General features: G+C 43.5%; 3 protein-coding genes and 1 non-coding gene across 11 annotated transcripts; 1 reads left to right on the forward strand and 3 right to left on the reverse strand.

Annotated features, from left to right (window-relative positions):
- Positions 1–3199: 3199 nt before the first annotated feature.
- ARHGEF6 (Rac/Cdc42 guanine nucleotide exchange factor 6) lies at positions 3200–41763 on the reverse strand. Of its 4 annotated transcripts, XM_059482841.1 has the most exons (22): positions 41560–41763; positions 40468–40551; positions 32711–32795; positions 27995–28122; positions 27386–27587; positions 24821–24891; positions 23723–23817; positions 22971–23066; positions 22012–22134; positions 20579–20717; positions 18644–18703; positions 16394–16540; positions 15447–15533; positions 14405–14483; positions 13403–13542; positions 12999–13124; positions 10252–10272; positions 9359–9452; positions 8161–8250; positions 7363–7462; positions 6495–6549; positions 3200–5581 (listed from the first exon to the last, which is right to left on the reverse strand). In XM_059482841.1, exons 1-22 carry the CDS (start codon positions 41722–41724, stop codon positions 5441–5443), a joined length of 2328 nt encoding a protein of 775 aa, XP_059338824.1. In that variant the 5' UTR covers positions 41725–41763; the 3' UTR covers positions 3200–5440. The 4 variants fall into 4 exon arrangements, with proteins under 4 accessions (XP_059338824.1, XP_059338825.1, XP_059338828.1 ...); XM_059482842.1 differs by lacking the exon at positions 10252–10272; XM_059482845.1 differs by lacking the exon at positions 41560–41763 and having other exon boundaries at positions 27977–28122; positions 40468–40601.
- A 2934-nt stretch (positions 41764–44697) lies between these two features.
- Positions 44698–59845, reverse strand: RBMX (RNA binding motif protein X-linked). Of its 5 annotated transcripts, none has more exons than XM_059482684.1 (11): positions 59811–59845; positions 58452–58578; positions 58148–58254; positions 52544–52715; positions 51356–51472; positions 50892–51006; positions 50650–50775; positions 50470–50573; positions 48727–49965; positions 47742–47828; positions 44698–45409 (listed from the first exon to the last, which is right to left on the reverse strand). In XM_059482684.1, the coding sequence occupies exons 2-9, from the start codon at positions 58558–58560 to the stop codon at positions 49658–49660; spliced, it is 1158 nt and encodes a 385-aa protein (XP_059338667.1). In that variant the 5' UTR covers positions 58561–58578; positions 59811–59845; the 3' UTR covers positions 44698–45409; positions 47742–47828; positions 48727–49657. The 5 variants fall into 5 exon arrangements, with proteins under 5 accessions (XP_059338667.1, XP_059338666.1, XP_059338665.1 ...); XM_059482683.1 differs by having other exon boundaries at positions 58452–58581; positions 59811–59838; XM_059482682.1 differs by lacking the exon at positions 59811–59845 and adding an exon at positions 59742–59763.
- LOC132080245 (small nucleolar RNA SNORD61) lies at positions 58328–58399 on the reverse strand. Its single transcript, XR_009419545.1, has one exon. It is a non-coding gene; the product is annotated as a small nucleolar RNA SNORD61 (small nucleolar RNA).
- A 4178-nt stretch (positions 59846–64023) lies between the features above and the next one.
- LOC132080025 (transmembrane 9 superfamily member 2-like) lies at positions 64024–92288 on the forward strand. Its single transcript, XM_059482987.1, has 17 exons — positions 64024–64231; positions 64591–64658; positions 65915–66008; positions 67601–67728; positions 67953–68082; positions 69033–69160; positions 70342–70453; positions 72557–72636; positions 73550–73658; positions 76846–76978; positions 77969–78088; positions 78266–78323; positions 81186–81345; positions 81988–82139; positions 83089–83200; positions 83615–83786; positions 91651–92288. The coding sequence occupies exons 1-17, from the start codon at positions 64115–64117 to the stop codon at positions 91716–91718; spliced, it is 1941 nt and encodes a 646-aa protein (XP_059338970.1). The 5' UTR covers positions 64024–64114; the 3' UTR covers positions 91719–92288.
- The last annotated feature ends 50798 nt before the right edge of the window (positions 92289–143086 follow it).

Raw genomic sequence — 143086 nt, forward strand, 5'->3', positions numbered from 1 at the left:
GGAAGGGGCACTGGGCACCACCATCAAAATTGGAACTGCATCTTCTCCTGAGACCCCTCCTACCCAAGGAGGAGGACCAGGAAACCACAGGGTGGCAGGACCACCTACTTCTTCCCTCCAAGACACATGTGCAGGGCATCTTCTGACTGTCCTCAGTGAGGACATGTCCACAGAGGCATTTTTTCTGGAGCTCCAGGAGAGCAGGACTGTGCAGATGCCCCCTTGGGCAGGGGGTACCTGGGTGACACTGCACACTATGGTCTTCCCAACCCTATTCTCCAGCTTGGTCTGCAGGGAAGGTGATCAGAGCACAAGGATATTGATTGCATTTTAAAAAACATTTGAAGATGACGCATGTGACAAGCCTGGGGTGTTTAGTTATACAGGTCACACTTAGAGTGTCAAAGTTTGGAAATAATCTTGGACACCAACAAGTTTGCAAATGAAAGAACTTCTAGATTTGGACAGTCTTTAGGCTTTGTTGTGCTGGAGGCTGCAGGTCTAGTCCTAACATAGTGCCCAAATGCCACCACTGGTGGGACAGAAAGGGCATTCTTTGCACAGCTCATTGCAGAGCTCAGTGCCCAGCACAGCCCCCTTCAAAACCAACAGAGCTCAGGGACTGTTTGGTTTCACTATAATTCAGTAAGTATTTTTTGGATGTTCTCCAAAACTAACTTTTTTAGGGGATGGACCACTCTTGTCTGACATCTTGTATGAAGATTATTTATTTAATTGAACCCATCTTATATTTGTAACCAGAGAAGCTGAGTGCCTGAGGACTGTGCATTATGCTGTTTTGCAGCATAATTGAGTGTTCATGGTTCCCCCTTCCACGGTGTGGGGTTTCTTCCACTCATCAAGCCACAATTAATACAATTTATGGATTCAGACATAGGTGGCTCTGTATGTTTTGAACACTGCTCACCCTTCCCAAATCCAGGCTGAGATTTCACAGGGTCCTGCTTGGGGGTCTGGGGACCAAGAGGGCAGTGGGGTGGCACTGGGGGGTCACAGTGAGGACAGCCAGTCCCAGAAGCCTCCAAGGGCAGCCATTCCACCATGCTCCTTGGGGCATGTTGAGGTGCCAGGGCCAGGCAACACCAGGGACATTTTGGCACCAGAAGGAAACAGGGAGCCCTTGTCCTGGGAGGGCAGCGAGACACCAAGGCTGAAGCCCCTAGCACAGCAATGAAACAGAGGGGTGGGGACTAGTTTTAATGGGATTTAGGACACCTGACTGAAAGAGGATAATTCCTGCCTGTCCTGAGGTCATGAAGCCTGCAGGGATGTCTCTGCTTCAGAGCAGAGGGATGGATGCGGTGCCCTGTGGTAGTGTGGGTCTGACCACATCCCCTGCTCCTACTGAAACACAGCCAGCCCTGTGGGCCAGGCTCCTGCAGGCAGTGCTGGGCTGCCTGAAGAACCACAAACCTCCACAGGGGAGGTGGAGGTGCTCGGTCATGGTGGGAGCGTGGGTGGGAGCTACAGGAGAAACCGAAAACGGTGCGAACTAGCATGGTCTGAGACGGGGGGAGAAGCTTGGAGCAAGTGAATGGGGAGGAGAGATCTGTGAGGAGTGTGTGTGTGGCCAAAAGCGAGGAGTAGAAAACGTGCTCATCACAGGTGGAAAAACTGTGATCAGTGAACACTTTGAAGCCTCCTGCAGCCCCCATCCTCGATGGCCAGGAGCACCTGCCAGAGACCTTGGGCTGGGCTGTGGTCCCCAGCCCAGATCACTGAGCAGGGATCCAGAAGCTGCAAATTGCATGGTTGAGGAAAACAAAGAGGGGAGGAGAAAAACAGTCATTAAAGAAGTCCATAAATTCTGCAGCAAGGGCAGCAGATGCCAGCTGTCATCTCTCCTGCCTGTGGGTTGCCTGACCAACTCCAGCCCCTGCTCCCACGGCTGCCTTTATCAGGGCTTTTTTTTTCTTGCCTCTGTTTCTTGACTTGCCAAAAATAGCCAGTGGGATTCAGATGTGAGGTAGTGTGTGAGAGAGGACGAGAGGCAATTGCTGCCATTCCACTGTGTCCTTCTCCCCCAGCCCTGCCTGTTGCCATAGCTGGCACTGTTTGCTCTCCCCATGGAAAGTTCAAAGGTTGTCAATACATTGATTTTTTCCTTGACGTGAGGCCTCTATGCAAGTCCTCAGGCTGTGGATTTTACCATTTCCAAACTGATTTTTGTTCCGAGTTAACGGGTTGAGAGGGTAATGAGTTTGCAGGGCACATCAGCAGGACTGGCACAGCGGGTGATGGATGAGCAGTGCTGCCCAAGCAGCAGCATGGAGATCTCCTGGGAGAGGTGTTTGTATGGTTCAATACACACTGATCTTACTAAAAAAAAAAAGTATATAGATATATAGATAGATATAGATATATACATTTTATATATATATATACATATATATATACACACACACACACAAGGTTGCTGCAAGCCACATCCAACCTGGCCTGGAACCCTTCCACGGATGGGGCAGCCACAGCTTCTCTGGGTAACCTGTTCTAGGGCCTCACCCCTCTCATAGGGAAGAGTGAGGCTTTCTAATATCCCATTTAAGCTTGCCCTTTGGAAGTTTCAGACTTCAGTGTTTTTCCATGATGCACCCAAGGCTAGTGTTTCTTTTTTCCCTTGTTCTTTTTCCTACTCTCAAGACTGTGTTTGGGGAAGGAGAGGAGTGTCCAGCCCTCCTGCCCTTGATCTTCCACTTCTGCTGCAGCCTGAGACCACAGACCATGGCACATCTCCACCAAAGAGTTAAAAAACTCCCAGCCTGCAGGAGACATCTTGTCCAAGTGGTGGTAGACCAAAGGAAATCCTGTCACCACACCTAATTGCCAGAAAAAACACAAACTAAAAAAAATAAAATCTCAGGCAGGAAGTCACTTATCTACAGCAAGTGCCTGGTGCAGCAGAGCAGTCTGTTTTCCATAAAGCATCCTTGTGAACAGAGTGCACGTGGGGCCTGAGGGATGGAAATGCATCTCTTGTCCTGGGACCAGGTGCTCTTGGCCTACTGCAGATATGGATGGCGATGGAAGCAACAGTCCAAGTGCCAGCATCACCTTTCACACCAGCATTCCTACCAGTAAATGAGAGATGTATGATGCTGCCATGGCATCTTGAGGAAATCAGTGATGCCCAGAGCAAGCACTGGCTTTGCTTTCATGGCAGAAACACAGGAAGCAGCTCCAAGGGCTAAGAAGTGACTTTTATCCTTTATTTGTTGAAAATGTCAATTAAAAAACTGTTCAAAATAAAAACATGTTAGAAAAGTTGAACTTGCATAAGTAGTTTACAGTAAATAAACCTACATGACAAAGATACACTGGAAGGCAGCTGACACGACATCCATCTAAAGACAGACTCACTGGAACCTATTTACAAAGCACTGTAAACAAAGTAAATATGGAAACATTGCTGTCCATCTGGCATGGCTTCTTTTCCTTTTTATTTTATTTTCTTGTCTTTTTTTGGCTTCTAGCTCTTGACAAACGCTTGATCCAAAAAGTCCCAGTGTGCCCTCCATCACATTACATCTCACAAACATGCATATGTACATAGCATGGGTTTCAACTGAGCCTGGGGGCAGCGAGGACACATTTCCACCCTCTCCCTTGGTTTGCTCTGCATGTCAGCAGCCCGGTGCCCCGGCCAGCTTGGAGCAGGCAGCAGGGCCAGGCAGTGCCGAGGGCTCTGGGCACGGCCTCCCTGAGCAGCACTAAGTGCAGCAAAGGTCCTACTCCTGGAAAACAATTCACAAGCACAGCAGGGCTTGACTGCTGACCAAATCACTCAGCTGTGTGCCCAGGGAGGGATGTGGGGAGCTGCTATCTGGCTGGGATGCTCTGGTGATGGCAAATGTAACCAGACCTCTGTTTTGCTCTAGAAATAGAATTTTCTCTAGCAACTCTTTAAAGAGGGTTTCTTATTACACTCCTTGAGATGTTCTGGAGTCTGTATCTCCCAAAACGCCATTTGCAATGTCCTGGCTGAATTTTAATGGCAAGGAGAGATTGTAATTATTGCCTGTGTTATGTCCTTCACAACCAACATTAAATAAGACATCATTAACAGAAGGTTATTTTTATAATACTGTGAAGGAAGGAAGTGTCGGAAGTGTCGGAAGTGTCGGAAGTGTCGGAAGGAAGGAAGGAAGGAAGGAAGGAAGGAAGGAAGGAAGGAAGGAAGGAAGGAAGGAAGGAAGGAAGGAAGGAAGGAAGGAAAACACCATTTCTAAACTAGGGTATAACACCAAATAAGATAAGGAGAGCTGATACATATGCATGTTGCCTGTATGCTTTGTTCAAGGAGCTGTGCAGGGACCTGGTGTTGCACATCCCTGCCTCAGGAGCGTTCCAGGTTTTGTCAAAGCATAAATATCTTCCCTATCTCAAGAGAAAGTTCCTTTTCCCTAGCAGAAAGTCCCTGTGGGGCGATGTGGGGAGAAGTGGCCACTGGCAACATTCCCAACCTTTGGGAAGGAGCGATGAAAAGCATTAAGTGGGCAGAAGGGAGCAGGGGACCAGCACATTTAGGGTTGCTTTTTTTGTCAAGCAGTGTTTACATTTCATATGGAGAAAAGCATGTCCTGCAAGAGGAAGCACAGCAAAATTATCATCTCCTAGGCTACCTGGACACTCAATGTGAAAATAAAGCAGGGGGCAGGAATTCTACATCATGCATAAGAAAAGGGATGGGGGCAGAACAGCAGTTATCTGTTGTGCTAATCATGAGCTGTAAGGAGGCAGCACTGTGCAAAATACCTTCCTATGCGCTCTGACAGGTGCTCCAGATCTGACTTCCCCCAAGGAGTTCAAACATCTTCATGTTAATTGCACATTTTAATCAGTATCAAGGCCACACAGGAACCACAGTATTGCTGGGCTCTAGTTCGCTACAGTCAACTAATGGGGGAAAAGAAGATGGATGGGAAAAGCTTCCCCAGTTGTGATTATCTGAAAAGAGAAGCATGGTGCTTTTTTGGTTTCTGCTCAATACCACCTCAGTAATGTTTTCATTCAATAAATAGGTACTGGTGCTTTTGGAAAGAATGAAAGTATTAAAAAGTGCTTAAGCTTCTTCTAGGAAAATGCTGCCCAAGCCTTTGTGAGCAACAATCACTAGCAGAGTTTGTATTTGCTCCCAGTAGCAGGTACAATGAGGTATTAGTTGCTGCAGATGAATTGTGAATCATGGACTGCTTGCTTACTGGTTCAGTTGTGATTGATTGTTTCTGCTTTATTTCCTTACTGGATGGAAGAAAAACTATTTTTTCTCTATGACTTTTTTGTTGGTTTTTTTTTTTTTTTTTTTGGTAACAAAATACCCCAAACCAACAAAATAAGGAGCAAGAAGAGGCAAAGGATCCAGTTCCACTTCCCAAAAATACACCTGAGGTCACACACCACTGCCAGCAGCTTCTCCATGAATTCAAGCGATCAGGGATGACTTGCGCCCGGTGTCCTCCCTGCCACACTCATCTGTCTGTTTCAGCAGCCTTCTCACCAGCTTCTCCAAGTCCTTCCTGGATTTAAGCTCTTCCTCCAAACACTGTTTCATCCTTTTGTTTTCCTACAAGGTGAAAACCAAAGGAATAAAGATGCAGTTATGCCCATGCACTTTATGCAATGAGGTACTTCCATGCATCTGATGCCTCAGAGGTGATGAAAAAACAGAGACATTTGATAGGAGTTTGTGAGGATGAAGAACATAAGTGGATCAGACCATGAGTAACCCAAACAGAGTCTTACTACCTCACAGACCTGCACAGAAGTTCCCTGACTTTGGGCAGACAGAAACATCCTCCCTGAAGCCTAATTTTATCTTGGGTTGAAGAACCCTTTTCCCCTCTGAAGGTTTCTCCCACCTCCAGACTTGGTACTGGAGGGAAGAAGACATATTTCCTTTGAGTCTATAAGAACTAGTGTCCACCAGACCCCTATAAAATGAATGGTCAAGTTGAAAGAGCTTTTGGAATAGGGGGAAAGTTTTTCATGTTACCACAAAGACCAGCTCCTCCTTCCCTCTTGCTTTCTCTAGCACTCAAGCATGGAGGATGAGAGGAAGTGGTCTCCAGCTGCAGCAGGGAAGGTTTATGTTGGATATTAGGAAAAGTTTCTTCATGGAAGGGGTTGACAAACACTGGAACAGTCTGCCCAGGGAAGTAGTAGAGTCACCATTCCTGAGAGTGTTCACAGAATGTGTAGGTATGGCACTTCAGGACATGCTTTAGTGGTGAACATAGTGGTGGTGCTGTGTTGATGGTTGGACTCCATGATCCCAGAGGTCTTTTCCAACCTTAAAGATTCTATGATTCTGTGATTCAGGAAGGTAAACCAGAAAAACACTAATGCTCCTTTAGGAATTTGCAGGATTGGACCAGCATCAGCAAGACTTTTCCTGGCACCGACCAGCTGAAAATGATCCGGCACAGATTGGTTGGCTGTCACTCAACTCCCAGCACAAACAATCCCACCCAAATTACCTGCTTCAGCTCTTTGACTTCATCTTTCAGTGCATAAACTGTATCAACAAGGCTTCTGAAAAAACAAATTAAAGAAAAAATATATTAGAGTTGGTGTGCAGGAAAACAGTGATAGCATGGGAGGTGCTGACAGGAAAGTTGCAGCCAGATTCTGCTTCCCAAGCATCAGGCTGCTGCCTGGGAGGGGACTCTGGAAACATAGCCTAGGAGCATTTATATGCCATGGTCCAAAACTCAGGGCTCTCTTCTCAAACCTTGATACCTTGTTCTGCTTTGAGTTATCAGCAAAGGTCTGTGGCTTTAGCTTCCTTGTTTATGCTATGGCAATAAATAACAATTACTTTAAAGGTAGAAATGCCTGAGTATCTTTTGTAAAGCAGCCTTGATTCCTTCAGGCTGTGCTGCAAAAAATCAAATGTGAAAGGAACACACTCACTGGCTTGGAAAGGGAGAGGCTCAACATAGTCACCCAGATGTGCAAGTTACAGAACAGGCTGGGAGCACTCACAGGCACGTGCCAGGCAGGCTCCCAAGGGGCAGCAACAGCTCAGTACATCAGCAGTTTAAAAAATTAGAGCCACTTGTTTGGTTCTGTCCTCACTGACCGCATTATCCTACATCTGGATAAGCCATAAAATGGGGATCCAGACTGCCAGAGGAATACAGCCATGTCAGGACAGCTGGGAGGGTGGCCCTGTCCTTAAAAGGGACAAAGTAGCCGCTGAAATTGTCTGGTGGTTCTTTGCTAGAACGAAGGCAGCAGTCAATGACACCAGGCCTGCTCCTCTGTGGAGGCACAGAAGGAGAGGGCATCATTCCAAAAAGTGACACAGGGATCTATCTGCAAGTGGAGAGCAGTCACACTCACTTTTCCTCTGTGACCGTCTGGCCATTGCTTCGTGTTTCCTCTATGATGATTTTCTCTTCCTCAGGAAGAAGGACTTGGGGGATGGAGTCTTTACGGGAGCCTGTGTACAAGAAATATTCATGAGGGAGAAAAAGGGGTAATCTTCCCTGGGGCCCATGCTACATCAGAGACAGAAGCTCTCATTCTTCCTGCTCCACCATCAGCCTGGGGCAGACTGGAGATGTCAGCTACATCCCACTAACCCAGAGCTACAGCAGCAACTGGAAAATTTTCAAGAGTACTTATTGCATCTAAAGTTACATCATGACTTATAATTGAAACCATCTGAATAGGGTCAAGAGCTCCCCAAAGAACCATGGCCTCCCTTTTTTATATGTACCATTATTTGAAATTTCAGAGATTTAATTGGCTGCCATCTCACCAGCAATGATAAATAGTTATATTTCCAGAGGTGAAAATGTTAGATAGGTTCTTATAAATCTTAAACACACAGCTGATTGAGAGATAATACTCATGCTTCCTTTCTAAAGCTATAAGCAACCTGAGATTATCATCAGGTAATCACTGGTGAAATTGCAGTGTCTCATCTGCCCTCCTACCTGCTTCATTCTCTGTGTTTAGGAGAAAAACAATGTCAACTAAACCACTAGGCAGATAAAGCTTCCTTATCTCAAAGATTGAACACTACAGTTTCCTAGCAAGAGTCTCGTTGCTGTATGATGCAACATCTTTTTTTCCCAAAGGGGTTATCGGTGTTGTGGGCAGAGTAGGAGCTAAATAATGTGTTTGTGTGCCCACCTGAGCTGAGAGCTTGCTGGAAGCCTGCCCCAGTACAGTATGCCTCAATCACCTTCAGGATCTGAGCATCCTCCTCCAGCGCAGCAGTACCTGTAAAACATTGCAAACAATAACATGCATAAAAACCAAGCTACTCTGGCCTTGTCTCTCCCAGTCTTTGCTCCCAAGCCCCTTAAGAGATCATGCTGTTTCTTTGCCTTACTGCCTCTGGGACTTTGGCCAATCTGTTTTGTGGTCCTTTACATTTTCTGGCATCAAGTACCATGAACAAATGGTGTGAAAACTTATCTCTAGCTGCTCATCTTGGCAAAGCTCAGGCGGTGATGCCCTACTTTGGGTGCAGGCAGCACCAGGAGATGGGCAGGCAAAGCAACCCTAGTGTGGGAGTTCTGGTACAGCAGCACCAGAGCAGGACTTGGAAACATGAAGTGTTAATTTCCAGCCTCCGCTCAGTGCCATCTTCTCAAGGGAGAGAGCTGATCCTGGAGCTGTGAATGGCAGCATGACCATGGCTTGACCACGGTGATCACAGCCTTTCGTGTAAAGCCACCAGGGTGTGCCCCAAGTGGGCTCTAGGGAGTTCTCAGGACACCCCTCTTTGCAGGTGAACATCCCTATTGAGATGGGGACCTTTTTGTTTCCTAATTCCCCATGGACACTGTTCTACGACATGCTGGCATGGCCAGGTAAGGGTTTGTCCCAGCTGTCAGACACATTTTGGTGACTCTTGATGTGCAGTTTAATGTAGTTTTTAACCACCTGGAAGTAGTTCCTTGGCTTCATACTCAGAATAAGACCACCCACAACCCATGACCTTGTGCTAGCAATCACAAAGAGGGTGGTGGCATGTCTAACTGGGAGGGGAGGAGAAATCTGTCAGAGGCTGAGGACCCGTGCACTTCCAGAAGTCTCCCATGCTCAGGAGCATGTAGGCTCAGAGTGAGAGCATCCTGTCACATCCTGCACTGCAAGAAAGGGTGTTTTCAACGTCCCATGGAGATCACTGAGAACAGAGAAATCTCCAGAAATGAAAGAAAAATAGCATCACAGAATGATTGGGGTTAAAAATCATCTAGTCCCAGTCTCTGCCATGGGCAGGGACACTTTCCACTCGACCACATTGCTCCAAGCCACATCCAACCTGGCCTTGAACACTTCCAGGGATGGGGCAGCCAAAGCATCTCTGGGCAACACTTACTTTTCCGAATAACAAACTCTTCATCAGATGGTTTTCTCTCAGTTTTCCTTTTTGGAAGAAACTTCTTCATTGTTTTTGGACTTTTGCTAGAATCCTACAGAGAAATAGACTCTTGTGTTTAACCAGAACCAAAGGCAGTTGGAACAGTGGAGCAGCACAGATGGATGCAGCTACCCATGCTACACAAAACACTTTAGAAAGCTACAAAGCAGACAGTGACAAAGTTGGGGAAAATTATAGTTTTTCCCTTCATATGTACCCACTGCTCCCTAGAACAGCAGTGGGAATTGCACCTGTAGGTTTGGGTCAGGACAGGCTCCTCTACTAAATGAAGCTCTTCTCTAAAATCCTTTAGCCAAAGAATTCAAATACATTCATAGCACTTTTAGTTGCTTACAAACTCTGTGGTCTGTGCTAGAAAACCCTAAAATGTTGCTTATTCCATTGACTTAATTATTAATATAAAAGAGTTGGCAAATAGCTCTGCTTCTAAATGCCCACAGTTTAAGAGTATAAATCCCATACACAAATATACACAGAGAAGAGAACAAACGCACATAAAGTTAGTGTTTGCTATGACTCCATGAGTAAGAAACTCAAGTTTTTATCTCCTTCACTCAGTTAAAAGCCTTGCTGATTTGGAAAGAATTAGAGTATTAGTAGGTTACATGCGATAGGGATTTAAAGGAGAAGAGGCATGCCAGGAGGTTTAAGTACCATAACACTAAATCCTTTCTGAGAGTTATCTTAAAATATATTTGCCAGCTGCTACTGACTCTGACAATAACTTACAGATACAACGAGGCAAAATTAGGGTCATGCAAGCACAAGAAGCATTAACAGAAACAAGCATTCTGTGCCACGACGAGCCAAAGAGACATATCTACCCTTACCTTTAAGATATAAGACATCCTCTACAATGAATATGCAAAGAAAGAGAAGATGAGTGTGAGAGACTGATGATTTTTATCACCAAGTCAATTAAATCCACAATTCTAAACCACATTTCAGTGTTAGTCCTGAGATTAATGCAGCATCCCCTCTGTCCTGGTTTTAAAGCACTATCAACATGCAAAGGAGCACCGTGTCATGCAAAACTGAAAATTTACATGTGAGACACAGGATGACTGGGCATTAATACACTCTAAACACAGAGAACATGCTTTCTTGGTTAGTAGTGGGTGTCTGTAGATGTTGGTTGCCTAAACTGGTGCTTAGGACCGCAGGAGCCCCACGTGCCAGGAAGCGCTCAGGGCCTGCCCTCAACACCGACTCCAAGGGCCTCAGCCCAGCCTAGTCAGGATGTCAGGACACTCTGCCCACCCTGGTGACAATCTCCTGGGACTTCATCTTCTCAAAGGGGACCTTCCATCCTGACGGAAGACCTGACCATGTCAGGCATCAGCACTGCAACACCTCCCTGCTTCACTGGCAGGGACAGGGAGCTCCCTGCACCCTGCACATCCCGTGGAGGATTCCATCCCTGGGTCCCATCCCTGGGATGCTTGAACCAGGGGGCCACGAGGTCTGCCCAGCAAAGTCCTGAACCCTGATGTTATAAAGTCTTCACCTAATGGAAAGCAGCCAGGTAAAAAAAAAAAAAAAGTAGTAGAAGAAATGATCTATAAATAATTTTCCCTTTGCTAAACTGAATCCAGACACCCACAGAACTTACCTGTTCTGTCATTTCAAATGATTACTGGAAACAGAACAGGAAAAATACCCAATTTCAATGGAAACAACAAGAGTGAGGTGCCATACACAAGCAGGGTCTGAGGTTTCCTGAGCTGGGTACAAGGAAGTGTACAAGACTATGCCATCCTATCTTACGCTATGAGAAGACAAATAAAGTAGCACTGGATGTCTAAAAATCTCAGCTCATTTAATCAAACTGTCCCACTCATTTCCCTGCAAATAACCTTTGAAATTTGTATTCCTTCATTATATCTTCATTATAGGAAGGTGCTTGCATGGAGCTGTCAGCATTGCTTATTTTGTGCTCAGCTTTAAATTAAAAAACCTAAAATACAGTGAAATAGGGATTCTGTTTAGGGATTAAGCATCCCAGAGGAAGACATGAGACAGATGTGGATCTGCTTGGGCCAGCAACCAAACTTATTCCCCATCTGTCATCACAGGCTTGTGTCCATGAATCTCTCCCCAGGCTCAGGCAGGACTGAGTACCAAGCTGTGCCTGCCCAGCTCTGCTGGACACGTTGGCCTTTGGGTTTCTACTGACATGGTCAGCACAGCTTGTTCCCATAGAAGCCACATTTTTTGGTCGTATGGCATTTTGCAGGATACCATCCAGCATCCTATCCCTTGGGACTCACTGTGGGATGGGCCCCTGTGGCAAAAACCTCTCCCTTGCTTTCGACACAGAGAGTTTAATTCCTGCTATGAGTGGCAGGGGACAAGAAACTGCAAAGGACCATGGTATTGTATCCATCAATCTGTCATTTTTCTCACAGAAAATTTTCTCTTTTACCTCAAGCCAATATTTTTAATTGACCACACAAGCAAGAAAGGGTTTAGCCTCCATTAGGAATTTGGAACATGCAAAGATTATGGGTCATTTTCAGTCTGCTCAGTTAGTATTTAACCAATTTAATTCCCAAACTAAACTGAAATGTGTTACTTGACAAATTCTAAGAAATAAATGCAACAAGATGCAATGAGGCTACATAAAACCTCTACCTGGAGCAGCAGACCCACAGTTGTGCCAGCTGCCAGACTCTCCATCCCTAAGTGCTGGGAGGGCTGAGGGGATCCAAGCCCCCTCCCTGTCCCCATCCCCACTGGGGCAGAAACACTCCCAGGGCTGCTGTACCAAGAAAGGCAGCTGACTCAGACCCAGAGTGCTCACTCACTAAGAGGAACGTTACCTGAGATACTGGTGAGTAATTCCAAAAATTTAACATAAGGTAGGGAAGGAGAGCACTACAGTTGTGCTGCAGGGTGACAACAGCACTAGGCTGTATTTTGGGTTTTCCCACACCAGCTCCCAGTTCCCAGGCTGGGATTCCTGCAGATGAAGCAATCCCTCAGCTGCTGCCTCCCAGCAGGACCTTGCTGTGTAACACTTGGTGGGTGGCAAAGGAGGGTCAAGCCCCACGCCCTGCTCCAGCCACCAAAACAGGGTGGAAGACACAAGAAGCATGGCCAGGCATTTTGCCTCTTCCTCATGGTGCACTATCGCTTCTCAATCCTGAACCACTGAGCTGCTGCCACAGCTGGAGCTGGAACACATTCCAGCAGGGAGGGAGCCCCTGTCCACATCTCAGACCAGGGCAGGAAGGAGGAGAGAAGGCAGCTCCACCATGGCACTTCTGAAAAACAGGGCTCAATGGGACACCCAGATGTGGGACTGGTGAAATCCAGCAACTGAGAGTGCTGGCTACGGCAGCCAACAGCTAACATCCAGCCTGCACACACAGGTACTCATGAGTCCCATGTAGCACAAAGCCCAGGACAGCAACCTACATCCATCACAGGACTAGGGCCAAAGAGGCAGAGTAATTTCTCTCAACATCCCCAAGAACCTACATTTCTGTGTCCCTGCTCTGGGATAAGAAACCTGTACACAAGGTCTAGGGACTGTGTGAAATCAGGGTCCTGGATAGGGAGGTGGGATTATTACCTCTTTGTAACTCAGTGCTGCTGAAGGTCTGAGTGGAGGAGCAGGACGGAGGCAGCTCAAGCTCCAGGGCTTGAGGATTTTGGGGGGTTCCAGAGGCCCACGGATCTGCCCAGCTGAACTAAATGTCTGAGAAAATAGATGAGAAGCAAACCAAGACTGTTAACCACCAGACAAGGGAGAGAAGTGGAGGGGGATGGACAGGCGTTAAGATACTGCGACACCTAAGTTGCAACAAAAATAGGGCAGGATACATGTAAAATGGTACAAGCACAACATGGTTACACAGCAAAAGGCAGGATGTGTCTTACAGCTGTGTGTTACCTCAGAGTCAGGGTGCTGCTGAAACAGAGAGCTGAGGCAGCAGTGAGGAACCCGGGCAGCAGAGGCCAGGAGGTGACACTTACTGAATGAGGACTCCAGGACTGTGTTTTGGAGACGGTGCTGCTGACCAATGTCCCTTTGGTCAGCCTTTGCAAGTGGTCGAGCCATTCGTGCAAGTCCTGGCTGGTGCTGCAGGACACAGTGATCCGCTCCATCATGTTCCCTGTGGCAGAGGGTTAAATAACTGTCTTTAGCAAGTGGTAGAGACTCAGGAGGAAACACAGGGTGAGATCAGCTCAGCACAGCAGGAAATGGCTCCTCAGTTTGCACAGTCCAGTGGCTCCAAAAAGGTTAGGGCAAAGATAGAAGCATTAATCATTAAGAATCATTAAGGTTGGAAAAGACATCTAAGATCATCAAGTCTAACCATTAAACCAGCACTGCAAGGTGCACCACTAAACCACATCTACAATGATGATGAGACTGCCCATGCTGCTCCAGGCAACCACTGACAGTGTGGGAGCTGCAAGAAATGCTAAGGGAACAAGTAAGATGAATGTGTGAGGATTATTTAATGTTGAAAGTCATTAAACACAATACTTTCATGATGAATAGGATCCTGGCACTAAATACTACCAGCACAAACAGCTGCACTGCAGCCCAGGCACTGAGCATGAAATGACCTGTGTATATCTACAAGCAATGAGATACACTGAATGGGGAAATAGGATGAAAGCTCCCTCATGACCAGAACCAGGTATCTGTCAATATATGAGGTACTCAGAGCTACAAGGCATGGCTACTGGATGCAGACAGGGCGCACCAGCGCAGAGCAGTGCTACTGGGGCGAGAGATTTGTCCCATACAAAGCACTGTGGTCTCCAAAGGCAGCCAGAGGCAGAGCTCCAGGGCACTTGGAGGAGATTGCCTCAAGCAGGACAGAGTTGCTCAGAAACTCAGACAACACACGGTAAAAGAGCAGGAGAAAGATCATGGCAGGGGGTTAGTGGGAGGCGGACCAGTACTTCCAGTGGCAACTCTTGCTTGCACTGGGAGGACTGCCCCAGGCAGAGGGCCCCACTGACCTGTGATTTCAAACATGTGCTCATTCCCTTCGGCATCTTCCAGCTTTGTCAGCATCATTCCTGTCAAAGGCAGCTTTCCCTGGGAGAATTAAAGAGCAGTCAGTGCCAGCAGGTGTTGTTCTGCTTGTTTCTGCTGATTCCTTTCTCTTTGGAAATTGCCATTTAAAATTAATTTGTGAAGGCTTCGGACTGCATGAAGAGTCTCCTTTAATGTATGGAACTAGATTTCCCTGCACAACTAGGTCAAACCCCAGAGATGAGGCTCCCATGACAACTGAGTCATCCCTGGCTCATCTGCCACCCTTTCCCTTCATTCAGCGCAAACCTTTTTTACAGTCAAGTCAGAAGGATCAATTTCCCCTGGCTTTTTCTGAAAGCCTTCCCCATCCCTCTGATTTGCATGCTGAACTGCCTGCTCACTTTACTCCCACCAGTGGGTCAAGCCAGAAAACCCAGCCAAATATTTCCCAAATCTTTCTCATCTTCCTTGCTACGACAAATGTCACATCAAAACAAGAGCATCCTTCTCCTGGCAGTATTGATGGTTTCAGACAGCCGGAGAAAAGCCAAGCTCTCAACAGCCATTGGAGGGTATGTAAAATGGTAAAACACAAGAAATGCAGAGTTGTATGTAGTAGTACCTCATGGACTGGAATTTTCATGCACTCTGTGGTGCGCTTTATAAGTATTTTCCAGAGATGGCACAAAACTGAGAGCCAGCTGGCTGGTCGAAACCCTACAGCTGGATCAGGACACCTTAGACACAGACCCTACTCTCAAAAACAGCAGGTAGAACAACAGGTTTTGAGGTTTTTTGGTTTGTTTTTTTTTTTTTTTTAATTTCACAGCATTCACTTACCAAATGCTGCTTAACCAAAGATCAGGACAAAGGCATTGACTACCCTGGCACATGGTTCCCAGCCTGGGGTGTTTGCATCACAACAGAGAGTTCAAAGGATGCAGAGGACTCAAATTTGATAAGAACTATCTGTTTTGCACTTTTACACTGAACGCCTTGCAACTTCAAACTAAGCAGGCCTACCTGATAGATGAACCCACTCATCCGTGGGCTTGCAGACAGCATCAGCAAAACATTAGAAAATAACAAGAAATACCGCTCCTCTTTCTCCTGGGGGGATAAGAATTTAAGTTAGTCCAGTCTGCAATGCATCACAAGCACCTGCCTCTAGCAAACTGAACCTGTTGCAGCTGGAATCACAGCCTGTGAGATCACCCCCAAACCAACTATTCTGGCTTTTTTTTCTTTACAGCACCTCATTTATGTACCAATTTTCCCTGCAGAGATTTTTGTCTGCATCCTGCTAATCCTCTTCCAATCATTGCAGAGTGCCTCAGAAGGCCTTATGTTCCCCAGCATCTCATATCCCAAACAAGAAAGACTTTTGGGACTGGATACTGCATGGGCTTGTTTTACAGGTCTTCCCTTCCCAGGGAAAAACTGTAACAGCAAAAATTCAGTGCTAACAGGAACTTTCCCACACTGAGCATGCAGCACACATGGCTGTAGCACCACTGTGGAAGGTCTGTGTCAGGCACTGGTGCGATGCATTAGGACTAGTAGGACAAGAATCACTCCAGTTGCTTCCAAAACACCGTCAGCTCTGGGATGGGGTGTCAGAGCAGCCCCTGTGATGCACATAGCACATTTTCTAGTCACTCTCATTTCTCAGAGTAAGTCACAGGGGAGAAAGAGGGAAATTAATGCGCTACATGACACTGAGATACTTCTTCTCTTGAAAAGTGGGTCACCAAAGGCCTGAAACTAAGCCTATAGGGTGCCTGATTCACTCCAAAGACATGCGCAGTCCCATTGCACAGGTCTTCCCAAGGTAAAATTATTTACCAGCATTATTTGTCATCAGTTTGTGGCTTGGAAGGAGAGGAACTACCACCTCACATCACTTACCCTGGGAGCAAGTGGGTATTCAGACGTGAAGTCTACAGCCAGCAGAACATCTCCACACTCACCTCACTTCCCCCAGATTGCACCATAACCTGGGACATGTAGATGACATTTCCCATCATTTTTATGTCCTCTCCTTCCCAGCGCTGGATGGATTCAGAAAGGATTTGCAGCTCAAGTTGTTTTCTCTTCCTCAACTCCTGGCATTGTGACTGGGAATCACAGCAAAGCTTAGTTAGCCAAAGGGCAGAAGCCAACCCATACCATCCCAGTTTCACCAGCAACAACTCACACAGCCCTGTGGGCTCAGAGATGGTCATGTCAGGGATCAGAAAAGCCTATTTTGGCTCTATTACATGAAGTCTGTTAAAAAATCACATCCCAGTGATTTATGAAGTAATGATTACATTCAAATGTCAAGGAAATTGCAAACTGCTCTGAGCAAACTTTTCTTTCCAAACCAGCCCCACCTCTAAGAGTTCAGGGTCACAATTTCCAAACCAAGACGGCTGCACAGTTAAATGTCTCTAATTTTGCTATGGCTTAGAGGGATTTTGCCGGTTGTGTCCAAACAGCAGAGTTGAACTTGTAGCACTGCAAGGTCCCCAACAAGTCAGACGGGTGGATATTTTCCAACCAAAATCTGGGAACCCAAAAGCAGGACTAGGTGGTGCTGTAGATTAGCACAAAAAAGAATCTTCTGAAAGTGCTGTTATTGAAAAGACTGCACCAGTGCTGGGCAGCTGGGGACTGGAGAAGCTTCAGGGAGTGACCAGTATCTCATCAGCTCTCAGCAAGAGAGGACAATGCTGACTGAACAGAGTCCTGCAAATCCAAGCAATACTTTTTTTAACTGACCTCTCTGCCAATGGGGAAAATTGTTGCAAAGGTAAACCAAGGCTATTTTCACCAACTGCTTGGTTTTTCCAAACCCCTTTATCTGACAGAGATTTTCCTCCTTTCCAATTCACTGACTATCCAGCTCTGCAAAGAGAGAGGCTGCACTGGGTCTAGATTGAAACCACACACATTTGAACCAAACTGGGGTTTACTCTGGTTCTACAACTATCAAATGTTTTGATGGCTTCCCAAGTGTCCGAATCCAACATTCCCAGGATAAAACTCCAAATAAAATCCCCAGGAGTGCATCACAGTCTCTGCAGAGGCACCGCTGTGACTCACAGCAGCTCCTTGGTCCCTCCCTGCCTTTGTTTGGGAGCCTTCCTGGTCCTATAACAGGACCACGTGCCCATCACAAGGGGCATCTCTGCCCGTCTAACCTCAAATTCACACCGAACCTCTTTAGTTGTGTCATAATGACATTAAATTACTCATCACCCAAGTACACATTTCAAGTAAAACCATCCAGCGCTTACGAGATTTCCTAAAGATTAATGACACCTTGTAATTTAAATGAGTTATTCCCCTATCAGCTTCCAGAATAAATGGAAAGGGTTCTGAGTTTCTAAGTAAATGTAACACGATTGCCCTTTCCTGTTTTCTATGAACTTTCTCCTCCCCATCTTTCATCTGCACTGCTAAACACTTGCATTTGTCACAAACAGGTGACATCTGTTATGCTAAAGGAAGGAAGCTGGACCATATCTGGAGTGATTATAGTGAAAGGTCCTCTGTGGCTACAAAGCAAGAGAGACTAGAGTTTTTTTCCATAAAAAGCGTTTCCAGGTAAAACCTTTGTGCATATGGATGGCTTTTCCCCTTCTATTTCATCTCAGTGCAGCAGGACTTTGAGGGGTGCAGGCTACAGAGTTCACAGAAATGGGTTTGTTATCTCTGACTCACCCATTCTCTCTGCTCCCCACCGATGGCCACAAATTACCACCTGGAGCCACAAATTACTGAAATGTGGTCCAAGCCTCCTGATGCCTGTGGAGCAAACCTCAGCAAAATTTCCTGTTGGCACCAGCACTTGGGTCAGTCACAGCTGTGCTAACCTCTCACTCAATGAGCAAGGAGTGGTCTAGTTTCAGGTGGAATATGATTAGAGATTGAAGGCAACAGGACATGAAAGAGACCCTGCTGCCACCACGGTGCACACATGGCTTTCAGTAATAGAGGAGAAAGAAACTTGGAGATCCACCATCTCTGCTCTGGCACTACAGAGCCAGCATGTACTTGCCACAGCCAGAGGAGCAGCTCTAGGCTTGAAATGTGAAATGAAGTTTCTTTGTAACCCATCTTTTCCATTCCAAAAGACCTTTTTTCCTAATGGGGAGACAAATGTCAGGCTTGACTCATTCTTCATGAAAAGCAGACCTGAAATGGAGGGCTCTATTTTAAGAATTGCCACCTACCACAAGGGACTTGAAGGATGTGATGGCTTTCAAAACATCTTCATGATCTGCATGCGCCTCCTAGTGAAGGAAGAGCAAATTCCTCAGCCGTCAGCAGCAGCAGCACCCACCCTGAGCATTAACCCACCCTGAGCAACACCCACTGTTCCACTACACTCAGGGCTGAGGATACAGGCAGCATGGTATCCAGGAGGAGGTCAAAGTCTCCCAGGTACCTTCCCCACCATCCACTTCAACATGGCATGGCAAAAGGCAGCTATGCAATTTACTGATACCGATTTAATGAGTGTGAAGTGGCCAGAGCAAGAGTAGGTATGACTGGACTTAGAACAAATCTGACTTGCAAAGAAAAATCAATGAAAACAGGCAGGGGTGCAGGGCGCACCTTCAGGAAGGAAACTTCCATTGCAGTGCCAGATATTCCAGCCACTGCCCATCAAGGGTGGAAACCCACCACCATCAAGGGGGCTTCAACTCTGGCCTTAAGGGAGGGCATGTCTAAGCAGAGCGCTCTTGGGCCAGGTAAAAGCAGAATGGTGCCCCTTATTTCTGACCCCAGCTGTATGCTAGTACTCTCCCAGAATGTTCTCCTGGATCTAAGGCCCGGCTCCTCATCACCAAGTCCTCATGCCAAGCAAATCGTAAGGTGTCAAGGTTGTCATGGACCTGCCCCTGCAGCCTGGCATTGCTCATCTGCAGTGTGGGACAAGTGGCTGCCCTGAACACACCTGCCCCCTCAGCAGCTCCGCAGCAGTGCAGGGAATGCTGTGGTGTACATCTACACTGCACACAGCCATCCTCTTCCCACAGCATCACAGCTTAAACCTCAGGCCTACTGATTCATGCAACAAAACTCCCACGCTCAGCTTAGAAACCAAGACAAATAGGTGACGTGTGTCCCCAAACCCACTGCTGAGCCGCCTGCAAAGAGCAGGCAAAGAGCACAATGCAAATCCTGCAAAGAGCACATCATCCCTGCACGGGCATGGTGGCTGCAGCCAGGCTCAGCTCAGTCCCTGCAGCTCAGCTCAACCAGGTGAGAGGGAAAGGTAGGTCTGCAGTGTGCCCACCCTGCAGGCTCTCATGCCCTCTCCTATGCAGGAACATCCCTGGCTCAAGCATAGAAGATTTAATCCTTTGGCTTGCTTGTAGGTCATGGGTAAATGTCATGGGTAAATGTGCTGAATTAACTGGCAACTAAAACTGGATGAGGAGAAAAAGGAAACTTGCTTAAAAACAGACTGTTACTTCTGTTTTCTCCAGCCCCTTGCACCACCCCTGAGTTTTGCCTTCCTGCAGCTGGAGTGCACCAGCAGTGAGTAGCAGAGCTCCAGTAGCAGAGATCTCTACAGTCCCTGGGGCAAGAAATGCCCTGAAGCACACTTGCTTCTTGCCAAGGAAGTCTCTGTGCCCTTGACTGCTCTCCCTGCTCCCAGGGGCTCACTCTCTACCCCTGTGTCTGTGCTGGTGGCCAGATCCATGTCTGTGCAGATCTGCCTCCACCCAGGAGCACAACCCTGGGGCAAGGGGTGGGAATGTGCCTGCGAGCCACAGGAGTGAGTGGCCAGGCTTAGGAATCTCATCAAATGATAACAAAACCACAGATTTATTCTTGGCTGTGCAAATAAACAGCAACTGTAGCCTGTCCCTAGAGTCTGCTTTTACTTGTGCTGGAAATGGCCCATCTTTGAGGAAGGGCTGGGGTGAAGAACAGGTAATGTGCTTCCACAACATTCCTCAGACTCTTCCACCAGTTTCTCACTTTTAATCTGAAAGGTGAATAATGTCTGGGGGACATGGGACATCTCCCTGGAGATGAGGTAAGTACTTTTAGCCACATGATGCTCAAATACCAAGAGGCAGAGGTGTCTCTTGGAGCCCAGGGAGCAGCTCTGGCAGCATCCAGAGGCAGAGCCTGCCCAGCAGCCCACCCACCTCCATGTGCCGCTCCAGCTCCTGCAGCAGTGTCACGTATTTATCCAGCCTCAGGAAGGGTTTGCTGAGGCTTGTGGTCAGGATGAGAATGCCTGGGCTGGCCGCACCTTGGCTCTCCATGAACTTCTCCAGCTCATCACTATAAAAAAAGACAACAAAAAAAAAACACAACAAGGAGGTTTCTCAGAGCTGAGGGCTGTGTTTTGCCCATGCTCTCCTGATGGCCAGGGCTCTGCTCTGAGCTGGGCCTCCTTAAAGGCAGCACAAACTCCCCTCTGAGCACCACCCACCCACTCCATGGAGCAGGCAGGGAGCTTCTACCCAAGCAAGACCTTTCTCCTCTGGAAAGCAGGAGAGGATGTAGGAGAGGTCGTGTGGCCACAGGGGCTGGAATGCACAGCTCTGGGGCACATTGGTGCCAGCAGCTGGTCCCCCAGCACAGCAAGGTGGCACAAGGGCAGGTATCTGGTGGATGGGGAGAGGGGGAAGGGGGATGCACAGGCTGGTGTTGTGCTGGAGGAGGCTGCAGCAATGCACTGGGACCCTGCTGGAAACTGTGATGCAGGTGTTTGCATGTGCATTGCTCCAGAGAACATGGCTTCTGTGTGTCAGCACACTTGCCAAAGCTGATTCTTTTGTTGATTTAGGAAAAGGGGTAAGACTGAGGAATCACATGAATGAGTCATTTGCTGGAGCCGGGCATGTTGTTACGCTGAATTAAAGGTGGTTTTCAGCAGGTAAGTAAATACACCGTGAGTTCCCATTGCAGAATGGGAAGACTTAAACACTATGCATTTGGATCTGGCTTTCCCATCATTGCAGGGAAGACAGCTAACCTATATTAGGGATGACACAGTTGTAGCATCTTGGCGTGGCACACTCTTGAGCAGGACATCACACAAATTCAAGTGTCTACTCATGTGGGTCATGTTGAAGAAAGAAGTTATTAATGTGTTCTACCAATGACCCTGAAAATCAACCATTTGGTTGAATAGAAGCTCAGTGAATAAACTGGGTAACTGGGTGACTCGATGACCACTCTCCTTCTGCAGTGATGTGCTCCCCACCGTGGTGCCACAGGGGAACACTCTCCCATTTGTCAGTGTGTGAGCACTTGAGCAGTAGACCTGAAACAGCATTTGGGTTTAGCAAGTAAAAATCACAGAAGATGCCACTGCCAAAGCTGAGGCTGCCTGTTTGACCCAAGGTGGGAGTCCTGTGCAAAAAAGGACCTGTGAGATCAGCTCTGAACACTAGCAGTGTGAGTTGTCTTCATGCTGAAGCTGAAAGGCCCTGCTGAAAAGCCCGAAGTCCCAGCAGCAGCAAATAGCATTGACCTATGGTCAACATAGGTCAACGGCCATGCCAGGCCAAGTATTAATAACAAAAGTTAACTTTTTAAAGGAGTCTGAATCTCCTTCTCTATCACCTACCTGTGCTGTGTGAGGACATTCACTGCTGAAGGGTGGTTAGCACAGTACGTCAGGTACAGGGAGCGGAACTGGGGCATCAGGTTCATGAAACAGCCTCCCACACGCTGCTGGTTCTCAGGGAGCCTGCAGACACCAACACACCAGCTGTGTTAAGCCTCTGGATCTGCACCCTGCAGCTACAGCACTCTCAGGGACCTGCCCAGGAACTACCCACTGCTCAGGGACATTCCCAGGTCACCTCATAACTGCAGCACTGAGCAAAATATCCACACCTGCCATCTGGGCAGGAGGAACAGGGGGATCCTCAGGTGGGTCTGGGTTCCTGTGGTGCAGACTGTGAGCATCACAACCCATTATCAGCCTCAGACAACCTGTGACTGAACCTGATATGTCTCACCAGCAGAGCTACAGCTGGGATGATGAGGATGAGGATGTGCTGGAACTAAGGGCAGTGTGAGGGTGGGGGGGTACCACTCTGGGCTGCCTACGAATATGAAAAGACAGGGAGAAAAGGAGAAGCCACAGCCTGAATATATTCTCAATATTCCGTCGTTCCCCATCTCTTTTCAGCCCTTAGCTAAGGTTAATTATGTCTGTCAGCTTCCCTGCAGGAAATTATCACCTCTAATAATCTGCTCTTTGCTCCCTGGCAATTCCCATCTTCATGCCTGCCCGATCTCCCACCCTGCATGTGCCTGCATCTTTGGGTTAGGCAGACTTCTGTGTCAGTTCTAGTGACACTCATTCAGCACATGCTTTAACACCACCAATCTCAGAGTTCCTTCTACTTTTCCTCCTGCCAAAGCACCGCCTGCAACCTTTCCTCAGTCCTGTTATTTTCTTCTATATTTAACAAGTCTAAGACAGCAGTCAGGAGAAATATTAATGAACATGCCTTTCTATTATTTTTAGCTACAGTTAAAAAGCTTAACAACCTCCGTGCTATGACACAAACTTACTTTGCAACTTCTTCCAAGGCTTGGTGCAGTGTTTGCTGAAAAGCAGAGATTTCTTCCATGTTTCCCAGCAATGCTGCCGTGTCCCCAGTGCTGAGCCTACAAGAGCCACATCACAGTCACCATCAAAGAGAAGTTGCTCTCAGGAGCACCCCATTTTTATTCATCAGCAGACCTTCCAAAAAGACACAAAAATTTCTCCTTCCCCAGATACAGCATCGGACAAAATTCATGGTCTGTGAACTACAGACCAAAGTCTCCTAGAGAAGGAGTCTGCTGCCAAGGATTATCTTAATTGGATTTAAATCACTTAATCCCACTAATCTTGTCAGATCTTTAGCTGTCTAATAGACACAGACAGATGGGATTGCAGCCAGAGCTGGGGAGGGAGGTGTGTGCACAAACAGAGAGTTTTGTCTTCAGGGATTCATGCCATGGGTTTCCCTATGGGGGGAAGGTCCAACAGGCAGGGGCTTCTTTGCTCCTTGAGTGAGGTTGGGTGCTTCCAAAGCTAATGTGCCTGCTTCTGTCATCCTAAGAGTCATAACACCCTCATTTAGGCCTACAAGGCTGAGAGCACAAAAATTTTCCCACATGAAGATTTTGGGAAGGGAGAAGTGACTGAAATACAGAGGCCTTAGAAAACGACTCTCCCATCTCTCCTGACTGGACAATGTCTAAACACGTGCCCTCTGTCCATGACACCCCAAGGCTCCCACAGTGTTCTCTCCATCTCAGATGCCCTTTTATCTTACTTATCACAAGACTGGAGGGGTCTTAAGTAAGTTCCCAGAAGTGACTGTAGTTCCTTTGCATAATCTCGTTCTGTTTCCAGAATATTTTGCAACACCTAGGGTGAGAGACAGAGCGCTGAGAAGATCTTTGTTCCAGCAAACTAGTCAAAAGAACATGACATCAGCTTCCAAGTCTGGCAAAGCATGGAAGTGTATCTCAAGTCTAGAAATTACATTTCTTAATCCAGAACCCAGAACACTCAGGGAAGTCCTGGTGGTCAAATATTGAGATTTTACTTTGCAAACTTGGGGAGACCTGGAACGCAGGTGTTAAAGGCTGCACCAAGGATGGCTTCTGTGGCAGATCAAGCAGGGCACACCTCATTTGCCACTTCAGGGATGTAATGATCTGGATTTGGCACTGTTAATCCATCTCAGCAGCTGGTTTGTCTCTGGCTGCACAGCAGACAAACACAGTGCCTGCACCTCCCAGTCAAGCACTCCAGTTTCTCAGTGTTGATAAGCTCTGGAGACAGTGGAGGTGATTTCAGCTCCCTGGACATACTGCTTCTGCTTTGCTTTGCTTGATATATATTCAGACATACTGATGAGCAGGATTCAGCTCCAGCACTGAGAGCCAGCGATGCTCACATGAGGCATCTCAAAGCCAAGCCCAGTTACAAAGCCAGGCCATGAGCTGTGGCAGCTGCTGGCAGAGGCCTAGGACAGGCACCATGGGGTGTAACATCTCCAGCCAAACCCAAGAAAGGGGCCAGAGCCCTGATTTTGCTTGCTTACACCATGACATTATCTCCCTATCTTTATCAACAGGAAATACTGTGCCTTCTCCCCTAGCATTGATCTGAAAGCTGCAACTTCTCCTTAATTATCTCAGTTGTCTACTTCAAGTCTCTACTTTTGACACCTTGCAGCCACTTCCATTTGTGGTTTATTGTCTCAATGGCCTTGAATCAAGGGAATGGAAACAGCTGCATTTAAACACAGAGTCACATTCCCAGTTGTTAAAATTGCATCAATGATTTTTATGGGAAGGAGCTACTTCAGAAGATTAATAACATGGTACTTATTAAAATGTATGATCAGAACTTTAAAACTTACCACAGGGTAATAATTCTTTGTCATCTGAGTGTTTTCTAGCCCTTTCAGTGCTTTGGGAGAGAGTGGTTTATCTGTACAAAAAAAACCCCATGAATAAATTACAGTGCACAGCTCTCATTATTCCATCAGGAAAAGACACTGCCACATTACATCCAGCAAATATAACTTCACCCCTCTGACCACAAAACTTCAATTGCAGGGTTTGTTTCCCCATTTAAAAAAAAACTAGATTAAAACCAGTGGCATGCACGACACTGACAGTGGCCAAGCGAGTCACACCAGAAGCTTTGTGCAGCCTCTGCCCAACCAACGTCCAGGTTTGCTCCAAAATCCCTGGCAGCAGCCCAGAATCTGTCAATCTTTGGAACTATAGTGTTGCTTCACCTGGCCCACTAAATTTGGTTTTAAAATTGGACTTCAGTCAGAAATGACAGATACTATCTTTTTTAGCAAGTGATTCACAAGGCATTTGAAGCCAACCCAAATCAATATGCTGACCTCCTATCCCCACAGCCACTTGTGATGCAAAATCCTTCTCTGAATGAAGGCAGATTTAAATGAAATCTCACAAAACCCTGGAAATCAATTCTCATTCTGCATTTGATAAATCCCTGTGGATGTCTCCAGCTCTTTACATATGCACACACACACACACACACACATGGACAAATCCCTGCTCCAATTTTCCTTCCCTAGAGAAGCCCCTTCCCTTCCAGCAACACCACGCTCCCTGTGGATGGGGACAGGCAGGCAGGGCAGGCTGCCCCAGCCCTGGCCACGCTGCACACACTGAAATGTGCCAGTGCCACAGCCAGGCTCTCCTGGCTCCCTGCGATTGCTCACACAAGGCAATTACCTGCACACTGACAGCAGGGCAGAAACTTGAAATTGATAAATTTATTCTCTTTATGTACTGTCTAAATATCGCCCTTGTAGTGCTTCCTGTCACTTCCAGCTAAAGGCTCAGAAGAGCTCAGCTCCACAGTTATTTCACAGAATCACAGAGTATTTCTACCCAAAGGGCACACCTAGGACACAGCAGAGGTATGGACACTGCTGAAAAACAAGTAACTCCATTCAGAGTGTGTCTGGTCTTACACTGTGGAGGTGGGAAGGGCAGCTCCCTGCAAGCTGCAGCTCCAGCAGCACTCCTGGGGCAGGGAGGGATAATGATGGTCCCTCACTCCTCACTTGCAATACACACACATCTCCTGAGCATGCACACACCAGGGCAATGAACCCTCCTGTCACATCAAATGGTGCTGAGAGAGGATCTGGAGGGAAAAGCTCTGCAGACAGAAAAATCTCATGGGCTCTTCCATCACGATCTATGGGAGACTGGCCCTTAACTTCAGTGAGGTATTGTCACATCATGCAGCTCTCATCTGATTTTCCCTTCAAGTTTGCTCTCCTTTGTTTAAAACATCTCTCTTCTCCCTTCACTGTGTTAATCAGTGATTCCTGAGTTGTGCCAGACAAGCCTCCAATCCCTGCTACAACTTCCTGCTCCAGCTCAGACATCATTTCCCAGAGGGAGATGAGATGATTTTTTTCATTTAGAATAAAATAAAAACTGACCTAATTCTGAGCACTATATTGTGAATTTTTTTCTCCTCCTTTGCTTCATTTTTGCAAGAGTAGAAGAAAGGATGTCTAACAGGGGCTGCACATGTTGCAGCTACTTTGCAGACCCCTGCTGGCATCTCAGTGTTTGAGGCCAGAGCCGATCCTGAGCCACAGAACCAGCACCAAGAACACAGCTGGTCTCTGTCTATGGTAAGTGCTCAAAGTGCACTAAGGACTTAAGTTGCATTTTGCAAAAAAATGGTTTAATTTCACACAAAGGCCTGGACAGGGGTGAGCTGTCTGAATGGATGTGTAATGCCTCAGGGCAGTTGGACAGGGGCTTCACATCATCACCACCCTACCTCTGGGTACAAACACATCACAGAAAATGTTAAGGACACTCAAGACAAAGCTCAATAAAGGCAGATGTCATCAGGCAGATCATCCCCTCTCTCTTCCTTTCTCAACATTGCAGCAGAAGCATCTGGGGAAAAATGTACTCTGTGAAATCAACCATCACTATTGGACCAAAACATTGACAATGCCCTGTGGCCATGCCGTTTTTGTCAGATTCCACATCGTGATGGTGAGCATCCATCCCACTGATGCCTGAAAAGCCAGGATCAAGCACAAATACATTGCCTGACCAAGGTCTCTAGCAAAAAGCTAGTTCTGAGCTCAGACGCTGACAGCTCTCCAGGATAAAGGGGACTCACATCCATCTCTGTCCTCATCCTCTGACAATATCCCTGCTTACATGCTGCTGGGGCTTGGGGGAAGCAAGAGAAACGCACAACGTGGTGGGAAGAAGGTGAAGCAGCTCTCAAGCAATTCATCCGAAACACTGCACTTTACCCTTCCGTTCGTCCTTCCATTAGCCCAGCTGCCTGAAGTACACAAACGGTCCTTAATAAATAGCAGCAATTTCCCAAAGGCATGAGGGTCCTCACTGCATTATGCCACTGTCATTCAATCAGCCCTTGAAAGCAACTTGCTTACCAGTAGATTTGATTTCTCTGACATAGTTGCTTGGGAACCAGCCTGTTTTTCCATTCAAGGTGCCTTCCCACCAGCCCCCTTCTTCAACTCGAGTGACATAAATAATGTCTCCTTTGTTAACAGAGAGTTCATCTTCATTGGTCTGCTTAAAATTGAACCTGGCCTTTACCACCAGCTGGTGACTGCCATTCTCGGTCATCTCCTAAGGGAAGAAATGTGGAAAAACATCAGTAAATAGCCAAAAAACCCCAGAAACAACTAGGACAAGCCATTGTTCTTCTCTGTTGTGACAGCTGTTTTCTCAGTATTGCTCTGTATAACAACCAATCATATGTTGCTGCTGTGTAAACACTGCCTTCAGAGGACCACAAGGTCTCTCCCAAGCATTAATTTAGTTTTCCAGTGCAATGGGTGGCAGATAAGAATCACTCTTCTCATGTCACACAGAGAAACACTGCAGTTTGGAGAAGCTGCAGGACTCCCTCCAACTGAGACAGCAAACCCATGATGGAGATCAGGGGAACAACCTCTGGTGTTGACCCAGAGGCACCAATCACAACCTCCCCCCAGGGCCACCCAACCCACAATTACAGGTTAAATAAAGGGTACCACAGGCTTGGACTGCCTCCGTAACACCCTTGCTGACTGGGAAGCTGTGCTGGTGGAGTCACTCTGGGGGTCTCCGGCCGTGGAGTTAAGAGAGGACAGATGTGAACATGGCCCTTTTGACAGCTGATCTGGGGAAACAAAACAACATCTGAGTGTTACTCAGCTGTCCACCATCCCTCCATATCACAGCAAAGCAAGGAGCCTGTAAAGAGAACAGGAACAGGTCACAACAGTTCAAAGAGCATCTATGAGAGCAAGACAGCAAGTGCATGGCATTTGCAGCGTGGCTGCTCTCAGTCAGCAGTGAGGGTGGTTTTCTGGGCTGGGATAACCCTTCCATCATGGAAGAAGTTGAATTGCATCTCAAGGCACTCCTAGGTTGTGCCAGCTCTGCAGCCACACATCCAACTGCGGTATTTCTTTGAAATCCCCCTTAAAACTGTAGAAAAGTATTCAGTACTGTGGTTTCCCACTGGGGGTGTTTCTGGGATCAAAGTAAGTACTGCTGAAGGTGCGTCAAAGCTTAGCTCTCCAGCGAGTGCTCTTAGGTCACCTCTGCAGCTGCAGTGTGGGCTATCCACACTGAGCAGGGAGGAATGCTGAACAGCTGGTCAACACAATCGCTCCTCTATTTAGAGGAGTCCTTCTGGGTTCATTATCCAGCTGAAAGAGGCTAGGCACTATTTTGATTGCTGTTCATGGACCGTTGCCATCAGTCATGTGAAAGAGGGATTCAAGCCATGCCGAGGAAGGACAGGAGTGTCATCCCCAGGAGATGAACTGCTCACGGAAAGGCTCAGATCATCCCAGCAGCTCCTGGAGCTGCCTCCTTCACACTCAGAGCTCCTTGCTTTGCAAACCAGTCTCTAGGCTTGTTTTTCTCCCCACCTGATGCTGGAGGCAATGCTGCTACTCTGACACATCTGTTTTTGTAATTAGTGATTTGTTTCTATATTAATACCAAAAAAATTGCCAGAGGGTAAAAAGTTTCCTGGTCCTAACTGTGCAGAGACTGAGTCAGTAGCCTTGTTGCTAAGAGCAGTTCCAGCTCCGGCAGAATCTGGCATGCTGAGCCCCAGAATCCTGCTGGATGCTGCAGAGGTGTAAAAACATACAAGCCACCCAGTAATTCCCAGTGCTTCGCTGCTACTCTATGGGACACCACTCCTTTGTGTGTCCCATGGTGCTCAAGAGACACAACAGCAGATATCATTTCAGTAAACATGAGGGATTTTTAAGATTGGTCTTGTAGCTTCTCTTCAGATTTTAGGACCTTTCTGCATTCCAGTGTTGCAGTTTTCCACCTGCAGTGGGGACCACACGCCCCCATGGACCTGGAAAGCAGAACAGAGCAGTCTGCAGGAATCCCTGTGCTGGATGTGCAAGTCTGTGGACCACGTTTGGAATTCTGCCTTGAAAACACGGCAAGAGGAGAGGGTGATACAGCCATAAAACGTGTACAGAAATCAGAAAAGACAAACTGCAAGGCTGCTTTTCCTCCATTCTCCTCCAGTCTGAATGTCAGCATGGAAAACTCATTCTGAAGGGGAAGTTTGGTAGGAGTTACAGGAACTCAGCTGGGCTTTTATTCTCCTCAGAGGATTTTTATTTCAATAGGAAAATATCTCTTCCTTAGATTGGACCTGGAACAACACAAACTGTGAGCTCTTGGGGAAGAGACTTGCTTTGTCTCTCTCCTAAACCTTGCACAGTGGGGACCAGGTCCTTGGCTATGGCTGCCGGGTGCTGCTGCCTTACAAAGCCCAGCCATGCCATACTCACACACCATCTAGTCAGTCCATGCTCCAGAGATGGACAACATCCATGGCAAACCTTGTGTGCTGTCAGTGAGTCAGTTTTCTCTCTTGTCCTGCTCATTACACAACTGCCTGAAAACTGCATGGTGAATTCCCAGCTTTCTGAGCTGTGGAAACGGCAAAACCCCTCCCCATGTAAAACCCATTTGGCCAGCTGAGTGGGTTTTTCTCTCTGAAGCATCCTGATATTTGAGCAGAGTGGTTTTGGCTGCTCTTGGTGACTCACAGGCCAGGGGTGTGGCTGGCTGCCAGTGTGAGATATTCTTCCCTTGATTCCTTCTGAAAGGGAGGGCATAAATCCTGAGTCCAGACTTCACTTATTCAAGTCAACAGCCACAGTTCCACGGAAATTACTCCATTACTGTGGATTTTATGACTCTCCCTGCCCCTCCCAATCTTCCAAAGCTTTTATAAATATCTGCAGCAACCTAGAAACAAATGTAAAACTGCCTTTGACAGTTTGGCAGGAAAGCATATCATTTATATCGCATCATGACAGTGTCCTATTTTATGCCTGGTCCAGCACGGAACACTGCTGCCATATGTTGCTTAAACTATGGTTAAAATAGCTGGGTTTTCTGCTCACATTCCTACACTATTTTTGGCAGATGAGCCTTGTCTGATCCAGCACAGCTGGTTTTCCTCCCCTGCCCTCTCTTGCAGACAAAAAGCATCATGATGCTTATTTGATGCTTATCTGTATTGCTGTGTTTTGATGGATAGCTGCTGAACTACAAGTATATCCACTACAAAATGATGCCTCAAGTTATTTACACAGAAAGATCCATGAAGACACAGGAAGACACAAGGACTGGACTTCAAATGGATCCTCAGAAATACATTCCCACAACCTTTCCTCAGCTGACACCTACTTCCCTCTGCCTCCACGCAGGGTGCTGGGATGCAGCAGTGCAGCAGGTGCTGGCATGTGCAGGCATGTCAGAGCCTTGGTGACAGCAGCAGCTGCAGTGGCTGGTACCAGGCTTGCCCAGATGCTCCGCTCAGCCTGCGGCCTCTGGCCAAACAGACAAACTGGACCATCTGCAGGACACAGGCTCCTCAGGAATTTGACTAAGCAACCAAAAAGTAAATGTTTGAGACATATATTTATTTTACCCTGTACTTTTCCCAAGGGTGTTCTCTGCCTGAGCAGCTAATTATATCGCAGGCATTGCGCTTTTTACAATTTAAACGCAAAAAGCATATGTTCAAACAGATGTTTGCCATGGAATCAAGAGGATCCCAGCTTCTCTATAGCCCCGCCAGTAAAATATGACAGGAACTATTTCCCAGCAAAGCCCTGTCCCGGGCTGAGCTGGCACATGAGTGGCTGGAAGTATGGAGCTTGGGCCATAAATAAAGGGACAGATGTGAAGATGGCACTGCAGCCTTGCCACCCTGCCAGCACACACCCCATCACACCCCTCCAGTGCAGCAACAGGCAAGGACAGAGGCAAGAGAGTTTCTCTCTCTTTTTGCTTTCAGATTAATGAAGAAAATATCATAACAGCAGCATTTGCAGAGGCTGCTCTCATCATTTAACCTACCCATAACCTACATTTTATATCCCCCATCACACAGAACTGCAAGAGCTTCTACACAGGGTCAGCGGGCGCTGTTGGTAACTGAGGAGGTGCTGAGGCTGCCTGAGGCCACGTTCCCACTCCCCAACTTCTACAGAGTGAGCTGCCAGCAGAGCTGAGTCCTGGCTGCAGAACAGCATCCTCAGAACCTGAATTTCTTCAGAGCAGCATTGTACACACAGACACATGCGCACATATGTAAGTACAAATCATAGGGGGTGGGAGGAGGTTTACAAATATATACTATTATTATTATACATTATACATTATTATTAGACATATATTATTATATATGTTGATGTATGATATATGCACAATAAACAACACACCAGTTTATATAATATATAGACATAATGCAGCAAGCTAAAAGAAAAGCCTTCCCATGAGAGGAAAGTAATGAGTTTTCATTTTGAAATTTCCTCCTTTACACCATCTCAAATGTAACCCACAAGCGGGAAATGGAACTCTTCTCCTGGTGCTGGACTTTGGTGGGTGTGCAGGAGACTGTCTAACATACCTCTATGACAAGAAGCTGTGAACTCTTCCCAGCACCAGGCAGACCTGCTCCTCCTAATCTCAGAAAAGAGACTCTGATCCTCTCATCCCTCCCCAGAGCACCACAGTGCCATTATCCCCATCCCCGCTGAACTTCTCCTTTCACAGACTATGCTACTGAATATCATTTTAAAGCAATCTGTAGGGAACAGCTACATGTCTGGCATGGAATCAGGGTAAGGTGATTTGTTTTGCTTCAGCAGCCTACTCGTGCTCCCAGGGATACAGGACAAGCCATCAGCGTGCTTCTCAGATCCAGGAGCCTACTCCACGGAGCCAGGGAGAGGAGAGAGAGAAAAACATCAATACAATCGACCGAGCAGCTAGCAACAACATTTAATTTGACATTCAGGAAAGGTATTATGCAGATGAAGCTGTTTTTCTCTTCAGCTTCAAAACACAACTCTTTTAAAATATGATGTTTGCATTTTGGGAGGTGCATGTTCATTTACACTGAGGATCACTTATGCTGACCTACTTTGAGGCCCCTTAATTCTTAATGCTCAAAACTGAGCAGAGGTCCCTCAGTGTAAAGTGATAATTGAGGTCTGCAGAGCTCATACAACAACTCTGAAACATCACATTTTAACCCAGAGTTGGCAGAAGCCTGAAATGTCAATCCCGCCATCAGTGCTAGCAGCACAATTTGACAAACCTCCAGAAATCACCAAAAAGTAGGAATTAACAAAAATTAAAAACCAGCCCTTCGTACACACAAGAAATAGTTTGAAAGGACAACAGAAGAACCCCTTTTTTCTTACCTTCAGTAGCCTTATTTACAGCTGTTAATGTGCTCAGGACCTTGGAGAACTGATCTCCAGTGTATAAATCATGTGGATCAAACACCTGTGAAAGATGAACTCAGTCAGTCGAGCCCAAAACATCTCACAGTGGCTGCTGGAGCCACCCATGGTGCTGGAGGGTGACAGTGGTGACTGGGCAGCCCCCGTGTCTCTGCAGGGAAAGGGTGATCATTCAGGGCTGACAAGTTCCATTTCCTTTACAGCCAGAGAATTCCTGGGGCACCACTGGCAGGCAGCATGGGAATAGCAGGGGAGCCCAGAAGCATTTGCAGCGTAAGGCTTGGAACAGGGAAGGAATCAGTGCTGTCTGCAGAGCAGAGACTCCTCTGAAAATCACCAAGAAGGTTATTGCTGGCCTTGAGGGAAAGAAAGATTTTGTTTCTATTTTTGTTACCGAGAGCTGAAGAGATTGAGGCTGTACCTACAGATCTATGTATAAACACACACATTTTCCACAGCAGAAATTAACACACATGGAATTTTCTGCTATTGCAATATATAGTTTATTTACACTTTTTTACAGGAAGACAAACCCAGTTCTCTTATATTAAAAAAAATCACCCTAAAGAATTTGGTGCTGCTAATCCTCAGTGGTGAAACAGAAATACATGGTTAGCAAGGGCTTATTTTCCATGACTCTTGTACTCTTCAGAAATCACCACCAGAACAGTGAAGGCAGTTTGAGTTTCCAAAACACTTCAACCCCCTCAAACACCTGAAAAACGCTCTCAACTTCATACAGACTGTACAAATCTTACCATTAATGAAGCAAAGATAAGAGTTACAAAAAGTCCCTCTTGTTGGTACCACCATGGCACCATCTGCTAATCCCCAAATACATGATTTCTTGCAGATTGAGACCACAGATACACAAATCCAATGAACAGGAAAGATTATTTTAACGCTCTCCTGGCAGACACCATCTAATTACAAACACTTCCAACACACTAATGAGTGTATCTTGCTTAATAAGGACACAAGTCTGAATTACCTTTAGGCTAGGACTGCCCTTTAAAACAGCCCTTTCTTGCATTCCACACAGAGCTCCTTGAGTACGCTTGGCATATTTCAAATAGGAAGGGGACTGTCCTCTCTCACAGCCCTGGATGCTGGCGGCATCTCCTCCTTTTAAACAGACACACCAGAGCAGCACCAAAGTCCAACACAGACAGTATGAAGGCTGCTCTTTATTAGGAATATGTTTGCAGATTGACTCAGCTACTCAATAATAGGAGACATGTTCTACCCTAAAGAAATTTAATCCATGCTTAGCATGGGGACAGTTTGCTGTCATTACAAATATTTAATCCTGTAGCTCCACAGCTCCGATCGCATCTACTGCTCTGCACATTCCAGGGACATACCCACCTACGTTGGGCAGTTTCCGAGCTGATCTATCACCTGCACTCACTCGGGTTTGCTCCTTTGGACCATGCAAGTCCCATCCCCTCTGCCAGCTGCAGCACGGAGCCAGTTTTCCTGCCCTGCAGTTACAGGCAGCGCCGTGCAAGCACAGCCTTCAGCCCTAAGCAGCGACGCTCCCATCTCCGTGGAAAGGGAGACGGTAACAGAGAGCCCGGCGCGCCATGACCCCGTTGGCAGCTGCTGCAGAATGGCACAAGAGGAAAGTCAGCAGCCAGGATGGGTTGTTTGCATGCATCTCTCTGGTGTGTCATTTTTTCATCCGTATCCTTTTTCTTCCACTTCAGTAATTCCAGAAAAATTAAGTCCTGCCTTGAATTAACACTTTTTTTTTTTCCTAAGGAGCAAAGTAGAAAAAATACATCCCAAATCCTTCAATGCAGAGAATAATGCTGTAAGCTCAGAGTCATCAGGCTGACAAAGTCCAGATCAAAGTGGTAGGAAGAAAGATATGCAAAAAATTCTAGTCCAAAAGCAAGTAATAACATTTAGAACTTCTTCATGGGGAAATTTTCTGGAACAGCTACTGTGGAACAGTGGCTATGTGGAGTCAGCTGCTGTAATGTAAATAAATATACTCTGTAGCTTGTTCCAGAATAAATTCCTCATACAAAAAAAGTCCTCATTTATGAACTAAAATTTACTTTTTCCAGCACAATTCATTGATAATTCCATTCATAGCTAAAAGACAAGCTGCAGCTAGAAGATAAATAGAGGCAGAAAAGGCTTTTTCACTTCTAACACATGGAAGATCAGGTGGATGTAACTAAACCCCCATTTAAATCTACACCTGTCATCGGAGGATCTCCATTAAAACGCTATTCTGACTTCCAGAATCACAGGCTGCCGCTCCCCTCGGTAAAACACTCTGGCTGTTTCCGTCAAGCATCGCACCGGGCAAGAGAAGCTCTGCACTGCCGCACCGCCAGCCTCCGCCACAGGCAGCGAGGGGATGAGCAGGAGCCGGCGCTTCGCGACCAGAGCACCCGGCTCTTCGGGAAGGACGAGAACAGGAGACCAAACCCGGGCGCGGCTAGCAAGTTATCAGCACCCAAAATCCCAGTCCCGCGACGGGAAGCACAGAAAAGTTAGGGAAAGCCAGGCTGCGTTTCGAGTCCGAGCTGTCCACAGTTGGACAGCCCCCAGCTGGGTGCCAAGCCCGAAGCCCGGCGCGGCCGCGACCCCTCCAAACCCGAGGCCAGGGGCGAGAGCCGCCCGTCCCCCAGCGATGCGGCGCTTCGGGCGCTCGCTGCCCCGGCTGCTCCCGCCGGACCCGCCTCTGCCTCCAGCGGGAGCGGCGGCGCGGCCGCAGCTCCGCCAGCATCGGCGAGACAGACCGGGCGGGCGGCGGGAGCGCGGCCGCCCCCGCGGAGCACAAGCACCGCTCCGTCTCCGGGGGCTCTGCTCGGGCGCCGCGGTGCCCTCACCCCCTTCGGCGGGGACACCCGCGGGAGCTGGCGGAGACAGCCCTGCTGAGCGGCTGAGACACGCGCGGGGACCCCGGGCCCCGGAGGCGCTCGGTACTCACGGCGGCGGGCGGGCGGGCGCGCAGCCCCGGTGCATGGCGGCAGCGCGGGCGGTGCTGCGGAGCGGCCGCGGCGGCTCTGACCCGGAGCCGGATCGCGGCGCGGAGAAGGGAAGGGAAGGGGAAGTGACAGGCGGCGCCGCCGCCCCGCTCCGCCCCGCCGCTCGCTGCGGGACGCGGCGCGGCCGTGCGGCCGCAGCTCCCTCCGCCGGCCGCGGGCCGGAGGCACCGGGAAACCCCCGGAGGAGCACGAACGGGATAGCAAAGCGCAAAGAGATGGGAAAGGGAAGAAGAGTAAGGCCGGAGGTGTGGGGGAGGGAGGAGGAAAGAAAGGGAAAGGGGAGGAGGAAAAGTAAATCAGGGAGGGGAAGGGGAAAGGGAGGAGGGAAAGGGAAAAAGTGAATTAGGGGAAAGGGACAGGGAAAGGAAAGGGAAGAGGAAAGGAAAAAATTGAAAGGACAGGAAAGGATAGAACAGAAAAGGAATACCCACACTATTGGAACAGTAATTGCAGCAGGTTTGCACCACTGCGAAGAGAAACACTGCGGGAGGGCCCATAGATGGGGCACAGTTCAGTTGAGGCAGTGAGGCTGCCTGCATCCTCTACTGGCTGTGCCCATCTGTTTGGAGAACATTCTCCTACAGGGAACAGGAAAATCCTCAGATACTTCAGCACACCAGCAGGCTGCAGTGTGGACGGTGAATGCAGCGCTGCACTGATATCCAGGGTGAAGCCCAGCTGTTCCAGCCCCATGCAGGGACATGCCACACACCTGGAGCCAGGGCTCTCTGGTACACTGGGTCACTCTAACTGCAGACAGACCCATTCTCCAGTGCTTGTGCTGGTTGGTGCTGGGCAGGAGCTCTTGCTTCTGATGTTATCCAGTTAGGAGAGGTAATGTCACTTTGGAATGAAGCCAAAGCAGAGCAGGTTTTGGGAGTGCATGGCTGGGGAGTTAAAAGGGTGATGATCTCTCACCTGCTCTCCCACACCTTCAATCCAGGTAGTTTGTCGGAGGTTGCAGGCACCTCCAATAGCACAAAAAACCTCTGTGCTGCCCGTGATGGTAATTGTCCTCTGCATATTCTACGATTGTTCTGGACAGCCAGGTTAATCCAGCTATTGATTTATCTTGCATATACTGTTCTTAGTTCACAAAATACAGACCTTGTCAGAAGTTTTGTAGTTAATAACAATAAAATGCGGCTACTGAATAAAGGTCTTGTTCTTCTTCACTAGCAAATGGTGCTTAGCTATTGATCTACTGTTGTTATATGCACACTGGTGTCAACAGCAAAATCAAAGTTCCCATTTTTGTCCTCAAGAACAAGCTAGGCCAGGAGCCTTCCATGATTTTTCTCTTTAGTCATGATCTCTTCCCTGTCTTTTCTACACTAGACTGCACCTCACCATCAGGACAAAACTCTTTGTTGTCCACTTTCCACCTCAACCCACCAGCATCCAGCTGGTGTTACCTTAGCAGCGCTCACTCACTGCACCAGCTCTTGGGTCAGAAACACAGCTCAGATGCTGAAGCCACAGTGTGAATGAAGCACATTTAGGATTTCTGCACTGTTCCCCCATCCAAACCATGAAAGAATCCTCTAAGGACACCTAAGCTCCAATGAAGTGCCCATGTCTTTTGACTAGTCCTTTGCCTCAGCAGAGCTGGGCTGACTGATATTCTTATAACCTGGATCAAATTCTAGCACTGAAAAGCTGCTGGAAAGTTTAGGACACATTCTCATTATTTCACCTCATTAAAACTCTTGCCTGGTTAGAAGGATGGGGTGATTCCCCCGCTTGCCATCTCTTTTAGGACTAACATACGTGAAAGAGCAAAAGATTTCAGGCTTCAGTCCTGGGCTGAAGCTAAGGAACAGTTTTGTTATTTATACTCTGCCATGAGGTGGATTCTTCCAGCTCACACCTCCAGCCCGCAGAATGGCTTCATCTTAATGGAGCCAGCTCATAACAGGAAGGTCAGTGTCCTTCTACCCCTATGTCCAAATGTTTCACTGCACCTGTAAACAAGAGAAGTTGCTGTTTGCCTCACTGTGTCTTTCTTCCACTTCCTGAGTTACCAGGACAACAAAGGGTAGGAGGGAAGTGCATATGTGTAGTTCTGAAAGAGTAACCTCTATGCATTCCCTCCTACTGGGAAAGACTGGCAAGAAGTGTCTGTTCAGTGGGAGGTGGGACTTGAGTTTCCACCAAAAGCTGCTGGAAACCCTGCCTTCCACACTGACCACTTTCCTGCATGCTGGCAATGTCCAGTGAAGTGGTGTATTACATGGCAGCTGCACAAACACCCATGACAAAAGCAAATGGAAGGCAGAGTACAATGAAGCCAAGGGATGCCACGATGGCATGCTAATGTCATGTTTAAGATTCCCCAGGGTGAGGCCCTTTTGTACAAGTCAGCATCCAGAAAAGAAGTTGTGAATTCTTATTTTCCTCAAAATACCCTCTTTTGTTCACATCTGCAACAGGAACAGAATATTTGACCTTAACATACCCTTGTCAGTCTCAAGACAGAGGTGGCTCAGGTCCAGCTCTAGGGTACCTCACATCTAGGAAGCAAGAGTTCACTGTGGCATGTGGAGAAGGGCAGAATTTGAGAGAACCACTGGGGTTTGATTTTCATATCCATGGTCTGGGTAAGCAGCAGGATGGCTCTCACAGAATTAAAATGTACTAAGCCCAGACCTTTCGTGATGTTACTCTTTCCTCAGGCTATGTTGCTGAGGCAGAACAGAACCCTATTCTGTGCTCATCTTCCTTTTACCTAATACCTGATCACTGCAACTTAAATGCTGATAGATCTTAGAAGCAGAAGGTTCTCTGCCTGTTCTGATGCTCCAGACACACTTCCAGAGTAAATGTGACAGAGTAAACCCCTTCCTAAAGGGCAATGGCCCTTTCCAAAGCAAACTGGGGGTCAGGCTTGAGGGAGGATCACTGGTAGGAATGCTGCTTAGAGTCTCCTTGTCAAGATGTTCCAAACAGAGCGGCATTTAGAAGGAACAGATGGCAGAGGCTTTGCCTGAGAGGACTCAGAAAAGCTGGCAACATGGGAGAAGAGACGGAAGGAAGCATAAGCACTCCGCCTGTGCCATGTCTTGCCCACCATCTCAGCTGTCCTACCTTGAGCCTTCTTCTACACGAGGCTACAGAGGAACTAGGAAGAAGGAAAATTCATGTCTTGGTGTTATAAAATGACAATATTTTGGAAAAGAAAAAAAAAAACAAGAAGAAATTGTTGTCATTTCACTGCAAAATTTAAACTCGAGCTAGAGAGGCTCAAGTTTTTATCCAGCTTTTGAGGTCTCCTCTCACAGCAAACAGGAGAGATGCACATGAGCATAAGGGAAGCTACGGAAGGCTCAGAATATTTCAAAGATGAAGTGGGTTATAAATCAGAAGGGAAAAAAAGCCAGAAATCTTCACTTTATTAAAGCCAAGGAAGAAAAGGCACATGGAGGATCAGAGGAACACCTAGAGATGGACACACCATGTTGCCTGTTCTGAGTATCTGAAAATTGTGGAGTGTGACTGCAATATTGCAGAATGAGCTTCAAAGCTTTGAGATGGCACTGCACAACAGACGAGGACTGTTCTCCTGTCCTGCCTTTCAGCTGTTTAAGATTCCCATTTTTAAGAATACCTTCCCTGACAACCATTTTATTATTAGTTTACAAATAGAAAACAAAACTCAGAAAAATGGAGGAAATCACATGGTCAGTACCAGAAGACTAGCAACAAGTGATTTCTGATGCAATAGGCCTTCAGGGATTATAAATCTCTCTCTCTCTATATATATAAATGCTCTTAAGACTGTGCTGCTGCAGCAGGCTCCAAGAAATGCATCACTGGGCAACAAAGGACCAGGGAGACAGTTCTGGAATGAGCACATTTTCATGCTGCTTAGCTAAAAAGCTCTAAAGAGTAGAAAGGCTCTTTTCTTGTTTAGACCTTCAAAGGAAAAAATGCAGGAACAGAGCTATTGTGGGTTGGACTTTTCTCACTGTGGTGCATGAATATTCTGTATAATGCCCAAGGATTCTGTCCCTGCTTTCTCATCTTCAGAAAAAATTTTTTCACAATCTTGAGCATATTTCAAACAAGATAGTTACAGGTTTTTGGCTTTTTTTTACTGTAGCAATTTAAGTGTAACACAAAAGCCTTTAGATAGTAACAAATTTGATGGCAAAACTAATTGAATTCTGAAGTGATTCATTTAGACTCTGATCTTGCAAATATGAGCTATGGTTAAGCGTAAGAATCTACACAGATAGGATCAGGAACAGCCACAAGAAAGGTATCTTTTGACTTCATTAGGTTGTTTTTTGGGTTTTTTTTTGTGTAAGGAACAATTTAATATGTTTTGCAGAATCTTACACAACAGTTGCAGGGGATGAAAAATAGTGCAGTATTGAGAATACTTCACCTTCCCATTAAAGCAGGGCTAAAATGTGCAATTCCTTCTAATAATGAAAAAAAAAATTATGAACAGGTCTAGGTTAAGTCTGTTTAGACAGATCTGTTATTGCTGCATGCTTTGTCTCAAAAGATGAGAATCTGTCAAGCTCACAGTTAATACACTGTTTCCAAATTACCCAGACTGCATATTGAATCATCCATGCTCTGATTTGTGTTATTATAATACAAAAGACACCAACTTTTTCCCTCTGATAATTGGCTTCCTTTGAGAAGGCTGATCAAACTGGCATGTTACAATAAAAGAAAGGATCTAAGTTGACTTACCTCCACTTTCAGAAGTGCGCAGCCTTTCAAGAACTCTTGAATATTACTGATGCAATCAGCTTCATTTTTAGGCTCCAGGCAATACTAAAGAAAGAAAATCCACTGATCTCATTGCATTGCCTGTACTGAGAAGGCCTGCATGAATATTGACATGTGCCTTTTATACTGAATTAGGGAAGCTTCTTCAGGGGGCGGGTGGGGGTGGCAGGCAAGCTGTTGAAGCAGGAAGAAAGCCATTGGAGGAAGTGATGCACACACAGAAACTGTCGGCATCTTGTTTTGAATGCCAGCATATGACAGTGCCCTAACTGACAGTGGGAAATTGATGACCTTTAACAACATGCTGCCCCAAACCACCACAAGTAAGAAAAAGATAAGGAGCTAGCAAAACGGATTTCTGCATAATGAAAGGCTCCATTTTTATGGGGTGGAGAACCCGTTGTGTAGTTACTTTTTTAAAAGCTTCGCTTCTGTGTTGCCAGTTCCTATCTCTCATTGGACTCCTTCCCTTTTTTTTCTCCTTCAGATTCTTACACACTTCTGGACTGTGAATACATGCCTTGTCAAACTGTAACAGGAGGCATTCACATGGCTTCAGTACCAATGGATTTGCGGGTCTTGGGACAGACCAAATGGCACAAATGCAAGGGTTATTTGCTTATTCCTGTTCCAATTTGCTTCTCCAGTGCATTTACTGACTAACAAAGCATTTTGCAGTAAGAGTTTTGAAAGACTGACTATATTTACAGTTGTAATTAATTATATTGATGTAAATACTGACACACTGCAAATCCTTCTATTAAAAATCAAGATATTCTGATCTCTGGTAGGCCAACTATTTCCTGCCACTGACTGAACGTGGGTAAGCGAATTAACAGCAACCTTGCAGGGCTTTTTTCTGGATGTAGAAACAAAATCAAGGAACCAAAGCTACAATCATACTTGGCTCTCAATTAGAAACTTAAATGTAAAACACCTCTCTCTGAAGCTCTGTGCTCCTCTCATCAGAGCAGCTAGGGCTCAGAATGCCCAGGGCAGGGTTTCATTGAGCAGGGCTGTCTCAACAAGGCAAAATACATCAGAAAGCATTACCTTTTCTGCAGATCCCGGAAGAAGCCGATTAATGAGTTTACAAAGCACAGTTCCATCTTTCAGAGAGGTTTTCAGGAACCCCTCTGGATCATCCACTATTTTCTTAGGGGAATTTAAGACTCCTAGTGAAATAAGCCATGTTACAATCTGTTCTTCTGGATTCATGGCGGAGAGCTCTGCCGCCAGAGCTGTTCTCCTGTACAACAGTGTACTGGAACCCACATCCGTGATTACATCTTCCTGCTGCAGCTCAAGTGTGAAACTACCTTTTTTTGGCTTAGTACAGAAACTAAATCTTAGGAACTAAAAGAAGTTACTTTAAGGTACAAAACTGTTGTCAAAATAAAACAGTTTCTAATACTCAGCAGGAAAAAGGGAAAGCAGATTGTTAACTACATCTCTGCAGAATTATTGAAAATGCAAGTATTTTATATCAATAGTTATTACACCAAAATATCTCACATAGGGACTTCCTCCTTGTGGCAGCTAGCACCCTATCACCTAGTAAATTTAGTCTTAACTTAAGGTTATTGCCCAAAGAAATAAATTTCTTAATACTGTAAAGAACAATAAATTTCCAGTGTTAAAACAGAATTCGTAATGGTGATGTTTTGAAGGAATGTAGGACTAAATAGAGATTTTCAACCTTATGTGGCAAACCTAGTTGTTAAAATTGCCTTTTACAGTCATTTTCTATTGTCTCATTTTTGAAAATAAATTCTGATCATGCACTTTACATGCACATGAATAATGCCTCTCTTCAACTGCTGTGTAGAAGTCCACATATAATCCAAAACGGTTATTTAGGAGATGATAATCTCTCAAAACAATTATCTGGATAACTTCAAAAAGGTCAGGAATTTAAGTCATCCAAAGCTGAGAAAAAAATTCCCCACTATTTTACTTGTCTTATTAAGATGTCCCTTTCTAACACCACTGCAGGATCTACTGAAGGTAGCTTTCCACCCTGCCTGGGCAGTATTAACCATCATTACTTATCACAGCAAGTCAGAAAAGTCCAGTCATCTTTATAACTGTCCTTTCAACAGAACAGATGGAAAATGAAGCAATTCTGTTGATGATGAAGCTGGAACACCATGGCATGAAAAATCCAAGAACAAAATATCCTAGAGACCAGAATTTCTTGGTTAGTGTTCTGAGCCAATTCCTACCTTTGTCACTTAAAGCAGCTTTCAAGAACCCAGTGTTACCAAACTAATGATTTAAAGGGTTGGGGAAAATCAGAGCAGCAGAATGATAAAATTGTACACAGTAAATGGGCATGGTTTTGCCTGTACTTTGCAAGTTTTACGACTGGTACCGGGACCTACCAATGGACCAATTTTAAGAGCCACCAGTAAATAAGAACTGTCCCTTCAGGGTTAGACACAAATTCTGACCTTTTTCAGGACTCTGGGATGAGTTCCAGATCTCTGTAGTGTGGAATATTCGTAACACATGGCTGCAGGCACTGTGAATAAAGTGGGCTACAGCTCAATCACAGCTCACTGCACTTGGTGAGCAGTGTGCAAAAGATTCCAAAATTATGACTAATTGGCAATTCAGTTGTTTTGGGATTTTTTTCCAGTTGTCATGAGCACTATTGCTTTGCAGAAGGAAATACATGCATTACCCACAATTTCATAATTCTTTTTTCAAATCTGTAGTAGCCAAGATAACTACTAATGATCATTTATCAAAGGGGACATGCATTTGGATGTAGAAGACACCTCAGCCACCGCATCAGAACACAGCAGTTTCTAATGTAAATAGAAGTACTTCCAACACTGGGAGAATGACACATCTGCTTCATTGAAGTCAGTGTTACAAACCTGAACACTGAAGTACTTCACCCACTCCCTCCTCTAAAGGAAACCTTTGGTATACATGCGCAGGTTTAGTTTTATGATTATTTCACATGCAGCTGCTGCAGCCAAGAAGATATTAATGTCTGCAACTACAATTAAATGAAAATACTTCCCACATCTTGAACACTTACCAACAGCTTGAAAAAATCTGCAGATATAGATATTCACAAAGCCCAAAAATGTATGGAGTTTTTCATTAGCTACTTCAATCCCAACCTCACATCCTTTAGAGTCCTTTCTAAACACATTCCAGCTTGCTTACCCACTTCCACACCAAAATTAATCCCGTGGCAAACCCAAGGTATGAAGGTAGAGCCACTAAGGAAAGAAGTGTCTGGTCTGGTCTTTGGAAAGACTTCACCTTTGTCTATTTGCTGACAGCAACAAATCAAGTGAATCATCAATCATCTCTTGCAGAGTCAACTTAGTTTAAAATCTTATTTACAGCCTGATTTATACCACAGTGTTATTTTAAAAGGGGGTGAGTTTCCTTTACTCAACAACCAAGTGACTCTGGCAGCATACACATCAGAACAACACAGCAAGAGGAGCAAGGTAAGATGAGCAGTCACATATTCAGAAACCATTTTTGAGTGGTTCTTTTCAAAGTCACACACGCTTAAGCAATTCACTCTTTTTTTCCAGCAGAGGGAAAATACCACAAGGAACAGCACTGAAGTATTTGTCTGCTGCAGAATCTACTGATACATTTCAACTGGTGGCTTTCAATGAAAAGTTTGACTCTCTGCATGAGCTAATACTGTAGATCAGGGTATATTCTCATTAAGTAGGATTTTAGGCAGGAACTGATCATACAATAGCTGCCATTTTGGCATTACACTTTAGGAAGAACGATCCAGTTCAGCCTGAACAGCAGCGCTCAACACTAAGCTAATGCTGAAAATAGTACAGAATGTTACTCCTTCTTGCAGAAGGGATACTGAGATCACTTTGTAACAATAAACTCCCAAGATGTAACACTAGTGATCTTGACCACCATCCAAGTGTGTCCAAGAATATGTTTTTCTTTTAAATTAGACAATAAAACCCCAAACCCATAATTCTTGTTAACAGTAAATTTATTTGCCCTGGGAAATACTGCAATTATACCAATCTGCTACACAGATTTACTCCTAGAATCTGCAGCCCCTAACTGAGATTTGAAGTGATGTCCTCATCCCAAACATAAAGTTTTAAATCTCTAGACAAGGTATGCATGCTTTTTCTTCTTCAGTCACTCATGAGCTGAGGATTGTTTAAATGAGATCAGTTTATGTCTATTAGAAGTCAGTATTATTTTATATTTTATTATCCATTATTGTTTATGAGTTTTCTACATGAAATACCAATGCCTGAGGATTCCTCTCACATACATTGGCCCATCAACATGTATGTAAGAGAAAAATGCATCAAAATCAAGACAAAGTTTTGAAGGAAGCACCAATATGTCCAGTGTACATCGAGGAACACTAATTATTCTGGCCATTCATCACCAACATTGTCTCAGCACAGCAATACTCCCTTTCTCTCATCCAGAAGGTTGGGACAAAACTGTTAATGTAATATAGCAGAACTTTCCGTAGTTTCGTGGTGAAGTCCTCTGTATTCAAGTACACTAAGACTTACTTCTGTGTAACTTGCTCTTTTTACCAGCATAAATGGCAAGCATACGTGTAAAAGGCAACCAAAGTATTTCGCTGCTGTAGGATGTGTGTGCAACAAGCAATGAACCAGCTCACTCTGGACTGTTGGAAGGTGCAAGCTATGGCAGACAGCAGTTGGCTTCCACCATAAATTTTATGTATGTCCAAGATATTGGTAGTGCTACTTTCAAAGGCAACTCCAGAATGCTTACACATTCCTCTAGAAAATGGTGGGCAACACTACACTCAAAAGCCAGGCTGTATCAGTTGTAATTTGTTATCCTTTGATTCTCCAATGCACATCCACTGCTGCACTGCCACCTTCACCTTTCACTGTAACTGGAAAAAGGAAATGCAAGTTAGTACCCTCTCAGAAGCCAACAGACAAAAATGCTAGATTATCTTTGAATTCATTTTATATATACAGTTAATACATTTTGATTGTATTTTATCTGTTCCAACAGTATGAAAGTACATCAGTAGCTAACTACAATAATCAAAATGCCCCGAGGACAACTTGTATTAATGCATACTGCTTGTATAAGACTGTCTCCAGGGCAGGTACTAAGTACCTGGGAGAATTCCCCCTTCAAATTCCACCAGCTCTTGATAACCTCAGCATGCTACTCAGGAGTTCTGTAATACACTGGTATACGTACTGGTATTAATCTGTAAGTAATAATGTGCTATAAATAAAATCAAACTTGTAATCAAGAGAAGGTATACAGCTGGCAATTCCATTTACACCCTGATTTTCCACAAGGCTATTATTACCTTCCTTGCCACAAGATCTATTTACTGCTCCCTTAACATTGGTACCATGCCTGCTAAGAATCTGGAAACATTTAGCAGCTGAAGACAAGGCTGATGGAGTGTGCTTTTGTCTCTAATACCAGCATTTATTACAACATGGTCACAACAGATTTACTAAACTGAAAAAAAAAACACTTTTTTTTTTTTTACAAAGGGAAGCTTTTTCACTTGTCAAGAATAATTAAGCTTCAGCTTTCCAGCTAACAGAGAGAACTGAGGTGCATATACATGAAGTTTAAAACACTCTGACAAGAGGCTGTATGATGATTTGTCAGTATCTTTTAAAGGCTCTTAGAACGCTGCATTAAAGACGGCATTTCATCTCTTCATTAGAGAATTTAAGACCTCCATCTGGGTCAAGCTATGAATTTAAAAACTGAGTCCTTGTGGTTTTTTGCAGGTGGTTGGGGAAATGAAGGGGAAACGCTACTTTTAGACCTATTTCCCTAATGCACTTTAGTGGCACACTAGTGACATCAATGATTTTTGAATGAAAAAGGTTCCGTTTTCTTAACCTTTAGAAACACCTATTGTGAAGGGTCCTTTCAGTAAGACTCTAATTTAAATATTTCAACAACCACATCTTAAAAGGAAAACAAAGAAAAGGATAGCATTTGCTGGTTGAAATTTTATCAAGCATCAGAAAAAAAGCTAGTAGGGCAGTAGCTTCTGTTTTACTTAACTACATGCATCCCCTGAACAGAAAACACTCGTGATGATTCTGTATTTTATCTGAAACACATTCCAGTACCCTGAAACAAAGCATATTTTTCCTTTATTATCAAGGTAAGGTCAGCAATTTATCAGGAGTATTTATAAAACATTATTAGCATCTTCTGACAAGGGCATTGCACATATACTGACACTCTATAGGGAGAATGAATTGTAGCCCAACTGAGGCTACAAACATCATGCAGTATACAACAGAATCTATCCTTACCACAAGATAGAATCTCCCTGGTAACAGTGACCAGCTATCACATAGACCAACTATACAAACTACAGCTTTTTTACCATTTTAAAGTTGGCTCTTGAATGTAGAACCTAAGCAAAAAAATGTTCTTACATTTACAGACTCAATAAAGAATTACATAAGGCAGTACACACATGCCTCTTTACATAAATGCTTCTCTCGGAAAAGGTAGTTGCCGTTTTCCTTTAATCTGTGCTAGATTTTGTCAAATTCTGCACACACTCTAAGTTACTTCCATTCTTTTACTAGCAATTATTTAGTAGAGAAATTTTATTTTCCAGAAAGCTAAATTAACATGACAGCCACTACTACTTTTTTTCTTCTGAGTTTTCAGAGAAATAGGAGCAAGTCACACTTTCACATAAAATTAAAAGACTGCTGCTCTTCAATCTTCTTGAAAAATTATTTTAATAGGGTAGGATTTAGAGACAAGAAACACAGCTGTTCTACAGTCTCAAACCATTCTGGAGGCACCTGAAGTCTGCAGCTTAATCCCAGGACCTCTACAGAGATCAATTCCTAATCCAAGATTATACTCACTAAAAATGTTAATCCTGCACATTTAACAGGATTAAATTAAATGTCAATACTAACATTTATTATTACAACTCTGATTTTAAAAGTCTGCTCTTATAAAAACTCGTGCTCACCACTTTCTGCCACATGACTTTTCTTTAGCTGTACTCAAATTGGCCGTTTTTGCAGACAAGTAGTGTCTTGCTGCCATTCCCAAACTAGCTGGTTTATAAAGCCTTCTTAAGCCTCCTCCTCCAAAACTTAAACAGAAGTCAAAACAACACTTAGCCATGAAGAACATCCATTCAAACCTACGAACGCAATGACCAGGGAACATCCTTGCAGCTATTACACTGGTTTCATATTTACCTTATGTATTGGTACAGGCACCACTCATATCTGCTGTCAACAGATGAACCAGCACTATTTCAGTGGTATCTTCTAGAAGTTATCCCCCTGCAATTAAGAGAAGATACAACAAATTGAGAAAAATGTTTTACAGCACAAGCTAACCTACAGTAATCGCCCCCATTTCAAAACAATGGCACAAGTTTTGTTTGCAGATTATTCACTTGTAAGTTTTTACTACTTCTTTAAATGGTGGAGGATTCACTCACTGGCTTTGAATGAACTGGAATGGCTTAGAGAAAGGTTGCATGGCTTATGGATTCTCATTCCTTTTCAATGGTGCACTGCCATGTTAAATCCATAAGTTGAACAACAAAATTTACTGAGGACTAAACAGTAGTACAAAGGTTTTGGGTTTGTAGTTTGGCTTTTAGTTGGAGGTCTTCATGTTTACTATATTCAAGGATCTTTTGAACTTCATGGCTTCACCCAACTTATAACAACTTGCCACAGACTCTGCCACATGCATCCCTGGGTATCCCTGCAACGCAGCATCAAACTAAACAGAGTTAGGCATCTAACTAAACATCAAGTCTGCATTTCTTGCTTCCAACTCCCAATAGTTGAGCTGATATGTCTCAACCTAAACCAATTCTTCACTTCACAAGGTTTAAATTTTGTTAATATGCTGCATATGCAGCCTTTTTAAGCATCTTCACTGAGAGATACTGGTCAGAAAAAATCCCCTCCCCATGCTACATGGCAATACTGTGTCTACAGTGAGCTGGATTACAGTTTTAGTTTCAAAACTGGTGCCACAAATGCTTTTATCCAAGGATTGTTGAATTTCAAGAATTTCTAATTTATTGGGGAATTTATTTTCCTTTTTTTCTTTAATCTATACAGCACTTCCATTGCCATTACATGCAGCTTGTCTTACTGTACTAGAAGAAGTTAACTTGTTTTAATTTTGACTTAGACTGAAAAACTAGTTTGCTTTGCTTACCATCTTTGCTGTTTCACAGGCATTTGATGCTCTTAATCAGCTGTGGAATGCTGAAAGATTCACTTATTTTAGGAAGCCATAAGCCTTTCAGAAGTTGGAGAGAAAGACTTCTTTGCTTATCTTATTTTCTCCTTTGGAATCAAAGATGTTCCTTTAAAAGTGAAACACTACAGAGTTGCAAAAATTTGAAACAGTGTGAGTAAGCATCGATTTGCAGCTTCTTTGATGGAATTGGTCAATGGTTTGCAGATTGTTGTTTTTTTAACAGTATTTTGTAGCTGACTTACACGAACATGATTTTTTTTGCAGGGGAGATCTTTTTAAACTCCCCATGAAACAGTAGGAAGGCAGAATATAGTATTATCCACTTGCTTTTCTGGCTTAAGTGAATGAAATCCTCTGTTTCTCTTTACACAAGGATCTGAAGGCATTTTGTACTGGGAATACTGTGACTTCAAATTCTAGGCATAACTGAACTTCATGTGGAATCATCCCCACCACCCTCCAAATCACAAGCTATACTTTCAGAATGAGATGCTGAACATGTAGAGCAATCCATCTCCGTGTTAGATGGTTGGATGTTGTGCGGAAGATCTTAAGAACAGCTTGTTCCATTCATGACGAAAATCAGATGGAAGTGTGGCATTTCAGGGAAACTTTACTTTGAAAATTACAACACTAGTACACAGCTCAAGCTTATACATTTAACATCTGCTTTCTGAAAGAAATGTTAACAATTTTGAAATGATATTAAACATTGTTTCAACTTTTCTCACAAAAGCATAAAAGTCATGGAGGGAAAAACTTAACAGGCAACAATAAAAAAAGGTTAAAAACAACTTTTCTTTTTAGTAGTCCTCTGGTAGTAAAGATAGAACAGCTTCCACATTTGAGAAATAATCTGTCTTGGTCCAAAAGTTTAAGAGTGTTTTCAGTATCTGCTTCTGCCTCCACCTCTATCGGATCTGCTTCCACCACGGCCACCACCTCTGGGCGCCCCGCGGCTTGAACTACTGTAAGAATCCCGAGGAGGTGGATAGCCCCTTTCCATGGATGGGGGAAGACCCCTGTCTTGTCTTCCGACACGATCACGGCCACTTGAGTAGACATCACTTCTGCTGCTTGAGTAACTTTCTCTGCTTCCATATCCATCTCGTGTGCTGCCGTAATCATCATAGCGACTGCTTCCACCATATGATGGCGGGGGCCCTCGAGCAGGTGGAGCACTACGTGAGTTACCTGCAGGGTCAACGGTCAGGTAATATGGCAACACCATAAGTTATATAGAACAATTTCAAATCTGAATTTACAGAATTGATGTATTAAAATGTTTACTGCTACTCTTTTTATATGTATTGAGATGGTCTTAATATAATCTGCCACACTAATGGTATTTTAAGTGGGGATTGCATATCAGGCAGTGAGTGGATTTAGAGATTTTGAAGGAATGAAGACGGTGTTTTTTTATTCAGGCAGGCTCTTTAACTGGATATTCCAGTACAGCTTGTTATTTTAGAGAAGAAATTCAGCCATATTTTCCAGAGACAGCTGTCATTCTGAACTGTAGACTTTGCTTCTTTAGCTTACAGCTTATTAAAAAGACGATCAAATGATAACCAACAACTGCACTTTCACTGTAGGGGAAAAAAATTGTGCCACTTCCCCCTAAAACACAAGCAACCTAGTCAAAGTCAGATGTTATGACATCTGTACGTTTATATGATCCTCAAAATGGATTCTTACCGTAACTCTCATATGAATCTCTGTAGGAGCCTCCACTTGGATGATCCGAGTAGTCTCTGTCACGTCCACCACCATATCCATCACGATCGCTATAGGAGGAAAGACTACTAAGACTTAGTACAAATCACTAACATTACAGCAAAAATAAAGTGACAGGGAGAAAACTCCAACAGTAGGTACCTATATCCCCTGGAGGGGTATTCATCACGTGAACTGGAATGACCATAATCACGATATGCGTAGTCTCGTGGAGGTGGTGCGTAGTCCCGGGTATCCCTGGAACTGGGATAATCTCTGCTTGAATAACTACAAAGAACAAAAACTGAGATGTTAGCCACATGTTCTACCACAGAAGGTCTGGAATCAAGATCCTTCTCCAAACAAAAACCAGTTCACTAAAATAAAACAGTAGAAGAATTTACCCATCTTTAGTACTGTAGCCATCATCCCTTGGAGACATGTACACATCTCTCCGTGATGGCATTGGCTCTCTGCGTGGAGGACCACCGTAACCATCTCTTCCACGTGACACAGGAGCTTCAAAGAAACAGTCCATTTAATTAGCATTTAGCCATGCAGAACATTCAAGGCAAATGCTAACAAATAGCTTAAAGCAATTTAATAATATCTCCAGAGCCTACATTTAGAACACTTTACATTTCTGCTTGTACAATTTTAAAGCGGCACTAGACAGAACATATTCAAATTGCACCAAATTGCTCCCAACAGCTACAAAATTATACTGGTCTGAAAGGAACCAAAGGTTAGAGGAACAGCATCATCCCACAGCAGACTGAAGTCCGAATCAATGATTTGCACCAGTTCCTAAGGGAAGACTAAGGTTCTAGAGTTGACCAAGCAATTAATTTAGTCAGGAAGTCCTCACCTCTTCCTCCCATGCTACTGCTACGCACTGGTCCTGAAGGCGCAGATCTTTTAGGTGGAGGGCCTCCACTTCGTGGAGGTGGACCCCTCTTCATGGGAAGTGGCCCTCGAGAAGACCCTAGAAGGAGAAGCCACGAACCAATTATTATTTCTGTGATACTCACCTGCATTTTCTTAAAGCCTGAATTACGACAACCTAAAGGTGCCATTATTACCACTACATGATCAATAGTAAACATCTAAAACTAGTCCTCTCCTATCTAAACCTCTAAAACTAGACCTTCTCCTGTTTTCTAGCCACTTTAAATGCTACTGGCAGAATTGAGAGCCAAACTTCCCACAGCCTAATTTCCTGTCAAGAACTGTCTTTTAGAACTTTTCCGAAAGCTACAGGGTGTGACGCAAAGGAAAAAGACAGCTGATACCTGTAATCAGTCACAGCTTAAATGCTTAACAAGTTACTGTTCTCAGAAGAGCTACTTGGGGGGGATGTACTAGAGAAGAGCCTACAGAGAGGGAACAGAGGCACTACTACCAAGTTTGCAGAACCTACTATGCAGACTCTTCAAGACAGAAGTTTCACTATTTCCAGGGTTTTTTTTTCCTGTCTTACAGCTTTTACTGTTACACCTAAGGTACTGTTTGCTACTTAAGTGAGTTTTGTTTTGATACTGAAAAGTCTGAATAAATAGCTGTATCTTAATGAATATCCAGTATCAAGTAATGTACTTTAGAATGCTTCAACTTAACAAAAAAGGTTTAGCTGCCCTCTCACTCTGATCTGGAAGGATCAGCCCTACAATTTTCTCAGTTTAGACCTCTTGCTATAAAGAATGAAAGGCAGTTCCCTTTCCCTGGTGGTAGCGAATCACTTTTTCAACTTGAATACCAGAAAGCTTCCTTTCTCACGTGCAAGGCAGGAGTTCTGCTTTTCTTTCATAGGCAAAAGTCAAGTGGAGTGTTAGTTGTAGAAGGGAATCTTCACATCTGAAAGCCTTTTCTTAAGGTGTACTTGCCTAATCAAAACTTTGACTAAACTGCCGAGATCGTATTTCATCATTTTAATAAAGAACAAGGAGTGCACTATTCAGGTGTTTGACTTTTTTTTTTTCCAGTAGGATTATTGTCATCTTCCAATGGGATTGGTCTTGTGTTGTCGAAGTGTATAATGAGAGAGGTCAATACATACCCAAGTGACTCCCTCTTGAAGGTGGTCCTCTCGCGCCACTTCCGCCTCTTGCGCCTCTAAGGCCCCTGGGAGGACCTCTGCTTCGGGGAGGGGGTGGTGGCCCACGCCTACCACCACTTTCAAAGGATGGCTTGGTTGCTTGTTCCACTTTAATTGCCTTCCCATCTAATGACTAAAGAAGAAGCTGCTTTACTTACTGCTCAGTCATGTTTGTATTTCTTAAATCAAGCCCCTCTTGCTTCACTATTTATAGGGCTTCCATTTTATAAGTTAGAGCAATTCTAGAACTGATTTCAGTCTTCAGTATTAGTCCCCAAGTACTCAGCAGCATGTTGGGCCTAATTTCAATTTCTACAGTACTTCATTCTTGTGGTATTGATGGCAAAAAACCCACAGAGCAGCATCAGAAAGGCCTTTCAGTGAAAACACAAGTGTCCAATGATTACGGCAGCCCCACGTCATTTATTCTGTAAATGAAACATGATATATGATCTACAATTTACTTTCAATTGCCATGTACTTTTGTACCAAACTAGGAGTGCACCTGTAGTTAAAAGATTAAGCTGAAGGTAACTTAGCTTCAGTCGGAATTTCTGGCAATGGGGAGGCCGTTTAGCACATTTTCTTGACGTCCTGATAAAACGGTGATCACGGAAGTATTTAGAAGCAATTTCAGCATCTACACAGCAGACTGAGTAAGCCAATTCACCTCTTTTTTCTAGTGTTTCAAGATGGGTTTTCAATCAAGGTGACTGTCACAATTTACTCTATTACTTGCTTTTCCACAGGGAAGGTGCTTTGTGGTTGGGGTATTTTTGTTTGTGGGTTCTGTTGCGTGGTTGTATTTTTTTTTTTTTTTTTTTGTGGTATGAAAAAAGTAGAAGCTTTTGCTGGAATACAGATCTGCAATACCAGGAACTCTGCAGCCAATATACCTCAAACGTGAGCAGGTACTAACAAGCTCAGTAATACAACCTAGTTAATCAAATTTCTGGATGATCTTTAAATGCCACATGTTTGGCTATTATAGCACAATCAAGACCACAAGCCCTGCTAAAATTAGGTTATTCCATGCCTATCCTGGCAAACATGATTTATTTGCCTTTTTTAGCAGTTAAATATTTAACTGCCATGACAACTTAATTAATTATTGGGCAGAAAGCGTTGTTCATTGCACTTCTTTGCTGCAATAAATGAACGAATTTAACTGCTAGACTGCTAGTAACATCTTTATCTACACTGCTAATAGTATTTTATAGAAGCACTGAATATTTTTTGTTCTCTGTCAAAACCTAGCTCTCTGAAAATTCACTGTAATGGTGGATGTATTTTGCCAGCTCAGAGTTGTAGTGATTGTTTGAAAACCTGAGTGTACATACACAGGTTCAACTTGATCCACTGTGAGGGAAAAAAAGTAAGAAATACCAGCAAAATCATATTGGTCTTGGCTTTGACTTAGTGCAATATTTTACTTATGGAAGGTTTCTCAAAAAGCCTTTTGGCACGACAAACTGAAATATCCACTCTAATGACTGGAACTTCTCAGTTTGCATCATATGATTTGCCATTGCAATTAATCCTCAAGTTTCATCCTTCTCAAGCATGAACAGAGCTTGAAGCCTTAAGCTTTGCTATGGCCACTGCTGTCCTTCATTTCATGGATGGTCTTGACAGCTTGTTTTAAGTTTAGAAAGCAAATACTGTCCCCTTCTGCAAGCATGGGTTTTGAAAACCTGGATGCTAGGTTTAAATTCTATCATTTCTGTTAGGTAGGAGGCACAGTTTTCCTTGTAATTTCTCCTCCTATTTTCTTCTGCCTTGCACTTAAGCATCTTACCTTGGCAAAAGATTGTTTCTTTGCACACTGCTTTAGAGAAATAGTCTTAAAAAGCTATTCCATAGGTCCAGAAAGACCTTTCACTAGATACAAGAATGTATTTTTTGCTAACGAGAAAATATTTGTTGAAGTTAGTCCTATTTCAAAGCAGAGGGGACATTTTATGGTTTCTTAGCTCAAAGAAAGGTCTTACCTCACCAAACATAATGGTCACACAACCCATCTCAAAATAAGGAAGTTTTTTCAATGAGCTCAAAGCACAAGCTGTCAACATGAACACTCAGTAGCTTATTTTTATAACCTTGATTTTGAGTGTTATAGAAGCATTTTTAATACGATATGAGCACCAGAAAGTAAAGTCACTTTGGTGCTAAAAAGCATGGAAATAATTTATGCTACAAGTAATTTAGGACAGTAATTTAGGCAATCAAAGTCTCCTATGTGTGAAATGAATAATCTGTACATATTTGTAAAGTGAGACAGGGAATTTCAACCAAACACAATTAGAGAACTATCCTGCAAACTGTTCCACATTTCAACAGAAAAAATGAATGAAATTTGCTTAATTTTGGGAGTGGGGCAAGAAATCAAGTATTTCAAAGAAACTGTTACAGTAACTCGCATGAAGCTGGTCCTAGCACCGCACAGGGCTTTCCTCTTCAATGGATCACTTCGCTGCTGATGCTGCAATGACTCCATTTCTCCATGTTCCTTGATGGCACATTAAGTGAGTTATATTTTGCCATATATATCCAAGAAATGAAGATCCATTTCTCAAGAGGCCAAGCTTCTGTACATTGTATCACTTCTTCCCAAAAGAACAGGAAGCACTTTCTGTCAGTTAAACAATCTTCTATAGTGCTGAGTACAGTTCACGCTGGAGGGATTGTAGCATCTGCTTCCGTCCTCTTAACACGGACCAGCTGGCTTGGCAGGTCTACACTGGAATAAAATCTTTGGTTTGTCCTGACCCTTTGCCTAAGGTCATATCCTCTCTTTAATTATCCATTTCATCTTAAAGATGCAGAATCAGAATGTCATGAGAACAGCCCACTGCACCCAACAACCATTACAGACTGGAAAGTATCCACATTTATGTCCAGGTAAACATGTTCATTTTGTGGCATCAGGATGGAGACTTGACAGCCATGAATTAAGATTCTTCTTAAGGCTAGTAAGCTGCTATTAAGTACTTCTACATTTCTTTTGCACTGCTCAGACATCATAGCATTGATTGAATTTAGAAGACAAAGTAACTGAAGTGAAAAATCTCGATCCCAACTCTACAATAATTATCTTGTGATCTCTTTCTGCAGGACAAACTGATCTTCAACGCTTCAACGCTTTGACTAGTCTATGCTTCTCTCAGTATAGTGAAATATAGCTGTTCACATAATACTCCTCACCCAAACTGGTGCAAAACTCTGCATATATTTTCATAAACATTTGCAAAATAAAAATCAAATGCAAATTCATTCTTGCAGAATCTATTGGAGTCAGCCTCTTCTACTGGCTACAACTTCAAATTCCTTTGGGATGACAGAATGAGCAACAGACAGGCAATGCAGAACTCTTCCCCCAGCCAGACAGATCACCTAACTCCTTACAGACTGCTTGAACTGCAGTCTGCACAGTGCTTCTGCTGCTGCTTCTCAGCAGAATTAGAATCTCAAGAATGCTCCAACCCATCTTTTCCAAATGGACAAAGAGACCTTCAAATTGTGATTTATGACAATTGCCTCTTCTCACACCAGGCTTTAAACACTGCTCTTCCCTCAGACCTTGAATGCAGAGTCTTTTTGGAATACAAGCAGTACCTGTTGTCCAGAAGGCTTCCTGAAGATGAGAAGGAGAGACCACCGCATGAATATCTTTCATATCCATGGTCACAGCAAGTAGGACCAGAAGACATTCTAGAGCAAATCCCATCTGAGAATGTTCTTTTTATATACTATTTGCTGTTCCAATTTCAAAGCAGATGAAGGTACTTCTAGATTTATAGTGAAGACAAACCCACGAGAACGATGATCCACAAGGCCGTCCTTTCTAGCATTTCTTGCCAAAAACGCAGACTGTGCATTCCAGAACAAGTTGACATAACCTCAGCCACACACATTGTCTCATTTAGCTACTTTACCAAGCAGTATTGTCCCAAATATTTCCAATGTGACCAAATATGGGCCTCAACATTCAAGATGTAGAACAGCTGGTGATTATTTTCAGAGGGATTTTGATTTGCAAGCTGCACTCCACAAACACACAGATTAGTGACTGAATTCCTTTCAGTCTGACAATTGCCTATTGGTCCTTGAAATTACCTTATGTGAGGATTCAATGACCATTTCAGAGAAAATAAATTATTTAAGCACGGCAGTAAACAAGTCTTCAGAACTGTGGCAAACTAGACAGTGGAGAAATAAAATTCAATAAAAGGAGCACCCTGACAGATGTTTAGGCTGGTATAGAAAGAACGTCATCTGAATTTGCCACTCTCTGCCTTGACAAAACTACTAGCTTGCTTAAAAGGGAAGGAAGTCTTCTAAGAGAATAACCCTAATTGTGGTAAGATTGTCATAAAGCATCCAGAAACATCAGTCCATGGAGAAGAAAACCCACTATCCTTCTATAACACATACCCTGCTATAACACAAGTAACAAGAGGTTTTACGAACCTCTTGTGTTTATGAACACTACACAAAGCTCACTTTCTTATTCCTAAAGTTGTTTTACTTACTGACTGCAACAACTGATATTTTTCTTTCACTTCAACTTCTTAAACAAGACAAACATACCAAAATCCCAAGTGTCAATCACAATCACTTGATGTTTCTTCACTTTACTTGAATGGCATCTCAAGAGACACTGCTTACAAAGCCAGTGCAGTGTGACCTAAACACAATCATTCACAGAATGCAGGGAAAACCAGAGTCTGCAATTCAAGAGACCTAAGATGGCTTTCCCTGCCTGAAGGGACAGCACCTTTATAAAGATAAGCAGTTGTTTACCAAAAAATTGCCAACTTACATCTACCTTTTCAAGCACGTGTCACAACAGATACAGATTACAGCAGCCTACAATTCTCTGACAAACTATCCTGGTATTATCTTGGAACCTGTGCTGCAAATGCCTATATTTTTATTTTTATAGACAATACATATCTTATTGCTCCTATGGCTACACCCTTGCGTTTTAGGGCGTAAATGAGCAAATTCGGTTGCTGGCTAACTGCAAAGCCATTGCACATAAACTAGAAAGACGCCCCTCACACAGACCAAGCAGATCAATGATGCAAGGCCCAAATGCAGGAGATTACATTCAGAATACCAAATAGCTCATCAATGCTCCAGCACTCAAGGGAAATCACAGTTACCCATGTTAAAGGAACAATTACTAATTTTCAGGTAAGTCACTTCCCTGAAGTGTAATTTACACAGTACTGCATTCAAATATGATCAAAAAGGAAAATTAACCCAAAAATCATTATTGAAACATGCAAGAATGAAGAGCTGATTCCTCCATCACCGATTAAGGAACAATAAGAAAAGAGAGCATAGCTGACTGCCAGCCAGACTTCCATTTTCTATTAGCAAATCCATGAACAGGAGAAACACGGAGACAGAGACATTTTGTCAAATTTAAAGTCACAACTTGTCTCCACGATCTTCTAATCCATGCTCTTTCCAACTTTTATTACCAGTTGATTTACCCCGAAGATTAATTGTCCTGGTCAGTAGCAACTGCAACGCATAAATGGTCTTAATTCCTACCTTTCCATTCATATCTCTGGCAGCATCTTTTGCATCTGCTGGACTCTCAAACGTGACGAATGCAAATCCTCTGGACTTGTTTGTTTCCCGATCTTTCATCAAAAGGACTGCAGAAACAAAGTCACATCAGCCTTCCGTGTAATTCCCGGTAAGGAACACTTAACCTTTATTTAACCTTTTAAGCTCAGAACTTCTTAGAGGACATGTAAGCAGCATCATTTCAGATGATCAATGCCAAAAAGTCATCATAGCTATGTTGTTGTTTGTTTTATACTATTGCTATCTTAAGAAAAGTTCTCTTTACCTTCAACAATGCGTCCATATTTGCCGAATACAGCCTCAAGGGCTTTTTCATTAGTCTCTGTGTTCAGGCCCCCAATGAACAGCTTCCCAGGACGATCTGCTTCAACCATTTTGATTCTGTGAATGACCTACTAAAAAGAATGAGGCCATTATTAACAAAATATCATACTGCAATAGTGACTTCATATAAATTACTTCTGTCCTCAAACGTACAAGCAAATTTTCTTTAGAAAGATATTAGGTAAGAAATATGAGGTATAAAAAAAAAAATCAAGTAATTACAATTTTTTGCAGTGGAAGCAACTCGAAGTAGTATTAACAGTTAGTTCTTCACATTATATAATGTATTTAAAAGATATTAAATAGAAATTTGAATAGTGGAACAAGGCACTGTTAAAATGAAGCAATATTGGTGAATGCGAAAACTCTTCCAGAAGCGCTGCTCCTTTTGTCCTGGACGTTTTAAATAATTTGCTTAATATGTCAATGTAATACAAAATTGTTAACTCTTCAGAGCACCTTAGGTCAGTGTATTTAAATTAAGTTCATTCTTTGTATTATTTAAAGTACATGGAGCCTATGCTTAAGTCCTGGCCTACACAACTTGAGAGGCTGAACTGACACCAGACCACCACTGCAGTTCTACACAGCAATGCCACTGCTACAGTCGCGGGGGCGGGAGGGCTTAAAAAAAGCCCAAGAGCCGAAGACAAAGCCAAACCCCCCGTGCCTGGCAGGCCGCCCGGCGCCTGCGGACAAGCGCTGCCCGCGTGTCTCCAGCGCGATGGCGGGAAGGCCCGCGCCAGCTCCGGCACTCGCGGGAGCGCGGACAAAGCACCCCCGAGGGAGCCGCGGCGAGGCCGAGCCGGGCCGCACGGGGCGAGGGTTCAGCCGCGCTCCGGGCACGGTGAGCACGGGGGGCGTCGGACCCTCCGCGGGCTCAGGCACCGCCACAAAATGGCGGCCACCTCTGGCAGCGGCTCCGCTCCGGCCCCGCGCCGGCGGCCTCCTCGGCACTCACCCACCGCGCGACTCAAGCCCGTCCGCACACATCGCCGCCGCGCGCCCGCCATGCCCCCTTCGCCCTCCCCCGGGATGCTCAAGAACCCCCGCACATAAAATGGCGGACACCGCGCCTCACACCGCCAGGACCCTCCTCGCCCCACCGCAACGGCGGGGGTCCCGCCGTCTTAACCGGAGCCGGGCAGGGAAGGATTGCGGGCCGGGCCCGGCTCCGCCGTGCCTCTGCTCCGCCGCGAGCAGCGCGCCACGCGGCCCGCGCCCCACGGACCTTTCGCCGCGGGTCTCCGCAGCGTCCTGCGGTGCCGCCCGCAGAGCCCTAGCCCGCAGCAGCGCTCACCTCCGCCCGCGCCGATCTGCAACTGCGCAATGGGGGCGAACAAAGGCGCTGCGGGCCTTTATAGCTTTACGTCACCTGCCGGACGGAGCCCCGGATGCGGCGGCACCGGCAGCGCCGAGCCCGGTAGGAGGCTCCCGAGACCCCCCGGGGCCGATGCGAGGCTCCCGTCGCGGCCGAGGGACGACGGGGCCCGGGTGGGACGGGGCCACAGGGCCGAGGAGTCCCGTCCTGCCAGGAGCGGGGAGCGGGCCGCGGGCCGCGAGCGGCGGGAGAACAGCGGGAGTGCGCTGTGCGAAAGGAGGGATAGAGCTTTGTTTGCCGGCTGTGCCTCGTCCCGAAGGATTGAGGCCCCATGTGTAGTGCTGTGTCGTTCTGGACTCCTCAGCACGACAAAGGAGCTACTGGAGATAGTAATCATCACAATAATGATTAGATGTCTGGAGCGTCCCTCTTACGAGGAGGGACATGGAAGCTGGGGCTGTTCAAGAATGAGAGGGGATCTCACTAATGCATATAAAAATCCCAAAGCCAGATGCCATGGGATGGGGATGGTGCCAGAGTCTTTTCAGAGGTGCTTAGTGACAGGAGCAATGGTCATAAACTAAAATACTAGAAGTTCCAGCTCAACATGAGAAAGAACTTTGCATTGAGGGTAGCACAACCCTGGAACAGCTGCCCAGTGAGGTCATGGAGTCTCCCTCTCTTGAGACATTCCTGTGTCACCTGCTCCAGGTGACCCTGCCTTGTCAGGGGGATTGGACTGGATGATCTTCCAGAGGTACCTTCCAATGCTAACTGATTTTGTGAAGCAGCAGATGTATCACTTCTTTGGAAGGAAAATCACAGTAGTATCAGTTAAACTTTCGAGTTTGCAGGAGCTTAACCCAGTTTGCTAAAGCAGCCTTAAAGGCATTTTAAATTAGTTTGATTAATAGATGTGTATGGCAGCACCCTTTCCTTGGAGAATAACAGCAAACCAAAACAAGTGTGATTTAAAATTAAACATGTTGATGGCACAAAATTTTGCCATTTTTGTTCAACTAACTCAATTTGTTAGTTATTTGTACTCAAAGTTCAACTGTGATTTTCTTTGGCAGGCTAAACCTGATAGTGGAAAAGTTAGGAAATCTGCTCGTGCACAAATTGGCTAAACTTTCATTATTTGAACCTGAAGATTATCTAAATTTATATTAATCAGTTATCAAGGCCTATTTTCTTAGTACCACCCAGTCTAACCACCATACAGTCTTTTAAGTTCTACCTTGCAGTTCTTGCTAGCAGTTCTCCAGACCTTCATTCCTGGGAGATGCCACAGAGTCTATGGACTCTAAGGGCACTGCCCAGTGCTGTTATAGTTATGCAGCTGCATAATTGCTACATTCTGATAAGAGAACATCAGACTCTCCTTATCTTCAGTTTTTCAATCTGTCAGATACTGATATTCAGCTGCTGTTTGTGCTATGGGAAGCAGAAGGCAGTGTTGCCTCAGAGAAGCTCATAGATGTGTTAAGAACACAAAAAAGGGGAGCTCTCAAGCACTACTGTAAACTCCAGTATGTACTTGAAGATGTCACCTTACCAGTGTGGATGCTCAGAGTTTCTGGATGCTGTTACTGTGAAGGGGAAAAGGGAAAGATGACCTTTATAAGTAGGTGGAACAGCACTGCCTGTGATATCAATGCAGTTGCCAAAGAATGGCATTACCAGATACTCATCCAATTATCATATGAAGAAAAGCTTCAAATTCTAGTTTCAATACAAAACAATTTAAAGTTAGGGGCCTCCCTGGGATGGATAGTGAAAACTAAAGCAAATTGTTAGTCCTGTAAGAAATATGCTAAAAATGGCCTCCGTCAAGGTGGGGTCTCTGTGCTTCTCTGACCCATGGTGTATTTATTGACTGCCACACAACTGGAAAAATAAGCAAATGCAAACAAAAGCCTCTTTTTCTGTCACCTCTGATTTAAAGACTAAAATATTTAATTGATTACTCCAGGCTTCATTTTAGTAACATTTTGTTAACACGTACTGAACATGTGGTTAGGTGGGATTAGCATGAACATAATGACATTTGAAACAGCAATTGAACATAAATGCTGTAATTGTATCAGGGCCACCCATTGTTCTAAAAGGAATCTTCATGAGGCTTCTTATCAGAACTCAGTTGCATCTTCATTGCAAACTGGAATGGTATTTTACAGTCTCTCACTACATAGTGTATGTATGGTCTTGCTCCAAATTCAGTCAGATCTTTTCCTAGAGGATTAAAGGGTATATAATTCTTTGTCACTCTCTTGAATGAATCTCTGCATGTTTAACAGTGTTGTTGAATTTACACTGCAAACTTGTTCATGCAAGTACTATGTACCATGCTCCATATTTTCATCAAACATATTGGCCTTTTACCAAGTTCATCATGCTTTGGTTTTAAACTGGATAAAAAGTTTAGGAGAGCTGAGGGATGGGGACTAATGAATACATAAATAATCTGAACCCAAAAGATTCATTCAGAATTAATAAAAAAGGGAATGTTATTCACTCTAGATATGCAATCAAAAATTAATAACTGAAAAATTAGCATAATAATTTTATAACAAGGAGCAATTTTCTAGGCACTGTCAGTTGATGGGTGTTTATAGAAATTCAGGAATTTTGCTCTGTAAAACTCAGACTAGAGTAGATGAGAACAGCACAAAATAACTGTTTCTGGCATGGACTTTGTCAGCCATTTCTAAACTGGAACTCCTTAATGTGCTTCTCCCAAATCACCTATTTGGGATCTCATTTTGGCTCCTTTCAGTTGAGCCATACAAGGTGGATCATAAGTCCCTAAGACATAGCTGGACCTGCCTGAAATGACAACTCTAATTTCCAGGCTCAGCTGAAAAAACACAAGAATTCCTGTGCTCCCCCTTATTCTTTTTTCCTTTTGCCTGTTGCAGTTCTATGGTAAGGGCAATTCACTACATATTGATGAACTGGTTAAAATTAATGGAGGTGGATGTTTTGCAGGGCAATACAAATGTAGTGTCAGTGTCCAGAAATGTGAGTGGCAACAGCTTTGCCAAAATGGAAAATACAGAGAGATCGAGGTGTTTGCTACTCAATGATACTTTCTGTATCATTGACCGAAATGCCTTTAGCACAATGTCTCAGACAGCTGTGAGTACCCATCTTGCTATGGTAGCACAGAGCTTGCAGCCATCACTTGCACTTACCCTGCTCCTCAGACATGTTTTGCAGCTGTCCCGGAGCACTGCTCCTGCCATCACCACCTAAACAGCTGACACTGGAGCCTGGCATCATGTTTGCGGTGACCGTGTTGTACCAAGAGGCCATGTTGTGGCTGCAAACATTACAGGCTACATCAAAAAAAACACCAAATATAATTCTTCCAGATTGCTATATGAAAACTTGGATTTCCACCCCTAATTTCTGAGCTGGTAATATCTTACTTAAGCCTTTCTCACTTACTCTCTACAACTCCCTGAAAGGAGGATGTAGCCAGGTGAAGATCTGGCTGCTCTCAGGTAACAAGTGACAGGATGAGAGGACTCGAGTCTTCAGGGTTTAGGTTGGACATAGCAGGAATTTCTTCACAAAAAGGGTACTTAGACATTGGAATGGGCTGCCCAGGGAGGTGGTGTAATCACTGTCCCTGGGGGTATTTAGAAAGACTAGTACCCAGTGCCGTGGTGTGGTTAACGTGGTGGTGTTCAGTCCTGTGTTAAATTCGATGATCTGAGGTATTTTCCAACTGAATTGATTCTGTGCTTTTTGCTGGGGGCTAAAACTTGAAAAGAGATTCTGGTATCATAGAATCCTAGAATAGTCTGGGTTGGAAGGGACATTCAAAATCATCTGATTTCACTAGCCCTACCCTGCTCGCCATGGGCAGGGACACCTTCCCCTAGTCCAGGATGCTCCAAGCCCCCTTCAATCTGGCCTTGAACGCTTCCAGTGATGGGGCATCCACAGCTTCTCTCGGCAACCTGCGCCGGGGCGCCAGGCCCCCCACGCACCCTACAGGGAGGCATTTCTCCCCACTATCCCGTCTAACCCCGCCCTCTGGCAGCGGGAAGCCGTTCCCCCTTGGCCTGGCGCCTCCCGTTCTTCAGAGTGCCCTCCCCCAAGATGGCGCCCGGCGCTTCCCTCTTCACTGCGCAGCCGCTGTGGCCCCGACCCGGCCGTGACGCGGCTGCCACCGCCTCCGACTGCGCTGGGGCTGCCTTCGCAAGGCGCTGCCCGGGGCGGACGGGGCTGCAGCTGCGCCTCATGGTGCCTTTGCCCATCCAGGCTGCAAGATGAGGCTGCTGGTTGCCGCACTCTTGCTGGTGGCGCCTCTCGGCGCCGCCTTCTACCTGCCTGGCTTGGCGCCTGTCAGCTTCTGTGAGGAGAGCGAGCAGACCGAGAGCTGCAAGGTGAGAGCGCGCACGGGAGGGCCCGACGTGGGCCATCCCCTCGCTGTGCCTCAAGCGGGGCTCCCACGGCGAGGGGGCTCCGCGGGGTATTCCCAATCCCGCTGCTCATAGGTGTGGTCCCGCGGGCGGCAGCCTCTGCACCGGGAAGACAGGCATTCCCTTTTCCCTCTGAACTTTACAGCCCAGCGCTGCGAGGACCCTTAGCTCCTTCTTCCTGGCGTGGCCGGGGCCTGTCAGCAGCCAAGGGTAACTCCGTCATGGGGTAGCAGCATTTGCTGGTTAGCCTCGCGTTTCATACCGGCCACACGTTTGTTTCTGAAAGTCCGTATTTTCATGCTTTTTCTCCTTTCTTGTTTCAGTCACTCATTGAGCTCTTCGTGAACCGGCTGGACTCTGTTGAATCAGTTCTGCCATACGAATATGATGCGTAAGTACATCCCAATACTTTTCCAGAAGTGTTTGGAAAGACGATTTTCTGTTACTGTAAGGGTGTCAGTATTGTGGCTGTAGGGATGGAAGAGTGAATCCGGTGCTCAGTGGCAGGAATTTAGTACAAGAGGGTGGGAAGGATGAAGGCCACACCTGTGCCACCTGACTATTCGAAGTTATTGTTTAAAAAAAGGCTGCAGAGTTTCTTATGGGTGCATTTTTTGAGCTGAGTACAAGATTTAGTGTTCGCTGTTTGACATATTTGAAAGTTCTTTCTGCTAGGCAAATCTATGACATAAGGTGCTTTGAGTTCCTTTTTTCCCCCTGATAATTGAAAGAAACTCAGAGACCAGTCACTGTTAACTTTCCTCTTTTTTTTTGCCAAAGCTCTGTAGCTAATTCTTGGTTTGTTGGTTTTGGTTTTGTTTAATTTTGATTCTTTTATATGAAAACTTCTACCTGCTTTTGCAGATATTTATAGGCCTACAAAGCGATGATAAACAATATGATTTGCAGTCTTGCTGCTGGGCACAGAAAAGAAAACTTGCAGGTATTTTAGTTCTTTCCCTGGGCAGTGCAGCAGTAGAAGTGAGATGAAAGACTAGCTAAGAAATCCCCCATCTCTATTTCCTTTAAACTTTATGGAAGCCAGTGAATTAGGACCATTGATTGAGGAAAAGTACTTATGTTCCAAAGATGGGTTTGTTTGTTGTTATGTTGGGGTTTTTTAATGCAAAGCCAGAAGGGTTACATTCTCCCATATTCAGCAGTTTCAAGCTGTATATAGCTGAAAAGAATTGGTGAATGCTGTTTGGCGGTGTGGCACTGTAAGACTGAAAACACTTTCCTTCTTTGAAATGCGTTTCGTGTTAAATGCTATTTGTAAATATTCCTTTAAGAAAGGAGTGTAGTTTTTCAGAAACTTTCTGCATGAGAAAAATCTGTAGCACAGTGCCTTTTTTCCCCCAAAATGAACCATTCTATTGTTTCTTTAAATTGCCATTTGAAAAGGGTGGGTGAATTAACCATTGTGCATTTTGTTAAAGATATGCTGGAATATGTATTGGTTGAAATTGATATTAAAATAGATTTTGCCTTTCTTTGCAAAGGCTCTCAGATTTTTAACTACCAGTGGCTAAACTGTTAAAAATCATGAAAACTACTAAGGATGTAATTTAAGAATTTGTTTTAGGCTGGTATTTACATTTATATGTCAATTCAAAGTAAAAGGGAACCTTTGCTACTTTTTTCCAGTTTTGACTTCTGTCAAGATAAGGAAGAGAAAAGACCATCAGAAAATCTTGGACAAGTGCTGTTTGGGGAGAGAATAGCATCGTCTCCATATAAGGTTATTTTATCCCTTGAAGTTGATCCTGTTTAAATTTGATAGCCATTGTTCTGGTGGCTGTAATCCATAGATATAGCTGAAGATTTGATGACTGGGTGATTATTTTTGTTTATATATTTTAATATAACAAATATAACACTATGGTGTTTGTGTAATAAAACCCCATAAAACTCCTCCCAACCCAAAGGCATCTTAAGTTGGTTAATTACAGTTAGGAAACTGAGCTAGTGATCACCCTTCTTGCCTGTTGCTCTGTGGTAGAGAAGTCCAGAAACTATATCTTAGGTAGTTATTTAATAGCTGGATGTAAGATGTGCTAGATGATGTGAAATAATTGATTTATTAAATGTAACATTGGAGACTATAAAGTGGTAGTCCAGAAACTGTTTTGTATACTTGGTTGTAGTATTGGGCAACTTCCAGAGTAGGAAGGGGAAATCAGGTTATGGCTCTCTTGTGGCTTTTCTCTGCTTGTATATACTTATCATCTGCTGTCAGATACCAGATTTTTCAGTGTTGATGCATATCACTTGGAACCTTCTGTAAAATAAATGTATGGAAATATTTTGTGGGTTGGGTATGTGGTATTTTTCTGTATCACGCCCTGCATTAGCAATGACCAAATGTAGCATATCTAAAAAGCTGTGCTGTCAACTTGGGACAGTTATTAGCAGCGGAGGAGCTGTGGTCAAACAGTGGCTGTTGGTGTTTGAGAGCTGTATGGTGTTCAAATACAGTTTCCCGACTTGGATTTGCCAGTGAAGCTGAAGACTGTGCTATGTGTGTGTGTGACGATTGCTAGATAATCCAAATCCCTGTGAGAAAAAGAGGCAGCAGTTTCTGAGTCTGCTGCTACACAGTCTTAAGGGACCTGATCACATCTTTTCATTAGTCTGTTAAGAAGGTGATGCCCTCTCCCTTACATGAACTGCTTTTAGAAATCTCCTTGATTGTCTGAGCTAATGTAATTTTAAGTATTATGACTGGTGGTAACAAGAAGCTTTTAAATATGTAGCATGATGGGTCATTTGGACTGGATATATAGTGAATAGATTAGGTGTTATAACAGCTGTTTGAAATGGCTGTACACAGCAGTAATTAAGAAGTGCTGTTCCTGGTTAGCATTTGGGCCTTAATAATGTTAAAATTTTCAGTCATGCTTTAAGCTCACTAACAGATAAATACTAACCGGGTTAGAAGTTGGAGATGCAAATTTGAGTGTGTTTGTGTTAGGTGATGTCTATGCTTGAAGCTTAGATATTGTGCAACTTATGTTTTTGGCAGCCTTATCTAACTTGGTTGTCATGGAGAAAGCCAGCTAAAGTTAACATGAAACATTCAAGAATGGTGTAGTGAAAGTCTGTTTTAGCCCACGATGAAATTATCAAAATAAACTGGTAAAAGAAAAAGCAATACCTTTTCTACTGATTTTCAATTTTCAGTCCTCAGGGTTTATCCTTCAGAAACTTACAGTAAGGAGCTAAAGTAATTTAAGAAAACACTTCCCTAATTTATCTGAAAAAAACCCAGAATGCTAAAAGATCTTTCAAGGAAAATTGAAGTGACTTTTTTGTGTGTGCTTTTTTTAACAGTTCACTTTTAAAAAGCAAGAAACTTGCAAGAAGGTTTGTACAAGATCATATGACCCAGGAAACACTGCTGATAAAAGCAAATTGGCTTTTTTGAAGAAAGGAATGCAATTGAATTATCAGCATCACTGGTAAGCCAAAACATATGCTTGAGATCGGGTTTATTTTCTGGTTTTGGACATTTGTTACCTATGTTTTAAGTTGTTGCTTTCTTCCTTTTGTGTGATAATTGTCTCTCTACTGTGCGTCTTGTAGGCTTTACTGAAAAGTGTGTGCATTACATGAATGTGAAATGTCACTGTGAAGTGAGGTGCACCCCTTTCTGAGGACGTGTTCTTTGATGATTTCTGTCTAGGATTATCGATAACATGCCTGTAACGTGGTGTTATGATGTGGAAGATGGACAAAAATACTGTAATCCAGGATTTCCAATAGGATGTTTTGTTACTCCAGATGGTAGAGTTAAAGATGCTTGTGTTATAAATGTAAGTGGTGGAACTTTCTTTGTTAGTATAGGGTGGTTTCATTTGTGGTTTTACTTTCAAGCTTTGTTTTCCTGAGAAAGAACAGATGTGTTTGTAAACATGCTTAATGTTCAGACTGTGGGCACTGACAGAGCTGAGTGCTGCTTGTGTATGCAGTGACTCACTGATAGTTTTCCAAATAAAATGTTTTTAGAGGTCTTTGACTAATATATGTTTAATACAGCTACAAAAGAATGGTGTCAGTGTTTAAAAGCCTTAAAAAATTTGAGATTTTATTCTGAAATTTAATGTATATCCATCCTAGTACCTATTTACTTTTTGTCTGTCATGTTCACATGCAAGATGTTCTTTTATCAGTATCAGATAGAGGCTTTCTAGTGAAGTCCTAGAAATGAGCTCTGTGTTCTAGTTGCAAAAATCATGTCTAGCACAGTTTACAAGTTAAATGTGTCAGGGTTTTCCCAGGTCGCTGAAGGTTTATAAACTGTGATAGAGAAAATTATGTTGACAGCTGGAAATGTGTCAGTCATCCTGGGAGATCCATTGTGAACTAGTACAATTACAGATAGTAGTGATAATTTTATCCCTCCTGGATGAGGGACAGCACTCCTCTTGGTGAGGAGAGAGCTTCCCATGACTCTGCTCTACCACTTGACCTGCTGCTTTTGTGCACTGCAGTCAGTTAATTTGTATGCAGCAGGTCTGATGCTTCTTTGAAGTGTTGCATTTATCATGCACGTTCAGTTTACTCTGTCTACAGTGACCTTCCAACTCAGTTACTCCTCAGGCTCCCCAGACGGTTGAAAGTGATCTTTTATACAGGTATATTAATGTTGAAGTGTTTGCCTTTGTAACTCCTTCATGCAACACCAGTCTCATGATAAAGTTCTTGACTTCTTGTGCCCTCTCCTGTTGGAGAAGTTGCTCAGTCTCCTGATCATGTTTTGTAGTCAGAGTTTAACAAGAAGAACACTTTCTACCTCTTCAACCACGTTGACATAACAATCATGTACCACAGCGGGAAGGATGAAAACTGGCCTGGTGCAAGACTGGTGATGGCAAGACTGAGACCACAAAGGTAATTGTGCATTAAAGCATCAGGTTCTGGTACTCTGGAGTCCTAACAGCAGTTCCAGAGAGAACAGTTCCTTGGAGATGTTATTGGAGTTAAGAAATTCTGAGTAACTTGTTATTCTGACTTCTGGTAAAGCTTTCGGTGTGCTGGTTTATGTCTGGAGCTGTTTACAAGGGCAATTCCACAACTGTAAATGTCATTTAATTTGCTTTTGAAGTGTTTCCCGAAGTCCCTTGTGATGGAAAAGCTACTTATGCACCAAACAACAGAGCCTTTTTTATGTTTTGGTTGACTTGTATCTGGGTGTGTATGTTTTCAGATACACTGAGAAACACCCTTTCACTGAGTAAGTTTCCCATGCCAGATCTGTTACCTGTCTCCTAAATGTACTTTGGATGAACATACAGGTGTACTTTTTCCTGTGTAAATTTGTATACAGAGGCATAGTTGAAATACCATGTTAACACTGCGATTCAGAACTGAATGACAACAACTAATTTCCTAAGAAGACTAATTGATTTTCTCAAACAGTAGCTGCTTAGTTTTTGTGTTGTCCAGAGTGGAGGTGCAGCAACTCAGAGGTCAGAAGAACGCTGGAGCAACTACTTTGGCCTCTGGTCAATCTGTTCATACACAGTTCATATTTATCTGTATTTGAAAATTGCAGCCCAGTTATAAAATTTCAAACTAGGTAGTTTTTTTATAGCTAAACGTTTCTCTCTTTTCTGTAGAGGTTAAGTAAGTTAATAAATTACACTACCACAGTTTCTGAAGTCATACAGACATGCTTGGTACAACATGACTTGATTGTACTTGGTTTTCTCTTGTGAACGTACAGTGCTTTTTTAGTGAATTATACTTGTTATACAAGTATTTTATATTTATTCCTTCCATGAGTGCCAGGAAGATTCTACCAGTCTTACTCATTTTTTCATAAATGCTTTATCAGTAGCATCCTGAATGGCTGAAAAATGAGAATTTCCCTTTTCCCTGGCAGTGCAGACCACGAGGGGGCAGTTAGGTTGCACATAACCTTAATTTTGTCATTCTATGACCAGGTGCTTTGCTTCAACCTTGAAGCTCTCCTTATGGGGAATATTTGTGGTTGGAGCACAATGCTTTATTTTTTTTTTTAAGAAAATTGAAGTTTTTAAAAATTTTATTTAACTTCTTTTCCCTGTTAGCTACAAGCATACAGATGAGAACAACTTAAGCTGTGAAGGCCCACCTATGGAGATTCCTGGAGAATTCACCAATAAACTGAATTTGGTTTACACCTACTCTGTGACATTTGAAGTAAGTATTAAATGTGTTACATGAATATGTGATTCCACAAAAGAATGAAATCGGAGCAATTGGATAACTTTCTAATAGCTGTAAGTGGATTACAGCAGTGTAAATTCTGTAAGGATGGTCTTGTGAAGTATTTTTCTGAAAATCTTAACAGGTTTTTTGTTCTTGTAACTTAAGTGACACTATGAAAATATAAATGAAGTTTTTTTCCCCCCTGTGTTTTATTTCTAATAGAAAATTAGCAGATTGTATAACTGGAAGAGTTGTCCTCCTTGAGGTAAATGCTGCTTTCAGATTTCAGTCAGGCTGCTGAGAGTCTTATGTTAAAGAACAGTTTATATTTGGGGACATTTTGTTTGTTAAATGTTGATTGTAAAGTTTTATCTCATGAAGTTGCAGGGTTTGTCTCATTTTGTGTGGTGTTTATTTTTTTCACTGGCTTTTTCTTGAGTAGGTGATAATTTATTTTTTACAATTAATACTCTAATGTTTACTAATAGACTAATGCTTTATTCAGCCTGTAATGAGTTAGAAGGAAGTTTCTTTCTGTCAAACAGGTCTTTATCCCAGCATGGAAAGTGAGCCTCCTGTAGGTGTGACTATAATTTGATTCAAGGTACTTCAAATCTTGGTACCTCTGTTTCAGTCCTGAAAGCGTGGTTGTCTTTCTGATGTAACACACCAGTCTTAGAGGGTTTGGCTTGAGACCACAAGCTTGTTTTGTACAGACAGTGAAGCAGCCGTGATATGGCAACAGCTTCCATCCTGCCAAATTGAATTTGATTTGAACCAGTGACCTTGAGGTGCAAGGCTCGGTAGCCTGTTACTTTTCCCTTGAGACACCCAATCCTCTTTCAACTCTGATTTTCCTACATGAATGAGCCTTCTTTCATTAACATTTGTGTTTAAATCTTGAGGTAAATTGTGATTCAGAACTTCAGTATGAACTTTGGTTACACAATGGGTGTGTTGTTTGGGTACCCACACTCTTTCTCCCTGACATGCAGCAGGTAAGGCTCACATCCAGTGGGTTTGGATACTTCCAGCAGGTGGCACTTCCAAACTGCTTATTGTCTCCGTCATCCATAAGCCTTGGTTTGAAATAATACCTTCTGTGTTTTACTTTTTATTAGTAGTTAAAAAATAACTTGAAAGTGGAGTGTTTATCAGTGAGAAGCATTTTTAAATAGGAAAGCATCCGTTTAAGTAAGCCTGACTACATAAAGCATAAATATATAACTGTTTTGTGGTCATTTTTAATGTACTTCTGATGAAAAAGTTATGGGGTCTGCTTTAATTAACTGACATGGACAAGGTATTTAGCACTGTGTGAAAAGTATGCATCATCATGGCTCTAATGTTTAGTACACAAGTGTACAAAAATAAAAGTATGAGAGCGGTTTGGTACTTAGCTGTGCAAACTTAGCACCTTGTACGTAAATGAAGAAATTCAGCAGAACTTCGTGCCAGTCAGGAGATAGAATTTGGTAGCAGGACAACATATGTGTTCATCCAAAGAGAACAAATAAAAATAAATAAATGGGGACAACAAGGCTTGTGAGTCAGAGTCCTCAGTTGTAGACATGGAGGCCATCAAAGGAATATCTGGAAATGAAAGTTGTGTGCCAGGAATCAAACTGGAAAATAGTCTGTATCAGCCAACACTATGGCAGAGAGTGAAGAAGCCTGTGCTAAATCCATTAAAAGGGATTAGAAGAACATATTTCTAGCTTCCCTTGGAATTTTTCTCTGGAGTACGTTTGACAAAGTTGAAATTTCAAGATCATTGTGCTATGCTGGGAAAATATTGTAGTGATGTCATAATGGTTTTTCAGCTGTTGGGATCTACAGGCAGCTACATCCCAAATCATGGAAAGATCAGGCTTAGTGAAGCCTAATTTAAAGGTAGAAGATGATGATAGGAGATTTCAATGAAAATTCACTCTTTTAGAGTCTCTAGAGATGAATTACATCCAGGGTTGATACCAAGCTTAGAAGTGAATGCTGACTGGAAGGTTTGGGAAGAGATGTGGTATGCTTATTTCCTCTTGAGACTTCAACAAACTTGTACTTGCTTCTATTAATTACTGTTTCATTTCCTTATAGGAAAAGAATAATATTAAGTGGGCGTCCAGGTGGGACTACATTTTGGAGTCCATGCCACATACAAACATCCAGTGGTTTAGGTAAGATTTGCATTTATTCAGTGAGTAACCTTGCAGGGGAGCACAAAGATTTCTTAGTTGTACTTCTAGGGAGATAGAAAAATGGCTGTAGGTTTTCAGTCAAGAAAAGTTTTTGCTTTCATATGTGAATTAAGTTTTCATCTCTTGGGAGCAATTGTATTACTGCATTTTGTGAAAGGAATGCCTCAACAGTATCCAAAAGGAAAACAGCTTACATTTTTTTACTTTATCATCTCCATTCTGGAGAAGTTTTGAGTCATCGCAGCTCTGCAGTGTTCTTTCTGTTACTGTCTGGCTTTGACTGCCAAATGAGAGGTACATATATATACTGCATGTTTTGTACTCAGCAGCTGCTTACAATAAAAAGGTCTTTTTTTATGGGTAAAAGATGTATGTGAAAAGCTCTTGCTTATTTTATTTCCCTCCATAGCATGGGAATTATACTAAGTAAGTATATAATTTGTGTTGAAGTGTTAATGTTTTGCAATGTAAATCTTGAAAAGGCTAATCCAAATAAATTGTTCTCTACAAAATATTAAATGGCACAAAATCAGTTTCATTGGTTAATAGATACAAAACCTATTTGACAGTCTGCATTAAGAACTGTAGTTGTTTCATCAGGGAAATTTCTTATTAGCTATATCAGGAAGAAAATAAAGAAAAACAATATGTAACTGTGTTCAGAATTAGCAAGGTATCATGAAATACTGTTTTACTCACTTCTGTCTCCTAAGAAGTCAGAGACTTTTAAGTCATGTACCTTTATTTTCCCCTTCTCTGAATGGGAAAATACTGAAAGGTCTGAATATCTAAGTCTTTTCCTCAGATCTGAGCTGTACATGTAGTATGAACTGATACATCTCCTGAAACGTGAATAACTGGATTCAAAGTTTGACATTTTCTTTATCTGCAGTATAATGAATTCCCTCGTAATTGTTCTGTTCTTATCTGGCATGGTGGCTATGATCATTCTGAGGACTCTTCATAAAGATATTGCAAGATACAACCAGATCGACTCTTCTGTGAGTAAAATTTACAGCTTTTACATGAGCACATTTTTCTGTCCATAGTGATCTCTGTCTCTTAGTTTTGAGTACAGTCTAGAGAGATGTATCATTATGATGAGTTTGATACATGTTAATATCTCTGGGGATTAAAAATTATTGGAGATACTCTGATTAACATAGGCTGATACAAATTGATGTTACCTGTGACTGGAAACTGTGGTGGAATTACTTTGTTTAGTTAGGAGATCATAATATTGCAGTTCATGGGCAACACAACTTCTGACCTGTGGCTGTGTTAGAGCTACTTGGTATGTGCATAAATGATATTTTATTTTATTTGTAAATACAATTCTCATGGTAATCACTGTTTTAAACTGAGTCTAGTTTGTTTAAATTGCTATCCGACTGAATCTGTTGTGAGTTTTTTTGAGATATGTACTCCTTAAAATGGGAAAGCTGCAGGTTTCCATAGTGGAAGTGAATATAACTTGGAAAGAGTTGGAAAGACTTGACCAGTAGACTGAGAGTAATTTTTACTCAGCATTTTTCTCATTGGTAAAAGTGGTATCTGCAACTCAAAGATGAGGAGTAATGTCAGATGCAACAAAGGTCTGAATTTTCACTTTTGTTGCTCTCCATCTGTTTAAAGAAATACTTCAAAATGCACGAAAATGTTTCATATTGACTGTGAATTCTGTGTGAAGATACTTCTGTTCTTCTTTGTGGTTTTAATATTGAATATCTTTTGTTGATGTAAATCCAGACAGTGATTTAAAGTATGATGATTTTTCTCACATCCTTTAACTGATAGCTTTTGTGAGGCTTCTATTTGATCTCTCAATTAAATTGTGTTCAATATTTTATACTGTGTTGTCTTTATTAGTTGATCGTTCTTAATGTGATAAAGAGCAAGACTTGCAGAAACTTGATTAGTTTTTATAAGTAACATCAGGGATAGGTGCGACTTTCAGAAAGCCACAGTTTTTATTTTCTTGCCAGGTGTGAGAGACTTAAAAATGTGTTGCAGCTCAAGGAGCTTATTTAAAAAGGTGTGAAATAATAGTGCAAAAGAGGACGTTCGCTGAAGAAGATGCAGAGAAGCAAAGTAGTATCTCACATTTAGGGGATGCTGGTGATTGTACTTCAGAAGAGATCGATGCACCAGCCAGTGACTGTGGTCTTAGAATGTGCATTTAATGTTTCAGCTAATGCCAGCTGGCTTTTAGTGTGATGTGGATTTAGTGAGACATTAATTAATGAAGTGTTCAGAAATCATTAGATTACTTTTAGGGTCTTATGACTAAGAGAGGATTCCTGAACTGAAGAGAACTCATGTCAGTATGTTTTCACCAGTGAGAGGTAAAGTGGTTTTTCTGTTTGTTTGGTTTTTTTTTTCCTAAAATCTTTGTAATGACTGCTTGAATGTAGAGGACTTGAATCTTTGTTAGAATGTTTTGAGCACTAAGCTAAATTAATGGCTAAGATGAGGATTACAGCACCTTTGAAAAGTTTAGAGTAATTTTGCTCTAATATTGTTTGAAACTCTAAAATACAGCTTACTACTTGATTTGGCTGTATAGTTCTTATCATTATGTTGTAAGGTTAGCAGTATGAAATGCTGCTGAATTTTTTGAATAGAAGTCTGAAAAATACTCTGACTCTTAGCTAATTAGCCAGTAACAAAAGAACTTAATTAAAAAACAAAGCTTTGAGACAAACTGTGGTGCATAGGCTTATATAGGATAAATCAAGAGTCTCAATCTGCTATACTTGGTTTCCCTTTATTTCTTAAATGAAGATAATTACCATGTAGCTATTTGTTTTAAAGTTCACATTAGAACCAGAAGGTATATTTTGAGTGCATTTCCCAGATGAGTTGTTGACAAGGATTCTGTACGAGTCATTTCAAATCTGTAAACATATTCTGTGTTCTATCAGGAAGTGAAGTACTAAGCGTTTATTCCTGCTTAGTGTTTACCATTTTGGAAACAGAGATTTGCTTCAGGTGGTAACCTTTGTGACTCTTCCATTCCTTGCATACAGCTACCTGGGAAACGCCTTTATTTTGCCTTACCTCAACAATTTTCTTGTTATTATCACAATTAGTTCAAGTTCAGACTTCAGTTTTGTATTTATGCTTCTTTGACCAAACGAATCTTTCTTTGCTGAAAGAACACTGATGTGTGGAATTATACCTGGATATCTGGTATAATTTTCTATCAGGTATAGGCTGTGGTTTTGTATTTTAATCAGTGTTATCTTGTGTTTAATAGTTTTCAATTTTTGTATTCATATATCAGCCTTCTGAGAGTAATTTCTAGCAAGCAGAGGTATCAGTGTGGGGAAAGCAAAGACAGTCTTCCAGAAAAAGAAAAGTTACATCGTCTGTATGTCATTCACTAGTGTGATCTGCTTTCTTTCTTCCCCTGTTTTTTGGCAAGCTTTAACTCTAGTGATAAGCAGACCTTTGAACTGAACTCAGTATTACACTGAATGGAACCTCCTGTAGCTTTTAGTCACAGGTACAGGTACCTTATGAGGAGTAGAGGGGTAGAGGGTCTTCTTGTGGGGTTGATTATCTGTGGTTGTGTACGTTAGTTTTGTTGTTTGGTTGTTTTTTGTGAGGGGAGGTGTCTGTTTTGAGTGACTTTATTGACAGGTTTTGTTCTTCAGCAGTGGTTCCTTAGAGCCACTGGACTGTGGCTTCCCCCTACTGATTCCATCCTTTCATCCATTCACATCTGGCAGTGGGCCAGAGTGTTTGTACTTGTCCCTCATGATTCCAGGGTGCAAACTTCCTTCTGGGGTACAGAGACAGTTTCATTCTTTTTCAGTATTGTCATTGAGACCAATGGACTTTGAAATCAAAACAGAAAAAAATAAATACATGAACTAGATTGAAGTTAAAACTAAACTAAATGCTTTGTTTTAGTTTAAATCTAGAATGATTTTCTCTGGTTTGACTAATTACATTTGCTTTTTCTTGCTTTAGGAGATGAGAATTTTCTTCATAAATCTTGCCTTTTTCACTGAACCATTAGGGGGTTATAAAATCAATGGGTGATGAATCAGATGCAATTAGTCTGCCTTTGGATCTTAACTGGAAGCTAATCAAAATTTAAATACGTATTTTGCATCTTGTTTGTGTTAATTCACTACTGCATTATGTATTGCTGCTAAAGACATTGTTGATTTTATACAGGAAGATGCCCAAGAGGAATTTGGCTGGAAGCTGGTTCATGGAGATGTGTTTAGACCTCCAAGGAAGGGAATGTTACTGTCTGTCTTTTTGGGCCAAGGAACCCAAATTTTCATTATGACATTTATTACTTTATGTAAGTAACTTCATTAAGGTGATGTGTATGTAGTGTAATAGTAGTAAGAAATATGCAATATTATTATATAGAAGCCTTCTTTTGGAAATAGAGTTCTTCCTTTAGTAACATAAAATATTAAGGCAATTTCATAACAGCAATTAGATAGCTTTAGTGAGGCTGTTGTAAGCGTTGAAGACTTTGTGATATCTGGGCTAATGCTGATTCTTCATGAATTCAGAAATCAAACTTCCTTCTTACAAGTTTCTTTGTTCCAGGAACCCTTTCTGTCCAATATATTTGACATGAGGCTGCAGCCATACAGAAATATGAGCAAGAGTGCACGCCAGTGAAATAGTACTGACACAATGTTGAGATAATGATAGCCTACCATAAATAGCTGTATATGCTTGGGATTTTGTAACCTGTTACAAGGTGCTATTTTATTATTGGTTATCTGTAAAATTTATGAGCATTCCTTTTTTTACTGTACAGTAGAATTGGAAAGTACACTGATACTTAGTACAAAAGAAGAATCTTTCAAATTTTGTTCTCCAGGTTTAACTCAGATTTTGGTCTTTCATAGGGGAGCTGCTTTTTTTGATTTATTGCATGATACTGCAAGATTACTAGAATTTTTTTGATAGGCTTGTCTGTCATTGTTGATCACAACTCTGTGTCTTGCTTAGCAATGATAGTTTCCTGCACAATCAGTTTAGTAATATAGAAAGAAATTGGTGGCAAGAGAAAATGCTTTTGATGGATGGTGGCATTTTATTTTTCAGCGTTTTGGCTATGAGTTTTCTACTTAAGAGAGGAGGTGAAAATAATGCTTTTGAACAAAACAGTACCATTAGGGGTATGTTTATGTGATGAGGTTGTACGAGAGCTTAGACACTCAGCCTTCATTTAAATATGTGGTAGTGGAAGGGATAAACCTTCACAGTGATCTATGTTACAGGGATGTTTTGACATGTGTCCACAAATAACTAAATTTTTTTGTTTCTTTAGTCCTAGCTTGCCTTGGTTTCCTTTCTCCTGCCAACCGTGGTGCTCTGATGACCTGTGCAGTTGTATTGTGGGTCTTACTTGGAACTCCAGCTGGTTATGTGTCTGCTAGAATGTACAAGAGTAAGTACATGCATTTATTTAACGTGACACAAAGTGTTAAATTCAGAATTGCTGGGCTGAGTATATACCTCCAATTGGAGCTGGTGTCTCAGACAGTGTATCTGCTTTGTGCTGCCATTCTGCCAAACAGTTGGAAAAAGTCTTGACATTGAAATTGTTTTTACTTTTTCTCTTCAGCATTCAGAGGTGAGAAGTGGAAGACCAATGTCTTGCTTACAGCTCTGCTGTGCCCTGGGTTAGTATTGTTTCCCCTCATTCTTTCTTTTATTCTTAACTATAAACAAATCAGAAGTAGGAAGGAATTGGGGAAAAGCCAATTGTTATGATGCTTGTCTGTGTGACTTTGTGTATGGTACTCCCAAGCTGCTGTTCCTTTTGTGCATTGCCTATCTGTGACTGTAAAGAAAAGTGAATTCTGGGGAGCTGGAGCCTGGTACAGCTGGAACACAGCTTCTTGGCTTCTTGTTTTGTTGTCAGGTATGGGGGTAGGAGGAATGGGGCAACTCTCTTGCAAGGTTGTGTCACAGCCTTTGGGAATCACTGCACCAGAACATTGGGCACAGTACTGGGGTAATTCCAGTTTGGTACTGCAATACTGGGTGGTTCTGGTTATAGTCTTCTTACATGTGAAGAACATGGTTCACTCTCCTGTAAAAATTTAGGGTTTAATAGATGACAATAGGAGACAAAGACAATAAAGCAAAGATGTTATGGCTGGATGTGTCTTGGCACACCTGCTATTTTCGAAAACACCCTTTATGTATCATTTCTACTGCATCAGCTTGTTGCATATTCATAAACAATTATGCATAGTAAAGTTTTCCTCAAACTAGTTTACATATTCCAGGAACTATTTTACATGGCCCCTCCACCTTTTTAGAGCATGTGTATTTCTGGGCTCTGGTTTTGGCTCCTTCTCTTTATCACTTCCAGCTTGGGCCTTGGTCTGTGCTTTCTTCAGACTATGAGTGCTGATAGTTGGCATATCTGTAGTAGGTGTCCTCATCCTGTGTTCATTGGATGTTATCCCATCCAAGCAGGCATTTTAACACAAGCATACTTATATCAGCTATTTCACTACTGTGTCTAAGCTTAATTAACAACAGAAATAAAAACTATATCTTTATAGCAAAGTTACTTTAGCACCACACATATAGAATCCATTTTAATATTTGTAGAAAGCTAATATAATATGTATCTATAACGTTACATGAATGTAGGTGGTGTCCAGTTTGGGATGTGGCTGTAGTGTGTATCATACTGTATAATGTGGGCAACACTGTCCTGCTTGGGAAGAGCAATAGCACTTCAACCTTTTGTTTTCTCATAGCTCTTATGATCTTTTTTGAGAATTAGTGGGGAGAGGGAGCAGAAATTCATTTCTTCTGCAAGTCTTCCATGTTTCTTGGTTGCACCTTTGAGTACATGAAGTCATCCCTTGGCAAGTATTTTTGGCAAAAGTGGAAGAAAGGATTATAAGTTTCTTGGGGTATTTCTTTCCCCCAAAGCCTTAGAATGAATAAAATATGACTTGGCTTCAAGTAAAGCAGAATTTCATCAAATTAAACAAGTTAACAATCAAGTCTAGTATTTCTGTGACAAATCTTACTTCTTAACAGAATGTGCTTCAGTCTCCCTGCTCTCATTTAGGTGTTATCAGGAGAAAGAAGAAAATATATATAAATGGAAAGAATACTGTGCTAGTCAGTTAAACTCCCAAATAAATTAAGTTTCACAGAGGAAGTAAAATGACTGAGGCTGACAGAATATGAACAGATGCCCTGATTACACTGTGCTAGTTCAGTGAATTTGCATAATATCATAAACAGCCCAAGGCCTTTTTAATCTCAGTAGACTGATGGGAGTTCATATTTGCAGTATTTTTAATAATTGTGGAGGGGGTAAGTGAGGTCTATGTTATGAGCCTGGGTAGATGATAAAGATTAGAAAGACTTTTAAAATTATTTGATTTTCATTTTTTGTTCAACAAGATGCTTACACCAGGGGTCGCTTGGGTGTGCTTATTCAACAAGTCTGTTCCCCCAAGCAGTTTTGGCAAATGTCAGGACTCTCCTAGGAAAAAAAGGAGCCTGTCTATTGCTCTAATCCTTCCTCCTTCCTTTTTAAATTAAATACAGGGTGCATGTTCACTTTGGGGCAGCTTAAATTCTGTCTCAGGAACACTTTTTTTTAACAAAACCCAGACAGTGGTGCACTTTACAGGACCCTTTCTGAGGCTGAATTTTCTGTGGTGTGTATTTGAATCCAGAAATAATGACAGTTAGCACAAGCTTTTTTTATATGGAGTTCCTTTGCAGAATGAACATTCTGCTTTGTTTTCAGAATGGGATATTTGAAATCTTCATCTCACCTTGATTCAGCAACACCTTGATTCTTGTCTCTGAGTTGTTTCTAGCTTTTGTCCAGGATGTTTAGAAAATGAGGCAGATGTGTTTAAGGGGGGAGGGAAAAGCAGGTCTGGAGGCAAATCATGACTGATGCAGTCTTTATTTAAATTCTCCAGAAGCCCGGGCTACTCAGTATGTGTAACTCCGTGCTTATACAAATATTTCTGTTGTAGAGCAGAGCCCTCTTTAATCCCCCCTTCCCCTTGTGACACAAACTGCAGCAGCACATTAGAGTCCCTGTTGGGAGAGTCCATGGGGCTTCCTAAATAGGAGATTTTGCTATCACTGTATTTATTCAGAAGGAATTTACTATTTATAAGGGACATAAATAAAAAAATATTTATGATTTTAATAGGAAAGAAGGCCCAAATAAGGAGTTTTTACATTTATTCTGTATTTTTCCATTCTTTGTATAGTTGTTTTCAATGACATATATCTGTTACTTTTTGGTGTTATGTACAGAGTCTTTATTTAAATAATGGCTTTACCATAGATACATACATTACAAGCATTGGGTGGTGGAGTCATTTTTACTTTATCTGCACCAGTGGCGAAAGAAATTAGGACTGTTGGGAAATTGGAAAATTGAAAGAAGCTACATTTATTTGAACTAATTTACATTTTGTAATACTAACTGATATTTATTCTTTCTTAAATATTGTAATATATTTTCTGATCTAATTTTTCAGGATTGTCTTTGCTGATTTCTTCATTATGAATCTCATTCTGTGGGTGAAAGGCTCCTCAGCTGCCATCCCTTTTGGCACTTTAGTTGCTATCCTTGCTATGTGGTTTGGAATTTCAGTCCCACTAACCTTTGTTGGTGCCTATTTTGGCTTCAAAGAGAAGGTACGGTCCTTTGAATACAAATTTGAAATACACCTGTCCTCTGTAATTGAGCCACTGAAGCAAGAGTTCTAGACAGGATCTGGTTGGAGTGAACCATCTGTGATCCCATGATTGTAAAAGGATATTTTACTGTCTTGATATTGAAACAGAGTGTGTATTTGTAATGTCATACCAAACTGTTTTTTTCTGTCCATTCACTAGAATCAGGTTTTAATTATGGTCTTGGAGCTCTTACTTGCTGTTTGTGCTTCAGCAATAGTAATAGTATTGCTGAGTTTTGAAGTAGTACTTCAGAGAGGCTTCAGTTTTGTACTTCACTAGTTTGAGGTAATGCCAGAGAGCTAAGAAAAAAGAGATGTTATTGGATTTTTTAAAATTTTATTTTGTTTTTAGTTAAGGACTGAACAGATTTATTTTGTGTTCTGCTTTGATTACTGGCCCATAGTTGGAATGTCTAAAGCACGTGTGCTTTTTCCTAGTAATGGATATCAAGTTTGTAGGTTCTTTTGTTTGATAACGTATGGTGGCTTATGAATGAAAATATAGTTATGTTTATAAATCTTTATATGTTAATACTAGGGCAAAGTAATCTTATTTATGATGTAATAATTAATCTTTTATTTCTGTTATTTTTTTCTGCAGCCTATTGAGCATCCAGTGCGTACAAACCAGATTCCTCGCCAAATCCCAGAGCAGTCATTTTTCACAAAGCCATTGCCTGGTATCATCATGGGTGGCATCTTGCCTTTTGGCTGTATTTTTATTCAACTTTTTTTCATTCTGAATAGCATTTGGTGAGTATCACTTTTTTTTTTCCTCTATTTATACAGGTTTGATAATACACATGGTGAGTTTGAACATCCCAAAGCACATCATATAAGGAATAAACCAATTTTGAAAGTTTTTTATAGTTTTGCAAATTTTATGGAATTTCTGGAGCGTTTATATTTATTTCTGTGCTTAGAATTTACAAAACTAATTCTTCTTAAGGAGAACTTCAAAGTTTTATATGAGAGTCCTATTGCCTTGTTTTATCTTTTACATCTGGCTCTGTACAGCACAAATGTGGTTGCATGCTGTTGTGGTTAGGTAGACCCTAATCAATTGTGTAACTATATTACAACTTATGAAACTAATGTGATCTAACAGTTTCAACTGTGTAGATCAGAATCAGGTCAAGATCTTGGGATTCCACGTTCTGCAAAACAAAGACTCCACTTCCCATGACCAATCCACTCCACTCCTGAATCTTATAAAACCCAATCAAGCAGTGCGTGAAAATTTAAACCAGTGCAATCTTTCATTACTTTCACAATGTAAACGTGAAATGTCTAATACATTGTTATTCAATGGGAAATATTATCCTGAAGGTGCCAGGTTTTTATGGTGTCATCTGTATAGGTTGAGAGATCTTACAGAACAGTTTTTTAAACCAGTTCTTAAATGCAAATACATTAGATTAACTTTTTATATCAGTCCTCAAAAAATGTGTAATGTAACTGTGCTGAAAAATATAATCATCTGACAAACAGGTATATTGTGGACTTTCGCTTCTGTTTATCCTATGAAAGGGAAGCATGGAGGGAATATGCAACTAATACTCCCTCTGTCAAATTCTGTACTGCAGTAATTGTCACGTTCACTCAATAAAGTTGACTCAGAATCTGGTAATGTGACACTGTGAATTAACTCAGAACTACAACCAAAAATGAGACTCATGTTTTTATTTGTTTTTAATTTTAGGTCTCATCAGATGTATTATATGTTTGGATTCCTGTTCCTAGTTTTTATAATTCTTCTAATTACATGTTCAGAGGCTACAGTTTTGCTGTGCTACTTCCACCTGTGTGCAGAGGTAATAGTTGCAGTTCTGATGTAGATATGACTTGTAACTGGAAGATGTGAGAAATACAGGTGAGGTATTCACATACACTGTGAAATGCTGGACACTATGAACTGATTGTGTTGTAAGTCTTGGCAGGCCTGTCTTAGCCAGTTTTCTGGAATGTGCCTTCTGCTTCAAAATAATCTGCTGGCAACAGATAAGCAAAACAAACTGCTTTGATCTTAGAGTAGTTTCATCTTCGTAGTGGAAGCAATATGGCTGACTTTGAAAAAAGAAAATATCTACATGCCATGTTGGAATTTTACTGAGCTAAATTTTACAGAATTAAATGTGTTCATAAGACAATGTTACTTTTTCACCCTCTTATCTATACTCCATTTCCTACATGGTGATTCTCAGCAAGCGGTTTATTGTTTCTTTCAGGACTATCACTGGTGGTGGAGGTCGTTCTTGACCAGCAGCTTTACAGCAGTTTATCTCTTTATCTATGCAGTCCATTACTTCTTCTCCAAACTCCAGATAACAGGAACTGCCAGCACCATTTTATACTTTGGTTACACAATGATCATGGTCTTGATTTTTTTCCTTTTCACGGGTAAGTACGATGTTCAAACTAAAATTAATATAAAGGGCTCTGGTTTTGAAATGAGAAACATTAGGTGAAACTTAGATTACATGAAATATTAAATACAATTTATGACTCTTTAGGTAGTGTTAGTTACATGGTTTGTGACACCACACAGCATAGTAAGATTTTTTTTACATTTTCTTCCTAACTTGAAATTACATTTATTTATGGTATAATTAATTTTCCTCTATTGAATATCAAGCCATTATATTTTCAAAGGCCTGTTTTTGTTTATCAAATATTATCATTTTATGCAATATCAAGTATTTTGTTCATTTCATCAATATCGAGTATTAACTTGATTCTGGATTTCATAATTGGTTCTAGAAGTTCTGTAGTTAAAGATAATTTCTCTCTGCCTATGGAGTATAAAAGATATTTTCAGTTTTCACTATCAGCAAGTGAAGGAGGCTGGTGCTGGGGAAGAAGTGAATGTTGACAAGATAGAGTTTTTGTACTGTTAGAGTTGTCTTACTTGCTCGTTAAATCACTTCATAATGATGGAAATGTACCTTAACTGGAGGAACCAATTTGAAATATGGCTCGCCAGTGTTAGTTGTCCAACTTTTCTGATGTAACTCATGCAAACAAAGTGTCTTCCAGAGGATTATTTTAGTGTTCATAGTCACTTGACTGAAACAATAATTTTGAGGCGGATTTGATGAGAAATTTGTGCCAAATATACTATGTGTTAGTGAAATAAGAAGCTCTTTGAAGGGTACTGGCCTTGAAAAATAGCCCATGAGTGTTTTATCTTGGTGTTCATCATACTGCTGCTGTTGTAGATGTAGATTTAACACATGAAGTCAGATCTTTTAGGTGTCACTGCTTGGCTTCATGAAATACTGCAGTGACAGAACTAGAGAAAATGCTTCTTCGCATATGATGGGCTGCTGATAAAAACAGCCATGAGAGTCACTCCAAAGATTTGTAATAGAGGATTTCTATGCAGATGGCATGGTAGTTTATATTGTTACTTTTTAACTTCTTCTGCCTGTTTGTTGAAAGCTGCTGTGATTAGGTTGTGTTCACTTTGTGAAATGCATCTTTGAGTTAATTGCAGTTGAAAAAGAGTGGCTGAAATAGGTAATGAAGGTAAGTCTTAACATCAGACTTCAAGTTTGTCAGTGTAACGAGGAGAAGGATGCCTTTCATCCTTATGTATTTAATTTTCCTAGTACTGGTTGGCACAAGGCAAAAAACCCCACTCTTCATAAAACCCTGAAGAAGATTCCTGTATGTGTTTGAAAAAAGCAGTTATGCTGTAGAAATTGTAGAAATACTGTAAATAACAGTAGCTGTCACTTATTGCTGGTTTTTGTTCTTTAGAAATGTCTCTCTTCTAAGAAGAACAATAAAAGTTCTAAAAAGAAGCAGGGAAAAAAACTAGGAGGATTTAATTTTTCTGGTTTTTAATTATTAGAAAGCAAACTTGGGAGTTTGTGTATTACCAGTTTAAGCTCTGCTTAAATTGTAGTGAACCAGACAAGCTCCAGATGTCTTCTAGAATATCTATCTACCTATCTATCTTTTAAAAACCCCCCAAATGATAGTCTAAAATGTTTTAATTACTTTTATGCTAAAGCAATATGTTAATATGTGTCTCAGTTTTAGCATAGGTTAGTTGCTATCCTGCCAATTTCAATATCACTTATAATATGCAAATTGGTAGAATTAAAAATGTCCCTTTCATATATAAAATGATAATTGAAGTTGTCATGCCAGCTGCTGAAATGATATTCAGAGCTTCAGATATGCTCATCCTGGAGTTCTTGATATGAAGGCCAGTGAGACCCCCTGAAGTACAATAATAAACTGTGCTGCAGTTATTTTTGCAGTGTCGTCTTTTTCTTTTGAAAAAAATCCCCACAATGGTTCTCCCTGTGCTGTTTTTGTAGCTCATGAGGAAAGCTACTACATGGCCCTCCTTTTTTTTTTTTTTTTTTTTACATTTAATAGAATAGCTAGTCACTAGAAGGTTGATTAGTACAACAGATGCACAGAGTACGTAATAAATCGTTGCTAATGTAAAATGCTGTGATAACTTTCTTTTCCATATTTAGTTGGGTGATAGATTTTGGGCCTGAAGTGTAAACTGTTCTAGACAAACGGCACAAACAATAGACACCTAACTTTGCTTTGTTTTGTAAAATAATCCTTAGCAGGCATAGTTTTAGAAAATAAGGGTTCCATTTTTTCACAGTTCCTGGAGGTGAAGGAGTTTGCTAATGTAATGTTACGCATGCCTTGCATTAATAGCCTTCCAAAAATGGGACCTTGATCTGTTCCACTTAAGTTAGTGCCAGGTATCTTGGTTTTCTCTATTCTTGCCTCCTAGGTCTCAGCAACTCTGACAGAAATGCAAGGGGCAGCGCATTGCGTTACCCAGGGCATTTCAAAAGGGATCATAATGAATAAGTAAATAGGAGCTGAATGCTTGTATACCAAGACTGACAGTAATATAATCTGACCAGTGAAATCTGATCATGTGCACACCTAAACCAGACAATTTAATTTTAATGTACAAAGTGCAGCTAATCTTTGAAGAAATACCAAGTGTGGTTGGATGGAGGTAGCTACATTATTACATGTATTTTTTTTGTGGAGGCAAAAAAATCCTGAACATAGTCAAAGCATGTTTCTTTACAGTGACCTCTATTTTTGAACATCATTTTCACTTGTGAGTTAATGCCATTTTCAGAATCGAGTTTTGATCTTCTGGGTAGATTGTGTTTAGAATCTGAGATTCTGAAGCACCCACCACTGTGCAGTGATTGAAAGCAGTATGATACAGAGAGCTTTTAAGGTACATGAGAAGTATCAGCCAAGTGCAGAGTGCTTTTCTATTTGCTTTCTTACAATCTGCTCGTGCTTTGAATTCTTCTTTCTTCATTAAACAATAAAGCTAGTAGAGATGAGTAGAGAAGAGTCTGCTTATTTTGACATTTTTCTTTGCAATAATCCTTGTTTTTAATTTTGAATTTAACCTGGTTTACTAATAACTGTCCCTTACTCAGTTAGATGCTGGCTTTGTGTATAGCATCTTGTTTCTGTGTACCAGAAAGTGGTAGTACATATATTACAGACCAGACTATTCAACAGAATATAAAGCAGAGGACAAGATCATCAAAAAACAATGAGGGTGTCAGTGTCTCCCCACTACATATAAAGGGATTTTTGGACATATCTTCCTTCTTGGCTGAAGAAGTGTCTTGAGTCATCTTCATATCTGGATTTGTGAGTTTTAAACGGCTCCTGCAAAAGATCCTTTACCTGTACCTTCCTAGAATGGTAAATGACATGCAGTGAGCTGCTGTACACTGGGATGGCATCACTTTCCTAGGATAGTAGGGATTATTTTAAAAGGTAGAATCTTAAAATATGCAGGTCATCTGCTTAGGGGAAAAATAAGGATCTATCCCACAACAGTGAGTTCTTCAATGCAAACCATTCAGGTGTTTTTTCATGCAGTTTAAGTTGGTGAATGGTTAGGATTGGGTAAAGTAAAGACTAGCCAACTAATTTGTTATATTGGATTAAACCAAACAAACTGATTAGAAAGGCTCATTGGAGGAATTGGTGTTAGGCTTGGTGCTGGGTCATTTGACAGCAATGTGCATGTGAAAGATGTAAAAAATCTTAAAATGTGTAGGAGTTCAGACTAATCAGAAAATAAATGTAATGGTCTCAACTCTTGCAACTAGCGGGGTATTTTACTGATTTGTTTGTAGTTTTAGTTTGTTTGCTGCTTTGTTTGAGTCTTTTTTGTGTTGTGGTTTTTGGTGTTTTTTTTAAGTACTTAGTGTTATAATTTTTTTTAACAGCTTTTCCAAAAACGCTTTTAGGTATCTGTTCTCTGTCATGTTGTGTTCATTGGTGTCTTGAGAAAAGCCTGAGCTGTGCTTCTTGTTGATAGTGCTTCAAAACTTGGGTTTCAGTTTGAATGTGTTTTGAAAGAGGCAAAAGCAACATCCTGGTATGGTCTTATCTAATCCTTACCTAAATACTTCTCCTGTTCTAATGAGAGGCTCATTTTAATAAGGGATGATTTTCATTTTGGTGCAAGATGAGCTTAGAAAACTGGTCAAGATTGAAGTAGTACCTGTGCTCTTCAAGAAAATAAATTTCAAGTGCTGCAATGTGATATGGCAAGGTTGGATTTTAACTAGTGCCACTAATAATAGCAATTCTATTGAGTAGAGGTACAGATTTTGGAAACAGATGTGCAGTTGTCTGTGTTTTAATATTGGCTTTAGACAAAGTAGTTAAAAGGAGAATCTGAAAACCTATGGTACTTGTCAGCACCAGCCTAAAGATCCAGCATGAAGTGCTCAAATCTGGAACAAGTGGCAAATTTGTGAAATGGGTTAAAATGCAGAAAATGTGGAAAACATTCTGGCTAGAATTTTCAAACAAGCCACACTAGTTCAGAAGTATTTTTTCCCCAGTTGCTACTCATTTGCAGATCCCTTTGAATGGGATATTTACTGCTATGTAGGAAATCAGAAACATTTTTACTGCTTTACCTTTTTTGGGGCTTACAGTGTTCATGGAATCACAAGTGTCCCAAGGGCTGAGGGGGAAAACACTGAATTTCAGTGGAACCAGGCGCTGTGCTGTGGTTCATGTTCTTAAAAATAGAGCTTTTTTTTTTTGCACTAATATAAGCAATCATGTAGGTAAAGCTACTGTTCAGGAGAACCTTATAAGTAATGTTCTCTTACCTTGTATTACTTTCTGTCCAGTAATACTGGTTGCAGTGCTAACACAACTCTGCTGACCTGAGCCTTTAGAAGCTTCTGATCTGTTTGGCCCATGTTATTTAAAAAAAAAAAGGAAAAAAAAAAAGGCACTAAAACCACCTAGTTGATTTGGTGTGATTCATTTGCATTCCTAAATCTGCAGTTGGATTTCTAACCTAGTTGATAACCAGTTTTCAACCTAGTTTGTGCCACTACCTTTAAACTGATCTTAGAGCATCAAGTGGCTCTTTAGGAGAGGTACCTTTGACAGATAATGGGGTCTTTAGTTCTGGTTTTGTGTGGGATCTCAGCACCTCAGGACTGAGGTGCAGAGTGACCGAGACCACCCTTGGGGGGCTCAGGAGTCCTGGAATGTTGCCAGAAGTGTCTGGTGGCTGGACTTTGATCCTACACAGGAGACGACACCTGTATGAGGATGGGAGGATTTCACTGGGGTAAATGGTGAAGGGATAAGTTAATTAGAGTGTAAGACACAGGGTTTAGGGTTTCTGTACAGGGGGGTCTAAAGAAGTAAGATGGAGGAATTGGGGCATGTCCTGTTCTTCTTCTTCTTCTTCTTGGCCTCCATCTTCTGTGGTGATGGTGGCACTTTGGGATTGGTTATTACTAAAAGTGCACTGGTTAATAAGGGTAAAAGGTATTGGGGAAAAAGTATAAATATTGTATACGCAACTTCGAGTATAAAGATAGGTGACCGCCCCGGGGGCTCGCAGTGTGCTCATGGCAGACATGCTGGGCAGACCTCTGTCGGGCCAAGAGAAAATCTTTTAAAGAAACAATTAATAAACACCGAGACCGAGAAAAGATCTGAAGTCTCTTCTCGTCCTTTGAAGCGCGGGCTGTCCAAGGCCACCTAAACAGCTGAGAAACCGGCAGTTTTGATATTTCTGGTCCTTAGAGCTATCCACATATGGAGTTTGTAGGATATATTCATTCATGGGAGGGAAGAAGAAATTACAGTGCTGGTTAGCCCCAATTATTGATGTAGAGGTAGCTACAGAAGGAATCTGGCTCACCAGAGAAGGTTCTGACTACCTAAGTCTGTGTCTTGGTGATGAGTGTTGCCTTTCTCCCCTGAATTTATGATTCAAATCTGATATCTGACAAACATTAGCACTTAAAAAGTGTCTTACTCTGCTTCCAGTACATTGGCAAAATTTTTGATAAAGTTTGAAAAATGAGCAGGATGTACTTGGTCTTTGATCTGCTAAACAGACTTTTTTAGGAGGGGGAGTTGAAAATCAATGTTACTGGAACTTGTGTAAATCTGTTTATAGATAAAATGCTTATTCACAGTGTGAAGTCTTCAAGTTCTGTTATGACTGAGGCAATGTTTTATAGAAAACTGATGTATTATAAAGATTCAGACTAACAAGGATTGGAGGAAAATATGTGGATTTAGAGTGTGTTCCCATATTAAGTTGTGGCATGCTCAGAAAACTGCAGTAGCTGTCATTCTTGGGATAGTTGTACATTTTTGTTATGATAGTACATTTTTGTTCTAGAGCAGCAGATAAATTTCTAAGGTGTCTAATGTGTTAAACATTTGGAAGAAACTGCTTTCAAAGCCATAAAAGGCTTGGAGAGAGCTATTTTATAAAAACAACCAGGAAGCAGAGACTGAGAACCATTATTAGAACAAAACTGAGACTAAGGTTTAGAGTAACAATGCTGGTATTAGAATATTTGGGACAGTAGGAAGGAGTGGGATATGACCGTGAACTGCCAAGACTTAGTCATGTCAAGCCTACAAAGGAATTGCATTCTTTGTGTGGCTGCTGTCTCATCTATCAATGGCCATAAATCTGCTGTCTCCTACCGTTTCAGAGAACAACAACTGCAAACTTCGAAGGAAAGGGTAATCTGTGGCATATAATAATAGTCTGTCAAAAAGCCTTTAACTGAAAAAATACATGGTAGCATGAGGAATGTAAGAATTGGCATACAGATAATAAGCATCCCAAGATGGGTTGTTTGCTTGGGAAATGTGAAGATATAGTTTGAAAGATAGAAATGTAACTCATAAAAAACCCAAATGCTTCATAAAGAATCTTCTAGTTATTAAGTCAGTCACAATAGTGAAAGAGATTGGATGTTAAACATGGGCTGTACAGACAGAAAAGGATAATATAAAACTGGAGGGAGCTGAATGCATGATCTTGTGAATGCCTGCTGTGGAGCTGGGAAGGGCTGTCCCAGGGCTGGCACATAGCTGTGTTTTTGAGAGGGAATTCAGTGCAATTGAGATCTTCCCTTTTTTTGTCTGTTAAGGGTTAACATCTCTGTGGCAGTTTACAACTAGTAAAAGTGTGACAAGTAGTGTGTTTTTCCTTTAGAGGCTGAAGACTGAATTAATTTGGACTCTGTCCCCTTGCATATGAAGTTCTTAAAGTAATTTAAAAGTAAATGTGATGGACAGTGTCTTTGCAGTTGCCCAATAAAAGTGACTGCCAGTGAAAACCACAAATTTGTTCATCAATTTATAAATAGAAAATTGTTATATACTAATCTCATTCAGTGTTTTGGTTTGTCATTGCTGCTTTCACTTGCTGCTTACTTCCAGTTGCTGTAGCACTCAGAGCATTCCTTTGCCAAAAGGAAGTAACAGGATACACAGAAGAAGAAATTTCTATTCTCAAGTATAAATAGAGCACAATGAATATAAAACTGGGACAGGTGAATTTTTTCAAGGCCTAGTTGTGTGTCATAATTCATAGATGACAGTGAAGTATTGTAGACCTAAAAAAATCAGGCAGGGGCTGGCTTGGCATGTTTATAAAAGTCAGTTTCTGAATTGTTGCTTGTGTCCCTGCTCATAGTGGTGGCAACACGGTCATCAGTGGCTTAAATGTATGTGAAGCAGCCTGGACCCTAAAAAGTCATCTTTGATCTAAATCAATAACCTAGCTTGAGGATGAATGTGTGTTGTTAAATTTAAGAAGTATTGTTTTTCTGGGTAGTTAGCTGGATTACAGTGTTATATTCTGTCCTGCTGGGAAGTACATGTTGGATTTCTCTGTCAGGGCAGGTTGGAAGATAAACTAACCATTATTACTTTCTTGTTTCAGGGACTATTGGATTTTTTGCCTGCTTCTGGTTTGTAAGTAAGATTTACAGTGTTGTGAAGGTGGACTGAAAAGCTTCAAAGTGTCTTTTGAACATATCCTCCTTGCTATTTGATAATTTTTACCATGTATTGAGGAACATCCTGTGTAATTATTCTAATTTGTAAAAGTGGAAGACCAGACCACAACAAAAAAAGCATATTTTTATTCAAGAAAATGGCACCATTGCCATTTTGATATAAACGAAAATGTTTACATCAATATACTCATTGAACATGTTAGTTATAGTAGTTCAAAAATTATATCCAAAATTGATTTAGGATGAATAAGAATTCCGTGAAACAGTTTGTTTGAAAAATTGAGTGCATTATGCAGTCCTCCAGCTGAATTTCCTTGTGACTGGAGTTTGGGGTTTTTTGTTACCTCTTTTGGTTACCATTTATATACCATGAAAGCGTAGGACTTCAAGTAAATCTATGTAAAATGTGAATTTTTTAAACTAAACTATGATTGTACATATTATCCTGCACCTTCTTTACAAATAGGTTATCTTCTTACAAATGTACATGCATTTAGTGTAATGTAGACTTTATTAAAAATATCGACACTGGTTTTTGTTCAAATAAAACTGCACAACTCCAGCTGATGTTTTCCTTTCTTGTTGATTAGGCCTTTGCTACTTGGACAGATCATATTATTTGGAACAGTTGATTGGTTTTGAGTTTTATATTGTTCATAAGCAGTTTGATTATGTCTTTGGTGCAGATTGTGCAAAAACTGGTGGGTTGCTTGAATCTGTGGTTGTAGGATGGGCACGGGTTTCTGGACTTGTGTGTCATCTCTGTGCTTTCTCCAGCTTACCCCAAAATACTTTTTGCTGGGCAAACCACTTTCTATCAAAGATTAACCCCCTATTTTTTCTTATAGCCACTTGCAACATATGTCTCCTTATTCTTCATCCTGTGAAGATTAATTGAGCTTGTTGGGAAGTTTAGACATGAATCTAGGGGGCTTGGAAATGGATATTTCATAAAGGTGAAGCCTTTTCCTTCCTATGCAGACCTTAGCTTCAGTGCTGGATTGTGTGAGATGGAACATCTTAATAGCCTCTTCAGCTATAAGATGGCAATGGCTCTTCTCTAAGGAATGTCAAAGTTTTAAAGAGGCTCCCCAAAATATTGAAAGGCCCTGGAAGCTGAGCAGAGTCACTGCAGACATGTAATTCCAATGGTTGTGTTACAGATGCTGTTGGAGGTGAGTAGGGGGATATTCACTCAGATTAATGGGTGAAATACTCAAAGCTTATTAAATGGCATATGGAAACATTCATCGCTGGAAGCTACTTTTCAGCACCTAAACGCACAATTTAACAAGACCCAAAATGACTCTGTATTTTTTCATAGTCATGTAAACACCAGGTGTCTGCAGTTAATGTTTATTATCCTTTTGATAGTGTAATCTTTGGTATAAGGATTTCAAGTCTCTCTGGAAGCTGTTCCTTCAAGGTTACTGAAATGTTGGGACAGATCACCTAGCTCAGGTGGGATGGCTGCCAGGCCACATCTTTTGAACGGTGCCCGAGGAATAAAAACTAAGCTTTACACAACTTAAAAAGTGTCAAGCATTGGCGTACCAGGAGGAGCTGGCTACAGTAAACATAGTTCCCAATGAGGTTCAGATATGCTCATGATGGCAACTTGGCCTCACAAGTATTTTCCCATCCTACCAAGAAAAACCTCTGTTTCCCTTCTATTCCCTTGCAGAGGTGGGAAACAACAGCATTGCTCTCAGAGAAATCAGGTTGTGGTTGGTTATCAGCTGGTTCAAAAGCACCACTCTAGAGATTTCATGCTCTTGGAATTGGTGCTGGTCTGTTTGTATGGGCCCTTCCTATTAAATTTTATTTTTAAAGTTGGGGGGGATTTTATTGGATACTTATGTTGCATGAAGCTGCTTTTAAATTTTACATGTTCAAAGGGAAATTAATTAATGAGAGAATTTGGAGCTACAATTGCCATAAACTCCCAGCAGGAAATTTTACCAGATTAATAAATATGCATTTCAGAAGAGGCAAAGTAAAATGGGTTGTAAAATTGTATTTGTGGTGCTTTTACTGTGACTACTACTGAGCTAAAACATAGAAAGTGGGTTGAGCAGGTTTCTGAAGCTTGCCAGTCATTCCAGAGCCAAAGTCATGAAGTAAAATTGATTATTCTTAAACTGTTATCAGTGAACTTTCATGTGCATGTGTGTGACATTTGCTACTGCTGCTGCATTCCCCCTGCCAAAGAGACAACCACCCATTTTTCCTCCTGAGGTCCTCTACATCTAAATACTTGTACTGTATACTTCCCATATCTACGATTTGTGCTGTTTTGTAGAGAATCTGAATATATGCCCTCAGAATTTTCTGGCACCTTTTTTTGACTATGGAAAAGGAGCCAGCTGTCATTTGGCTTTGTGCTTATAGGAAAGCTTTGGTTAAGAGGGAAGAAAACAAAAAGGCAGATGCCTTATCCAAAACAGCAGCCCTGCAGGATGAGCTCATGCTCAGGGAAGAAGTCCTATGGGGACTGGAGAAGCTGAAGCAGATCTAGCACGTGTCTCAGGAGGATACATGGGCAGCTTCCTGCAGGACAGGCTGGGGAGATCCACTAGCCTCAGCATCAGTGAGAAAGGAGGGAACTGAGTGAACTGGTGTTGCCTGTGCAGCTGAGGGTAGTTAGGCAGCAAAACCGGTGACTTGATGGGATTGTTAGGGCTTTCAGGTGTGGTGAAGAGGGAGCTGAGGGAAGGAGTATGTTCTGGATTGTTGGCTGGAGTGTCTGCTGCTTCTCGATCCCAAACAGCAGGAAAAGATGTGAGTTAAACAATCCACAGTTTTTGAACTTTGCCTCTCTGAGGGCAGAGGGGGAAAAGGGAGGTGTTTGTGGCAGTAATTGTAATGCCATTGACTTGGGGTAGAGGTTTTCTGGGCAGAAGTGGGTTGGCTTCTGAGGCTCTCTTGGGGCAGGGAGTGTCTCTAGGCATAATGGTGGCTGTGCCCCTGGGCTGTGATGCTGCTGTCATAGCAAGCTTGTTGTCCTCCACAGACCATGTACCTCCCCAAGAACTGGCAAATAAATGCTGTCTGGAAAACAGCAGGGCTCTGGTGCTGCACGTGGGGCAATGACTTGTCCAGTGCTTGAGACCAAAGTGTTTTATGGTGAATTGGGACATTTAAAGCAGGGAATTAGACCCTGCCATCTTTCCGTCAGCTGGGGTCTTTCTGTGCCTTGGGTATAAAACCAGGAGGGTGGTCCCTGTCTCCTGGTTGCTCTGTTTATCCCTCAGAGATGGAAGGACAGGCCTGTCCTTGCCACAGGTGGCCAGCCTAATGATTGCCCAAGAAAGGCTCTCAGGGCATGTATTCTGTTCAGCTGCTCTGCTGTCACCCTGTGGCCTGTGCTGTGCTGGGGCAGACATGTCTGTATTGTGTTTGGAGTTTGTGAAAGGGCTGACTGGGGTGGCTGTGGCCACAAAGAGCTCCTACAGACCCTCTAAGATAGCACTGTGATGTAGGGAGGAGGGTGTCTTTTGCCCCCCCAGATTTCTGACTCAACCCTAGGGAAGATTCCTTTAAAGTTCTGAACAGGTCCATGGCATGGATCGGATTCAGTGGGTAGCTTTTCTCTTCTTTCACTTAAAGAGGTTGCTCTTTAAGTGACAGGTATTTCAGTGTGTAGTTTGTAAGCCCAGCCATGTTTTCCTGGCCCAATGCAGGTATCCTTCAGGAAGCACAGGGTGCCTTCCCACATTGTTAATAACCTTAAACCACTGTTCCTGTGTACTACATACAATACTCCTTACATACTGTCCAGAGATGACCAGGCTTCAGACACATGCTTCCTGGGTAGAAAGCCACACACCAGTGTGATCCAGTTACCCAGCTCCTCAGAATCTTGCCACAGGATGTGTGGAACCAGGTGTGTCTGCTTCTTTACTTTCTCTCATTCCAGCCCTGAATGACTCCCAAGTTTCCTCCTGCTCTTTCTCTTAATGAGTTGTGCTGCACTGGGACAGACATATACAGACATACTGGCTGAAGAGTCTAGTTGCTGGAATAAGGACCAAGTACCCATCAGAGTGTTTGCTACTAATCAATTGTTGCCTGTCACTGCTGAGAAGCAGAAGGGCTCAATTGCAGTGTAACAGGCTTATGGGGGCTAAATGATCTTGTTATTTACCTGCAGGTTGGTGGTTGCTCTCTGCTTGTAGGGCTGCTCTTCTGGGAACATAGGCATAAGCCCCTGTCTGTATTACGCTTTTTTCTTTTCCCTTTTCCTCCATTGGTTGGGGTTTTTTCTGCAAAATCTTGGTGTTTCTTGCTCATCCTCACTGTCTTTAGTTGGTTTAAATGGATGGTGTCTCCCTTACCAGGCAAATCTTGTTCTCTAGGATACCTCAGAGAACTAATTAACCTGCCAGACTGCTCAACAACATTACAAAAGCATTTATTCTAACTAAATATGGGACATATCTGCTGCCTAGTTTCCTTGTTTTAAATTTAGAAAAGGTGCAAAGCTGGTGGGGAGAAGAGGAGAATTCTGTGCGTCCAACTGGAGAACTTGGTTGACAACCACGCAGTGGTGATTTACAGCTGGGTAATTTTCCAGCTGCCATAATTTGTGTTGGCTCAGATGAGACCTGGTGGCAGCCTGAGTTAATAGCTGATGCAGTGGGGGCCTGGCACACGTGGCTTTGATCCCCTCAGCCAGGGCGCCTCTGAAATCACCCAGGCTGAGAGGAGCGGGAGGCTCCGGCTGCGTGGGAGCAAGGAGGGAAAGTGAGAATGCACCCTGATGAGACCCAAGTTCACGTGTGGGGCCCTCAGACTGGGTGTTACACTCTACATAAGGTGCTATTTTTTCACTGAATTATTTTCTGTTTTAACACTGATAAAAAGAGGCTTTTATTCTGATGTTGTTTGTTTTTAATGATTAGGAGGTATAATAAGACAATTGGTGGCAAAGTGCATTGCTTATAGCAGAAATAGTCTTTGTTTTGAGGCTTTCCTGTGTCAAGGTTCTTCAGTAGCTCTCATTAGGAATTGCAGTACCTGCCAGCCTTTGACAAGCAGTAGCAGGAGGAACGTAGCCTCGCAAGAAAAGTCTAAAATATTTATATTTAAATAATTTACCTCAAAAGTTTACTCTCTGAATGTTTCTTGCCACAGTACCTGACCAATTATCATGTTATCAAAGGAGTGTACAAACCTATAAGCTGTGGGCCTGGAGTGGCTTGACAGATAAACCCTACTGATGGGAATAGCTGTAACTTCACTCTTATCAGTTGGGTTCACTTTTGAATTTTGAATTACTTTTTTTTTAAACTAATAGTCAATTTTATGCAAACTGCTCAGCGATTAGGAGGTAATTTCAAAGATCATCCTCCATAAAGTCTCTTGATCATATTTTATGCTTCCTGTGACTCATGGATGTAATCTTGTATTCCTGGGATATTCATGGCATGCTTGTCTAATTCCCTATGGTAGCTAATCTCACTTCTCTACCTTAAAAAAAAACATTAAAATATCTTTAAAGCATGACTGGTAAGGAGGCAACTTTTACAGCCAATCTCCAGCTCCAATTGCTCCTGCTGGGGAAGTCATAATGATGAATTTGTGACATAATTTCTACGGCAACATGCTGGGATTTCATAAATGGGGATGGTGATTATAGAGCAGGATCAGGTGAAGCTGGATTGTGATAGAAAAAGCCCTGATTCAAATGCAAATTGTTCAATAATGGCATAGGGGATACCAGAAATTACTGGCAATTTATTATATTTGGTTTAAGCTCTTCATTCAATCTTCTTTAGTTGGAAGTCACTTTTCCAAGTATGTGAGCAAAAGAAATGGCTGGAAAAAATATTTTTCTCCTCTCAAGAGAACAAAGTTGTTCTAATTTAATAATAAATTAATCAGTTAGTGTAATTAATAAGGATGTTCTCTATTTCAATAATTTCCCCAATTCAAGACTCTCCAAGTGCTTCACAAACCCTAATTGATTCCACCTTAGTACTCCCTGTAGCAGGAGCACATAATTTACCTCATTTTCTGGAGACAGAGAGGTGTGTGAGCCAGGCAAATTGATTTAACCAGGTTAAATGGTTTGTCCAAGGCCAGACAAAGAGCTGAAGTCAGGAAGGAGCAGTGTTTGAGAGAGCAGCCTCTACCCAGCTGGGTTTTGGCTGTGGGAGAGTGGGAGCAGCTCTTGCACAGCCACGGGAGCGGGGCCATGCAGTCGCAGCCTCCAAATCAATCTGGTGGATTTGTGTTGTCCAACAGATGAAGCTGGAAAGAGGAACAAGCCCCATGAGCACACACTGGTGGTGAAACCAGCTGAATTAGCTGTTCAGTAGTTATTCTCACTGAAAGTGGAAACAACTTGGTTTGTTTTTTGGATTTTCTTTTCCCTTTTTTTTTCTTTTCCTCAAACCACTTGGAATTTAAACTGTTTATCTGAGGATTAAACTAATTGCTTCTGCAAAATGCCATTCCCACACCATCTAGTGTACATCTGTTAACTGGGGAGGGATAACTGAACCAGTTGCCAGATGGTCTCTTGGATTTGGGTGGCGAGGAGCCAAGGAGCTGCCAGTTGGTGGTTTGTGGGGTTCTAGCAAAGAAGTCACGCTACATGCACATTCCCCTCAGTTACTCTCTTCTGCCTTAATGAAGATATTGCCTAATGCAATAAAGCAGCCATTAGCCCCCTCTCTGCACTCCCTCCTTCCCAAACGGGGTGAGTTTATAAGCCTGATTTGTCTGACTGAGGCAGGCTTTTCCAGGTTCTCCACACGCTATGTGTGCAAAGGCACTTTCTCGAGTACTCAGTGCCGTGTCTGCCGGCTGCCTCTTTCTATGCCATAGTGGAAAGATGCTGTAGTGACAAAGCTGCTCTTTGAAAGATGTTTTTATAGCTAGAAAATCAAAAAATCATTGCTTAGTCTTGATTTTTAAATGATACATATATATCTAAATGCAGTACATACTGGCCCATAGCATAGTGACTATTTCAAAAACTTCAGCCTGAGGGCTGGATGCTGTACTTTGCATTTTAAAAGCATTTTAATATTTGTAATATTTGCCAGTGCTTGGAGTAGGGCACAACCCCTGCTGTCCTGGAAAGAAGTGTTCCATCAGAATCTGAAGAGATGTTCCTAGTAGGGTAATACAGGTGTCTTTACCAACACTCAGAACATCTTTTCCAGGACTGCACTGGACTGGGGATCCTCAGGGCTGACAGCTGGGTGGTGTGCTCTGCATGGGACCGCCGGGGCATCCAGAACCCAGCCTGCTTCTGACTATGCCTTGGCATGGGCTGTGGTGCCCATTAGCTGTCACAATGGTCTGTGGACCATTCATTTCACCCATCTTGAAATGACAAAGTGACAAGTGACAGCTTTCATCTAGTTGAGGAGGTCTGGGGTGGTGCAAGTTCTTTTACACCTTCTTACACTAGCAAAGTCTTCCCTGCCGTAAACTCACAGGAGGGAGGAATTTATGGCTTCAGCATTAAAAAAAAAAAAAAAACAGTTTGGTAGCTGAGATTTTGGTTTGCTGTCAGAAAGGTGGTGGACATCAACAAAATTCAACCAAAACTATTTGTTGGAGGAAAGTCAAATCAATGTTTTTTCCCCATTCTGTGAAGTGGAGCAGCAGCATCTCCAAACTCACCAGTGCTGGGGCCAGACTCTGGGGCTACACTTCCAGCCACACCATTTGGCTACATTAATGTTCGATGCACTGCTAAGCAACTCCTTGTACTTTGAGAGGTGAATTTTATTTTTTTTTCTTTAAAGCAGGAGTTTGGCAAGGGGCAGAAGTGTTGTGTGCTCCCAGGGCTGGTCTTACACCACTTGCAAAGCTCCCCAGGGTGGTTTCTGCTGGTGAACAAATCTGGCATTGCAAAGCAGTGACTGTTTCCAGGTATGGCCAGTGCTGAAGGGCAGAGCTGAGACTCCATCTGTGGGGTGCTGCCCTGGGTGTGTGCAGGTCAAAAAGCTCTTTGCTTTTTCTTGGAGAAATGCTTGGCCAAGTTGTGCACAATCTTTGTTGGGACAATGTCCATGTGGCATCACTTAGTGAGCAGCTCTTGGTGGAAGCAGGGCTGGAGTCTGTGAGACAGCCTGTGTGGGCATGGGAAGCAGTCCTGGCCCTGTGGAGCTTTCTCCAGCTCACTGTGGGGCCCTGGGCACGCTCCTGGGGTTCCCTGGCTGTGCCTGGTGCAGCAGAGGGCAGGCAGGGGCTGTGTGTGGTGAGAAGCACCTGGCTGTACAGAAGGTATCTGTGCCACTGCTCCAACCCACATCCCTCTGCTGCTCCTCTGGAGGAACGACACGTTCCCTGCCAAGCCCTGTTCTCTGGGGGAATGACACCCTGTCCTAAGGCTGCTAAGGTGCTGAGCAAGCACCTGCCTGCCCAGAGACTCAGGAGATCTGAGGTTCCTATGCCTTTTCCTTTTGCTCCACCTTTAGTGTGAAAATTCCTGTAGAAAAATACACCTGGATGCTTCCCTGGGCAGGAGCAGGGAAGGGAGGGAAAAGTCTCTGAAGGAGCTCCCTTTAAGTTCCAGTTTAAGTTTAATCTGCCCCAGCCCTGGGAGTGTCACAAAACTGGCTTGCAGATGCAACTACCACTGTTGTCTGTGTGTCACCATTGTCCCTTGACTGCTGCAGCTCTCCTGGGACCACATCAAACCTGCTCCCAGTCCTCCTGCTGAGGCCTCTGTTGTCCATTTGGCTTTGTGCCTGCTTGGCTTCTTATGTGCACGCAACACTGACGGAGGACAGAATTTGCATGTGGCACTGGCGGAAGATGATGAATGGAGATTTGGGCTCAGAAGGAGCTTTGTCTGCTGTCTATGTGCAAGGATGTGGTTAAGACCTTGTCTGGAATTGCCAAGGGATATAAAGTAGAAAATAGCACGCTTTCTTGGGAGTGGAGAAAGCAAAAAGATGTACTGAACATGATCCATCAGGAGCACAGTGCTGCTGCTTGCATGCTCAAAGAGAAGGGGCCCAGAAGCTGCCCTTGGATATTTCACCAGGAGTAGATACGGCAATGTGCAAGCTCCATCAGAGGAGTCACACACTCCCTTTTTGAGAAGGGAGCTGGTGCTTTCTCAGCCACTTCTGAGAAACAGAAGATGAAATGTGACACAAGACTTTATAGCTGTTTTTAAGGATGAATCAAAGAGATAAAGGCAAACTGAGAAGGTGCACATATGGAAGAAGCTCCTTTATTGAAATTACAGGCACACAAATCCAGAAAAGCCTTGTGGGTTAGGTCTAGGTGCTGATTTTGGTAAGCTTCTTAATTGGCATGATCCCTCCTTGCCCGGGTTATGGGCGAACTGACCTTCAGAAACCTGGTTTGGGGATGAGCACTGGCAATCCCTGAGGCTGGGTGGTGGCATGCAAGGGGCCCCGCTCCACGGGGCTTTGACACAGGGCAGAAGACTGAAGGAAATAGCCAGGGGCACAGGACAAATCCCTACTCTGACTCCCAATTTCCCAAGACAACACTGAGCTGGAATGCTTAAAGAGGATCCTTTGAAAATGACTGGTGGTGAAACACCAGCTTTGGTTTCTGCACTCATCCGTTGCACTTGTAGGACGGTAGATGTTTAATGTGGTCTTGAAGCTCAGGTTTATTGCAGCCCTTGTGCAGAGAGGCTCCTTGGAGGCCACAGAAGCCGTGGGCAGCTTGGAAAGGCCAGGCTGGCTTTTGGATGGCGTGTGGCTGTGCAGGAGCCATCCTGCTGCGGTGCCTGCGTCACTTCTTCGCTCATCCCGCTTGTTAACGCGCAAGGAAATTCAGGGCATCATTGTTCAAAACTCTGTGTCTCTCACACAACAGGATTGATTTCTCCAAGCTGATTTGGAACGTGTTTGGGGGTCAGATGAGAAATGAAGCAGGATCAGAGCCAGCCTGAGGGAAGGTTCCATTTATGTGCATTTCTCTTTTTTCCAAAAGAGGTCTCCAGCATATGTCTGTTCAGCAGGGAGAGGTCTGGGCAAGGAGCACGCCCTCAAAGCAATTCCAGTTCTGCCTTTGGGATATGCCTTACATTTCACACAAACTGAACTGGGTCCAATATGCTCTGCATGATAGAATATGGCTTTGTGAGCACGTTCATATGTGAGACTAGCATTAGTAGGCATTTGTGCTTCAATTTGTGCTAAAAGCCAACAGATGGGGAAAGTAAATGCCAGGAAACCAGGCCCTGATCAGGTGACTTGAGCTGTGCTCACACTGTATTTAGACAATAGGCTGTGTTGTGTATTTGGAGTCTGTTCTTGTGAAAATGAAACCCTGCTGGTGCTAACCCACAGAGGCTTTGCACACTGGGAAAATGGCCAAATTCCTCTGGAAAATGGTGAAGCTCCAGCTGGGAGAATTAATGAAAGTTCACTTTTGCCAAAAATGCAGAATTTCCTCTCTTAGCATGAAAAAAATTGGCTGTCATTGATGGAGATTCCCCCTCTCCTGCCACCCCATCTCACACATATAGAAGAGGAACACGGCAGTCAAATACCCAGACCTGCTGCAAGGATCACAAGTAATTTGTTCCCTGTATCTGAAAGGGGTAAGCTGAGAAGTCAGGGTTTGGGCTGCAGCAGGAATGGGTAGGCTTCCTGCTAAGAAACCCTTCCTAAGTGTAAAGGATGGGATTGCCCAGGATGTTTGTGGCACTGTGGGGTGAGAGCAGCGTGGTGAGCATGTCTGCAGCCATGCAGATTTATGCAGTCTGTGTTGAAGTGGGGCAGAGACTAGGGCATCTTTTCTAGCTCAATTTCCTATGATTTCTGGTGCCTTCCAAGCTGTCTATTGGGCAACTTGGACACAGGTGCTGGAGGAAGGTGCACAGCTCTCCTGCTCCCAGCACTGGCCTCCCGGAGTTTTACTGTTTTTGGGAAGCTTCATAAGGATTTGGCTCTTCATCAGTTTAATCTGGCTTTGTTTGGATGCTTCTTTAAGTCTCTCCATCCAAAGGGAAACCAGGCTTTTTCACTTTGTACCAGCTGTATAAGTGAGCTCCCAAAAATGCTCTGCCCTCTCCCCCTGCCCAGACTGACTTCAGGGAGGCCAAATTCACAAGGGTTGTGTGTATGGGGCAAGGTCTCTAGAGGGCAACAACTCCTCAGTCCTCTGTGGTTCAAGGCTTTCAGAGAATTTTGACCTAAATTACCTTCCCAGGCCACTTTTTCCAAGTTTCCTTCTTTAGCTTCCAGCCCACGGTTGAGGTGGGGCTGCGGTTCACCTGCACAAGGGCAGCTCTTCCCCTCCCCGGGCGCGGACTGGAGGATCTCTGCTGGTAGCACAGGCAAGGTGAGCACCTCAGATGAGCAATCCAGGCATTAGTTTAGTCTTTAAAGTGCAGCGAAGAGCATTTCAAGGATTTTGCTCTTCTGGCAGAGCTGTCTGCCTGATTCTGAACAGAAACCTGATCCAACTGCTCTTGTAAAGCTCCTTTTTTCTTCAGTATCCAGTGGTTAAGTTCCTTGACAGTAACTCTGAGCCAAACTGGCTGATAATCACAACGTGACCAAGCAAGGACAGTTTATCTTAAAATACAACAATTATACAGAAGAAAAACAAAACCTGAGCATGCTGCTCTGCTGTATTTTGTTGCCCTGCTCAAGGAGGATGGGCTGCAGGATGATCTGGAAGGATGAGGTGCTGCTGTACTAGGCTTGAAGGCTTGTCTGAAATCCAGCCTTTGACCTTGCTCCACTGGATTTTTGCTTATCGGGGGAAAGGGGAAATTCAGGATATTTACACATTTCTAATGTGGAAGGAAAAAGAATTATCTGGGATCACTTATCACATATTATTTGAATGACCTTCAATGGGTTGCATTTAGGGAAATTTTACTAACTTTAAAAGAAAAACGGTATTTGGGTCAAAATTTTTAGCCTCCTTGAACAATATTGCTGCAGTTCCTAAGAATAACCTGTAGAAGGATTTTTCTCCTTTGGGGAAAGGCAGGTCACAGTGCTGTTGGAGCTGGGGGTAAGGGAATTCATTGCTTCTAGTGCAGGTGTGGAGCCATCACCCACTCCCTGCTTGGCTCCAGCAGGTTGAGTTTGCCCAGGTACTGTAACAAAGGCTTGTCTGTTCATCTGAAAAGCTAAAGGTTGCAGATTTCTGGCAATTGACGTATAGGGGTTTTTGGAGCCGGGTGCGGTTGGCACGCAGAGCAATGGAGGGTGTGTGCAACACTGCTGGAGGGTCAGGGTGGCCAGGTGGGAACTGCCCGAGCTGTCTCCCCCCACAGCCAAGAGCTTCCCTGCTGCTGGAGGGGCGGCCCGAGTGCAGGTGCAGCTCCCCTGCAGCTCCCCTGCAGCTCCCCTGCAGCTCCTTGGCCATGAGGGCTCTGGGCTCACGGTGCGAGCGCGGCCTGGGCCTGGGCCTCGGCCTGGCTCCGGCTGCCCCTCCCCAGGGCCTGGCACCAGCCTGCAGCAGAAGCACTGGCCTGGGGAGCTGCCTTGCTGGGTTTGACGGACAGGGACTGTAGGGAGAAATGAGAACATCTTCAACATCCTCAGAGAGATTTGGGTCATGCTTATGACTTGAATGTTTGCTTGATGAAGAGTGAATTGCTTCAGTCCCCTGGCAGCCCTTGGGAACCACTGGTGAAAGGAATAGCAATTGTTCTCTGCTCAATTATTCTTATATAAGTGAATGCCTTGTGGTGGACATCCCCAGAATGGTGCATAATTGATGCACTTAACTGGTGATTACACCAGAAGGATCTCACTTTGCATGGCAAATATGGGGAAAAGGCACGATGCTAGAGGAGCTGTCCTGGGCCTCTGGAGAGGGAGTGTGCGCTGGCTGTGTGGGAAGCTATTGTGCCCAGTTCGGTGACCTTGAAACATATTGAGCTTATTAGGAGCGCATGATGACCGAGATTTCAGTGTGACTGCGTGGCAAAGCAGTCAGGCCAACGAATATGTGATAATGTTTTTTATAAATGTGATAATTAGATAAAAGAAGAGGGAGTTGGAGTTTAGACTCGAAGACACTAATTAAATTCACATTGACAAATCAGCATATTGGTCTCGTATGGATTAAAGCAGCTCTGAAATACTTCTTTTGTTTAGATTACATTAATTAAATTCACACGTTTTGCCAAAGCCATAACAGTTACCTTGAAACACAGAAGGCTGAACCTAAAGCTTCAAAATGCGTGTCAATGAATGTGCCAAACTCAGAGCATTTTTGCAAAGGAAATAGCTGAAGATTTTAAGAAATTTTGGGACTAATGTTTGTGAAGTTTTTATACCCTCACAACTGAACACTGTCAAAATGATGCATGCTCTTACTTAAATGCTGAGTGCTTAACTGCAGTTTTAAATTATGCTCAGTGATGAGGTAATAAAGTATTTCAGCAAATATGTCTCAGAGGAGAACTTGAGAAAGAAAAAAACCCACATCTATTCCCAGCAGCCAGTCTTTTCAGGTCAGTATTTAAAAACCACAGGTCACACGTCAGAGAATTATGAGCTGCTGCTGGCAATATTTTTGGACGTTAGGACTTCATAAATATATCAACTACTTGATGCAGGGCTGCCCCACAGCAGCCACCACTGAGCCAAAGCCAGAGGATGGGAATTTTGAAATTTAAACTAATATTTGTGTTCTTTCTGCTGGGTTAAATCTGAAAAAACTGAGCTTGTTGATGTGCACGTTGCCCAGAAATGGGAGAGGTGTTGTCAAACTGGAGCACCCTGTGCTGGGCTGGTGGAGCCTTGGGAAGATGGTTTTTAGGGTTGCAACTGCTGTTCCAGCATCCCCTGGCTGGAGAGGAGCCCAATGGCATCACAGGATTCTGTTTTGTGCTGTACAGTCCAGTCAAAGCCTCTCTGTCCTCTTTAAGGACAAAAATCTCAGTGTAAGCATTAGTGCCTCATTGCCAAAGCCTTAGGTGTGAGGGCCCCACAATAATCCTGAGTCATCACCATCTCATCATTAGAGAATATTCTATTTTCTGTCAGTAAACACAGTTTACCCACTTTACAGTTAAACTTCTTAAGATTCATAGCTGATGAGGGAGCAATTAGGACAGAATTTAAATGAATACACACAAACTGGGGAGTTCCTGCTGGGGGAAACGAGAGGTTCAGGCTCTGTCTAGAAAAGTGCTTAAGGCACATGGCAGTAAAATGCACTTAACAAAAAACTCGTTACTTTGGGGCTAATTATGTGAAACTTTGCTGTGTTATCTGCTTCAAATCTGTCTGTTGAATGGACAACTGGACGTGAAAATCTCTGAAGTGGGGAGGTTTCTACTGAAATTGATGCTGTATTATTGTAGTAATTTGTTCTATTTCCTTGATTACATGAAACTCATTGGGCTTCTCCCAGAAGATTTATAGTTACAGGATTTGATCCAAGTTCAGGCAAAGTTTTGGGACTTTATTTTAAAGGCTGGACATTAAATGCATTTTAAATGCAAGTGAGCCTGCGTGGGGCAGTGGGAAAGCCAAAGGCAAGGGCTCTGTGAGGGCTGACAGCGCTTCTCCTCAGAGGTTTTTCATCTCTGCTATGGTGGGGTTTGTTTTTATTTTTTAATCAAAGCACTGAAATACTGGTGGATGGAGAGTGGTCCATAAATGCAAATCTCATTTGCCTTTGTCTGCCGTCAGCTGGGGTGCAGGTGGATCACAGTTCTCAAGGAGGGAACGATGAGGGAATGCAGGGATAAATGAGCATCACGGGGAAATTCTGCGCCTCTGGGGCTCTGCTCTTTCTGCTCTGGTTTAAAGAGCTGTGGGGACAGCTGGGCAAGGGCACATCCCAGTGATGGCACTGGGCCCCTGGAGCTCTCCCAGCGTTGGTGTGGGTCATACCTGTGGGAGCAAAAGGGGATGGCAAAGTGACTTTGACCTTGAGCAGAGTCCACTGGAGTCCAGGACAGAGCAGCTACGAGTCCTTGTCATCTTCAAACCTCTTTACACATGTTAATTAATTAATGCTGCCTAATTTGATCTGTTAGTCAGTGATTTGCCCTTAGTTATCATTAGGTTGAGGAGTGGCTGGCTGCTGCCACGTGTGTAAATTGAGAGCTGGTTGCTGAAAATCTTCTGCTAGCAGTCCTCATTTTGGGAAAAAATATTGGTTTGTTTCAATATACATTTTCTGTCATCAGTCTTTGCCCAAGGTGGGTTTCTGCATTCCTTCTGCCCTGCACGGCGATGGTTGGGCTGGCACCAGCGCACAGGCTCTGGCTAACAGTGCCCAGCGGGGAGGTGGCACCGCGTCTCTGATTTGGATCAAGGAGAGGACAGTCGCTGTGCGCAGCTGTGGCTTCTCTGGGATGGGTGCAAGTTCCCACTGGAGCGTTGAGAGCTCTCCAAGGCTGCGGCCTTGTGTCAGCCCGCAGGAGCCGCGGCTGCAGCTGGGCTGCAGCTCTTGTGCAGTTGGGCTGCAGCTCTTGTGCAGCTCTGCTGCAGCTCTTGTACAGCTGGGCTGCAGCTCTTGTGCAGCTGGGCTGCAGCTCTTGTGCAGCTGGGCTGCAGCTCTTGTGCAGCCGGGCTACAGCTCTTGTGCAGCTCTGCTGGTGACAGTGTTGGCTGAGCTCACACCCACCCAATGCTGCTGAGCGCTTCTGCCCAGCCCTGCTGGGATGCCGGGATCCCGCTGCGCCCCAGGACGCGCCTGGCTCGGGATCGAGGGATGGCGAGGGGATCGGAGACTGGGACTGGGGGCTGGAGAGCAGGGGGAGTTTGGGATGGGAGGAGTGAAAGTGCAGGAGGTTCAGCTAAGTTTTACCAACCTATCCAGATGTGACATTTGTGTCAGCTAGCCAAAACTCAAGATAGATGGTACTGTGATTAGTTTAAAATTGCTCATTGTCCTGGAGGGTGCTCAGGTCCTCAGCCCTTATCCATAAAGGTGTCTTGGGAGATGGGCTGGTTCAAACCTCTGAATGCAAGTGTGTTTTGTGGGGCTGCACCAAAACCACCGCCCTGAGATGGTCATAAGAAAATTGGAAGTGGAAGCTGTCTAAGGTAGCTGCAGGTCTGGAGCCATCCAAATTCTGGACAGCATGAATGCATTTTTGTTTTTTGTGTTGGATCACAGCAGATACAAATGCCTGTACAGATCAAGGTACTCAGATCCCCATGTGCCTTGGCTGTGTCGTTGCACCTTGCAGAGGCCCTGCCAGTGCCCAGCCTGCAGCCTGGCCCTGGACACACAGGCTGGGCTCTTCTCTCTCAGCTGGTGACCAGTGTCCCTGTAAGAAAAAATCCTGAGCTGTGCCTTGGAAAATTGCACAATAAGTCAAGTCAAGAAGAAACTTGGATGGGAAAGAATTAGTTAATGAAATAAATGATTGCACACTGCCAGTCTTCCTTCATGTGAGGGTAATGAGAGTGTAATTCAGGTAATAAGCAGAAACTAAGGGCCTACCCTGCCTGTGGGTGGGCAGCAAGAGCAGAGAACTCCTTGGGACTTCTCTGACCCTGTTGTAATTCAAATTGTTGATGTTCCACAGTGCTTTCAGTCCTCTGGAAAATCAGCTACTCTTAGTTGTTGCCTGTCCCATCCTATGGTAAATGCCCCTTCCTGCTGATTACCCCGTCCCTTTAAAAATAAAAAGCACCCACTGTCAAATTTGAGGATGATGAGCCTTGTTACACCTCCAACCTCTGCTGTTCTTGACGAGAACTTGCACCTTGTGGGCACCCTGGGCCTGGCAGCTGTGGTGTCCTTAGACTATATGGATGCCAGGGATGTCACTTACTACACAAATACCTGCTGGTGGAGAGGGGCTGGGGATGCTTACATGCATTTTTCTATAATTGGCTTTTAGCTGTAATATGGATCTAAAGATAAGTTTTCCCACCCTAAAGGAGTCTGGCAGGAATCACAGATGTCTTTGAGGTAACATAGCAACTCACTTTTTTGGCTATTTGCAGTCTTCCAAGACCAAAGCTGTCCTTTCTTTTCTAGGATAAGCTAAGCTATTGAAAAAAAAAAAAAAACAAAAAACAAACCAACCCCAAAAAACAAAACCAAAAAACCCCAAAACAACAACAACAACAACAAAAAAACAAAACCAAAAACAAAACCCAAAACCCCCAGACCAACAGAATAATTTGCTTAAGCCTCAAATTCACAGCAGTAAGTAAGATATAATTGCACCCTTTGATCTTTAAAGATCTCATCCAGTGTGTGCTGAAGTCAGTGAAAGTCACTCTGTTTGACTTCAATGAACATTTATAATATACAACTCAGAAATGTCCTTCCATTTTATCTGTACATGTCTGAAGCCTCTCTGGCGGAAATAAACTTCAGTATGTAAGTTTGGGTGTTTTAACATAATTTTATGTGGCATGAAAGTGTTTCATATTTGAACATGAAAGGAATAAAATTTGTTTGCCCTGAAAAACACTACTGCTATTAAAGAAGCATGTGGCATCAAGCCCAGATCACCTAGCAGGAGTTAATACAACACTTGTAGCTGCATCAGTATTGCTGAAACAAGTGCTCAGTTGCTAATGAGCTGCCTGCCAAGCAGTGATGCTGCCATCTGAAAAACTTTTTGGTCCTTGGCATCTGCCTCTAAGAGAGATATGAGCTATATAAACCCAGAAAATGATCTTCATTGTGTCAGATTAATTCTGCATATAGTCCAGTGTTTTAGCCTACTGTAAAACTAAAACTATCTCTATGTAAATATACTAAATAATAATCTGAAATTTGTCTTGGTGTGCAGGTTTGGTGTTTTCCTTCTCTACTTCTATGTACATGCTCAGCACCAAACATTACTGAATAGTCTGGAGGGGGAGGTTTAGCAGCATGAGAAATTTGTAATAGAAATCAAATATTAGTACAAGCAAGATGATATCTTGCCCAAATGAGACTTGATTACATAATTAATCTTGATAGTTATACATGATTTTGTGTGCATGTGATTTGAATACTGGATTTAAAAGCCAGGAGATGAGCCACTGAGATGATTTGCTTTCTAGGGAAATCCAGGCAGAAAGGTGAGTGAAATTTCCATGGGCTCTGGGATGAATTTGAAGGATTTCATCCTGCTTAGATTGTGATGGAGGCCTTTCCCTGCAGAAATCCTGGACCAGAGTTACCCATCATCCAGGCCATGCACAGCAAAGCATTTCAGCACTGGAACTGAGCTCTCTGGTGCAGTTCAGCACATGCTCATGGTTTTGGTGATCAGGGATGTTTTTAATGACACATTAATGACAAACAGCATTATGGTCCCAGTACATGTTCTTCAAACATGTCATCAGCTCATGGGATATTCCCTTTTGTGCACAGTCATTGCTGTAGTGCCTTATCTCCCTTCCAGTCTGGCTTCTGCCTCATTCTCTTTCCATTATTGTTTGTACAGCTTTGCACACCCCTTTGCATCCCACAGCATTTTCAGTCAGGGGAGCCTCAGGCTGTGGTCTCACGCCTGCTCTGGTCCATCCTTTGAGGTGGGTGTTGTGGGAACCTGCTCTCATCAGCCCCTCCAGGCTCAGTGAGAGCTCCGTGGCACAGGAACCTGGAGCGTCTCCTGCCATGGACTGGGATGCACATATGTGCATACTAAGGATCTGTCAGACTAGATCCCAAACATTTCAAAGACAAAATATTTCACATTTGGGGTGTTTGGCATGTGATTTTTTAAACAGACTTTTTATTCCCTAATTTTTGTATGAAGTAGTGATAATTAGAGGAGGGGGATGAAGCCTCAGTGTTTGATCCTTATATTTACTTTTCAGTGGAAGTGTTCTGTTTCTCCTACATGGTTTTTGAGCACTGTTCAGAGTGTATGAAGTTCAGCAAGGTAGGATATTGCAAAAAATAGATAACTTCTGCAAAAGATCACTGAAATCTCAATTTATATGCTTATTTATTTAATTACAGCAGGACAGTTGTTGTTCTTCCCTGTATATTAGAGTCCTTTAGAAATCTGCTGTGATGGAGAAAAGCCCCCTAGAGAATCTTTGAAAAAGTAAAGGCATGCATGTGTTTGGTCCATAGGAGTGATGGCAGAGAATAATCTACTGTTGGAATAAGAATTACTAGCATTTCTAAAAGGCCTGAGGTTTTGGACCATGAAGAGGGAATAGTGAGTCATGATTGTAACCACTGTCTTTGAATTTTGCTTTTTAACCACCTGCTAACTGTTTGTTTTGTGGTGGAAAAGGCATGAACACATCCATTTCCCCATACAGGATGTGATGCAGCAGCACTTCTGAGATCTGAGCCTGTGGCCTTCCCCAGGATCCTATTTAATAAAGTATTAGCAAGCAATTATTTTAATTTTGATTTACATCCCTGAGAGTTATTCCACTCTTTCCCCATTCCTTAAAACCCAAGCCCACCTTGATGAAGCCCACAGGGTTGCTGTCCCTCTGACAGTTTCTTCTTTGGTGACGGGCACTGCGAGTGTGTTTTCCCCAGCAGAAAGATGCAGGCAGGAGAGAGGATGTAGAAAGTTCAGGGCATAAACCTGGTGAGAAACCACAAACACAGGTGGTACTCCAGGGAGCAGTGGGGTATGTACAGCTGTGTGGCCTGGACTTAGTGCTTAGGGATGGGTTTGTGATTGGTGTTTCTGTCTTGCTGGTTTCAGAGGAATCATACTGGGTGAGGGATTTTTATTATATCAGCTGGATTAAAGGCAGCATGAGAGGAGTACGGGGCAGCAAGCAGTGAAAGGAAAGTGCTCTCCATGGTGTGGGAGATGAAGGTGGCAAGGAGAGGGGCCTGTGTGGATGGGGTACTTTGCAAAGCTTAGGTGCCAGCACTGGGTGGTTCTGTAAATCTTACTGCTGCTGCCACGTGCATGACATGATGCTATTTTAGGAGAAACCTTGGGGACCAGGTACAGCCAAGATGAGAGATGGATACTGTGCCCATTGGTATTTCTGGTATTGCATGTCAGCATAAATCCTCGACACAGACACCTAATCCAGCATCACAACTGGAGAGAGTAAATGCCACCATGTTCCCAGGAATATTTTGGAGCTCCTGCCATTAAAGATTGCCTTAAGTACAGAGGGGATCAACCGGCCATAGCTCAATTTTAATGGTGCAACAGTGACAACCAGTGGCCAGCTGGGCTAATCCGAGTGCCATCCCTCCAAACCAGAGCCGGCACCTCGGGGGTCTGGAGTCACACTGGCACAGCTCTCTCCAGGCACCGGGGGATCCACCAGAGAGGCTTCTGAGCGTGGCAGCCTTTGATGCTTCCATCTTCTGGGTCATGATCCCGCATTGCTAATGGGTGAAATGTTAGTGTAGCATTTTGGGGTTGAATTTCAGCTACTGAGCACTCAGCTGCTGGAACACAATTTGAGGACATTTTGTGTAAATGGCTGGAGAGGGCAGAGCGGAGGTGGGAGGTAGGTTAAGCCTCTAAATATACTAGTTTATATCTGGAGTTGTGCCTTGCCTCCAATAACTTTATTTCCTTATTGCACCCTTTTGTGCTTAAATGGGCGTGACCTCAGGCACAGCACAAAACAGTACATGGTTGAATGTCTCATGTAAGACTTTGGTTTTCCCTCTCCTGAAACTCAAAGAAATAATTTGGACCCCAAAGTTCTTGTCCTGCACTGTGTGCAGAGAACCCCACGGCTGACCAAACACTTTTATTGTGGGAAAAGCAGAAACTGCCCTGCCTGCCTCCACCTGGGCACTGCTGTATCCCACTCACAGCATCCCAAGGATTCAATGCTGTGCCTAGCACATCGTCCTAGTGCAGTCTTTCCCCTTCCAAGAGAAGTCTGGGGCTGTGCGGGAGCCGGCGAGGCTTGAGGTCCTCCTGCTCCACGTCTGCCATCTGTTTTGGGCAGGCTTGGTCCCTTTCCCAGGGAGGTGACAGCATCCCTTCCCAGGGCCACTGCAGGGAGGGCACATGGGGGAGGGCAGCATTTGCTTTTCATCTGCATGTTTGGCAGCCCAAAGGCTCCTGCTCCTTGTTGCTGCTCTCAAATCTGTAGATGACACAGATGTGAATATCTGGTGATAGCACAGGGAAACTGTGAGTCCATAAGCAAGGGTCTGAACAGCTCGAGGACTGCCAGCAAGGTGCCATTTGCAAGATCTGGATGTTTGAGAATCTAGGACAAAGGTAAGACCCTTGTGAGCTGGCACACGTAGCCCAAGGCTATTGACTCTTCTTGTGCAGTGTTGGATCAAACTGTCCCATGGGCACCTGTGATGTCCCTATAACATTTTGGGTCTCAACAGGCAAATTTTACTGAAACCCAGAAAGCTTTGGGGAAAACTTTTTGGTCTTTCTTGTCCCAGTGCAAATGTGTTGTATGTCTCGGTTTGGTGAGTTGCAGCTACCAGTGTTATGATGCTGATGTCCAACTGCAATGTTGGTCACCTTAACTGAGACTGACTCATGTCATTGAAGTTTGTAGTTTATAAGATCTTAAATTGTTTCCTCCTTAGCCACTTTGACTTCTGGGTCCCTTTGGAACAATTCTGGTTTGTCTTGGATTTTTAAATTTAATAATTAATTTAGAAACTCAAGAGTCTGGGCTATAGGAGCACCCGGGCGCAGCGGGCACTGGGAGTGCCCGGGGGCTGGAGAGGTGGCAGGGAGGGATGGCCGGGCAGCACGGTCCCTGTCCCTGTCCCTGTCCCAGGACTGAGGGATGGCCTCACAGCACGGTCCCTGTCCCAGGACTGAGGGATGGCCTCACAGCACGGTTCCTGTCCCTGTCCCTGTCCCTGTCCCTGGACAGAGCAGTAGCCGGGCAGCACGGTCCCTGTCCCTGTGTGCCCTGCCTGGGACCACCTCTTTTCCTGCGCCTTGTTTCCCTGACCAGATCGGGCTACAAGTAAAAAGTAAAACAGGAGGTGAAACCCTTTTACTTCTGTTTGTTAATCTTTCTTCTCCTTTCTTTTTTTCTCCTTTCTTTTTTTCTCCCTCTTTCTTTCTTTCTTTCTTTCTTTCTTTTTCTTTCTTTCTTTCTTTCTTTCTTTCTTTCTTTCTTTCTTTCTTTCTTTCTTTCTTCTTCTTCTTTCTTTCTTTCTTTCTTTCTTTCTTTCTTTCTTCTTTCTTTCTCTTCTTTCTCTCTTTCTCTCTTTCTCTCTTTCTCTCTTTCTCTCTTTCTCTCTTTCTCTCTTTCTCTCTTTCTCTCTTTCTCTCTTTCTCTCTTTCTCTCTTTCTCTCTTTCTCTCTTTCTCTCTTTCTCTCTTTCTCTCTTTCTCTCTTTCTCTCTCTTTCTCTCTTTCTCTCTTTCTCTCTCTCTTTCTCTCTTTCTCTCTTTCTCTCTTTCTTTCTCTCTTTCCTTCTTTCTCTCTCTCTCTTTTTTTTTCCTTTTTTTTTTTTATTAACTGGGCTCCTTTTTTCTCTCTCTTTTGCCTCAATAGAAAGAAAAAAAGTTTTGTCAGCACTCCTGTTTCTTTTGTTGTTTTCTTTTTCTCAGAAGTCTTTTCTGCTTTTATCCTAATCCCAGGCATGCATGAGGGAACAGTTGTGCTCTGTTGTTTGTCTGTTCTGGTAGTTTTGAACCAGTAGGGCTCCTGCTTTGTTCTCTTTATTTTCTGAACACAGAAAGGTAAAAGAGTAGGAATAGTGATTGAAACTCTTAAGAAGAGAAACCTTCGATATTTATTTAGATTTAATTCATTTTTTGCCATGTTGGTAATAATTAAGGGATGATGACAAATAAAAAAAAAAAAGAGGGAGAAAAAAAAGGAAAAGGAAAGAAACCTCTTTTCACTCCCCTGAAATCATCATTTTGGTACCCAGAGCATTTTTAACTCGTACCCCTTGAGAGACACGTCTTTAACTCTGTTGTCCAATTTATTCACTCTCTGGAACCAGACAACAATTTAACATATGCCAGGGTTGTTTTTTTCCCCTAAAAACAGAATTGTTCCTTTGTAGAGCTGCCTGTATGATTTGAAAAGCAGTGTTAGCCTGGTTTACCTGATGCGATGTCAGCCTGACTTTCAAGTCACATCTCAGTTTTAAGCCTTATATTTATGGTTTTAAATGCACTCTGGTGCTTCTTTTTGGGGAGCATGTTGCAGAACTGTCACTAAAGGTTTATTTATGATTTTCCAGGTATTTCTTTACTAGTAGAGCATGCTGGCTGATAAATTGCCTGAAATGTTTTAAAAAATTAAGCTAAAACTAACATGGATCCATCTGTCTCTGTTTCGCTCCTGCAAAACAAACCTTTTATGATTTTGGTATCCAACATGTGCTTGTTCTCCGTTGCCATGGAGATGCTGTAGGCCTGAATTTTTTTTCACAGGCTCTTACGATGAAGTTTTTTTTGAAAACTGTTTTGATTAATTTTTCCTCCACTTCAACTTCTCTCTCACTTAAACGGTTTTCCCCTTTTGTTTCCCACTTGATTTATGGCAGGTCGCTGTCATTTAAATAGATGTGCGTTTTGAAATTCCTTCTTTCTGTTCGAATGCAAAGAAAAAAAAAGAGAAAAAAAAATAACCCATGCAAGTCATGCTCAAAGACTTGGTTATTGTTGCTTGTTGGATTTCTGCTCTCTGTGGTTGTCGGGCCTAATTCAAAGTAATTCAGGCTACTCAGTGGGGGCAGTGCATAGCTCCACAGGAAATTATGATAGCAAAAGTCTTCCTGTAGAGCTCTACACTTGGCACTACAAAGTGCCTTGGGCAGCAGTTACCTGAATAGGGTTGAATTAGACCAGACAACCGCATCATCCCACTTCTTAATCTATTAGAGCGATATACAAGTGGCAATTGTTGATTGCAAAAATGGGATTAAGAGGCTCTTCAAGTGAATTGATTTTCTTGTGAGAACAAAAAGAGGAAAGAGAAGACTCGTTTGAATCACACAGCCAGCAAGTTTCGTGAATGGGTTTCACTCCAAATGTTAGAATTAAATCAACCAATATTTCCCCATGGAGCATGCAGGTGAGAGGAATAAAGTGCTGAAAAATAGAAAATTATGTCTAAAAGTTTGTGGTGCTCTCAGCAAATCTTGGTTCTCCCTCCCTGCTCCAGGCAGCAGCAAAAACAAATCCTTGTTTGAGCCAAACACTTCATTGCTCTTCATCACCCTCTGCTTATTATTCTTTAATCTTTATTTTTACCCACACATTTCACCTATTTATTTTGCTTTATCTCAGGCAAGAAATGGGGTGAGAGAACAGCTCCTTTGACTCCTGCCGCTTTTCCCTGAATCTTTCCACTTATTTCTTCCCCCCACCAAGACCAAAGCCAGTACCATGTCTCTCCCAAGGGACCTCCAAAGTCTGTTGCCTGCATCACTCCAGAGCAACTCCCCACAGGGATTTCACCCTGTCCCCCTGGTGCCTGCTTTTCCCCTCATGGCTTCTGTTTTCCCTGAAACCACAAGTTTTGTGTGTCATAAATGTCCCATTAACCTGAGTGTATCATCCCCTGGGAAGAGCAGAGCCTGGCATCCACCTTCACTGGGATGGGTCCTGCTATTTATTTTTGGGTGGTTCTCAGCGATGTTGGGAATCCTTTCCCCTCAGCTGAAAGACAAGCTGGCTGTGGGCAGCAGAGGAAAGGCAGTGGTGAAGGCAGGTTCTGCCCTGGGTGTACTGGGGAGCCAGGCATGGCTCACTGTCAGCAGTGTGGAGAATAGCAATGACACCCTGCAGGGAAAAGGAGCTGCTGGAGCAGATGGAGGGAGCCTGGTGCTGTTGTGTGCCTTGGGAAGGGACAGTGGGGATGAGAATCCTCTCCTCCCACCGTAAAAGCATGAGCTCTCACCCTGGGTGCTGGTGCCAGTGCAGGGGTGAAGGGTATGAGCCACTTTCAAGCAGGCTTCAAAGATTTTGGGGCAGGGAACAGTTGGCTGAACTGGGCCTTGCCCCGTGGGTTGGAGGGTGCATGTTCCTCCTCACCAGCACGTCTCTTCAGGCTTGCTATGTGGTCGGTTTGCCCTTTCTTTAAATCTGCTATAGCAGGCTTGTTCCCTCAGCTGGACCCTGCTTGGGATGGGGCTGGAGAAGTGTCTCAGAGCAGAAAGGATTGATGGAGCCACTGCTGGAACTGGAGGGGGCACAGCCACCAGGGAAGCTCTCACATGATGTTTTGGGAAGGGTCGGTAGTCTATTTGGAGCAAAAGCACCATCTCAATGCTTCACTTAATTATTTTTTTATTTCAGAGGATAGTTATGTTGTTGCAAAACTTTTCGTCTTGGGTAGGTGATTGTAGGACAAGGATGAACTTTCATGGCATCAGAGACTCGTCTTGCATCCCAAGAACCTCCTGTGCATGCTTAGAAGTGCTGCAAATCCAAATGAAACAAGACCAAATATGCCTCCCTTAGGAGGTTGCATTCATGCTCCCCTGAATCCTTCACCATGAGCAGACGCTTTTTTCTTTTCCCAGCACATTGTGGCCCTTCCTACCTCTCGCTCAGCTCTCACAGTTTTAAGGGGTGCTGTTTCCAGACACACATTTGCATGGACTTCCCTTTTTCACCTCTTCTGCCCCATGGAAAGATTTTTGCCAGAACTGCAGTCGCAGGATGCCAGGAGCACCCACCTAGTGTTAGCATCCATGAGGAGCAAGCAGGCACAATTTTTTCCTTTGGAACAACATCAGTATCTCTAACTGCGACCCGATAATTGCTCTGTATTTAATTACCCGAGATTGCACAGGCCCGTGTGCTGTATTTGCGTGTGTGCTATCAATTATGTCATAATAAATGAATTTCCTTTTCAGGATTCCCTGCAGCCGATGGCTGGGCTTCTGTTCCTCCTTGACTGTTCTGACTTTGAACAGGTTTATTCAGCTGTTGTCTGCTAAGCCCTACAGAAAAGAACAATAGCTTCTGATCTGCCTTTTATGGGTTATTGGAAACTGGTGGTCCGCACTACAGCTTTGGTCAGTGATTAACCAGAGTGAAAACAAACTACACAAGGCTAAGTTGATGTTGGAGGAGGAATGAACCCACTTCATTAAGGCTTTAAGAGGAAACCTTTTCTTCTTCAATGCTTGTTCACAACTTTTCAGGTCTCTATTTAATCACGTAATTCTCTCTAAGTAGGAAGAGAAGCTTGCCTCACAGCAAGAGGTCTTTTGCCACATGACAACTTAGAAAGATAAATTATATATAAATATCTTCATGGTTTTGTGGAAAGGAAACCAAATTCAGTTTCACTGTATGCAGCTAATTTACCAGATTCTTAGGTGTTGTGGGCATCCCAGTGTCCACTGCAGGTAGAGAAATTTTTGCTGCAATTGCCTTAACTTTTGGTGAGTGTCTGTGTGTGTAGGGTGAGCAAATCATATCTGATCAGTGCCAGACACAGGCAGCTGACAGGGACGGAGGGCAGACGAAGGGCAGCAATTATAGCGACCCTCCTTTACAACCACCGAGACAAAATGGAAGTGCTCCCCAGGGTAGGGGTTTGTTACCTCTTCTGGACACATCAAACCCTCCTGCACACTCAGATCCCTTTGCTGTTGGCAGCCTAGGGAGCAGAAATGAAGGACAGGAGATTCAGGGTGGATGAATTTGGTGCTGGTGAATATGATGAGTGACTCCAGCCCGTGAGGTCCAACCCTAGTGCTGTGCTGGGTAATCACACAAAGTGCATCATGTTGAGGCAGCCCCTGGGCTTTTGCTTAGTGTAATTTATTATTTAAATTTTTTTTAGCATGGCAGTTAATTATGGTTTGGAGACCATATGAGTTTAACCCAAAGCACAGCCATAATAAATCAACCCTCGGGCTCCTCTGTGGGTATCCAGCAGCAGCAGCAGCAGCAAAGTCTGTTTTTTTTCCAGAGTCCCTGCTTTTCCTGCACTGCGGGCAGCAGCTCCTCCTGGCTATTGGTGCACGCCCAGGGAGGGATAACATGGATACCCTGGCACATGCCAGGGAGCTGCTTGCTGATCACCTTCAGCAATTCCTGGTGGACAGCAGAGATCTTCATCAGGTAGATGCCTGAAATGCTAAGGGGCATATGTTAAACTGGTGCTTGTGGCATGGGCATGGCTGGTCCAGGCTCCTGCTCATCTGTTGGAATAAGCAGGGATTTGTTTGGGGGCCAGGATGAAGTAGGTTGCTGTTGAATGTATGCAGGCCATTCAATCTTCTAATTTTTCCCTCTAAGAGCTCCAGTGGTGATATGTGGGAGCTTCCACTGAGCAGATGTGACTGCAGCCCTGGGCACCTGCTGCGGGCAGGGCTGACCCACCTGGGTGCAGCAGTCTGCCTTCCCTGCAGCTCACTCAGCACCCTGAAAGTCCCCATGCAACACTCCAAATTCGGCAGGAATCCTGGATTTGAGTGCTCAAGACCCCTAGCTGTAGTTGTGCTCCCAAGATCTGGGGGCACAGAGCAGGGTGAGCCCCTGCATGCACCCCAACACCTGCAGCTTTCCCAGGGCTGCTCCCTTCTGCCAGCCTGAGTCACAGTCCTATTCCTGAGCACCCTTCCCATCTAACAGGGTGGATGTAGCATTCCCCTTCCACTTGCCTCAGATGATGCACATTGCTCCTTCGCACCCATCTGTTAAACCTGGTAAGCATATCATGGACCTTGATGAAAGGATATTTGAGGAGGAGGAATCTCTAGTCCCAGTGAGACAGGAGATGAGCAAGAAAGCGTGACTTTGCTTGGGGCTCTCTCCACACATGGAGAAGCCATGGAAAGGGTTTTGCTCTGCTCTTGGTGGAGCAGTGCACTGAGGAAGGATGGACCCATCTGGGCTAGGAACGGAAAAATCATCACTCCATTCTTGGAGGAATGATGACTGCAACTAAGCAGGTTGGGAAATATAGGAACAAAGAGGGTAAAATGTATGTAGAGAGCTCCCACTTCTCATGAAATCAAGTAAAGTAATGGGTGATCGTTTCCTCCTCAAGTTAAACAGCAGGGGCACAATTTTTCCTCCAGAGATTCATTGTGAAGCATGATTTTCCATAAAACTATAATTTTGTTTTCTCCAGGTGTTTTTAAATTGATTAATTTTGGATACAGAAATGTTTAAATATTTTACTATCTGAATTCTTTGAAGTCCAATTAGAGAAGCTTGTTGGAATAATTCAATGCTTTGGTGGGAATGGGGAATGGGGGATGGGAGCAGCCTGGATTTGCAGCAGGTGAGGATCTGTCCCAATGCAGGGTTTGGCTACTAAATTACAGTGCTAAGCTGTCTGAATTAATAGTTAAAATGTGTATTTAAATAATGCATCAAAGGAAAATGCCTAAATTGCAAACTTGAGATTTTTGGGGTGAGCTCATATTCAGACTCAGGCTTCACATGTGGGAGGAATTCAGATACCTAATGTACCAACATGAAATGGGGATTTCAAAAGCTTTTGCTTTTGTGTTAAAATGATGAAAAGATATGTAGGAAAAGAGACTGCTGAGCTCCTTGGAGTGTTTGTGAACAAAATAGCACCTTTTTGGGGAAACAAAGGCAACCGTTCAGAATCTATCAAACAGTTTATGCCCCAAATACCACAAAAATTGGTCAGCAAAAAGTGTGAGAGATCCTTTAGATGATTCCACCAGGGGGAAGGCTGGGTTGCAGATCGAACAGAGAACACAAGAAGCAGATGTGCCTTGGACAAAAGGATTATCAGACTAAGAGCCATTTGGGAGTCTGCAGCTGAATGAGGAGGAGAAACTGAAGCAAAGTGAGACTTCCAACATGTTTCATTTCTGGCACAGAGGTGTCCTTGGAGGCACTGCAGGGTCTCACGGCACCAAAGCAAGACCTGCAAGTGTAGCTGGAGGTGCAAGATGTGTGCATCATTCCTGTGGTGAGGTCCAGTGCCTTCCTGTGCCCGTGGCAGCTGGCACCAGTCAGTTCCTGGCCGCAATCAACCATTCTTGGCTTTTCTCACAACTTGTGTGCTCCTGGGTGGTTTTTGCTCTCAGGCATCTCTGCTGGGCCAGGCAATGGTAGAGCAGCCTTGAGCAGGCACTGCCTTTGCTTTGGCTGGAGAAACAGAGAAGTTGGGCTCTGCCAGCATCGTGTCCCTGCTCTGCTCTGGGGATGGCACCGCCGCCTTCCACCCATCCTGCCTGAGCCCAGCTGGGCTCCTGACCCTTTGGGTGCTTGCAGAGAGGCAAACTTGCCTCCTGCTGCCATCTCCCAATCCCCTCTCCCCATGCCTGCCCAGGGATGGGGATGGGTGGCAGTGGCATGCTCAGGCTGGCTGTCACCATCGTCCCACCCCGCCTGCTGATGTCTGTCTGGTTTGACTCCAAACACAAGCTTCTCTGGGGCTGAATAGAGGGGATTCCTCAGTGCAAAAGGCTGGCTTTCCCTTCACACATGAGGGATTTGCTCCAATATGCTTTGATGTCCTGCAAGGAAGCTGCTGCAGCAGCAATGGCATCTAACACAGTGACACATGTAGGGCCCGAGGGCCCTGGGAGCAGGTTTAAATAAGAACATTGACTCATCCACCCATGCACATGACTGGCGATGGCAGGAGCCCAGCCATCAATTGAGCTGTCAATGCGTGCCCATGGACCACGTTTTGGTCTTTCTGTCCTGTGCAAAAATGACTGGTCTTGGTGCACTGGGCCTGATCAAAGCCTTGGAAAAATACTTGGCTGCTCAGGAAGTGACTAGGGGGTACAGGACCTGTCCACTGTGTGTGTAATTAGTGCAGCATGGCTTTCTCAAATCTGTTGAAATGAAATCATTTAAACTGCAGATTGTTTCCCTCCATAGCTGAGCACTGCACAAAGGAAAAAGTCTCCATTCAGGGTTATTATTACACCCTGGGGCTTTGGAGATGTTGTTCCTGATGGAGAGAGAAATAGGCAGTGTTTAACCAACAGAGGAAATTGTGTTTAACCATAAGCATGTCTCTCTAATTTTTGCTCACAGTCCTAATGGTGAGTGGGTCTGAGCATCAAAGGCAATTTTGCTGAGGCCGAGACCACAGGGATTTCATCCCTTTTACCAGGGGACAAGAAAAGTCACTGCTTTCCAAGGACAGATTTTTCCCCAGATTGCTGCTGCTAGTCCAGGCTTCTCCAGATGGAGATGGCCTTGGAGACTGTGACCAGGCGACTTTCCCTCCAGCCTGCACACAGTGCTGAGCTTTCCAGCAGCAGCCCAGTAGGCCACCACAGCCTTTACTTACAGCAAGCACCTGAGCAGGCCTGGCTGGTCCAAAGGCACCTCCTCCAGGAGGGAATGTGAGTTTGTTTGTCACACAGCAAGGTGCTGATGTTTTTCCTCCTGGGTGCAAGTGTTTGCTCATCTGCAAGGTGCCTGTCAGCATTCCTTGGAGCACACAGGTGGGATCTTCAGAGAACTGGACCCATGCACTCAGCCTCGGAAGTGATGCCCAAGTAGGGAGGCTCTACATGGGATGTGGTTATGACTGACATTTATTAAGGACATTTAGGTATATATTGATTTTGGCTGCTCTTTGTGGCTCAGAACCTCACTTTTCACCTGGGAGCAGTTGGACAGAGGGTCCCAAAGGGGAGAGGTGTTTCACAGCAAGCAGCTCTTTGCACCTCTGTAGAATGCACTGGGAGAGTAGCGAAGCTGCTGGTCCTGGGACATTGTGACTCTCTGCAACAGTGAAGAAAGAAGATAGAGCAGCTTTGAACCATGCTGGCTTAACAAAGTGGAATTTCTGTTTCTTTGTGAGTAGGTGAACTTTTTATTCAAAATTTTTCTTTGCAGAAGTCCTTTAGCAGATGTTCATGGTAGTGTACATCTGCTAAATGGTAGGGAGGGGTTTGGAAGAAGACGGGTGATGTTGGACTTTCCTTAGCCTTGCAGGGAGTCTTGGATCTTGCTGGGATGCTGCTGAGGTGAGGCCTGGAGGGCAATGCCAGGGTCTGTGGGATTCCCAGGGCACAGCAGAGCAGGGCCCAGGGAGAGCCTTGGGAGAAATGAGCAGGGCAGCTGGGGCAGCACAAGCCCTCCATGTGCAACCAGTTGCAATCCCTGGGGTGAAGTCCATGCTCCCAGACTAGCTCCCTGCCCAGTAGGAGATAGCCTTGGGCTGATCCTGCCTCTCTGCATGGCCAAGAGGGCTGGTCAGGGGTGTTAGAATCCCAGGGATGGCCCTGCCATCAAAACTTCATCAAAACCTGCATCTCTGCAGAAATTCACAGCTCTGATAGTATGGAAGTTGTGGAGTGACCTTTCCCAGAGCTGGATTAATTTCAGACCCAAAGCAGGGGCCGTAGAATCACTTCTCTAGCCATGCAAGGCAGACTTCTGGCTCTGGTGACTCAGGATTAGTGCTCCAGAAAGGGAGGGTAGGAGCATTATAGTGAAATACAGACTCTCCATAGGAGGCACTCACACGTCCTGATGGTGCGGGGAGGGAAGAGGGGGGAGAAAGGCATCCGTGGCCCAGTCAAGTTCACAGAAGGAGCCAGATTGGCCCTGCCAGTGCCCAGGCACAGGTGCCAAACCTGAATAGGACGGGTGGAAAGCACGGCGTGTGTACCTGCAGGTAACAGCCCACGGGAGGCCCAGCCCTGGTCCTGCGGCACACATCAAAGGATTGCAGAGAGAGGACGTGTAAGAGGCGGGGAGAGAAAATGTGTTTGCCTGCATGTCGGTGTACAGGGCTGATGTTTGCTGGGAACTGCAGTCAGGAAATGCACGGCCCAGGGTGAAACAAGGACCGAGGTGAACGCTGTGAAGGAGCTGGCTCTGTCAGCTCTGCAGCCCTGTGTGACGGCACACCCTCTGAGGCACAGATTGCCCTGTGTCCCGTGTGCCCGGCAGGCACGCTGCCTGCAGCAACCCGCCTGCGTCTCCACACGGGCTGGGCAAGAGGACTGCGGGAAGCGTTTCTTGTGGGAGAGTGTTTTTTTCCCTTGTTCTCGGAACCTAATTTCATCATGAGAGTGCTTCTCTTAAAATGCAGATGGGGAACTTCTACTGCTGGGTTGAACACTGCCAAGCAGGTTAAGCTTCCATCAGCCTTCAGCATCAACAGCCAAAACACGGCATTCCCTATGGAGATGCTCAGTGGAGGAGCTGGTGCTGAAATAAAATCTCCAACTTTCTGGAGCATGCTAGAGGGGTGAGGGCTCTGGTGGGATGGGGATATGAAGGGTGCACAGCTTTGCAGCTGGGATGGGAGGGAAAAGCCAGTGAGTGCTGGTGATGCCTCCTCGGGTGTGTCTCTGCACACACTGCTTCCTTCCAGGACTCTGGGACACTGGAGAGCAGTGGTGGGGCTTGGGGGAATTAGTTACTTGCATTTAACTCACTTTATCTTCCACTGGAAAAATGGCATGCACAAGCATGTATGTAGTTTTCTCTATAACTATTTTTTAATATGTGTGTATATCTACATATATAGAGATATATATAGCTATATATAATCTGAAGACTTCTTGTGAATAGGGATCTTGGAGGGTAAATACAGGACTGAAACCAAGGAATCTTAATTTTGGCTGAAATTTTGGCTATACTGTTTCTATAGAGACCAAAAGGAAGCTTTGGCTCCCCCACTCAGCTATTAAAGTTTAGTGCATTGAAAACTGTCTTCATGCTGTGATACCCTTTCACAGAGTAGAATAGGGTCTGAGCTAATCCATGAAAGTTGTCATGCTATGAACTAGTAGTCAAGCTTTTTCCTTTCAATTGAGTCTAAAACTATACTGTACTTCACACTTGATTGGCCCTTCAGATGGCAGGACTCAATATCCCTGCTGGAAATAAGCTCGTCTTCACACAGTGATGTTGAACGTGGAAAGATCTTGTTTCTGTGGCATAATTACTAGCACCGCAATATGAAAGTCGTCAGGATGAGACTTCTTTTTTTTTTGGTCTAATTAATATATATCAAACTTTGCTTTCTTCTCCTCAAAGATCGGGGAGGTTTGGGTGCTAGCAGCATGCCAAGAACCTGGACCCGAGCTCAGGCTCCCGCTTGCTGGGGAGCTTTCCTCTCCTCAGTGTCGCACATACAAATGTAGCAAGGCAAAGTTATCATCTGCACACCCGCCTCAGCCTTCCCCCATTGAGTGTACTGTAGCAAAGGTAATGAATGGGTCTTTTTTTTTCTCCTTTTTTTCCTCTTTTCTCTTTTCTTTTCTTTTCTTTTCTTTTCTTTTCTTTTCTTTTCTTTTCTTTTCTTTTCTTTTCTTTTCTTTTCTTTTCTTTTCTTTTCTTTTCTTTTCTTTTCTTTTCTTTTCTTTTTTCTTTTCTTTTCTTCTTCTCTCTTTTTTAAAATTATATTTTTATTATTTAAAAATTTTTTCCCTACTGTCTATAAAGATAACTGTATAAAGCAGGGGTTTGCACTGGGACAATTTTTCTAATGGAAATCTGCCCGTTCCTCTGACCTTAGCTGCTACTCGTGCATGTTCACAGGGGCTAAATCGATGGCAGGGACAGTGGACTGTCATTAGGATGGAGCAGCCATGAGACTCTCGATTAAGATTTCACTAGTGAAAAGTTACTGTATTTTTATGATTAAATTTTTAAACGGGGAAAAATGCCTTGAACTGTATAGACCAAAAGGGGGCACCAAGGTATTAAAAAAAAAAAAAAAAAAAAAAAAAAAAAAGCAGTGTTGGTTTGGTTTGGGTAGCTTACCTTTGTAAACTGTGGCGCTTTCTACCATAGCTTTCTTGCTTAGCGTAGTTCCTAAACAACCACCACAACAAAATTTCTCCTCAAAGTTTATGCAAATTTCCAGTATATTCACTCTTCTGATGTGACATTGATTCAGCTGGGGAGGCTGCTTTGGGGATTTCTTTTGGTCTTTTTTTTTTTCCTAATCCTCATCAGTTAATTTTTTAAGATTTTTAGAGGTTTTTAAATGCAGAGTTCGGTTGAATGGATTTTCTTAATTCAGGAGTGATATTTTAGAGAATAAGCACCAGATTAATTTAATTACATAAATCCTTAAAGTGCTGACTGCTTATTCTGGAGTATTCGTTGTTGCCTCTGTCACTACTTTTAAACAGAAGTTTGCTGTTTCCTTTTGTATGAATTTCTCCCTTGAGTGGACGTAGGAGGGATTCTCCTTAGCTGGCCGGGGGATGCAGTGGAGGGCGCAGGCAGGGACAGTGCCACCCCTTCCCCTGCAGCGCCCAGCTTGAGCTACAAGCAGCCTCAGCTGCGGGCTGCTCAGCGCTGACACCAGCTCAAGGCACAGGCGCTGGCAGAAATTCTGCCCTGTGACAAACAGGACCCCAAGGGTCTCTTCTCACACTGCTACGAGAAAGGGATGAAAGTGCAGAACAAACCTGTATTTCTTCCATTTCCCATTCCTGTCCTGTAGCCAGATTTGGTTAAAAGCCTTCTCTCAGTGAAAGGCTGCAGCACAGGGAGGGTGCAGGGCAATTGTGCTCTTGAGTCTGGGGGTTTTCTTCTCTCAACCGTGCGGAGGTTTATGGTGCTCAGTTTATAATCTCCATTTTTTACAAGCATCTAGTGCGTAAAATGCCAGTCAGATGATTATGGCTATTTTGTAATCACTATGGTCTATTTGTGCTTTGTAGCTCTGTTTAGAGAAAGTCCTTTCATAAAATTTTCAGATTCAATTATTTTTCACACCAAATTGGAATAAGTTTGTTTTCCTTACTTTTTGAAACCACCTTTATTAGTTTTTAAATAATTTAGAAATGAAAGATGGAGTATTTTCAAGCACTGACTACAATGTTTTATAGTTTAATTTGTACTGAGACCTAAGCCTTTATTTTTGGTTTTGTTATGTTACCTAATTTATTGGATCATATATTGCATAATGCAAGTCAACTGAATAGCTGAGGTTACATTAATAATTTTGATACATGTGGCTAATTAGTTTGTACTTTCTGTGGATCTCAATTAAAGAAAAAAAAAAGAGCAGAATGTACATATCTAGTTTAGATTTCTGCAATAATGTTAAACGCAGTAAATACCTAAATACAACTATTCATACAAAATTGTGACATCTACTTTTAAAATATAAATAACATGGTATTATTTTTTAAGGGACTATCCCTTTGGTATCTCACAATTTGTTCACAATAGAGTACATTTGTCTTATCCATCCATCATTTAATAACAACACCTACAAAACTGCAGGGCACGAACCTGGTTTGTTCTCTGGTTTAAGAAATGGCATTTTGATCCCATCAGCCACCTCCCAAGAAATGTAAAGTCGTTGATGTTTTGGTAGCAAATGCTTGGTAAGAAAGTATGGAAAAAAGGAGAGAGATTAACACCATAAACTATCCCGAAGAATTTAGTTGGAAAAATCATTTGTTTGTCTAATTTTCCTCTTGCTGTTTTGCTACAGTTTAAATTACTCCATGGTCTGAGTATATTAGTCCAATATTTTAATTTAGTTTTTCCAACTAACTGGTTCAAAATAGTTTCTGGATTTAAAATGTTTCCTTTTGCTTTTGCAGTTTACTTTGAAAAATAACCGCTAAAGAGCATTTAACTTCAGCCATTCATTTCATGATTATGATAATAATAATAATAATAAAAAAATTAGAGTCTTTCTATTGAAAGCACTAAAATATTGTGAACCTTCTGCTGTCCTGTTTGGCTATACCCTGTACACTTCGATCTGGTTTTAAAGGTCTGCCATAATTTATTAAACCAGTTAACAAAATGTGTAGGTAAAGAAAATCATTCAAACATCAACATGAACCACTTCAAGCAAGAGCTGCAGAAAGCTGATTTCTCAGGTTAAATTCCCTTTCCACAATGAATATTATTTTGCTCCAGAACAGAATTGCAATGTAAAATTTATTAATTTTTTGTGGGAAACAGAGAGAGAAAACAAAATTAAAAAAAAAAAAGATACTTCTTTAGTTTAGCCTATATATCTTGCTGTAATTGCAAAATAAGGTTTTATCTCTTGATTTCAGAGGCATAGAGGCAAACATTGCCTCTTCTGCTCCCATGTAACTTGGGTAAATCAAAAGTGCCAATGTATAAAGTGCAGGCAGAATTTGAAATCTGATTTCCCCCTCTGATTTACAATTACAACCTATCAAAAGAAAATATTTAAAAATTGAATATGCCTCCAATTTTATTTTTCCTTATCCCTCGTGCTTGTGCTTTTTAAGCAGTGGGAGGACCTGTGCTCCTGCTTTGGGTGCTGCGCTGTGGAGTGAATTATCACCTGAATTTTTTATTGTTTGAAGCACAGAGGAAGAGAAAAATCTGCCTTGTGCTGCTCCACTGGCATTGGTACCTCACTGAACCCAGACAAATGTATCAGCAGAAGAATTTACTCCTGATTTCCCTGTGCTCTGCATGAACGGGAGCAATTTTTTGTTTTGTTAAAAAGCAAATCAAGAAGCAAAAAAGGCAAGAAAACAATTTCCAATTCCTTGTTTGGTTAAATACTAGGGATACAAGTCCTCTGTGCCCGTGGCTGTGTTGGGAGTCTCTGAGCCCTGTAAAAGCTGGCATCGTTAGAGCCGTAATCCAGCTGTATTTTAATTTTCAGGGTAGAGCAGAACACTTATTTGCCGTGTCTCTCTCCCTAATGTTAGTGCAGAAAGGAAACTTAATCTCTCCAGTGACCCTGCTCCTGTTCTTTAGCTCATAAAAGCCAAAAAAAGTCAAGCCACAGGCTCCTACATGTGGCAGATCCTGTAAATCACCCCGTAGCACTGACAGGATAACACCTTCCAGGGAACAGATTTTTTGCCTGGACTCTGAGTTTTATTCCCTTTTGTGAGTTTAAGAGACACTCATGATAGCAAATCCATGTATGTGTATGCACAGTATTTGATCTATAACAAATTGTTTTATTATGAATAATGACTGGAGATAATTATGATGGCATACAAATTTTTAAATGAATTCCAGGGTGCTGATGCCTCGTTACCTACGCAGAGAGGAAAGCTGCTGTATTTCTGCCTGCAAAAGCAGAGACAAAATTTAATCAGTGCATTTAGAAATAAAGTCCTAATGTCTCATTTCAAAGTGGGCAAATTAAATGCACAGCAGAGCAAAAATTTTAACACTGTAATGTATAATTAGTGACTCAAATGTAGGCAGATATTGCTAGATTTTTTTGCTTACTGCTGATTAACTTAATATTATTACAGAATAAGGGAAGAAATGGGTTCTGGCGAGGTGGTCAGGACAGGAGTCTCAAGTATGAGCTGGATTTGGTGGTTTTATAAAAATGTGAAAAAAATAAAATGCCATTCCTTTCTGCTCCTTGCTTTGACACTGCCTAAATTAAATACAGAGTTGCACTGGCTTTGCACGTTGTTTTTTGCTCGTTTGACATTTAATACTGTTGTATCAGGACCGCTCATCTCAGCTGAGATTCTGAGAGGAAAATATGCAATTTAGACCAAATGTGTGAGGGGCTGGCTGCGGCCAAGCGCCGCGAGCAGGGAGGGAGCTGGCTGGGCTGTAAAAGGCAGATTGCCCCAGGACGTGGCTGGGCAGTGCTGCCAGCACAGCCTGGCACCTGGGCAGGCTCCGCTCCTGCAGCCTCCTCTTTCTGCAATTGCTGCTTCCTTATGCACATGGATGAAACGTGCTTTCTCCATAAAACTCTCATTAATCTTGTTTATAAAGTATATTTTTAAGTTTATTGTAAGCAACAGAGTTCTCCAAGCTTTTTAGTATCCCAAGCACTGCAACACTACCGCATTCAAGAAATGTCATGTTATTGTACCTCTGAAGTTCAAAAAAAAAAAAAAAAAAAAAAAGGAAGGGGGGTTTAGTTGCAATCTGTAATTAAATCCAGCGGTAAGTATTTCCTGAATAGCAGAGACCTTTCACACTCCGTTACCTAATTCTTTACAGGTGATTTTCCCCCCAAACCCCCCTCCTCTTTTTTGGCACTAGGAAGTGGTAGTCATAGCAAAACTGGCTGGATTGCAGAGAGAGAAAATGCTCTGTTGTCTCATAGTGAAATTGGTAAACGTGATGGCTAGTCCTTAGAGTGAGAAAAAGTAACTCCATATTTAGGTTTTCCTCCATAAGAAGGAAAATGTGATGGAAAGGATTTGAAAATAATTATTTTTATTCCAAACTAGCACTCTTTTGGTTGACAAATGGCTTGGTGCAGCATTGCATTTTCCCGTGTTGTGACAGGAATGCTGGCAGGCGGCGCGGGCCGGGGCTGGCCGTGTTTGCCGGGCCCCGCGGGCAGGGAGCGCTGGGCCGCAGCGGGGCCGCAGCCCTGGACCCCCGCACCGGGCACAGCAGGGTCTGCCCTGGGAATGTCTGCCGCGCCCCTCCGGCCTCCCTGCTCGGGCAGAGCTCTCCCAGCTCGCACTGGCAGGCGGCGCGGGCCGGGGCTGGCCGTGTTTGCCGGGCCCCGCGGGCAGGGAGCGCTGGGCCGCAGCCGGGCCGCACCCGGGTACCCCGCACCGGGCACAGCAGGGTCTGCCCTGGGAATGTCTGCCGCGCCCCTCCGGCCTCCCTGCTCGGGCAGAGCTCTCCCAGGCCAAACAGCTCGCACTGGGAGGAGCTTTTGTGGCCGGGCTCCTCCATTCTTTGAAAAAGTGGCCCTTTCCCCCCCACTCCCTGAAGAATAAAGTGATGCAAAGAAATACAAATGGCGCAGCAATGACTTGGGCTGTTACATGCAGGTCTGATTCGATATATGAGGTCAGTTCCTGTAGGATAATTCTGCTCTGGTTTCCTTCCAAGCTTTGTGCTGAGCTTCTCATCCAGTGTTTTGATAATCTCTTCTGAAAACTGAGCAACTCAAGAGTCAGTTAAAACCATATTTCTTCCAGGCAAATAAATGTATAAATGCTCCCCAAACACACTTGCAAGCAGAAATGTCAGCTAGTGTTCTCCAGATATTTTGATGTTAACAGAATATCATTTTGCGTTGACAAATATGGAAATTTAAAGTAACGATGTGATGCAACACCCTTCAAAATAGTAGATAAAAATCCAGCAAAATTTCGTTAGTGTTGATAGAAAAGATTGTTTTAATTAAAAAAAAAGAAAAAAAAAAGAGTGATTGCACCAGTTTAGTGATGTTCCTGAGCTCTTGGTATCATCCTTTGTACAAGGGTTTCCCTGCCAGCGGTTGCCACAAATGCCACTCCTCCTGTGTTGGCCACCAAAACTCATCACATGGGAGTTACTGCATTTCCATGTCTTGGGAGCAAAACTGTCTCTTTGAAGTCAACAGCTCTCAGAGAAACTAAGTCACATGTATTTTTTCATAATAAATGGTGCAGAAATTCCAGCTTGCCTCAACAGCAGCATTAGCACTTTCTCCACAGCTGTAGCTGTGGATAGTGCTGCTAAAACAGGACTAGGAGAAGGGGGAGATGTGGTGTTCCTCACTCCCCACCTGGGAACAAGGAGAGCTGCCACTTTGGTATTGCCACAGCTGAGCTGATTTGCCTCTTGGGACGCTGGAGAGTCCCAGAGCTTTGTAAGACTGTAGGAGGAATACAATGTCATTGCTGAGCAATGCACCGAGAGCAGAGTAGCTGGCTCATACCAGCCCAAGTGTGTGTGTGTGTGTGAGAGAGAGTGTGAGTGTGTGTGTGTGTGTGTGTGAGAGAGAGAGAGTGTGAGTGTGTGTGTGTGTGAGTGAGAGTGTGAGTGAGAGTGTGTGTGTGCGTGTGTGTGTGAGAGAGTGTGAGTGAGAGTGTGTGTGTGTGCGTGCGTGTGTGTCTGTGTGTGAGTGTGTGTCTGTGTGAGTGTGTGTGAGTGTGTGTGCTATGTGTGTGTCTCTGTGTGAGTGTGTGTGTGCTATGTGTGTTTCTCTGTGTGAGTGTGTGTGAGTGTGTGTGTGTGCTGTGTGTGTGTGTCTGTGTGAGTGTGTGTGAGTGTGTCTGCTATGTGTGTGTCTCTGTGTGAGTGTGTGTGTCTGTGTGAGTGTGTGTGAGAGTGTTGTGAGTGTGTGTGCTATGTGTGTGTCTCTGTGTGTGTGTGTCTGTGTGAGTGTGTGTGAGTGTGTCTGCTATGTGTGTGTCTCTGTGTGTGTGAGTGTGAGTGTGCAGGGGGTCCTGGGGAAGCTGCCACGTGCTGGGCAGGACACCAGCTCCCCTGCCCTTGCAGCTCTGCATGGTTGCACCAGTGTGCAGCAGTAAAGCTCATCTGCAGGAGCTGTCCTGTGAGTGTGTCACCATCTCTGCTACAGGCTATGTGCTGTCTAAGGGGTCTGGGTACATCAAAACTGTCATGTGGTGTTTTGCCCCACCTGTGGCAAAGCCTATAGGAGGCTTTGCCTGCAAATCAGGCCGAAGATCAGCTGGCAACAAACACCACTGGTGCTGTGTGGGTGCAAAAAAATGACAGTCACAAAGCTCTAATGAAGGTGACTTCTCTTGACTTGGCCATGGTTTGGGTAACAGTACCTCTTTCTTCTCCTCGAAAATGCAGCTGCTTTCCACTTCCTCAGTGGCTACAAACTGTAGTGCTCACTCTCTGGGAAGCAGCCGATCTCTTTGTTGTATCAACAGAGCCCAAATAGCCCAACCAATGTATGTAGGATTGGAAAATACATTCAAGGGGGTGAGTGCTTGGCTGTATCTGTTCTCAGTACAAAGTGAAAGTATCTCGTCTGCACCAAACCTCACTCATTTACACTTTGCTTATCTGCAAATTCCATAATTTTCCTACTTTCATTGACAGTGATTTTTCAACTTTTATTAGCGGTGATTAACAGCAGAACACTGCACGAGCCCTCCTCTTACTCCAACTTCATTACTTTTGCAAAATAGACTACAGCCCACTTAATCGAAGATGCTTTGCTCAGAAGAATTATTGATGATTAAAACCAAGCTACACTTGTTAAAATAAATTGTGTGAGTACCTTTGGAGAGGCAGCAGCCCTTCCTCCTCAGAGCAGTTGCCTGCCATGGTAATTTGCACCGCACAGGGACTTGCAGTGGGACGGCAGTGCTGCTGGAGGCCCTGTGATGCCATGTGGCAGCTCTGTGCAGGAGGGTGTCTGTAACTTATTTGAAGTCTCATGTTTCCTTGTACTTTACCAATATTACATGAGCTGTGCACCTAGTCAAACTTCATTGATAGGGGAGGTTGATTTGCTCATTGGATGCAGAGCTCGGATGCCCCAGCATTGCCTCCTGTCCATGTGGTGCCTCTGGGTTTTGCACGTGGATGCAGGAGTCAGCTGGGGGCTGGATGGAGATGTGGGGAGCTCCTTGTTGGCTGTGAGATGAGGTGACATGAGGTGGCAGAGAAGAGCTTTTACTTTCATTAATAGGAAGGAATTATACTCAAAAAATTTACTTCAGATCCTCCACTTTCTTAGGGTAATATGTAAACAAGTGATTGGACTTGATGATCTCAGAAATCTTTTCAAGCCTTAATGATTCTGTGACTTTGGAGAAGCAGAAAGCAGCTGCAGACAGACAGTGAGAGCATGATGCTTGGAGGGTATCCGGGACCTCCATCAGTTCCTGCTGTGGGACCACCCAGCTCACTCACTTTCCTTGGCATGGGATTGTTCCCCCATACCTGCACATATAGAACTGTTTACATTGGAAAAGCTCTTCTTCTTGGGCATGGGCTTAAAGCACAGAGAGACCCTCTGACAGGCAGTCACAGGGGTTCGTATCTTGAGGAGAAGATTCTTCTCCCCTTGCAGAGAGGTATCTTCAGCAGGGTGTCCTGGGTGACGTGGGATTCAGTATGGGTGTGTGGGATTCAGTAGCCTCTGTCTTGCTGCAAAGCAATGCAAACCCTGAGAAAATCGAGTTTTCCATCTTGGCAGTGGGTGCCTAAAGCAATGGGAGCACCAACTGTAAACAGAGAGAACAGTAGATGGCTTTAGAGAAACTGTACTGTATCAGGCAAAATTAAGTCTTTTAAAAAATAAACAAAACCAAAAAACCAACCAACAAAAAAAAAAAAAAAAAAAAACCCAGAAAAAAGGAGTAGTAAATCAAACATCCTGGGGAATGGAGTAGAGGTAATGCAATAGTTTTTAATTGAAAAGTTAACTCAGATTGGTGGAGATATGACTGCTGCTGTCTGGATTGAAAACTGGCTGGAGGAATGTAAAGAAAAGACAAGGAGAAACAGGATTTGGTTGAGGGGTAGTCTCTGTTGCTGCAGACACACCAAGGGTGTACAGGATGCAAAGCGGGCAGGGGCAGGTACCCATGGCACAAAAAAAAAAAAAATTCTGAGGAAAACCTTGGCTAAAGAATTGAAGAAAACCAGTCCCTCACGTGTGAGCTCGGCAGGAGGAAGGTGACAGAGGAGATGGGAGCCTCTGGGAGTGGTGGTCAGGACTTGGAAGCATCAGGTGAGGTGGCCAAAGCCCTTCCCAAATACCTGCCCTGGTGAGGCAGCCAGGCACACCAGGACCCTTCTGCCAGTGTGCCAGGGAGGTGGGATTTCACTGAAATGCCCGTAATGCCCGTGAACCATCACATCAAATAGACCTTTATTTTTCCTCCCTCCCAAACAGTAATTATCTATTAGAACCAGATGCAATTTTTGGTAGGAATTTCCAAGCAGGGAATGCAGGCTACCTTGTTGTAGTCAGGGAGGTGACAATCTCCTCAGCAATTTTTGTTTTTTTCAGGCACATAGAAATGCAGCCTTTTTCCTTGTGATGAGAAACATTTGCAAGGAGAAGAGTTCAGCAGACACTTGTTGTTGAGCAGTTTGAGGGTCTGCAGCACAATGCCCTGAAAACTTCACCCCCTGTATTCACTGAGACACTGCAGATGCACACGTATTATTTCCATGTTCTCCTTTGTGTACCTTGGTCACATTTATTTTTTAATGATGTATGAGTTTGTTTTCCCCTTTTTTCCTTTAATAACATTTATTTCATTTATAGCTGTTTTGAAGTAATAGACACCTTTCTAGGTAGCAGCTTCTTACATCGTATAAGCCTATTTATCAAAGGCAGGATTTGCTGCTGTTGTTTTTCTATTAGGGAGGAATTACACTAAGCCTGTAGCAGACATTTTGTGTTACCATGGCAGCCCATATTTCCTACAGGGTTGTGACCTCTAATGACTACAGTGGAAAGCTAGGAAAAATGGGGACTCTTTGAAGATTAGTAAATAAATGCATACTTATGCAAACTATCCAAGAGATGGCTAAACTATAAGAGGGGGAATGGCATGATTCAGAATACTGAGTAAGTGGCTCTTTGTAAATACCTGTGTTTTTTAAAAATCACCTTTCATTTCTCCATGCTTTTAAAAGGCTGTTTTGTTTCCATCAAAGTGGCACACCAAACACATTTTCTGCATAGGGCTCATATTATTTTTCATGTAATGTTACGGAAATACAGAGTTCAGAATTTCAGCAAAAGATGTTTCTTACCACCTAAATAATTCCTTTTTTTATAGCCTTTTCAAATATTATTGCCATCATGATTGAATTTTCAGTGTTCTTTTAGTTCATCATTGCTAGATAAAATAAGGCAGCAGAATGTACTGAACTTTTAAACAGACATCTCAGTGGGAGCTGTCTTTATTCTTTTAAAATAGCATATTTAAAAAAGTCTCTGTTTTTAAAAAGAACAGATTGATTTTTACGTATGGGATTTAGTAAAAAGGAAAAATTGCATCAATCGAGTAGTACACAGTACTTGTTTGGGACCATTAAAATACCTACAAAAGGTGTTTTATAGTATTTGTTTGTGAATTTTAAATGATCCTGCATTGTACTCTGCAGTGATCTCCTAAATTGTATAAAGCCTCTGTAGACGTGCTGGTACTCTGTGCATCTTCAGTTAATGATCCTTTTCATGTAAGCACAGCTGTTGCAATATAAAAAAAAAAATTAGCAAAATGTGCCTCTTCTCCCTGCAGCTTCCCTTTACTTTTCTGTGGATTTCGGCATTTTTCCCCTTCACCTTCCAGACTCCTGCAGCCCAGTTGCATGGTTCCAAACTCTCTCCCATCCATGCTGTCAGCAGAAAAGGAGCAGATCAAGGTCTTACAAAGCAAAAACCAACATCAGCCAGATCCTGAATTTCCTGTCAGGAATGCCGAGGTCAAGACAACACCATTGCTCCTTACTATGCAGGTTGTTGTAACCCTTTTCTCTTCCTTCAGAAAACAAAACAAGCCCTTTGCAGATAGCCCCACAACACCTGGCTTTCACAGAGAGCCCTGGAGTCGCCTGTGCTGGAGCCATATCCACAGATGGTTGCAATGCAGCCAGATGAGGGTCCCCCACCACAGACTGAGGGGATGCTCTGAGAACACATTACCCTGGTGCTGAATCTACCCACCTCTTCCATTTGGAATTCATGGAGGCCTGGGGAGACCAGGAAGGACTGGAGAGCAGTTTTGTTGTACCCTGGGAGACACAAAACTGATATGCACAGGGCTATGCCCCGTTCCCAGCAGGTCTGGCTCTCTGACATGCTGGGTGCCCACACAGGATGGGAAGGCCTGGGTGAGTTTGTGATCCACACTCGTATCAGCATCTATCTAATATTGTAGTGAATTTTAACAAAGTTTTGGGATAGCTGCAAGGGATGTGGTGTGGGGAATTGCTGTGCTCTCTGATGCACAGGAAAATGCTGGAGACTTGAGGCAGATGGCAAAAAACATTAGTTTTGGTGTTGGCTTTGATTTCTTTGCATATGATTTTGCTTCTTGATAGCTGCAAACTTAGCATCCTCTTGTAGGGATGGGGGACGCCAGGTGCCCTCTGGGTTAGTTTGCATTGCTGAAAGCTTGTGGTGTTAATTTCCTTGGAATTGGGAAATATAGTACAAAATAAAACATTCCCAACGTCATTATCTTGCTTCTGTTGCACAGCACAACATGCTTATGAGCCAGGGTAATTTATGCTCCTCTTTCCTCTCCTCTTGGTAGCTCTGGGTTCTCTGTTGCGTGTCAGCAATTCAAAAAGGGCTACCTGAGGAGGTGCCTTCTCCTCAGCACTCCTCCCCTGCTGTCAGAGATGAACCCTCCCTGGAGCAGGGATGGGGCTGCACACACTCAGCTCCTGAGCCCTGCTCTCCTCACAGGGGACAGAACTGCTCCTCTCCCTCTGCATGGCTCTTAAAGCTTTTTCTGGCAGCTGGAACTTTTCCAACACAAAGGTTTTCCTGCTAACCAGCCTAACCTCAGCTGTGAGCTATGGGCACATCCTGCCCTTTACCTGATCCCAGGCTCTCTGGAAATCCTGCTGTTGGTTTGCTGGGCTCCCACAGGATGTGTTCTACTTTTTAAAGCTCAAAAAAGTTGTGAGAGAGAGGGGCTGAGTGCATGGCCTCCATCTGTGTGTTGTAGATCACTTGCCTCAGCCATGAAGCAACCCTATCCCCCTGCCCATCACTGAACACATAGTTTCCAGTCCAAACTACTTGACAAATCTGACCCACACTAGCTAATCATTTCAGGGTGACCAAGACCTCGTATCTGATGAATTTATTATTCAACTGAAGACTCTTTAGTCAAGTTCAAATGTAGAGGGGAAACCGGTGGTTAAGGCAGCAGGGAGGAAGAGAGGAAAAAGAAATATGGTGTTGAATACTAGGGAGGCTGAAATGGGATCCTGATGTGAGCTACAAGGCTGGCAGAGCACTTTGGAAAGGGGGTCTCCCTGGTGGAGGACCCCTGTGTCCTGCTTAAGGGGACACCCTTCCACCCCTTCCAGTGGCTTTGTGAAATTGCTCTGTCCTTCCTCTCGTTAATATCTTTCTTTATGTTTTATTTTGAACGATATTTTTTACTAGTCCTTGAAAGCCAACTTTTTTGTCCCTGCTGACATGAGATCAGAGGGACACTTGTGTGAAATGAAAAGGGCAGTGTGGACTGCTTTGGAAAGCGGTGATTTGGTTGTGCAATGCGGCACCGAGCAGAGCACTGTGTGATTTTGCACTCCCAGGCCACTGTCACCCAGAGCTGCTGCCATCCCCTTGGGCTCCCTGAGCTCCTACCCTGTGCAGAGCCCAGTGCTGGGCAGCAGCACCTCGGACACGGGGGCACCTCAGGAGGGTGAATGCAATGCATGTCCTGCTCCTGCCTCTGCCCGCTGAGAGCCTGCAGGTGAAAGCATTCTGCAGCCCAAATGCAGTAATTCTGAGAAGAATCTCCTCAGCATTTTGATCCAACCATCCTTGGAGCTATGAGCACCCCTTTTCCACCCAGGCTCACCCCAACACTGCTGCTGCAGCTGGGGGTGACTCATCTGCTTCACTTTTTTTTTTTTTTTTCTGAGGCTTATAGGTTTGTCAATTCAGTCCAGCTGAAAAATCAAATATGTATGTCCAGTGTGCTTTTTATCTAGTTAACTAAACACAAATAATGCGTTCTGCCTCTTCACTTTGAAAGCTTTCAAACCTTTCTCTTTTATCTCTGCCTGTATTGTTCTTTAACAACCTGACAGTTGATTATTACATGGTTTCTCTTTCTCCTTTATCCTCTGCCTATAATACTCAATGATTTTTCACTGGGTATCACTCCCAAAGTGCCTCCATAAATTCAGAGCTAGGCAAGGTTGGACATTGATATGATTCTTTGATTCTGAAAAATCACAGGTACTTGAGAAGGTGTTTCTTCTCTGGGGCACTTAATTTTTTCTGGTGACTCGAAACTTGTCTCCAACCCTGCTAGAGAGAAATTTTGGGAAAATTAATCAAGCTGAAATGACATATGCTTACTGCCAGCCATTTTTCTGGCATGTTGTACTTTCTGCTTTTCTGTCACCAAAACCCCATTTCATATCTGTGCAGCCTGATGATAATTAAACTGCTTTAACATGGTTTATTAGCTGCTGTGGGGAGTGTCTTTGCCTGTCATTGCCTGTGACAGGACTGTCCCCAGCAATGAAGTCATGTTGTGTTTGTTCAACAATGCTCTCATCCCCTCTCCCATATACCCAGCGCACTGTGGAGGGCCTTTCTGAAGCTCCTCTTTTCAAAATGTGAGTTTTAGCCAAAAATGCTGATATTCCCCCTAGACATTTTTGCCTGGTGACACTGCAGGCTGGTGTGTATCTCCTTGCTTATTTGACCAAATTAGAATAAGCTTTCTGACTGAAATACTTGTGAATATTTCAAAAAAAATATTTCTCTATTTTAGGAATTTTAGTGATCTTACTTTTCTTTGTGCACCTGTGTTGCTGGCCCCCATGACTTTTTCTGCTGTGTTGGGCCCATGCGTTTGCAGAGTTATTTCTTGCCACTCGTTCTCAGTGAATAGTTGTGTTATGGTTATTGGTTTGCTGATAAAACTGTAATTTTGATGACTAGTAGCCTTTTCCACATTAGAGCTTGAATTTGGGCTGAATTAGAAGCAATAGTCAAAAGAAACAACTTTGTAAAGGTCAGGTTCTTTTCCAGCCATTTCCAGCACAGGAATTTCTAACACAACCACTGCATAGCTGCATGTAAAATGTGGACAGAAATATTTGTAGCAATGATGTCAGCTGGAATGAAGTAACGGAATTCCTGCTATGCTGAGACACTAAAATGTGGTTTAAATTAAAACTGAGGCTAAACATATTATTCACTTGATGAGTTTTGTTCTACTCCTCCTCTTGGGATACCTGAAAGCAGGCTGCTATTTCTTCTTTTTTTTTTTTTTTTTTTTTTTTTTTTAATTCCTCTAAGGTGACTGATGTCCTCTGAATCAAAATGGCACTTAATATTTGAAATTCACCTTCACTCAGTTGCACATTTGGTCATGTCAATAACACAGTGGTGTTGCTTCTGTTACTTGAATGGCCATGGGTTGTTTCTTATGACTGGGAAAGGGCAAGGAGAGAGGCAGCAAGGAAGTTCAGCCTCTCAAGGAGATGTGATACCAAAACCAGGGTCTTTTGCAACCATTGCTATTTTCCCCCTGGTTGAGGCAGTGCAGGATTCCTAGAGGCATCCTAGAGACCAGAAGGGACTGGCAGCTGGAAAGTTCCTAATCTGAAGGTGGGATCTGGATTTAATTTTCTCTCCTTACAAATGTATGCAGTAATTGGGCACTTGTAAGTGCCTTGGGTAATAAACAGTATCATTGCATCTCTGTCTGGCTTCTTTAAAAGGCTTTTTTCAGGCTGGGACCAAGACCTTCTGACTTCCAGTCTGGTTCGAGGCACAGCAGAGTCAAAGGCTTCATCCAGGAGCCTTCATCACCTCCAGCTCCACTGTCACGAAAGGGAAGCGCTCCCTAGGGAAAGTGCCAACGTTGCAAACAGCCTTGCATAGTCCCTCCAGAAGCTGATTCAGTGCTCAGTTGCCCTCCCTTGCAGATGAGCAGCTTTTCTGCAGTCCATGGGTGCTGTGGCCTTTGGGGCTGAGCTGTGTGCGCAGCACTGCCGGGCAGAGAGGGGTGGCTGTGCAGGGTGCACCAGGGCTGCGGGGAGCCAAGGCGCTGCTGTGCTTTGCTGTGCCCTGATTTGTGTGCAGTACGTTCAGCAGATGAATGTTCCTCACTGCCAGATCCAAGAGCCTTGCTGGGTTAACTCCCATGTGCTCTCTCTGCAGGAACCACCTCTGGGACTTCCAAATGCCTGCTGCCCTCATGTTGTGTCTTAAACAAATCTGAAGTACATGAATATGTCATGTTGGCAAACTTGGATGCACCATATCCTCACTCTGCCTAGTGGTAAAGTAACATTTTGTGCTGGCCCTTGAGATGTGAAGTATAAGGGCATGTGGTGTGAAAGGGTGAACCAGCCTCACATTATATTTCACCTTTTCTTAGTCCAGAAATGGTGCAGCTTCTGCCTGCATTGTGCAGTGATAGTCAGGAACTCACTGGGCTGAACATAACCCCGTGCACTGTTGGGCTTTATTTTGGAGTCCTCGTTCACTTTCTGGGCTCGAAACAAGCAAGGCAAAAAAATATGGCTTTCTTATGCATAGATTTGACATGAAATCACTGGACTATTGAACGTAGAATAAGTAGAATATTTTTATCTTGCCAATCATGTGTCTTGTAAACAGAAATCATTGCTCTCTTGTAGTTTTAGGGCACGGAGAAGGCAATCCTTCTCTGCAGTAAATAAATTACAACTAACGTGGGGTTTCAGCAGGACTTGATGCAGAAGGACTCGCTGTTCCCGGCCCACCCTGAGCCTGCCAGAGGCTCCAGAACAGACCTGGAGGAGCCTGACTGGAGACCTTGGCCCAGGCCAGGCCCTGCGATCCTCCAGCTCCGCTCTGCTGGTCTGGGAGCCAGCAGAGGCCCCCAGAGAGGGAGCCACAGGCTGCCGGGGGTATCTGGGCAAGGAGAGGGCCAGGGCTGAGCCTGGGGTAGCTGATGTGGAGCCGGAGCTCCCTGAGCTCTCCTGGCAGCCCAAGGCAGCAGCTCCTGCCCAAGGTGCCCCGATGCAGATGGAGAGCAGGGACACCAAGCCACGGGACCGTGCCGTGCCAGAGCAGGGACACCAGGAGCACCAGGAGCACCAGGACCAGGGCGCGGTTTGGTGCAGGTGTGGAGCTGTAGCTGCTGCAGGTGGTGACACCTCTGGCATGGAGGGGGCTGCCCACAGTTCTTTGCTTGGTTTGTCTGGCTGCCCTGCATCTGGAGATTTAAAGCAGATCTGGAGATATAAAGATATCTCAGAATTTATGCTTTATATCATCCAGGCTGAGGTGTAGATATTTCTTCCACTAATGTTTCTAACCCTGTGGCTGCTAATTATCAGTTAACAATGAAGTCTTCAGAATTAATTCAGAATAGTGGCACTTATTTATTGCATTCCTTGCTTTTCACACACCATCTTGCTCGGTGGGGCTCTCTGCTGCCTGCGCTGCTTGGAGCAAAGGTGAGAAATCCACACCCTGAGCAGCATGGACAGTTTGTAGTGGAGAACAAATCTGAACCAAAGGACAGCGCTCCTGACTAAACAGAAATAGTGGAAAAAATTCAGAACTGTCATCACTGAGACCAGGGAGAAGAAAGTAAGTAAAAATCTTTCCCTGCAAAACTAAAACTTGTTTGCAGACTTGATAATATTTCAAGGAGATACATTTGTAATTCTACCTGGAAGCCAAAGCAGAAGTTAGTGCATGTGCATCACCTAACCCAAAGCTGCAGAAAAAGGAATTGCCAAGATCAAGAAAAATGAATATCAAAGAAACATAAAGGTTATGCCCAGGGGTCCTGTTCTAGGTCAGAATACTTGTTCTTTGGGTGCAGGGCACAGTTGCTTTCCTCCCCTCTGCCCTGTGCTGGCTTTCCATGCAGAGCAATCCCTGGGCAGCAAGTGTGGGATATCCAGCACAGAGCTGCAGCACAGGCAGAGGGGGATGTTTCACCCCTAATATAATGGGAAAAGGCAACATTTAAAACAAAGACTTTTTTCTTCTTGTTGTTTAACGACAACTTTGCTTTGAAGAGTTTCAGGATGCAAGCTAGTTGTGGGAAGCAGAAAGATAGAGATATTTTTCTTCTGGAGTGCTTAATTTATTTTTCATAACCTTGTACCATTCACTGATTTTAGTCTTCTGGACTGCATGGTCTGTGTCTCGTTCTCTGCTAGATCTAAATGTGGCTGGTGAGAATTTTGTCAGAGAGCCTTGGCTCTACCTTTGCATTTGTATGCAGCAGCAGAAGCAATGGTGCGCTGTGGGCTGCCCAATACACCTGGTCCTGCCTCAGAGTCTCCTTTCCAATTGAGGATCCCAGCTGGGAAAGGACTCTCGAGGGAACTGTGAGGGACAGACATCCATTCTCACTGGAAAGCTGTAAGGTAGATTTTTTCCACTACCAAACTGCTTTCTTTATGCACAGAGAAGATGTGGAGCAGCAAGACCTCAAAGCCATGAAAGCAGAATGGAAGTCAGGCAGCCCCTGAGCTCCTGGGATGGGATGTGTCTGTGTAGGAAGGCCCATGGCTGAGCACCAGGGGTCTGTGGGGCAGTCTGTGATATCACCAGAAGTTACCAACATTTCCAAAGGTCATGAGAACTCCAAAGTTCTTTACACCTTGGCTAAGGCAGCCTAGGGTCTGAGACTCCCCTTGCTGGGTATTTATGAGATACCCCTTGCTCTCCCAGGTAGTCTGGCTGAGTTCAAAGGCACTGCTGCAGTTTCCTGGACAGGGATTATTCTCAGAAGCAAATCTCCACCAGATCAGACCCTAGGTGTGCATGATATGATATTTACAATTTGATCTATTTCTATTTTAAATTCCTTCACTTTAAGCCTGTAGGTACATTTACTACACAAATTCTGCTTGCTAATATTTTCCTGGAAAAAGCTAAGGGGAAAAAAACAACCCCCAAAGCACTGAAATAGATGGCTGCCTCAGTTAAAAGGATCACCTGGAAGTCTGCAGGCAGAGCTGTCCCGAGAGGCCAGTCTCTGTCCTAGCATGAGATAAAAGCCTCCATGGGCAGACGGGCTCTGCCTGTGCCCAAGAAAGGAGCAAAGCCTGGGTGTGCTGGGTCAGATGAGAATGGGATCTATGAGCTCAGAGAGCCCCTGAACCAAACCCTGCTGAGCTCAGAGAGCCTCTGAACCAAACCCTGCTGACCCCCAGCCTGGCACTGTGCCCTGCCCACCTCTGGGTGACTGACCTCCCCTCTCGTGTCCCTGCAGGGGTGAAGCTCCTCGCAGGG

This window comes from Ammospiza nelsoni, chromosome 15, assembly GCF_027579445.1.
Source record: "Ammospiza nelsoni isolate bAmmNel1 chromosome 15, bAmmNel1.pri, whole genome shotgun sequence".
NCBI classification, from domain to species: Eukaryota; Metazoa; Chordata; class Aves; order Passeriformes; family Passerellidae; genus Ammospiza; species Ammospiza nelsoni.

Coding starts and splice junctions, on each gene's coding strand:
- ARHGEF6 (XM_059482841.1), bottom strand. CDS start 41,724: ATGAATCCAGAAGAACAGATTGTAACATGGCTTATTTCACTAGGAGTC. Junction 40,552..41,559: donor TTCCGGGATCTGCAGAAAAG/GTAATGCTTTCT, acceptor TTCTTTCTTTAG/TATTGCCTGGAGCCTAAAAA. Junction 10,273..12,998: donor CAGCACTGAGTTACAAAGAG/GTAATAATCCCA, acceptor TATTCATTGTAG/AGGATGTCTTATATCTTAAA.
- RBMX (XM_059482684.1), bottom strand. CDS start 58,560: ATGGTTGAAGCAGATCGTCCTGGGAAGCTGTTCATTGGGGGCCTGAAC. Junction 52,716..58,147: donor CCAGAGATATGAATGGAAAG/GTAGGAATTAAG, acceptor CTTCTTCTTTAG/TCATTAGATGGGAAGGCAAT. Junction 51,473..52,543: donor TTCAAGAGGGAGTCACTTGG/GTATGTATTGAC, acceptor TTCTCCTTCTAG/GGTCTTCTCGAGGGCCACTT.
- LOC132080025 (XM_059482987.1), top strand. CDS start 64,115: ATGAGGCTGCTGGTTGCCGCACTCTTGCTGGTGGCGCCTCTCGGCGCC. Junction 64,232..64,590: donor AGCAGACCGAGAGCTGCAAG/GTGAGAGCGCGC, acceptor TTCTTGTTTCAG/TCACTCATTGAGCTCTTCGT. Junction 66,009..67,600: donor TAGCATCGTCTCCATATAAG/GTTATTTTATCC, acceptor TTTTTTTAACAG/TTCACTTTTAAAAAGCAAGA.